This window comes from Poromitra crassiceps, assembly GCF_964638095.1.
Source record: "Poromitra crassiceps genome assembly, chromosome: 3".
Classification (NCBI taxonomy): Eukaryota; Metazoa; Chordata; class Actinopteri; order Beryciformes; family Melamphaidae; genus Poromitra; species Poromitra crassiceps.
This window is the reverse complement of record NC_139625.1, coordinates 54,519,126-54,651,434: the sequence shown is the minus strand read 5'-3', so window position 1 is coordinate 54,651,434 and position 132,309 is coordinate 54,519,126. Positions and strand designations below refer to the sequence as shown.

The 132,309-nt window shown below is 43.5% G+C and overlaps 4 protein-coding genes across 9 annotated transcripts in view; 3 read left to right on the top strand and 1 right to left on the bottom strand.

Annotated features, from left to right (window-relative positions):
• cyp27a2 (cytochrome P450 family 27 subfamily A member 2) overlaps positions 1–4,607 on the top strand; it is a 28,924-nt gene extending 24,317 nt beyond the window's left edge. For both annotated transcript variants that reach the window (XM_083634018.1, XM_083634017.1), the window contains exons 7-9: positions 52–133; positions 1,132–1,362; positions 1,927–4,607. In XM_083634018.1, the coding sequence (XP_083490144.1) occupies positions 52–133; positions 1,132–1,362; positions 1,927–2,043 (430 nt within the window). In that variant the 3' untranslated portion in view covers positions 2,044–4,607. The remainder of the gene's footprint in view (positions 1–51; positions 134–1,131; positions 1,363–1,926) is intronic.
• A 6,816-nt stretch (positions 4,608–11,423) lies between these two features.
• Positions 11,424–95,287, top strand: tmem198ab (transmembrane protein 198ab). Its single transcript, XM_083633690.1, has 6 exons — positions 11,424–11,554; positions 81,407–81,673; positions 82,839–83,233; positions 84,257–84,443; positions 85,800–85,990; positions 92,395–95,287. The coding sequence occupies exons 2-6, from the start codon at positions 81,508–81,510 to the stop codon at positions 92,545–92,547; spliced, it is 1,092 nt and encodes a 363-aa protein (XP_083489816.1). The 5' UTR covers positions 11,424–11,554; positions 81,407–81,507; the 3' UTR covers positions 92,548–95,287.
• Positions 95,288–96,404: 1,117 nt separating this feature from the next.
• Positions 96,405–112,149, bottom strand: desmb (desmin b; the record flags this gene model as incomplete). Its single annotated transcript, XM_083632395.1, has 11 exons — positions 96,405–96,446; positions 99,380–99,468; positions 100,093–100,136; positions 102,840–103,060; positions 103,447–103,572; positions 104,285–104,446; positions 105,829–105,924; positions 106,158–106,218; positions 109,933–110,135; positions 110,836–111,073; positions 112,007–112,149. 11 exons carry the CDS (start codon positions 112,147–112,149, stop codon positions 96,405–96,407), a joined length of 1,425 nt encoding a protein of 474 aa, XP_083488521.1.
• Positions 112,150–121,738: 9,589 nt separating this feature from the next.
• Positions 121,739–132,309, top strand: part of dnpep (aspartyl aminopeptidase) — a 31,859-nt gene continuing 21,288 nt past the window's right edge. The window contains exons 1-4 of one of the 5 annotated variants that reach the window (XM_083634019.1): positions 121,739–121,814; positions 124,313–124,403; positions 128,779–128,867; positions 129,619–129,732. In XM_083634019.1, coding sequence (XP_083490145.1) covers positions 121,752–121,814; positions 124,313–124,403; positions 128,779–128,867; positions 129,619–129,732 — 357 coding nt within the window. In that variant the 5' untranslated portion in view covers positions 121,739–121,751. Of the gene's footprint in view, positions 121,819–122,980; positions 123,027–123,918; positions 123,984–124,097; positions 124,119–124,312; positions 124,404–128,778; positions 128,868–129,618; positions 129,733–132,309 lie in introns of those variants that run through there. The other 4 variants (XM_083634020.1, XM_083634022.1, XM_083634021.1 and 1 more) reach the window with 4 other exon arrangements.

Genomic DNA, 132,309 nt, shown 5'->3' with positions numbered 1-132,309 from the left:
CTGTAAAATGTTTTACTCTGATTTGGGCCTGACTGTCTTCTATTCTGCCAGCTTGTATCCTGTGGTTCCTGGAAACGGCCGCTTCACTATAGAAAAGGAAGTGGTTGTGGACAACTACTGGTTTCCAAAGAGAGTACGTATTACCAAAACACAGGATCTGACACAGGTTCCTCTGAGTCACACACATTCAAAGTAGGAAATCATAAGAAAATGGACCCCTCAGGGCCCTAGTGCGACCATTTAGTCACATTTTGCAACCATTTTTGGAGACAGCTGAGGTTTTACTTTATTTTTTTTTTACTTTACATCAGGCTATTCCAGCCTGTTGAAGACCCTGTGTGGTTGAAACGCGTGTAGCGTTTTTGTTTGCCCGTGTACCCTTATGAAGATATATTCTGTTTGTAACACTGCTGTGGACACGAATATACTACTTCGGGATTAAATACTATTTTTGTAAAACTTCAAGGAGCTCCCTTCTTATTTTTGAGGTTTTACTTTAGAAATTAACCAACAAGGTGTTACTTTGTGCTGCGGTGGCAGAATGATGAGGAGAAAGTCCATGTCAGGCATGCAACTGATGTGTGACACTAAAAGTCAAACAAAGAGTGAAAATAGAAACCTAAAGCAATACTAGTTATGTACATGGGATGACAACCAATCAATTATCAATAAGTCATTATTACCATAGTTGCTGATGTGACTTACATGCTCTCCGTCCGCTAAACCTCACACACTTACAGAATATTCAGATTTTCAATATATATAATATATTATATTATACTTTTTATATTTTGTCATTTCATTTACGTATGTACATTGCTTTATGTCAGATGGATTGACCATAATACAATCTCTTATTTTAAGGTAATAACATAAACAAATCATAAGCTTCAAATGTAAATCAAACATGAATTACTAAATTGAGAGATGGAAAAACAGAACAAAAAAATCACTCTACTCTTAGTTGTATTTGCTTTCTTGCATGATTGTCATTGTGTTTTGTGATTGATTGTTGATCAGTTACACTTTGAGAGCTTGTCATGACTTGACTCTATTTCTTGTATTTTTTCTTCTTCCACTCTTTCTTCCCTATTTTCTCTCTCTCCCATTCTGTCTCTGTCTCTCTCCCAGACTCAGTTCCATCTTTGTCACTATTCCGCCTGTCATGATGAGGCAGAGTTTGCGGATGCGGAGCTCTTCATCCCAGAGCGTTGGCTCCGTGCTGGAGCACCCGGCAGCGGTGGGGCGGAGGCCGGCGGGTACCAGCACCACCCCTACAGCTTCATACCCTTCGGCGTCGGGGTACGAGGCTGCGTGGGCAAGAGGGTGGCAGAGATGGAGATGTACTTCGCACTGACAAGGGTAAGTGAGAGAGAGAGCGTATGAGAGAGAGAGACACTCAATAACATTACAGAAAATGTATTCTGATATTTGGTGGCAGGTGCATACCATGCATGGTAAAGTGAATGTGAAAGTCTCCCAGCTGTAAGGAAACAGAGTGTGAATTGAAACCGAATGACAGGAGACAGAACTGAATTCCATGAAATTCCACTTCTAAGAGAGTTTGTCTCGACTCTAAACATTATAAATCAAAACCTTATGAATTAAATAAAATACAACACAAATCAACACATTCAATCATAATGTACGGATTACCATAGTCAGCCATCAGTAAATAGATATCTATGTCTGGTGCACTACTCTTGAAAAGTGGTTAAGGACCGTCCCCTAAGACCAAAACAAAATATGTAACAGACATATGAATTGACCAACCACGGATGGCGTGACGGAACTCGTGGGGTGGTACATTACGAATGACGTTCATTGTTCAGTGATTTTAATTAAATCAGTTAAATCAGTATCAGTGTAACCCGCCAGTTGTCGTCTGGCTGGTTAAGTCCTCTCCCTCCCTCCCTCCTCCTGCAGCTGATGCAGCACTACGAGGTCCAGCCTGAAGACGGGGCGCCACTCGTCGAGCCCAAGACCCGAACTCTGCTCATCCCCGCCAAGCCCATCAACCTGCGTTTCCTGCCCAGGCCCTGAGGACGGCGCCCTGAGATGGTGAACACGACATGTTTTGTAGGGATGGACGATATATCAAAACTCAATATATCATGATACAAAAAAGGGACAATACGTATCGTGGGGCAGAAAAAATATTCGCAATATTATCTCCATGTTATTCTGCTGTAGTAATCACAAATGAGACGCTTGACAATCACAGTTTCACAAGCTCTCCATCCATATTATATTATTGTCACTTTGTATCAACATTTTTAAAATGCTTATATTCTGAAGAAGAGCAGTCGCTCGAAAAGTCACGTTTGTGGACGGCTAATAAATAATCAAAAGGGAGCTACAGTGTGCAGACGGTGTTTTCTCCTTTTGTTCCTTGATTGCTGCTGTTTTTGTTGGATGTGCGCGACTACTTCAGTTTGTTATATTCTAGTAAGCCAATGGCATCGCTAGAAAGATCTTCTTTCGTCTCTGAAATAAACAGAATTCAGGGACAACAAAGTTGGACATTGTCACTGAATGTGCATTTATTACATCGTACAGTACATCATTTTTATTATGCGTCCGCCAGCGATAGCCAGGCCGGAGGCGTTATAGATCCGGGTTGTCCGTCCGTCCATACGCCCGTCCGTCCGTACGTCCGTCCGATGTTTGTTAACGCGATATCTGAGGACGCCTTCACGGAATTTAATCAAATTTGCTTCAAACAACGACTTGGACTCAAGCATGAACTGATTAGATTTTGGTGGTCAAAGGTCAAAGGCCAAGGTCACTGTGACCTCTAGAACGCCATTTTCAAGCTTGTTAACGCAATATATCAGGAATGCCTACACGGAATTTCATCAAATTTGCCTCAAACATGAACTTGGCCTCAAGGATGAACTGATTACATTTTGGTGGTCAAAGTTCAAGAGCACTGTGACCTCACGAACGCCATTCCCAAGTTCGTTAACGCGATATCTCAAGAACGGCTTGATGGAATTTCTTCTGATTTGGCTCAAACATCGACTTGCACTCAAGGATGAACTGATTAGACTTTGATGGTTAAAGGTCAAAGTGCAAGGTCACTGTGACCTCACACACCCAATTTCCAAGCTCTGTAACGCAACATCTCAGGAGCGCCTTGACGGAATTTCTTCCAATTTGCCTCAAATGGCGATTTGGACTCAAGAATGAACTAATGGCGGAGGCATAAATCCGCGGTGCGGTCGTTCTAGTTGAATTGTGAATCGTGTATCGAAACGTATTGTGAGATATACATTATCTTCCCATCCCTAATTGGGATGCCGGACTGCGGCATCGCCTCTCCATGGCCTACACGAAATTACCAAAATCTAGTTATACCTTCTTTTTTTACATCAAAAGTAGTGCTTATACAAGTTTTTTTTAACACAGGTAAGCAGCATGGGGTAATGGCCATTGACATATTCACATCGCCTTCCTACATGTTACAGCTGCTCCCCCGCAGTGTGCGTTTCAGTGCATGAACTCGCTGTGGCTGCAGCCTGCAGGCGACCGGACACTAAACCAGTAGATTGAAATGACATTGACTCAAATACATAAACTGTGGCAGCACCACCATATGGTCACGGACAGACAAACAGTTCATCAATATACCGGTAATCAATGTAACGTTATAGAATTTTAAACTAACATTACCCTTTGAAACGCACCTTTCTGAAACACAACAGTAATGTTTAGTCTGTGTGAAAACAGCAACAGTTAAGCCAGACAACGGAAATACAGCGATTTAACAAAATGAAACAGCTGAAACAAACCTTGTATCAAAATACTCATTGTGATGTTAAGATTACATGTAAAGCATGACTCAAAGGGTTAAGGATTTAATTTTGAAAGCCCCTAAAGCGGAAGACCTACTTTTACATTCTGGCTAACTTGACACTGGTTCAGTAAATGCTGGAAAGTCGTCTCATCCGAAAGACACTTTTTTCTTCTTTCTGTTGACATATTCTGTCATTTTGGTTCCATTGGACACAATGTAATGTTAATTTAAAGTAACCATTAAGAGAGTTGGATTTCAGCCTCTGGAAAACACTGACATCATTATCAAGTTGCAAAATATACCATTTTTTGCTGGAGTGCTCTTTATATCGCGTGGCGTGCCACAGCAGATCCGATGAATACCCATCTCATTTGGAGGTCTATCTAATCGACAGTCACTAACGCCTTTGTAACTTTTAGACTTTAGAAAAAGGCGGTAGTTTGTGGACATTACTGTTTTTTGGGGCAATCTAAAAGGGGCTTTAGACACACCTTACAGCAACAGCACCGTGAATTAGCGCCAGTGTTTGCGCCTGTGTCATTACTGACCAAAATAGAGCACTGGTTGACAGTGTCACCATTGTGAGAGTGACTACTCAATGCCAAGAGGTAACCCTGCTTGATTCTGTTTCCTTTTGGGGGGGGGGGTGGATATCTTTCTATTCTGCTTGATTTGATGCAATGCATTTCGCCTATTCTTTTCTATCAATTTTATCTTTGTATCTGTCTTTTACAGTATGTAAAGCACTTTGAGCTGCATGTTGTCTATGAAAGGTGCTGTACAAATAAATGTTATTTTTTAAATGTAATTCTGTGTAGAGTTTACAGTGTTTGCTACAGAGTTTGTTTGTTTGTTTTCACTTGAAATTACAATTTGAAGGCCATTCCAGGTCATTTTTTCCATGCAGGAAGCCAGAATTTCCTACTTTCAACATCACTGGAATGCAGCATTTTCCCTGAAGGCTTTGCAAGATTTTATAGTGTCTGAGCAGTAAGACTGTAAAGAACAAGGGGGCATGGTGGTGCAGTGGTAAGCGCTGTCGCCTCACAGCTAGAAGGTCCTGGGTTCGATTCCCACCTGGGACGCTGTGAGCGCTGAAGGAGTGCATGCCCGTCCGCATGTCCTCGAGTGCATACCGCCCGGGTGCGGTCGTCAAAAGGGCCTTTCTGTGTGGAGTTTGCATGTTCTCCCTGTGCCCCCTGGGGGTTTCCTTCATATAGGAGCCACCAGCTCAGTGGCCTTGTGGTCTGAGTGTCCGCCCTGAGACTGGGAGGTTGTGAGTTCGATCCCCGGCCGAGTCATACCAAAGACTATAAAAATGGGACCCATTTGCCTCCCTGCTTGGCACTCAGCATCAAAGGGTTGGAATTGGGGGGTTAAATCACCATATGATTCTCGAGCGCGGCACTGCTGCTGCTCTCCGCTCCCCCAGGGGATGGGTCAAAGCGGCGCACGCTGCTGCTCACCGCTCCCCCAGGGGATGGGTCAAATGCGGAGAACAAATTTCACACATTGTGTGACATCAGTGGGACTTTCCCTTTTATATAGGAACCCCACACCAAAACATGCAATATCCTGGTCGCTGAAGTGGTGCCTCCTATGGTCGTTAGGGGCACCTGTTCGGAGGGAGGAGAACTCGTTGGAATAGCGTGATCCTCCCACGTGCTATGTCCTACCGGTGAAGCTTCCCCTGTCAGGTAGTCTCTTAGAACAGACGAGTTGGCTTCCGCAATTTTCAAATGCTCTCGCCATACCGTCTGTACGTTAGACCCCCAGAACATGCACAAGGAAGTAGTGAAAAAAACCTTCAGACCGGAAGGAAGTTCGACGGAATCTGACCAATCACGACACGCGTGTCCACGAAAAATATGTTCCCCCCGGAAACTTAAACCGATGCAGGTTGCTAATGCTAGCAGTGCTTTAGAATTACCATGGAAGCTACGCCGACGAAACCGGTGAAAGAAGACCCTGATAGACGTAAACGATGTATCCGCGGCTTGGAGGAACCTCGTGCAAGACGTGCACTTATTCCAGAGTTAAACGAAAGTGATGAGGTAAGTTGCTAACGTTACTGAGCTTATCGTTCGTCTTACTAATCAGCGTTAGCTAACGATAGCTACAGCAGTATACAGCTAGTTAGCTAATGTTAAATTCTGATTGGACGAATGAGCGGAAGTCCCGCCTTTCAACTTCCTCTTCCGTTTGGTGCATGATTCTCCCCCACGAAGTACAGACTGTATATAGATGCATCCGCCGGATGTAGATAAGACAGTCTGTTTTAAGAGACTACCTGTCAGGTGAAAAGAAGCGGCTGGCTAACTGCCCATGTCTCGGAGGAAGCATGGAGCCAGTTTCGGCTCTCCCCAGATCGGCAGAGGGTGGAGCAGCAACCAGGATAAATAAATTAAGAATTAGCACTAATGGGGGATAAAAATAAAGAAAAGAAAAGACTGTAAAGAACAACTTTGCAGTCAATAATAGTCACATGTATCAGGACCAAACAATATTATTAATAATAGTAATTCATCTGTTTCACTTTCGCACATAATGGAGGCTAATCTGCAGACAACCGACTCCTGGCTCCATCTTTTTGATCACAAGTGGTTTTCCTCCAAGTGACTGCATCTACCGATGTTAACTATAAACCCTTCGTACGTTCCTATTGGCAAATACTGTTTTATTTGTTATAGACCAGGTATACCATCACACCACTATGTCCTGTACAGAGCCAGAATACGAGGGATCAGCCGACCAGCATTTTGGTAAACAAACCGCATCACTGGGTGGCAACAGCAATGGAACCCTATGGAGCCAGTGGCGCAAGGCTTGAGTGGCTGACTCTAGCCGGTTAACTCTGTTTACATTTTAAAAACTGTGACAGTTCACACAATTTTAACACGACATGCATTATACATCAAACTCTTGAGCTACTTCTGCTCTCAGTCAATGTCAAAATATAAGCGATGTGATGTATAGTTTTTGAGATATTAACGTTTGTTTGGCACAACTCATACTATTAACTGCCGCAGGGTTCAGCATTTCTAGGTGTCAAGTGACATCACGCTAAATCGTCCTATACCAGATAGGCTATCTGCAGACGGTTTGGGTGTGGTTAGTTGATGCAGGTCATCTAGGAAGATAAAGAGGACCAGCTACAGGCTATCTGAATATGACGTCTGTCTATGTATGTACAATAACTATGTGTGACTTAAATGAAAATGTGTATGAATATATTAACTAGTGATTCAGACGTCATATTCAGATAGCCTGTACTGTACATTTGCAGCTCCCCCGCTTTTCACACTGTACCACTATGTCCTGTACAGAGCCAACACATTTATAGGCTAAGACACACATCAGATTACATTCTGCCTTGATGCACATTTGGAGGCTAATCTGCAGACAACCTATCTGGTATTCTGGCTCTGTACAGGACATAGTGACACAGTGACAGGGCACAGTATTCTGGCTCTGTACAGGACATAGTGACACAGTGACAGGGCACAGTATTCTGGCTCTGTACAGGACATAGTGGTACATTATCAGATGTGTCCGGAATGTAGGTGCAACATTCCTGTCTAATTAGATGGCATACACCACCTGTCGAGGCAAGGGCTTTCCATCCCTTTTTCTCAGACTTGTGTAAGAAAGCAATTTGGTTACAACAAACAAATCAATGTGTTTAGTGGCTTCCGCTCTGTTGCGGTCTACTTGACAGCTCCTACCACACACCGGTTTGTCCCCGCACTCACGCACACACACACACGCACGCACACACACTACTTTCCATGCAGCCAGGTAGAAGGACCTTGGCTCAATCAATCCTGCATTTTATTGGGGTGTTTACTGTAACTATGAACTCAGCTGTAGACTTTGACTTCTGAATGATAAGAAACATTATCATTAGATATACTGTATTTAACCCTTGTACCCTACTGGTCCATCTGATGAATATTTCTTAATTATTTATTACTTATTCGCGTGGCTGCCATTTGGACATTGACATTTTTGGCCTTTGGGGTGTTTTACAAAAGTCATCACTAGAGGGAGACATCCTACCATCCAAAAACCCTGTGGTGAAATTCATCCTCTTAACTTACATTATAACACACTTTATTGGTACTCCCAGCAAATTTTCACAAAAGTAATGGTTTTAATTTTTTTCTGCTCTCATCCTGGACCAAATAACTTGAAATTTGACCTTGAAAAGAGATTTTGGAGTTGGTTGAACATTTGGGGGAGAGACGTGGCCTCAAAGTCCATTGCATAGTTTTCCCATTGGTTTCAATGTTAATTTTGCACAAAAACAACATTTTCTTTTGACTTCCAGCTAATTTTCCAAAAAATAATTATTTCCCTGATGCTACACATCTCACCTCGACTCAAGGGGTCAAAGTTGTAGTTTCTACTGTGTAAATCCATCACATGAGGATTTTCTTTGCAAATGTACAATTCTCAGAAAACTAAAGATGGATCAAAATCAATGTTGCTGCCAATCTTTGACATATCCCAGGCTATGATAATCCCCTCAGGAGAAATCCAGTTTAACTTTATGGGAAGGAAAATAATTCACTTTTTGATGTACTTTTTATTGTAGGCCTACTGTACTTACTGTACAATGGCATTTGAGGCAATTGAGGGGTTAAAATTCTAATAGGTATGAAATGTTGGTATGAGGTATTAGGGATGAAGTTACCAATGAATTATAAACAATAAAAAAATAAAATTAATATTAATTAATTAATTATAAATATAACGGTCCATCAGATGGACTATCACGTCCGTTGTGATTATTCCTTATCAGGGTACAAGGGTTGTGATGGTAGGCTCTGTTAGTGTGCTGTGCGTGTGTGTGTGTGTGTGTGTGTGTGTGTGTGCGTGCGTGTGTGTGCGTGCATGTGTGTGCGAGCGCACGCGCCTGTGTGCATGTGATGTGTGTGCGCGCGCGCGCCTGCACCAGTTCATTTGAAGATGACTGTGTTCATGTTTTATTGAAGTGTAGGCTGTAATGTGAGTCAGACATGCAAGCCTCGCGCCACTTGGTCTCCATAGGGTTTCATTGCCGTTGCCACCCAGTGTGTCCTCTTGGTGTGTAGTGTAGGCCTACTGCCCCCTATAGACCAAATCACCGTGACGTCACCATGTAAACAAATTTACTTCCGGGTACCACTTGGGGAAGGCGGCAGGTTTAAATGTGCGTGTTGTCAAATAAATGCTGTCAAACCCTCTCGCTGTTTTCGGCCGACTACTTTCAATTTAAATGGTTAAACGGTTGGTAAACATGCTTGTCCGACGTATCTAGCCTTTCTTCTGTGTTTGTTTTATGTAGTGTTAGCTAGCTAATAACGTTTGTTTGTCTGTCAAACTCGCTGTTTTTTTGCAGACTCGTTAACGTTACAGACAGAGCTACTGACGCCACATTAATTTAATTTAGCTTCAAGTCTACTCTGGTCTGGTCCAACAGGTAAATTAGCCAGTCTGGTCTCCACTAACGTTAGTGAAAGTGTTGTTATGAATGATATTAAACAACAACACAACACGGACGAACCATTTTTGTCTTTGTCTGTTTTTGTCTTCAACACGTCAGTTTGTGCCGTCCACCGCCATTATAATGTGTGGACCCAGGGGTACCCGGAAGTAAATGTAAACATCCCGCTGATTTGGTCTTAAAAATGTGAAAACATTCCATGATTTGATAAAGATGTTTGCATTGAGCGGACAGTAAATATCTAATGACAAAATGTGGATTGAATAGCCTAATCGTCAGTTTATGATTAAGCAATATAACATGAGAGCCAGTGTGTTGTGAAGAATATATCCCCCTGATCAGCTGTTATCCCACGAGGCCGCAGGCCGAGTGGGATAACTGCTGAGCAGGGGGATATATTCCACAACACACGCAGCTCGAGTGCTATATTGCTTTTATAAAACGGTTTCCAAGTATGATAATATAATAATAATAATAATACTATAAGTCCGACTCCGACTGGCATGTCATTCTGATAGAGTCAGTTGAAACACTACTGTAAGGCGGGACCGCAAGAACATGCGGGTGATTTGATTGGATCGTTCTGGAGACTGAAGTTGACATTGGCCAATCCTGGCGCTTGCTGAGTAGCTGAGAGCTTTCTGAAAACCCCGACAGGCAGCTCCAGCGCAGCATTGCATTCTCAGCGCTTGCTGAGAAGCTGAATGCTTTCTGCAAACCCAGACACCAACTAACGTTACGGGGTTAAATGCGGGGTTAAATGCGGGGTTAACAGCCTTTCTTTTGCAAAGAAGACATTAGCCCGCATCTATTCTTGTACAAAACATCATTTTCTGCGAAGTATTAGTAAAGTTATAAGCGAAGATCGATTCACAAGGATCTGACAGCTGTCTCCGCCATTTTTTTTTCCTACGTTGTCATTTGAGGTAAGCCTTATTATTACTCTCTTAGTAAGAGAGTTGCCATGGCAACCAATAACCCATGGCCATGGGTTATTGAACTCGGTTACTGGAATTATACAATGGCTGTGAACCAATCAGATTGCTTGATTTGAGAGAGCCATTTTATAATTAAGCAATATATGATGACTTATCTATCCTACCATTCCTAGTGCTCCTATGGTTTTTGCTGTGATATGTAGAATCCTTCACCGACCGGTGTCAAACCAGACACAATAATAAAACACTGCTTCCGAACTTTCAAAGTAAAAGCTATTGGCGAAATTACATGCGTTTGGTGCTGCTTACTCTGGTGTATCATGTATACCATGACATTTTGCCATAAAGATTGATGTGTTTCCATTGCTCAAGTTGTACAGTCATAAAACAAACTCTTGACACCGTTTATTTACTTTTATTTTGACGGCAAAGTCCCCCAACTTCCTGTCGTAATACGGCTAACTTGACGCCACTCGTCCAGAGTAGAGCATCAAGGCTTGACATCCCCGTTAAATAGCAGCAGAAAGCAGTAGTTTCACTTCCGGTTTAGTGGTTTTGCATTGAAACTGAAAGCGTGAGAGAGATTTCGGTTTTTACAAAAGGAGCCTGTTTAATGGCCTTCTGAGTGATCATGGGAGCAAGCTTATGTAGTTACGAGTTAGTACAATTCTTCAGCACTACAATATCAAGTGATATGTATTATTATTATTATTATTATGTATTGATAGAGAATAAAATTCTCTTCTCCGCTAAATGTGATAATTATAATTTTTATGATTATTATTGTTATTATTATTATTATTATTATTACAAATTGTAAATAAATTGTGGGATTTGTGTAAATGCAACATTCAATTTGTGTGACATCGCTTCAATTTGTGTATCGAGTATGAATGAAAGCTTTTATTTTGAACATTTCTGACCGTAAAAGTCCCTAATGATTCTGCTGCTAACTTTATGCAGCCAGGCCAGAGCTGAGCTTGCCTTGCGCCAGGCTAGACATGTAGGCAGCAGCAGCACGCCAGCAGCAGCAGCAGCAGCAGCACGTAACCCTCATCCTCAGAGCCTGCTGACAACACATAGCCTACACACACGGTGCTTTATCTGTCAGGCAGGTTGATATTTCCTCCTTCTTTACAGTGTTGTTATTGTTTTATTTGGACGAGCAGTGCGGTCGCACTGTAGACAAACACCGCCCGCCGACAGGGAGTTAACGGGGCAAATGGTGAAGACGCTCGGTGCGCAGCTTCCAACCTGTCGGGGAGGAAGAGGATGATGCGGAGGCGCGTCAACCTGTCGGCGGCGGCACGATGCTGAGCTTTTGCGATGGTGAGTCCGCGTCTCTTTTGTCTCGAGAGCTACACACACATCCCATAATAATAACACAGACACATCTGCTTTCAGAAACCTCTATTGCTATAAATGGAACGAGTGATGGGGATGTGACCGGCCGGTCGTGTTTATTAGCTTATATTTGGCTTGATTGGGGTCATTGTGGGAATGGACGGGGAGGTTGAAGATGTCTGACCGCATCATGGGTCGATCATCCCAACCCAGTCGCCAGAATAAAACGTTGGCAACCAGGGAGAGGCTACTATCTCAACGTAAATTTGAAACAAAATAACGTCGGCATTTTACGTTTCTTTCTAAAATGCGGCATTTTACGTTTCTGCAAACCTATAATCTCAATGTAAATGTAAAAACAAATCTGGCAGTTAATTTGAAAACCTCACTGCGTTTGCATGTACGCTTTACACAAATAAAACAACTTTAACGGCAGTAGCCTAATTTATGTTTATGAAAGTAGGCTAGTCTAATTTAGGCCTAGAACAACTTATAGATGTTTGGGTTATGCTTAAAGGGATACACCACTTTTTTTGAAGTTTAGCTCATTTGCCACATCCCCCCCACATGGCCAAGATACCCCCTGCCTTTACCGGCATTGTCCAAGCAGTATACAGTGAGACAGTCGTGAAGTTAGTAATTATCGCCATAGAATGGAGGCCAATGGTATCGCTGTTAAAAATCCGCTAAAACACACATCTCACGGCGCTGAAATACATGTTGTGCTTCGGGGACTCACCACACAATGAAATATCAATCCAAAATGCACGTAGCGGTGTTTTTGGAAGGAAAATAGACAGCCGGCATGCTCCACATCTACACCACCAGTCCATCCCGGTTCGTTCTCTCCCCTCGGCTGCCCGGCTGTTCGGCTGCCTCAGCCTCTCGTCTTGCCCGCTCTGCTTCTAAAGCCTGTAGTTCTTCCTCAGTATATTCTGGTTCAAATAGATAAGCTTCGGGGTCTTGGTTTGTCCAGTAGTAATCGTCATCATCCTCTCTCACGAAGTCCGCCATGATTAGTAGTTATCGTAGTTGTCCTTTGTTTTGGTTACATTGGTTTCCATGGTGCTTGAGGCGCTGTGTGAGATCAGTGCGCAGGTGCCCGGCGGCCATGTTTGGAAAGTAGTGCCATCTGTCTATTTTCCTTCAAAAACACCGCTATGTGCATTTTGGATTGATATTTCATCGTGAGGTGACTCCCCGAAGCACAACATGTATTTTAGCGCCGTGAGATGTGTGTTTTAGCGGATTTTTAACAGCGATACCATTGGCCTCCATTCTATGGCGATAATTAGCTACTAACTTCACGACTGTATCTCACTGTATACTGCTTGGACAATGCCGGTAAAGGCAGGGAGTATCTTGGCTATGTGGGGGGGATGTGGCAAATGAGCTAAACTTAAAAAAAAGTGGTGTATCCCAAACTTTAGTTGAAATGTAGCCTAGACTTGAACATAGTCTCGCTTGCCAGCCTCCCCTCCCTTCCGTGAGAGGAGTCTGGCTGCATGGAAACAGGCTGCTGGCTAGTACAGCTGCTCTCCCATTCGGATTTCCCCTCCCCGCTTACAAGCTCTGACATTGGCTCCGACCATGCCAATCAGAGTGGCTTCCGCTCCCTCCTCCCTGTGTGTCGTTGTAAATGTCCCCGGCCACCGAAGTGAAAACAACAACGCTAACTAGCTAGCAAGCTAACGGCAGAAACCTACACGCTAGCTCGTCACTACACACTAGTGATCCGCGGGCCGCAGTTATAACCACGCTGACCGCGGATATGCGCAGGGCGGATCATAAAAATTAACATTCTGATTAATAGCGGATGGGTAGGGCTGTGAATCTTCACTGGCCTCACGATTCGATTCGATTACGATTCAGAGGGCTACGATTCGATTCGATTACGATTATCGATGCATCTCACTTTTTTCCGCAATACAGGATTTATTTTTTCTCACTTTCTTTTTTCTCACTGTGGCTACTTTTAAAATAAAAGTGCATTTGGAATTGCATTGTATTATGATCCATAATTAAAACTAGAACGACCGCAACGCGGACTTATGCCTCCGCCATTAGTTAATTCTTGAGTCCAAATCGCCATTTGAGGCAAATTGGAAGAAATTCCGTCAAGGCGCTCCTGTGATGTTGCGTTACAGAGCTTGGAAATTGGGTGTGTGAGAGGTCACAGTGACCTTGACTAGAGATGCTGCGATCGAGATTTTTCAATTCCGATCCGATTTCGATATTTTAGCTCAAAACCGATCCGATTCCGATCAAATTTCGATACCCGATTCGATACCGATTTCGATCCGATACCGATACAGCACATATTTAAGTCTCTCTATGCTGTCTGATAGCTAGCAGGCAACAAACATTTTTAGGGTTAGTATGTGTGTGCTTTGGTAATATAGTATGTAAACGATTTAGTTCATCTAATTCATTTCCATGACTTTTCCATAAGTTCTTAACCTGTATTTTATGCACACCTGGGGTAAAAAAGAAGAAGAAAGAAAGGGCAAATGTTGTGAGCAAAGATGGATGATTTAAAATTCCATAGCTCTGACCTAAGCAAATCTGACAACACTATTGTGATATAATATATTTTTTTTGTAAAGTGTATCACTCAATAGTCAATACAAAAAATAATGGCTTTTATAGAACCGAAAGCCTAGCTGCTTTCTTATTGGCATGACGGCAACATATAAGCGGTCTGAATTTTGCATGGGGCCAGTTCTATAGTGAGGCATGGAAAGCCTCACTATACGCCATCATATCTGTGTCGTTTCACTTTTGACTGAAAAATGATGCCTGTAGTCTAGATTAAAGAAAATACATGTATGTGATGTTGACAATTATGTAGGCTATGTGCGCATTCGTTTTCCTTATAGATCGAGTGCTCCGCAGCTAGCTACGTTAGCTTGCATGTAACGTTAACGTTAGTTGATTTTGGAGACACAAACCCTGGACGTTTCATTTTGAGTAGGCTAATGCATGAGGTTCTCTATGGTTTACGCCAGCTCTGGGAGTATGAAATGCTTTAAATGCGGGGGTTTTGGTCACAACAAGCTTGTGGAGCGCTGCCCTGCAACTAGATAGCCTAACCAGCTAGCTAACGTTAGCCCCGTTAGCCATCATCACAACAGCTAACGTTAACGCCAAAACAAATCCGCTGCCTCATCCCCACGTTTGGTTTAGCGTAACGCCAGCTCAGACTTTCCCCTAATCTCAGAAACCTTGCGGGACATGTATTGCAAATTGCAATAGTGGTTGTTTTGTTATAATTTGAAACTGTCAGACAGCCACACTGGGGACGGCCATGTTTGCCAGTCTATGGTGCGGACGCGTGATTTCGAATCGCACATAGGTTAAGGACGGGTGTGTCTGACGTTTTGGCCCTGGCCATCCTAGGCTCAACGCGGCCTCTGTGTGCTGCTGCTGCTGCTGCTGCTGCTGCTGCATGCTGGATAGAAATCCTGGAGCGGAGTCATGGAATGGAGTGCTTATATCGGAGCCTTGGATCGGTCATTTTCGCTGGAATCCGATCCGATCCGATCCATGTTTTTTGGCTGATATCGCGCCGATATCCGATCACATGATCGGATCGCAGCATCTCTAACCTTGACCTTTGACCACCAAAATGTAATCAGTTCATCCTTGAGTCGAAGTCGATGTTTGAGACAAGTTAGATTAAATTGCGTCAAGGCATTCCTGAGATATCGCGTTAACAAGCTTGAAAATGGTGTTTGAGAGCTCACCTTGACCTTTGACCTTTGACCACCAAACTCTAATCAGATCATCCTTGAGTGTAAGGCGATGTTTGAGGCAAATTTGATGAAATTCCGTCAAGGCATTCGTGAGATATGGCGTTAACAAGCAGGAAAATGGCGTTTGAGAGGTCACAGTGACCTTGACCTTTGACCACCAAAATGTAATCAGTTTATCCTTGAGTCCAAGTCAATGTTTGAGACAAGTTTGATTAAATTCCGTAAAGGCATTCCTGAGATATGGCGTTAACAAGCTTGAAAATGGCGTTTGAGAGGTCACAGTGACCTTGACCTTTGACCTTTGACCACCAAAATCGAATCAGATCATCCTTGAGTCTAAGTCGATGTTTGAGGCAAATTTGATGAAATTCCGTCCAGGCGTTCCTCAGATATCGCGTTAACAAGCTGGAAAATGGCGTTTGAGAGGTCACAGTGACCTTGACCTTTGACCTTTGACCACCAAAATGTAATCAGTTCATCCTTGAGTCCAAGTCAATGTTTGAGACAAGTTAGATTAAATTCCGTAAAGGCATTCCTGAGATATGGCGTTAACAAGCTTGAAAATGGCGTTTGAGAGGTCACAGTGACCTTGACCTTTGACCACCAAAATCTGATCAGATCATCCTTGAGTCTAAGTCGATGTTTGAGGCAAATTAGATGAAATTCCGTCCAGGCGTTCCTCAGATATCGCGTTAACAAGCTGGAAAATGTCGTTTGAGAGGTCATAGTGACCTTGACCTTTGACCTTTGACCACCAAAATGTAATCAGTTCATTCTTGAGTCCAAGTCAATGTTTGAGACAAGTTTGATTAAATTCCGTAAAGGCATTCCTGAGATATCGCGTTAACAAGCTTGAAAATGGCGTTTGAGAGGTCACAGTGACCTTGACCTTTGACCTTTGACCACCAAAATCTAATCAGATCATCCTTGAGTGTAAGTCGATGTTTGAGGCAAATTTGATGGAATTCCGTCCAGGCGTTCCTCAGATATCGCGTTAACAAACATCGTACGGACGGACGGACGGACGGACGGCCGTACGTACGTACGGACGGACAACCCGGATCCATAATGCCTTCGGCCTGGCTATCGCCGGCGGAGGCATAATAAACAACTGCATGTACTTCCATTATATTTTATTTGATTATAATTTCTTTTTTATTTTTATTTTTTTATAATCGATTTCTGACATTTGTGAATCAATGCAGAATCGCGATGCATCTTATAATCAATTATTTTTGACACCCCTAGTTGCGGGTGGGTGAAATGATGTATCATTAATGAGGCAAATTTATATTAATTACGTTCTCTAGTCTATGAACGTATTTTAAGCTTCATTTTTGCCATGCGCTACGTTGAAGGGATATGCCTCCTCTCTTGCTCCATATATGGTCACCAGATGATGTCACCAGAACCTCACAGGAGTCTCCACTAAATACGCGTTGGAAAGAGAAGATGCGTTCGTATTTTCCTATCCACCTTATTTTTGGCGGCCATTTTTGCCTGATCTGCTGATGGGTGCTTCTTCCGGTATGATCCTCCCAGCCTTGTTGCTGACAGCTTGACACCCGTCTGGGCGAACGGAGCAAATCACTAATCAGGTCCAGCTTGGCAAAAATCTTGTCGATAAATATCCCTTTAAGAGCGCAGTGCATTCATGGGTAATCGCCTGCTGTGGCCAATATTAACCATTTCGAGTAACACTGTTTCCATACGGATCACCGGCGTTAGTTTGTTGTTTATAACGTGGCTATATTCATAACGTTTTCTATCTCGGATACGTTATTTCGAATCGCACATAGGTTACGCCAAACCCCACATACGTTACGCCTCGAATCCCACATAAGTTACGCTAAAACGCACATACTTTACGCCTCGAATCGCACATAGGTTACGCTAAAACCACCACCGCAAAGCGTGTGGGTTTCAGGACGAAACAGACTCGAGCCACTAACGTCATCTTAAGAGCACAATATTCCTGGAATGCAAGTTTAACTAAACAGTTACATGTCCTCTGCATTCTACATAAAATTAAGATATTACGGGTTGTTTTATTTTGTATGTTACATACTTATTGACCAGGTTATGTTCAATTCAGCCAGGGTACAAGAGACTGAGTGTAGGCAACCATCTTTTCAAATCAAGTAGAATACATTAGGAAATGGCAAGCTGCAGCAATAGTCACATTAAACCGGACCTTGTACGCACAATTATTTTTTACAGTAGGGCATTCAAAAATAAGGTGGATAGAGAGCCAAACTGAAACGTAATTTCCTGCTTTCTCCCTGTACCAGCGCTGCGAAAAATATGAATGGCGGTGGACGGAGAATAAGGTTACTTTTTTGATCCCGTTTGAATTGTGCCATGGGGTGGCAACGCTAATTTTGTCAATTTAAAACGTAACTTTGCATGTCAAGAAAGTCACAGTTTGTCGTCAAACTGAAACGTAGGGGTTAGTTTCGTATAAAAACTACATAGCTTGTGGAAGCTCGTGTCATGTCGCTGGTCTTCAGCTTTGCCGGTAGAGAAAGTGACGTCACTTAGGCGACAGTGTATGTAGTCTTTCTGATTTATAACTTCTAGTGCAACAGTTTGGCGACAAACTGCGACTTTCTTGACATGCAAAGTTACGTTTTAAATTGACAAAATTGGCGTTGGCACCCCGTGGCACAATTCAAACTGGATCAAAAAAGTAACCTTATTCTCCGTCCACCGCCATTCATATTTTTCGTAGCGCTGGTACAGGGAGAAAGCAGGAAGTGATGTTTCACTTTGGCTCTCAATACGATGAGGCAATCCAGTAAACTAAACTTAAAGCTATAGCGTTTGTTAGTCTAGTAAGCTACATGAGGGCAAGTGCTGACGGGACATAATACAGCATGGAAGTTTGGAGTTTGGAGTCCTGGACTGCAGTGATCGCACCGACGGCAGCAGAAACCGTATGTACGTCTCCCCAATGCGCTCTTTTTTATAGTGTTGTGAAATGTCGGGTGCACGGCGGGCACGGATCTATATATAGTAGGAAATAATTTGCGCGGATTTATGGCGGGCGGATGGTTCATGCATACACGCGGATTAGGGTGGCATAAAAGCTCATCAAAGTTTTGATGAAAATTTTGATTGTTGGAAACTATTTTCCAAGGGCACTGCCGCTAAGCGCTGCCCAAGACGAGTGTGAATGGTTAAACCAAACAGAGCATTTTTTCTGCAATTCCAAAATGCAGATCAGCGCTGCCAGACTCCTCTCCCGGAAGGGAGGGGAGGCTGGCAAGCGAGACTAACTTGAACATGTTGGGATCAAACACTATTCCTAGTCCCTGCAATGTTTCTCTACCTCAACCAAGGAGTCATTGGGCCGAAAAAGGTTGAAGACCGCTGCGATATGCAATGTATTTTTGGTTCAGAAACCTTTATATTCTATGTATCCGTTGATTGCAGAAACAATGCCAACGTTTTATTCTAGCGACCGGGCTGATCATCCTGGTCAGATTCTCTCACCTCCTGTTACAGCAGCAGTGGATGCATGAGAGGATGAAGATGTTGTGTTCAGTGATGCTTACACTCCCGTTATGTCCAGATAGAGGTTCCCAAAGTGGGTCTGAGGTCTCACAGGGGTCCCCGAAGGGGTCAGCAGTAAAATGAGGATGGGTTTAATATCATTATAGTCTAATCCACTGGAGATTATCCCATTTAGAGAATGTCCAAGAGTGATTATTCATATCATAGGTGTCTGTTCTGACCACTGTGATCTCCTCATTAGCGCTGAAATTATGTCGATTAATCAATTAATTAATTAATCAATGCTCCAGAGATACTTTGCCAGTTAATAAACAAACAAGACGGTGGTATTAGAACTAGGGGTGCAGCAAGCGGGAACTGTAGAACAGCGAAACGCAGAACAACATTGACTTTTAGTATTGTACTATTTTAGTTTTCTGTCCTTATTTGTTTTGTGTTTTTGCTTTTTGTTTTTGTCTTTATTTTGTTCTGTTTTATATGGTTCGTTTTTAACGTTTTGGTACTGTTTTAATTTTTCTCTTGAACTTTTGTTTTAATAGTAAAGGCCTAACCAGGGACAGGTGTTGCAAATTAGCCTTGGCTAAAAACCGGTATGCATGACATCTGTTTTGTAGGTCATATGAAATAATGTTCAATGCATTTGTCCCTGTTCAATAAACAAATAAAATAAAAGTTAGCCGATGACAGAAGATTGAGCGATTACAATTTTGACAATCCATTCTTTTAGTCATTTATCAAGTAAAAATACAAAGTGTGCAATGTGAAGAATCACTTTATGTTCTCGTTCTTGTGATGGACATTTGTCATTATTTTCTTTACATTTTATAGGCTAATCCGTGGGTCTGGGGACCACCAGGGGTCATTGAGGGGGGTGCGGTGCTGGGGGTGATCATACCAGTAAAAATAGTCTCAGATTTGTGTTTGAGAGAAAATATCACCAAATGTGGGTCCGTGTTTGAGGATCACTGGATTGATCGATCGATATAATGAAAATAAGCATTAGATATTAACAACAACACACTAATAAGAGAAGGTCTGAGGACCTGATGAGTTTCTGTTTGTGTCTTTGTGGCATGAAAACATAACCAGCATAACCCGTTCAGTCTAGACCAGTGTCTTGTCTAGTCTGAAGTGAACATGTAGAGGACAGTAATTAATCTCCCCATCTCTGTCTCAATCGTAACAATCAGCATATAAAAGCAACAATCCTTTACTTTAACGCATTTCTGGGTCCATTTGGTTGTTTGTTGTATTTTTTTGTGGATAATTGTCCAATCATAGACGAGGTGACGTCACACATTCAGTATATTTCCAGTGCAGCTGCAATGGAGTTTGATATGAGAAAATGTTTTAGGATGTAAAACATCTTTGGTAAATGTCAGGTTTTGGTGTCAGTCCCTCAGAATCACATGCGCTTTGTACCGCTAAATGACCGGAACGTGGTGTAATGCCTGCATGTGGGAAAGTCGTTGTGCCGGTATAAGCGCGACCCCGTCGTGGCGGACATTTCACCAGTTTCGAGCCAGTCAGAAGAGCGGTATGCTCTTAAGGGTACACAAGTGGGAAACGGGTCCAGTCATTTTCCGCGACACTGGTCCTTCTCTCATGGGCGAGGTGTAGCCTACACAGTTGCTTAATGTTCCAGCGGGCATAATCTAATCATTCGCGCACATTAAAACAAACTGGCGAAATGTGTGGGCGTGCTGATTTCCGAAGGCGAAGGCAAGCCCGGACACATCAAACGAAGCCAGTCTGCTTCAACGCGACGCAGGTGAACGGATAAACATCGAACCAGCAACTATTTCTCTCAGACATGGATCCCAACTTCTTCAAAGTGCATCATCTAATCATTCGCGCACATCAAAGCAAACTACTTCCACATTTCGCTTCGTGCATTTGCTTTCTCTACATACATACAAGCGTTGGGCAGCTCAAGCCTCTGCCATTCTCGCTGTGTCTGTCCTGTGTGTGTGGCTGCTGCCAAGTGCGGAGGACTGAGTGAAGGACTGGCCTCTCTCGAGCAGGGAGGGGGGAAATCGGCTGTGTTTATTACGCTGGCGGCTTGACGCTGCTCTTAAGTCAAACGAGTGTGATTTATTGTGTGACAAGCGAACTTATTTCGAGTTTTGCCGACCCCCCAAATAAGCTCCCCCCTCCCCCCGCCCCCCAACATACAGGCAATTTCGCTGCTAGATTCCCATATGCGAGCGTGAAGGTGTGAAGGGAAATTCAGGGAAATGTCCGATATTGACTTACAGGTAATTTTCCGGTACGCATGTGGGAAAACGGCTAAAGAGTGAGGGCTTCTTTCTAGAGCCGCCATTTTGCACAGAGAGACGTTCAACCATCATACAGGGAGAAGTCCATCTACAGCAGCAGGAGAGACAGGGCTTAACATTTGGCACGGGATTGCGGCTATCGCGCATATTTTTGTCAATTCCTGCTAGGAATGCCACGGCGTTGACATTTTCCCACCGGGTAATAAACACGTGTCAGCACCGGTGTTACCGGTTACACCGTGTAAAAAAAACAAAAAACAGACTCCAGAGCTGCTCAGCAGTCCTCACGGTCCAGAGTTTTAATTTAACTGCTCTCAGTCACACCCGTCAAGATAGTCACCAATGCAAGCGGATGTCAGGTTAACCACAGAGAATGGTTTGGAGCAGTTACGTTTGTCGGTCTATAAATTAGGCTACTTTGCACACAGTCCTTTCTACCCCATGTTTCTCCCCCACTCCCCAGTCAGTCAGCCCCTCCCATCCCTGCTGCTGCGCGCTGTTGTGAGCGCTGTCTGTCAGCCTCACATAACGTTAAACACTGGGGACAGATCTCTTCCTGGAGAAAAGAAACTAACGTCATTAGCCACAAATCTGGTGATTTCTTCTGGCCATGGGATTAACGTGACCAGCAAGCAGCAGTAAGCCAGGCAATGACGATAGCTGAGTAGCATGTGCTTTTATCACAGCTAAGTCATCAATGCTAATTATTACCATCAATGTTAGCGGAGGTTTAGCTAACATATTAGCATCAATCCTAGCGGAGATTTTTCTCTGTTAAAACCACATTTCCAGAAATGGCAGTTGCAAGAGAATACACACAGGCTTAGATAAGGGTCTTACCTACATGTCTATGAGGGGGGATTGTGTTCACAACATGTACAACTAACGTTACTTGCTGGTAGGGCATTCACGACTAGTGAATTTTACTAGTCGACTAGTCGTCCCTAAAGGTAGTCGACTAGTCGACTAACCGTTTTTTTTTTTTTTTTTAATCTTTAAGAAAGAACATGAGGTATTTACACGACATACAATACATGGACTATCATATCCCATATCCCCCACAAAGAACATCAAAACACAACAAAACAAAACAAGAAAACTGCATAAGATACACAATAATCCAAGAACAAACAAGACTATTGGACAAACAACCAAACAAAAACAATGCATTCAGCTCCTATCCTGATAAGCCTAATGACACTGGGGTAAAAAGTTCTTAAAGTCAAACTCTGTATGTGGTTGCCATATTTTGGGGATGTCTAAGAATCTGCCTTTGCTCTTGTAGTAAATGTTATCCAACGTATGGTAGCTTGAGAGTTCATTCCACCAGTGAACTACAGCTGGGGGATTGGATGGTTTCCAATTTAAAGCTATGCATTTCCTAGCTGCCAACAGGGCAAGATCTATGTATTTACTTTGAATGCATTGTTTTTGTTTGGTTGTTTGTCCAATAGTCTTGTTTGTTCTTGGATTATTGTGTAACTTATGCAGTTTTCTTGTTTTGTTTTGTTGTGTTTTGATGTTCTTTGTGGGGGATATGGGATATGATAGTCCATGTATGTTCTTTCTTAAAGATAAAAAAAAAAAAAAATTTTTTTTTTTTTTTTTTTTTTGCTAAAACGACTAGTCGACTACTAAGCACAGTGTCGACTAGTGGTTTTACTAGTCGACTAGTCGACTAGTCTGTGAATGCCCTACTTGCTGGTATGTCTAACCAGAGAGATACGAGGAACAGTACAGCCACACTCAGACAGCCAGGATAGGAGGGAGCGCTTGTAATATACACCAGCGCAGCTGAGCGCATGCTGAAACTGTCACTAGCGGGTGGAGTTGAAGGTGTTACCGGTGGGCATGTTATGTAATCGGTGTAAGGCTACCCACCGTGTAACACCGGTAACACCTAATATCGCGGCAAGCCTAATTCCTGCATATTTGAGGCGCACATGCGCTGTGTGCAGTCATCAGTACAGCGCATGTGCCTCATGGGCATGGCAAATGAGGAAGTAACTTCAGTTACTCTTGGTTAGTTTGGTTAATCTTTGTTAGTTCTGGGTGTGTGGATTTACTTAAAAAATGACCGTTTCCAGTAACTTTGGATTATTATTTTATCGCGTAGTGAGTACAACACGAGTCACAACATGTGTGTGTTTCTGGCACTGTTGGAATGTGTATTTTGGGCGACTGAACGGGAGTAGGCAGCACTACCATTGTAGCGCTAAGCTAAGTAGCAGCCAGGGCTGTACTGCTCTTTGTAGGGCACGCACAGTGACGCTCCACATTCTCCATTTACTGTCAGCAATATGGCAAATAGGCGAATCCCCCAAAATGTTGGTGTATCCCTTTAAATATAACTGTCCCCAATGTAAAATTCAAATAGACAGCCCCAGGTTTAGTTCCCAGTAACATGACAGACATGGGGTACGGTGGCGCAGTCGGTAGCGCTGTCGTCTCACAGCTAGAAGGTCCTGAGTTCGATTCTCGCCTGGGACGCTGTGGGTGCTGGAGTTGTGACCCCCCCATATCTTCAGTGCCTACTGCCCAGGTGGGCTATCTCGTCGAAAGGGCCTTTCTGTGTGGAGTTTGCATGTTCTCCCCGTACCCCCCAGGGGGTTCCTCCGTACATAACCCTGCACTAAAAACATGCAGAAGATTGTCATCCGACCAGTAACGACAACATCTGAAGTTGGTCCCCGGGCGCTGGAAAGAAAAAGCGACCACTGCTCCTGGCCTGCCCCCTGGAGGAAAGGACAAGCCTGGATGGGTCAAATGCAGAGGACATATTTCACCGGCAACCGTCAGCATGAGTGTGTGTTGTGGCCGCATGCATGTGTTGTAGTGTTCGTGTGACAATAAAGACGGGCTTCCGTCTGAAATCGTCCCCAATGCAAAATTCAAATAGACAGCCCCAGGTTTAGTTCCCAGTAACATGACAGTAAGAAAGACAGATGGAGTGAGCAAAGATGGATTATTTAATATTCCATAGCTCTGACCTAACCAAATCTAACTGATATCACTATTGTGAACACAAAACAAAAAACACTTCTGATATAAAGTGTATCACTCATACAAAAAATAAAGGCTTTGATAGAACCGGAAGCCTATGGCTGCTTGGTCTGCAGATAAAACACAATGACAAAAGCCACCAGTAATTTAGACTCAGGTGTGCATAAACTACAGGTCAATAACTTAATTTTTTTAAATACAAAAATGTGAAAATATTATCGATTATCGGACAAGAGAAACAGATATTTATCGGTTATCCTATCATCTGGGGAAATAAATCCCCCCCAAAGTCTATAAATCCCCCTATCTGAAAACATAAGGAAGGAATTCCCCCCAGTTTGCATAATTAATTTTAGGCTCTGAGAGAGAGCCCAAAATGCAATTTGACAGAGAGAGAGACAGGTTGAGTGTTTTGAGGATAGTTAAGGATCACACGACTCACTTTTGATGTACCCACAGCTGAATGCAACAAGTTCAGGCCTGTTTTCTGGGGTGATGGAAAGGCATTCTGGGAAATGTAGGCAATCACCAACTGCAGATGAGGCAGGTTGAGGGAAAGTGGGTTCACCAAGAAAATAAATTAAAACAGTGTAGGGCTGGGCAATAATCAATATTATCGATATGGTGACATGATGAGACTAGATATCTTCTTAGGCTGGCTTTACACCATGAAACTTCAGGTTGCAAATTGCATGAAACATAATTTTCATGGAACTCAACATTTTCACAAAGCAATTCAAAAATTCTCTCTTTTCTCTCCATTTTACCTCCCCCTAACCTTACTTCTTCATCTCCCTTATATGCTGCCCACGGACTTGTTTTTTTTCCACAAACTGTCAACTGTTTGAAACAATCTTTTTCATTATCTCTGCTTTCCACTATGTATGTTACATGATCTATGCTTGTTTTTATGTGGAGAAAGGCGTCTGCCAAATGAAATAAAGTAAAGTAAAGTCAAGTAAAATAATCAAGTCTCATGCAACACGGTAGTTTGTTTTACAAAAACAGCTAGCTAGATTGGTAATGCTTTATATTATATATATTATTTATATTATATTTTATATATTGTTTTTCCTTTTCTCTCTCTCGCTAGAGTAGATTACTGTATCAAGTGGAGAGTGTCATTCATTCATTGTTGCATCTTTGTATCTTTTTATCTTCAAATATTTTGTGAAAGCACCAATAGTCACCCCTACAATATTTTTGCAATATCGATATTGAGTGCTTGTGACACCGTACATGTGGCTTTGACTTAGTTAGAACTGAACATTTAGCCCACTTTGTAGAAAAATACCAAGATAGATATTGTGTATCGCCATTCAGCCTAAAAATACCGACTCGAGATATGATTTTTTTGCCCATATCGCCCAGGCCTAACTGGGAAGATTTCTCCTTTAAATGTCAACAGAAGCTAGAAGTTGCAGCTTGATAAAACATGTCTGTCGCTTGCTTTGTGTATCTGCTTAGTAGGTCAACAGAGACGAGACAGCATCTCTGTGCTCGCTGACAGCAGCCCGCCGCATTCATCGTCCACTATCAACCCCCTCACACACACACGCACGCACACAAACACACCTACACACACACACATGCACACACACACACACAGGCACACGCACGCACGCGCGCGCACACACACACACACACAGACACACGCATGCACACACACACGCACACACACATGCTATCTGTCCGAGTCTCATGTGAAAAGGCAGAATTTTCCGCCTGTTGTAGCGTTCATATCAACTGATAAGCACAGAGACATTATGCAGGTCTGGAAAATCTGCAAGTGTAGAACAGCAATTGTATTATTCCCATGCGGCCAGATTCACAAAACACTCTTAGGACAAAATATATATAAGTGTATAAGTTAAGAATAGTTGTTGTTATTCATCAAAATAGTTAAAGCAGGACTAATCCCCAAAACACTTTTTTTCCCTCCAGATTTTAACCAATATGGCTTTTGGTGTGGTATGTGAAGGATTCTGGTCAAAATCTCCACATTTGAGACCAATCTGTTACAATTGTACAAAGTGTATCATTTTCAGGCAGCAAAGTGCCCTCTATGGGTTCAAACCTGCTTTTTTTTGCCCTCCAAAATGCCAAAATGTGGTTGTCTGTTATGTCACGGCCAAGTCCCCCTTTAAGTATTTTCTTCATTTTCTCAATTCTCTCGATTTTTATTTTGCTTCCCAAGGGGAAAAAAACCTACAAAAGTCAAGTCAAATTTTATTTATACAGCACAACTGATACCAGGACAGTTCACAGTTGTTTTATAGACAAGAAATAGAGATTAAATAGCAAGAAAATAAGAGCATGTAAATACACAAATATAAATGACATACATATACACAAATTACACATGTACACAAATACATGCAAACATAAGCATACTACACATACACACATACAGTATGTGCATGCCTGCATAGACACAAATACACAATATACACACACGTCACACACACATACATACATACACACACACACACACACACACAAACAAATAAATTAGATTTCTGATAGCAAAATTCTCAAATTTGTTCTTTCTACCTTTTTCATTCCTTTATGATAACCTGATCTTATAATTGTTGCAGTGAAAAGGTAAGCCTCTAAACTAATTCGCTTAAATGCCATGCCATTAAGTAAATACTAATATTTCAAATAGTTTTACTTACTGTATCTTACATTTTAAGCTAGATATTTTATTGTTAAACTATAAGCTTAGATTGTCCGACTTTTTTGTGTGCCTGTCTCATGAAAAGAAGCATAAACCATAAATCTAGTCACTCAGTGTTGCAGCTTGGGAGGAAAATCCCTCTTTTTTGCTTGTTTACATTACCATCACTAAAAACCATCTATGGTTTTGACAGAATTGTGTTGCTAGGGAACAGTTTTAAACTATTTCCTGTCAGCTTAGCTATTGTATTGGTAAACACTGCAACAGGAGTAAGAGATGAGACAAAACTTTAAACAAAAATAAAATATTGGTGAACTTCCTAATATCTTCTCGCTTAACAAAAAATCTATAGTTTTGTGAATCCAGCCTCAGGTTCTGAACTTCTGGGGACCTCACAGAGCAGAGGTTTGGAAAAATACTAAATACACATATGGTCATTCATGCATGTAGAGATACTGGGCCCTATTCTCCCACAGGCCTTCGGCGCTAAAACGGGCCTTAACCGCAAAAAAACGTGCCTTGCGCCTGTTTTGGGACGATATCAATATGGCTTTACGCTGCCAAATGCGCTTTAGGCCGAATGGGCGTGGCACAGTCCCAGAATGGGCCAAAGTGGGCGTGTCGGCCTTAAATCTCGGCGTACTGATATCTTCGCACCTGGCGTAAATTTAGCGCTTTGCGCCTTTGAAAACCAGGCCTATTCAGTGCGCCAGTGCTCTTCTGCCTCTCCCCTGTCACCCTTCTCTGTCTCTCTCTGAAACCAGGCCTATTCAGTGCGCCAGTGCTCTTCTGCCTCTTCTCTGTCACCCTTCTCTCTCTCTCTCTGACTCCCTCGCTTAGACAGGCACAACACACTTCCCATATAGGAAAAATAAGTTGTAAGTTGTCTGGCCTGTCCCAGCATGCATTGTGCTTCTCCATTTCGCTACTAAATAGCAACCAAATGAGGCGAAATAGATATAAAAGGTCGATCTAAATTAATGTGTAATGGTAACACAACCTGCAATTGTACACATTTCAATATTGGACCAAATGAAACATCGAAATGAATACACCACCCTATGTGAAACATATATGTCCTCCTGGGCCTATATATATCTCTTGTCGATTTAACGTGATTTAGATAAGTGACAGCGGAACACGCTGCAGAACGCTTTCTACTGTCATGTGCTATACTGTGATGTCCGCTCCAATAACTTGGCCCTACTTCACATTTAGTTTTACAATAAAAACACATTTATGCAATGACTTTACATAATGTAGGGTATATTTATGTGCATCATTCTACCTGCAGCAGGGGAGAGAAAACGATATCGTTCTGGACAAACTTTCACCAATATAAAATTAATCTCATCATATAGGGATAGGCTATATTTTTCTAGCTGATGCCTTTAGAACATTCTTTTCACTTTGATCTTGCTATAGTGTAGCTTATTTACATGCTTGCACTATTTAAACTGCAGTTAGATTGGTTTGAGAAGCATAAGGCCATCATGCCAGCCTCCTGTGACCAACACCAGTTCGCCTACAGGGAGAACCGATCGACTGACGACGCCATAGCCATCGTTCTTCACACCGCCCTAGAACATCTGGACCACAAGAACTCTTACGTAAGACTGCTTTTCATCGACTACAGCTCGGCTTTCAATACAATCCGGCCCAGCAAGCTCATCTCCATACTCCAGGCCCTGGGGCTCAGCACCTCGCTCTGCAACTGGGTTGTGGACTTCTTATCCAACCGCTCACAGTATGTCAAACTCGGCAAGCACTCATCTTCCATTCTGTTTCTAAACACCGGCGCTCCCCAGGGCTGCGTGCTCAGCCCCTTCTACAACGCATACACACACAACTGCTCCCCCTTCCACCCTTCCAATCTCATCATCAAATTCGCCGACGACACTACAGTGCTGGGCCTCATTTCTAACAACGACGAGTCTGCCTACAGAAATGAGGTTCAGAGGCTGGAGGAATGGTGCCGCGGCCTCAACCTGGAGCTCAACACCAAAAAGACCAAGGAAGTGATTATAGACTTTCGCAAGTCAAGCCACCACAACCACTCCCCCCTGTTCATCAACGGGGAGGCAGTGGAGATCGTCACGTCTTTTAAATTCCTTGGTCTGACCATCACAAAGGAGCTGTCTTGGAGCGCCAACACAACCGCCATGATTGGCAAAGCACAGCAACGCCTCTTCTACTTAAGGAAACTTAAGCGTGAAAACCTCCCACAGAGGCTCCTAGTGAACTTCTATCGATGTGCCGTCGAGAGCGTGCTGACATACTGTCTGTCAGTGTGGTTCTCCAGCTGCACCAAAGCAGACCAGCACGCTCTGCAGCGTGTCATCAAAACGGCGGGCAAAATCATTGGGACCTCGCTCCCGGACATCCACTCCCTCTACTCCTCCCGCTGCCTGCGCCGTGCCCACAGCATCATCAAAGACTCATCTCACCCGGCTCATCATCTGTTCGTCCTCCTGCCCTCAGGTAGGAGATACAGATCCATCCGCTCTAAAACTTCCAGGATGCTTAACAGCTTTTTCCCACAAGCTGTCAGCCTGCTAAACACTACCCCTCGAAACACAACACAGCCCCCCCCCCCCCCCCCCCCCCCCCCCCCCCCGAACAATGAACTCTGACCAACTCTGACTGTTTCACACTCATTGCTCACGAACTCTGTACAACATTCTGGACTCACCGTTTACATGCACTTCTGAACAGTCACTAACTCTGATGCCTTTATAGAATAATGTATTTATTTATTGTATGTATTTATTATTTGGGCCGATGCACTTTACCTGGTGTTGCACTGTACGTCTCAGGGAGATGCTTGTCTATATCTCGTTGTTGGAGCAATTTAACAATGACAATAAATATACTTGAACTTGAACTTGAACTTGATAATAATATGGAATAATAGCCTATAATGGAGACAGACAGACTGGATGAAGGGGGGGGGGGGGGGGGGGCAGAGCGCTTGGCTTTCGTCAGGTTTTGCGGGACCACTGGAATTGGAGCTAAAAAGGCAAGCGTGCGATTCGTTTATTGCACTTATCCAATGAGCATGACGGTGCATAATTTTACGCTTAAAAGGCGTGGTTGTAATGCTTTAGGCTGCGTTTAGCGCCAGCACGACGATATCAAGTGCGCTGGTCCACGCCCACTGATTTGCGCTGCGCCAGGCGCTCGGCCTAGAAACAACGCCGATGCAACGATAGGGGCCACTGTCTGCTATTTCACAAAAGGTGATCTTTTGGAATCTTTAGCTGTCAAGTGACACAAACTTTCAGGTTTGGTCGATCTAATATTGACCAAAACACACAGAACCAATCAACCAGTTTAGGATAAAGTGAAAGAGCCTGTGTGGAGAAAGGTACTGTGTGTTAATGAGAGTGTGCTCAGTTGTCTATTGATCCCTCTGGTAGCAGTGCAGTAACCGGACACTGGTCTAACCTGTAAATCCATCCACTCAATCTGTCTCTCTCCTGTCCGTCAACCTGAAAAACACACTGCTAAAATGACTGGAAGGTTGTCGGTTTGAATCCTAAAACGGCTGGAAGGTTGTCGGTTTGAAACCTAAAATGACTGGAAGGTTGTCGGTTTGAATCCTAAAGCAAGTTGAACCTTGAGTATGTGCAATAAGCCCGGGCAGGAGGTACAGGGTCTCTCTGTGTATTAAGCACAATCGTTACAAGCATTAATTTGTCCCTTTTTCAGTGAACTTATTAATGGGCTCCCCCTGGAGGACAGAGATAACTTCACATGCTCTAACAATCGCCTGCTTGCTTAAATGTCAAGTCAAGTCAAGTCAAGTCAAGTCAAATTTATTTATATAGCACATTTACACAACCAAAGTTGACCAAAGTGCTGAACAGGCAAATATCAAATACACAGACAGCTGATACAGTAGAAAATAAAAGAAGAAAACACATAGCAATATACGTAATAGGCACAATCTTAACCCGAATTGAAGGCTAATTTAAATAGATGGGTCTTAAGCAATGACTTAAAAATTCCAAGGCTTTGCGCAGTCCTTATATGGATGGGTAGGCTGTTCCACAATTTGGGGGCAGCTACCGCAAAGGCTCGGTCGCCTCTGTTTTTTAGTCTAGATCTCGGGACATCCAAGAGCACCTGGTTAGATGACCTCAGAGCTCTAGTTGGAGTGTGATGGTGTAGGAGTTCTGTAATATAGGAAGGTGCCAGGCCATTTAAGGCCTTGTAAACAATCAACAAAGTCTTAAAATCAATCCTGAAGCGGACAGGAAGCCAATGGAGGGAGGCTAACAACGGAGTCACATGATCCCGCTTCCTTTTTCCAGTTAGTAGCCGAGCGGCAGCATTTTGCACTAACTGCAAACGACGCAGGGATGATTGATCTAGGCCCGCATACAGAGAATTACAGTAATCCAGCCTAGACGTAATAAAAGCATGGATAATTCGTTCAAAATTTTGGGGGGAGAGATAGGCTTTTACCTTCGCCAAAAGTCTTAGCTGGAAGAAACTGCTTTTAACTACCGAGCTAATTTGCTTGTCAAATTTAAAAGAGCTGTCAAAGAGGACACCAAGATTTTTGACATAGGGCCGATTTTTGGACGCTAGAGGGCCGAGGGTGCTGACACAGCCATCCACAAGGTCAGGTGGCCCAAACATAAGAATCTCAGTCTTATTTTCATTGAGATTAAGGAAATTCAGCTCCATCCATGATTTAACATCATTGAGACAGTTCAGCAGAGGCTGCATGGAGTCTTTTGACTGTGGCTTTAATGACATATAAATTTGAATATCGTCGGCAAAACAATGAAAGGGAATATTGTGTTTGTCAAAAATAGAGCCCAGGGACAGCATATATAATAAAAATAGGACTGGGCCCAAGATGGAGCCTTGAGGGACCCCACACGTAAGTGGGGCCGCAGACGAGGAGTGTTCTCCTAGATGGACCGAGAAGCTCCTGTCTGTCAAATATGACTGGAGCCATTTAAGGGCCGTGCCTCTGATGCCCACACACTGTTCAAGGCGAGATAAAAGGATCCTGTGATCAACAGTGTCGAAAGCTGCGGTCAAATCTAAAAGCACAAGAACAGCAGAGTTTCCGGCATCAACAGTTAGAAGAAGGTCATTTAAAACTCTTAAAAGGGCTGTTTCAGTGCTATGGCGTGCTTTAAAACCAGACTGAAATTTTTCATAGATGCCATGATTATCTAAAAATGATTGCAATTGAATAAAAACTACTTTCTCCAAGACTTTTGATAAAAAAGGCAACTTGGAGATTGGCCTGAAATTGTTGAGGACAGAGGGGTCAAGATTTTTCTTTTTGATCAGGGGTTGCACTACGGCATGTTTAAAGACAGCCGGAACACACCCGGAACTGAGTGAAGAATTCACCAGAGCGAGAATGCTCGGCCCAATAGTGCAAAAAACGTCTTTGAGGAGGCGAGGGGGAACGCTGTCTAGGGGGGAGCCCGTGGGTCGTAGACAGCGAACCACCTCTGACAATGAGGAGAGAGAGATGGGCTCGAACTGGTCAAGGACAGCTGTGCATGTAGGAGGAACAGAGGGGTCTAGGGTAACGGAGGTGGGTGAGGATCTGAGAACGGAGATTTTTTCTGTGAAGAACTTCAAGAAGTTTTCACAGATTGTGGGTGATGACACAATGTGAGCTGTGTCACATGGGTTTATAAGAGTGTTTAGTGTACTGAATAGAACCTGAGGCCTGTGATTATTTTCTGATACAAGGTTGGCTATGAACTCAGTTTTAGCAGTTTTAACTGCTCTGTGGAAGTTTTTTAAACTGTCCCGCAGAATTTCTAGGGAAATTTGGAGCCTATCCTTTTTCCATTTCCTCTCAGCTTGTCTGCAAGCGCGTCGGGCAGCGCGGGTAGTTTCATTTAACCATAGCTCTGAAAGTGCTTTAGTGCGTTTGATTTTAAATGGGGCAACAGAGTCTAAGATCTCAGTGCAAGTGGTGTCGAGGAGGGTGATAAGTGCCTCAGCACTGATGTCATAAGTGCTGTTCAACATGTAAATCGTCGATTCTTTGAAGAGAGTGGAAAAAAGTGATGGAGTTAGGGGGTTAATTGTACGCAGGCAGCGTGTGGGAGCACTAGAGGGAGCCATGGAGCAAGGGACTGTGGCAGTAAAAACAACAGGTAGATGGTCAGAGATACATGTGTCACATATTTCATTTACAACCACACATAAACCGTAAGACAGCACAAGGTCTAGAGTGTGTCCCTTTTCATGAGTTGGGCCGCTCACAGACTGAGTGAGATTCAGGGAGTTTATGAGATTTAAAAAGTCTTTGACCATGGGTCTGGTTTCACAGCAAATGTGTACATTAAAATCCCTGACAATTAAAAAGTTGTCATAATTTAACATAATCCCCGCCAGGAAATCTGCAAAGTCCTGAATAAAGTCCTTGTTAATCCTTGGTGGACGATATACCACTGCACACAGCACGGGAGAAGAAAGTTTTAACTGAAAGAGTTGCAGCTCAAAGCTGGAATAGGTGTCAGAGGGTATCTGCTGACAGTGGAACGTGGATTTAAAAATGGTCGCTAACCCTCCACCCTTGCCGGTGGTCCGAGGGGAATTGAGAAAAGAGCAGTCAGGAGGAAGAAGTTCAGAAAAAGGTGTAAGATCACCAGGTTGAAGCCAGGTTTCTGACACGAACATAAAATCCAACTCCCGAGAGGTGAAAAAGTCATTTAGCACAAAAGTCTTGTTTGTTAGTGACCTAGCATTTATCAGGGCCATTGAGAGATTTAGCTCTGCTACACTGGCCGTTGATGCGGCACGTCTGAGCGGGCGAAGGTTGGTGTGATCGGCGCCACATCTGCGGGCTTGTGATTGCCAGGGAGGTGGAATAGGGGTTCTGGGAGTGATCTGAACTGGGATATGGTGTAATGTAGCTACAGATTGCAGGGAGGAATGGACTGGTGGATGCGATACCAGGGGTGGGTGATAGGGGGAGCTAGTGCAGGAGATGGCCATCGCACTGACCAAAGATGTGGCAGATGAGGAAGAGTGCTGGAAGTGGTCAGTAGACAGTCATGCGCTTGGGATGGACAAAACCGCATGCTGGATATTGCATAGCAGCATTTGGCTACCAGACTTGTTAGGGTGAATCCCATCTCTATTAAACAGAGAGGCGCGGTCCCAGAATAAGTTAAAATTATCAATAAAATACAAGCTGTGGGAACTGCACACTGATTTAAGCCAGGTGTGCAAATGGAGGATGCGGCTAAAACGTTCCGACCCTCGGCCGAAACAGGGAATGGGGCCACTGATAAAAATGGTCTTTCCGCTGCTCTTTAAAACGTTAAAAAGGAGATTAAAATTATTTTCGGTGCTCACAGACTCACGCCGGGATGCGTCATTTGACCCTACATGGACGATTATTCGTGTTATGGAAGATGGAAGAGAGGGTAAAAGGACAAGGAGTTTGTCTACAATAACGGGGACTGTGGCACCAGGGAAGCAGTGTGTGATTGCGTTAAAAAAGCGGATTCCCCTCACTATCGAGTCGCCAATGATTAACGTGGTGGGAGGGAAAAGAGGACATGGAGGGGAGTCGGCAGTCTGGACAGTAACGTAATTTGGTGACGAGGAGATGGTGGCTGGCTTGGGATCGGTTTTCTGGTGCTGGGGAGGACCCCCAGTCCGACTGATGACAGCTGACATCAGCATTTTGTGGCGGGCGGAGGAGGACGATGACGCCCGTCGCCTTTGCCCCTTTGTCAAGTCTAACAATTGCTTGTTTGCTTGCATGTAAAGTGAGATGCACTAGTATCATTTGTAACCTATTGCACTGTAATCTATTGTATTTTGCACAGCGTTATTGTATTGTGATGTGTATGGTCTGAGAAGTGTGCCTGTAAGGTTAGTTAGTGTGAATGACTCTGTGACTACTTTCGTTTTGTCTTATTTAGTTGTTTTGCTCTATCTTGGGCTAGTGTTTGCATGCGTCACCATTTAATGTGTCCTTAATGTATTGTCTGTGTGTGACGCAGCTTTTTCCCTCCAACCCAAGACAAATTTCCCTCATGGAAGACAAATAAAGTAACCTTGGTCTTGACCTTGAAGTGGGAAAATCTGAGCAGGGAAAGTAAGCAAGACCTGCCAAAACATGGACTGGTCACACACTTATAGCCTCGACGATGGGGGAAAACTATAGGCCTACGGGGGGAAACTATACTTTAGTATATAAAAAGCCAAAGTTTCAATGGGCTCGTCTCATTGAAATATGCAAATATGATTGAGGATAGCTTGGTGTAGGGATGCCGGTGGCGACTCATTTTCCTGAAATTTAAACTGAAATTTTAATGGCGACTAGTCTATAAGTAAGAAGACACTCAGAAAACAGCCAAAACTGAGTGCAATTTAATCTATAAGGTTGTATTTAAGAGCCATTTGAAATCGTTAATTACGTCATAATCGTCAATATTCACAACATATTGTGCTGTTTATGAACATTGCACATCAGAAAACATCAACTCACCCCTGCGTGGTGTATTCAGGCTAAATATGGTCCATTTAACTTTCAGAAGCCTTTGCGTTCAACAAAGTTGAGTGGAAGCATCTTGTGCAGTCATTCATTGCCATATGAGCGTTATGTGGCTAACGTGTTAGCAATGCCATAGCGTCCACATGTCCTTGCGTTCACATGCCTGTGCTGAATGTCGGTCGAGTGGTTAACGTTATATGCCAGTTTTATCTACAACCATATTTTAATTTACTGGATCAAAATACTGCAAAACGCTGGTTTTATGAGAAGCCATCTCCCTTCCGCTCCTTTCCACTATGTTACATCCCAATGCTCCACTCCCACTAACACATGTCTGGTTTGTTTACATCCGGGCATGAGGATGGGGGCTACAGTAGTGGCTGGTAAAGATGCAACAGCTCCCGCCCGCATTGTTTATTATTATGATCATTTAATTTTGGGAGTGGGCGTTTAAATGTTTAACCGACTAGTTGTCGGCATCCCTAGTTTGGTGTTACCTTTTGTGTTTTGGAGTAGGGACTAGGACTAAAGACATACAGTTGACTGTGTCACAGTAACTCAGAGTGTTTTGGAGTAGAGACTAGAGTGTTTTGGAGTAGAGACTAGGACTAAAGACAGACAGTTGACTGTCACAGTAACTCAGAGTGTTTTGGAGTAGAGACTAGAGTGTTTTGGAGTAGAGACTAGGACTAAAGACAGACAGTTGACTGTGTCACAGTAACTCAGAGTATTTTGGAGTAGAAACTAGGGCTGAAGACAGACAGCTTACTGTGTCACAGTAACTGGGTTTCCATCCAAAGGTATCGCAACTTTTAATCGAATTTTCAGAAAGTCGGCAAAAGAAAAGGCGATATTATGCACACCCACTACCGTTATGCGTAATATCAGAAATGGTGAGGAGGAAGCTTGGTGACGGAGAGTGCACTGCTGTTTGCCTCTAACGTTACACGTGCGTGCTGTTGTCTCGCTATGAAAAACATCACATATTAATTTAACGGTTCTTGATTATACAGAGGTACGTAAAATGTATTACCAGACACCACTCTTCAATTCGGCATATATATAATCCACAGAGAGGTTTACTGTAAGTGAATAAAATGTCAATTCTGGATGTGAATCGCCTATTATCACGCTGTCTTCCTCCATTAAAATGGGATCTTTTTCAATGGAGTTTGGTTACAGATTATTTTTATCGATACACCCTACTTTTCCGAAACAACAAATCCACCTTTATCACTGAGATGTATTTACTGAGAACGTTACTGAGTAGATCTGCTGCCACACCACAACAAGCTGCATCAGCTAGCTCCATCCAGGTTGTTATGTTTATGATGATGGCACCATGGTTGCTAGGAAAGAGGTAATGATGTTATGGCAAGGCCTCTATTCATTATCTATGGCGCATATGAAGACATCACAGTCTTAATCCTTTTGTTGCCTCGGGAGAGAGCTGTTTGTTTATGTCCACAAACATCGATTTGACTGTAGGGATATGAACTCACAGACCTGACTCTGGTAGCCGGGCATTTCTTGGCGATCGGCCCGCTTTCCGATAGGTGGTTATGAGCCTGAGGATGAGGAAGCTTCATTATTTATGGCGGCTGAAGCAATTAAGCTGGAAATAATAGTGTTGATGGGAGTGCGTGATATCGCAGCTCCTCTCGTTAGAAACACTCCTCTGAGCTGCATCGATCCTCCTGCTGGGCCAACACATGGGCTGCATTGTTACTGGAGCTGGCATGTAAGGGCACGTGGAGATCATGGCTTATTAAAGCACGTGCATATCTGTGTGTGGATACTGTGTCTGTGTGAGTGTGTACTGTAGACCATTGGTTCTCAAATGGGGGTCCGTGGCACTGTGCCAGGGGGTCCGCGAAAAGCTTTCAGGAAAATAAAAATAAAAACTTTTGTTTTTTGCAAAAGCTTCATAGTTCAATGAAAATATTTTATGCTTTAAATCTAAAATGGTTGGTATGGTATGGTATGGTATGGTATGGTATGGTGTTTATTCTTAATCCCCGAGGGGAAAATGGTTTGCCACCAGAGCAAGTACAGATACACAAACAGGAAACAGTAACATACAGCACAATATGAGTTACATAACACAGTAGAAAGAGAGCCTCACAATGCAGAGCTAGCAGTGTTTCTAAAGAATTTTACAGCAGCAGGAACAAAGGACCTTCTCAATTGCTCAGTAGAGCACCGAGGCATCAAAAGCCGATCACTAAACGAGCTTTGCAGAGCATCAAATACATTATACAAAGGATGGCCTTCAAAAGAAAGAATAGAGTTCAGTTTCATCCTTTTTCTCTAAGGAATCAGGGGGAAGGCCAATCACTAGGCTCTTTCATACACAGATCGCGCAAAAGTTGCCGTTTAGGAGTCCCGTAAAGCCAGCCACCTCGCCACAGAAATTGCTTTCACACGAGCCAAGCAGCACGGCCACATTACCGTGCTGCTCTGTACTTTCAGGTGAAATCCCCTGCTCCCGCATTGAAAGGCGAGCGGAGGGATTTCCTGCTCCTCCTAGCCCAAATGAATATTTTCATAGGTTAGTGTAGCCTAGGCTACTGTATGATGAACGAATTAATTCAACAAGACTTCCCTCCTAGTCCGCTGAGCAGGGAGGATTAGTGCACTCGCATACGATACGATACGATACGATACGATACAACTTTATTGTCAGCTTACACTGAATTTTTTTTGCCTCCATGGCATAACCGTTCACAATACAGACAGGACAAAACTAGTTACAGACAAAACATTGCAGCAAAAAGCAACAAACAAAACTCTGAATTATCGATGTTGGTTTAGAAGCAGGACAGACTGATGTACAAAAGAGTTCTTTAGTCTGTTTTTCTTAAATTTAGGGACCCTGAACCGCCTCATGGATGGCAACAGTTGATATTCTCCATTTAAAACATGTAAGGGGTCCGAGGAGATACTATTTGCTAGTCTAAGCATGCTGGGCGGGCAGATCGATATGGTGTCCTACTAAAATTGGAACGATACACGACCGCCCGCATATCAAACAGCTGCAGTCTGCATAACGTTCGTCGGGGGAATAGTATAGGCTATAAATGCACATGACTACTTAACGTTAACTAATGTCAACATCATTTGAGCATAAAGCCTAACCGCACGGAGCATTCCTCCTGGCGTCCCTGCAGTCATGATTGTATAGGCTACTTTTTTTACTTTCACTACTGCACTTTCTTGATCACATGAGGTGATTTCCCCTGTAATTTTTTTATGAATGAGCTGACCATTCGCACCTTTTCCGGCTCGCTGCGACGACCTTTCAAGTGGAGGCGGGTTGCCAGGTAACCCGGCGCTGTTACTACCTCCCGTCGCGGGACAAAAGGCGTAAAACAATTGTCCACCAAAGCGCATTCACGACTTTCACATCGGAGGCGCTAATCCTATTTTCCATGCATTTTTCGGCTTTCAAGGCCGGTGTGAAAGAGCCTACTGTTTCATGGATTACATTCTAATCTAACAAACCTATCAATTTAAAAGTCAAGCAGGTTACCGTGGAAACAATTAAGCTTAGCCCAAAATCACAAATCAGAATGAGGGGGTCCCCGGTATATTTTCTATCTTGTAAGGGGTCCTTGGTTGAAAAACATTTGAGAACCTCTGCTGTAGACAATAGAAGTGTATGTGCAGCAACTGTTAAAATGTTGTCATCCGCGCTCTCTCTCTCTCTCTCTCTCTCTCACACACACACACACACACACACACACGCACACGCACACATGCACACACACACAAGCAGACAGCGGTCAATATTTGCTTTGTTAAAAATAAAATCATCACCCACCATTATTGGCCAGGTATCATAATGATTCTTGTATTTATTGTTTGACACTTTATGTGAACAAAAGACATCATTCATACACATGAACGTGGTAAGTTGGTGGTAAACTGTGATCTTCCTATTGCAGTCACTGTTGTTACAGTGGAAATGCCACTCCTTTCTTAACTTACATCTGCTGTGAGACATTTCATTCATTTCTTTGGTGTTGTAGTCGGTCAGTTCTCCATGTTGTGTGGCTTTGGTTATTGCACTTTTTCCACATTTTTATTCTTTTTGTGAGCGGAATAAGGAATTCATTTAGCTTCCTGTGATGGTGCTGTCCTTTTCAGGCCTGCTGTCACCCTGTACTTCCACTGAGAGGTGAGCTGTGGCCCTAACCAGAGCTTTTGGTTTCATTTGGAGCCTGTCACTTGGTTAATTATTATTATTTATGTGCCAAGAAGAAGAATTGATCAGATGATTTGAGGATTTTAACCTGATGTGTCAGCAGCAGCAAGCCAATAGTCATTAATAATCTGCAATTTGTTTAAAGCTGCACTAGAGAAGATGTTTGTGTTTAATCAGTTTGAATCATGAAGTGAGACTGCAATGCCACGCGTCCCATCTCTACTCATAGACACATTGTAGATTCACCCGTGAGTTTCCCCAAATTAAATTCTAGTGTTGTGTCGGGTATGGAGGACATTTCTCCTCCCACAATCCAAACTTGATCTTCTCCTCTCTCCTCTCTTTGGTTTCTTTGGTAATAAAGCATCACAGACCGGCTGGTTGGTGAACCATGAGCGAGCTGTGAGGTGTTTACTGGCCTCACTGCACAGCATTCTGGGTATTGAAGTTCAGCATTTTTCAAACGGGTACCGGGAGCCGCCAACGCACTAGAGTTGACAGGATTGTTTCCTGGGTAGCGGCGGACTGGGGATGTTCAGTGGAGCAGCGAGGGCTTAAGACGGTGTGAAAAATAGAAGCCTATGTTGTATGGGGGCGGCAGTTACGTAAGAATGACTATAGTCCTCTGAGAGGAGGCAAACAATGGCGTTCACCACTCTGAAGACCTGCGACGTGCCGCTACATGAAGCTAAATACCTGGAATGAAGAGATGGAGGAGAGGGAACGTGTGATGCCCCCGGGGTAGATGAGATGATTGGCAGCGTGGAAGAGGGATTTGTCATGGAGTGTGTGACGTCCATCAATGTTTTCCTCTGTGTTTTGGAAGATGTTGCAACGTGAATGTCAGCTTAACAAAAAATGCATGTACTGTATGGTGTTTGTCGACGACACGGTGGCTCAGTGGTTAGTACTGTTGCCTCACAGCAACAGGGTTCAAACCCCGGTCCGTCCCAGGTCCTTTCTGTGTGGAGTTTGCATGTTCTCCCTGTGTTCATGTGGGTTTTCTCTGGGTGCTCCCGTTTCCTCCCACCATCAAAGACATGTATGTTAGGGTTGATACTCCTGTCAGTGCCCCTGATCAAGGCACTGGCAAAAGAACTGGAGTTGGTCCCCGGGTGCTGCACTGCGGCTGCCCACTGCTCCTAGTTCTAGGAAGGTTCCTAGTAGAGGATGGGTCAAATGCAGAGGATGAATTTCCCGATGGGGATAAATAAAGGATAACTTAACTTAACTTAACTTGTTTTGTAGTACGGCTGCACGATAAATCACATTTTCGTCATCATCGCGATATGAACACATCGCAAAGACTGCCTGAAATGCAATGAATAACACAAATCATTTTATTTACATGTGCCATGCATTCACACTCAGCAGCATGCGTTCATTTTGTCTTCTGTTGTAAATCCAGTGGACACCTTTTCCTTGGGAATATTTTCCACATCCTGAGATTCATTTGTTGACCAAATTGCAGCATTTTAGATGATCTGCATCTTTTAAATCTTACATTTTCCCCTCCTCTTTCTGTCTCAAACACGTTTTCCTCTCAAAGAAATACAAAAACAGACCCTTGGGATTTTGAAATTGCAGCAGTGAGCAAGTTTAATATTTCTGTTCAATTGATTGTGCAGTTTTAGAGGTGATGCAGGAAGTGTGTGTGTGTGTGTGTGTGTGTGTGTGTGTGTGTGTGTGTGTGTGTGTGTGTGTGTGTGTGTGTGTGTGTGTGTGTGTGTGTGTGTGTGTGGATACATGAACGCCTGGATGAATGTGCGTACGTGGTCGCAGCTATTGTGAATTCACCCTTGTTTTTAAACTGGATGCTGCAGTAGTTTGTCCAGAGGTGACCTGCAAGTGTGCGGGGCCGTCCTCTCCACAGTCTGCCTGGGGCAAACAAAGGCCAACTCTGACACAGACAAAGAGCTATCTATCTGGGTTCCCCCCTCTCTCCATCTCACCATGAGGAGATTCTCCACATTCTGGCCAATCAGCAAAAACCACCTCCATTAAGGACAGCAGCCAGTCACACGTGGTTTTATAATCGGAGCGCCATTCACTCGAGGCCCTAGATAACGCTTTGCTCAGTAAGTGTCTGACTCTGAGTTGTGACCACCGGAGCCTCCTGGCACCAGTGGTGGTGCCTAACCTCTCCACATGCTGTGTGTGTTTGTGGGTGAGTGTGGACCAGCAAACCCCACTAATAACATCCAGTGTACAAACATGGAGTCATCGCTCGCAGTCAGTCGGCTCCGCCTCTGTGGGGAGAAAGGTCATTTGGGAAATTATTATTATTTTGAGCGGAGGGCCTAGTGGACTGTAACTAACCCCTTCATAATTATTTAAGAAATATATCACCCACACTTTTCACAAATCCACAAATCTCAACCGCTACATATTGGCCTCATTACTCAGAAACAACTTTACAGTTTTTAGTCATTTAGGGTATCTTGCGGGTGAGCAGGTTCACAAGCAGCAAAGCCAAATGCCTCTAACATAAAGGTCAACATTGACACTAAAAATTAGATTCTTCTTTCACACCTTTTGCTGATGCTCTTATTCAACATGTTCCATGGCTGTTGTGGGGGATTGAACCTGTGAACCTGGTTGTACAACAGTCTCTCTCTGACATTCTCCATTCCCCCTCTATTCTTCCCGGATCCCATTTCCTCCTGTCGGGTCAGTGAGACCAAATCTCGTTAAGTCAGTCCACAGGCCAGCGGCAGGAAAGTCCCGCAAGACTTTCCTGCCGCTGGCCTGTGGACTGACTTGACGAGAGTTGTGTCTCACTGACCCGACAGGCGAAATGGGATGCCTGTAACTACCGCTGAAAAGAGCCCGGGGGAGAATAGCAGTCTGATCGTTCTTTAGGGATCAGTTTATGACGATATGCGTTGAAAACAGGAATAAAACTGTCTATTTACATGGATGAAAAGCACGCTGCCACGTGGCCCCCACGGAGCTCCGTTCTAGGACTGGCTTGCACACTATTGATCTCAAAACAACGCCTAGATGGACAAAAACGCTGCGGAGAACACTGGGTGAGTCGTCAGATAATAATTAATGTGAAGAGAGGGCTCCAGGTTAAAAAAAAACTAAATTCTCCTTTAAATCTACTGTATACACGAATCTGGCGAAGTCCTGGATGTAAACAAGCCACCATTACTGCGGTGGCTCCTGGGGGATTACAATACACGGCGCGCGCGTTTGAATGCAAGCTGTCCTCGAGTGTATATTTTTCCTGATATTTTTCTACGTTTACATTTTTATTCAACGTTACTTTTGACAACGATGTCTAGGTAATCGGGAAGAAGCTGTGCAGTTCTCAGCTGCTCCAACAGTAGTGGCTAACTTCAGCTTTGGAAGAGAATCGAATGTGAAATACACAAGCCTTTACTGAAGAGTGCCCCTGTCTGAAACCATACATAAACATCCAAATATAGATTCCCTGGACGTGCAGAGGACAGAGCTGTTCGCCAGAGGTGGATCAAGAATATTAACAGAAAGGACTTTCTTCCCAATAACAACAGCATGGTAGGTTTTGGTTAACAGTTGTAAATCGCTAATGTTATTTCACCTCATAATGAGTAGCATGCAGCTGCCTAGCCTAAGCTAACACTGATTATGACATGGGTTATTGTCAACATTATGATGGTTGTTGATGGACTGTGAATATCGGACAGGTCCTTTCAGAATGATGTGTTCATCATCTGGTAGAGTGTGCAATATTTGGCCAATCCATCTCAAGCTCAGGTCATTTTGACCCTCTATGAGAGACCTGTAGTTGGCATTCTGTTGCTCATCACAAGTCAGGCGATTAATAAAATACTACTTGAATACCTATAAAAAACACAAATTTGTATTTATTTTTTATTTTTACTAATGTAATTGGTGTGCTATGATTACATGCAATTTGATTGTTTATGCTAGCTAGCTAGTTACAGTAACATTAACATTAACACTATCCCCATCCATAATAAGATAGTACCTTCATCAGTAACTGCGGGCCACTGTCTCATGTCATCAATCCAGCTCATGACGCTGTCATTCATTTGGCATAGTGTTACTGCAGTCTGCAACAGCCAGCAGCACAGTCTACCTGCCACCGCAGTAATGGCGGCGCCACTAGATGGCGGACTACACAAATTGGCCGGCGGATTAGTGTATTCAACAGCTGTCTGCTAAATGCTTCAACATGCATCACTGTTAAAGTTGTGCTTACAGTTGCTAATGCTGTCTGCTAACTATACCAGAACTCTTGTCTGCTGCAGCTGTAGTGTTGTCTCCCACGTCCGCTAGTGATAAGAACAATAAGACTTCCAGTCGGATATTTTCAAAACAAAAGCCATTGAAAAGGTTTTATTTTGGTACTTCCCTGTCTGTCTCGCGTACTCGCCGATCCCGGATCCAGCATTTTAGGCAGTATCGTAGGCATTTCCGATACTGGTATCGGTATCGGAACAACTCTACTGACAACAGCTGTTGCCCCCTGGATGGATATGATCAGCCTCTCAATGGAACATGTGACGCCCATGTGCTGTTGACAGACACGCTAACACACACACATAAACAAACACGCATGCATCATCAGTGTTTCCCATACATAGGGGAATTTATGGCGCGCGGCCACAATGGGATTTTGACCGCCACAACAAGATGTTGACCAAGATGTTTTTTGCACCTGAACGCAACATGCAAGATACCCGCTGAATAAGTGTCCAAATGTTCATGTCATTCTGGGCAATACTACACTTCTGTTATAGCATTTCAATATGGAATATCTTTCAATAATCTATGATTTAGCTGCTAAATTGTCAAATACCGCCATCTGCTCGCTACCCAGGCACTTATGTCGCTGTCGCCTCACAGCTAGAAGGTCCTGAGTTCGATTCTCGCCTGGGACGCTGTGGGCGCTGGAGTTGTGACCCCCCCATATCTTCAGTGCCTACTGCCCAGGTGGGCTATCTCGTCGAAAAGACCTTTCTGTGTAGAGTTTGCATGTTCTCCCCGTACCCCAGGGGGTTCCTCCGTACATAACCCCCCACTAAAAACATGCAGAAGATCGTCAACCGACCAGTGACGACAAAATCTGAAGTTGGTTCCCGGGCGCTGGAAAGAAAAAAGCGACCACTGCTCCTGGCCTGCCCCCTGGAGAAAAGGACAAGCCTGGATGGGTCAAATGCAGAGGACATATTTCACCGGCCACTGTCAGCATGAGTGTGTGTTGTGGCCGCATGCATGTGTTGTAGTGTTCGTGTGACAATAAAGACGGGCTTCCGTCTGAAATCGTGTTTTAATCGTGTTTTTATGTATGTACTTAACTTAACTAACTTAACCTAACTAACTATCCGGTGTGCACAACATTGTCAGCCTAAACTCCGGCTGACACCCCAAAAACCTACAATCTGCTACAGAAAAATGTATATTGTTTGTTTATTAACTGGCCCCTCGCCTTCTATCATTTCACGAAAGTGGCCCCCGGGCAAAGCAAGTTGAGTATCCCTGACCTATAGGGAGAAATTGAGTTTGTCATTGTAAACCCACAGCACAGTAATGATGACATGTTCTTCATAGATCTAGCCTTTTAATTTAGCTCTTAAGTGCTTTCTCAAAGTAGCTCTTAAGTGCTTTCTCAAAGTACACCAAATTCATGCATTTTACTTTAAAATGTAAAAAAAAAAAATCTCGCGAGGGAGCATGCCCCCTGCACCCCCCTAGGGGGTATGTGGTCCCCCACCACAACAACTCAAAATCCTGTGGGAAACACTGATCATGGTCTGCCTGCCAGCGGTTGCAGACCATCACGTTTCCACAGCAACCCCAGCCGATATTGATTGACATGTGCAAAAGGATGGCAGTTGGCATGCAAGGTTATTGGCGGGGCGATCGACAACCACCTCTCTCTCTCGCGGCACATGCCTGTCACTTGTGAACCTATGCTCTGATGTGAGGGGACAGAGGGGACGTGTGATGATGTCTCTCTCTCTGTGTCTGTCTCTCTCTCTCTGTGTCTGTCTCTCTCTCTGTGTCTGTCTCTCTCTCCCTCCCTCTCTCTCTCTGTGTCTGTCTCTCTCTCTCTCCCTCCCTCTCTCTCTCTCTGTGTCTGTCTCTCTCTCCCTCTCTCTCTCTCGCGGCACATGCCTGTCACTGAACCTATGCTGTCTGATGTGAGGGCAGAGAGTGTGATGATGTCCACAGGGCCGTTGAGATGATTTGCAGTGTGGAAGAGGGAATGGTCATGGAGTGTGTGACGTCCATGAATGTGTTTTCCTCTGTATTTTGGAAGATGTTGCAGCATGAATGTCAGGTTAACATCAAATGGATGTACTGTGTTTTTGTTTTAAACTTTTGAAAGCAAATGAATGCTCATTCGTTAGGGAATATTTTCCACGTCCTCTGACGTTTGCCGACAAATGGTGGAATTTTAAGCTCATGGCACACCAATCAAACGTTCTACAACACAGACAAGCACATATGTTTATTTGGTGTGACATGGCTGTCTGTCCTTGTTGGGAATTGTTTGTGTTCCATCCTTGTTTGTCTGTGTTTAGCTCATGGCACACCAATCAAACATTCTCCAACAACTGCCAACATTGTTGTTGGCAGTTGTTGGAGAATGTTTGATTGGTGTGCCATGGGCTTTAGAAGATCTAGTTATCTGCGTTTTTGAAATCTTACCTTCCCCTTACCTTCCTCTTTTGAACTAGCCTGGTAAAAACTAACGTGACCTTGCATTCTGTTTGGTTCTACGTATCAGTCTGGCCTCCAGCTGGCCACATCGATTTCACTGGGCGGGAGTTCTTGCCTTGACAGTTGACAGACAACTCCTTCATCCAATCAGCACCGCCAAATCCACTCAGAAGAACAGTGAACACATCTTTATTTTTCCGCTGACAAACTCTGCTGGTGCATCCTCTTGTTCTTGTTAAATTGTTGTTATTGAGTCTATTTCTGCGATAAGTCGTGACGCTGGCAGATAGACAGGAACTGGCTTTGAAGCTCGTCATACTCTTTTCATATCTCATGAATAGGCCTCGCTTTTGGCGGTTCTCCCGCCAGCCTGTGGTGCCTTGGAAGGATACAGAGAGAGAGAGAGATCGAGCTAACTCTGCGTCACGTACTTGCGCTAGTTTTTTCTCTCATCACGTCTGTTCAGGTGTGGACATTTGGACACAGTGGGCAGAGCGGAGAAGGCGAGAGACTGGGATGAGGAGTAAACATGCCGGGCCTCCTGTGGCGGATTTCTCAGGTCAGTGGAGGACAGAGAGAGCGAGGGAGAGGAAGAGAGAGGGGAAGAGGAGATTTGGCAGAAAAAAGACTGCTTGGACTTCAGCCACTGACAGAGAGATCAGGTTGTTGTCTTTTGTCATTGACTGGTGCGATGAAGATGGGATTTGCGAGACGTGAGGAGGACACGACTTTAGCTTAAGAAATGCATGTGTTAAAAAATATGGGAGAGACAATGAGATGCTAATGCACAAAATGAAGTATTCTCTCCAACATGAAACTTGATTTGTTGATTCTGCATAACTTGTTTAGGAAGCAACCTTTTAAGACCATATTTTTATGGAATTAGTCAATATTTCAATATCTTTTTTCTCTTAAATGTGCCCTCCAGGTTAGAGACGGAACATTTGAATTAAACCGGGGGGCGGGGGGGGTTGTTCGTCGTTGACAAGCCGTGAGAATGCAGATGGCGTTTGGACGGGGACTGAAGTGCAGTGAGTAATGCACTATGGGGCCGTTACATGACACAACATGGTGGCAGCAGTATCATTGTTGTTGTTGTTTTTCTAATTTTCTCTCCTTTCTCCTCTCTCGTTTGACTTCCTGTGGGATGGACGCCCCTACAGTCTATTTCACCCACGTCCCTCAAACGCTGTCACTCAAAGTAGGAAAGGCCTTTAAGATCCTGGTTTCATATTTTGTGACATTTGTTACTGCCACACAGGAGGGTTTAGACTCTAAACCAGGCCACATTGTCAGAAACCTAAGGAGCCGGGGGCCGGACCGTTCCCCGAGCCATTATATGTACACTTGACACAACGCACCACCACATTTTTGCAGCTGCACTGGAACTATTATTAAGTAGGGGGTGCTGTAAGGAATGGAATCTCGACGCTGCCCGCAAGAACATTTTATGTTTTTTGCTTTTATCCATATTTATAAGAATATTTGGTAACGCTTTATATTAAGGTTCTATTAATAAGCGTTAATTAATAGGTAATAAGGCTCTTATAAGGTGCTTATTAACACTATTATTATGTTAATAATACTATATACGTGTTAATAATCGCATTATAAACATATTTATTGGTAGCTTACAAGACATTTATAAGCACTTTATAACCACCTTTACTAGCTGGTTTTGTTACTTCATTAAGCCTAATAAATAGTTTGTTATTACCTTATTAGCAGTTAACTATGCACTTATTAACAGTTAAATATGCTTTTTGCAGGTACCGGATCTAAAGCGAGAACAGTGCCTTATTAAGGTTAATAAATCCTTTGTAGTTAAAAGTGCTTAATTTCTGTGCAACAAAGCCCCAAAAGTAAACACATTTGAAACAAATCTAAGTATTCTATAACACATTGAAATATAATTTGGTCAATTCTGTCATCCAGCGCAAATCTTCCGCCCGGTACTTCCACCTCCGCGCAGTGCAGCTCTGTTGTTGTACCAGAAAGTAAGTAAGAGTTCCGGTTCCGAACGCTAGTGAATATATAAGAATTTTGACATTTAGCATTCAAAATAAAAGCGACGTAATGTATGTTTTTAAAAGGCACCGCTGCGCAGAAGTGGAAGTCACGGGCGGAAGATCCGCGCTGTACAGGAAACCTCAAAAAAAGGTCCGGCTGTCCCAGAGTCTATTTATGTGCTGAAATAGACTGGGTTCGCAGAATGGATGGCAACATGCTGTAGGGCGAGAGAAACCGTCCTGAAGCCAAAATGTTCTTTCTGAGAGCGTCCGCCAATGACCACATGTCCTTGAGCAAGACAACAAACCCTTACCTGCCGTCTCATCTGGATAAATACCTAAAATACCAAAGTTTGTTGATTGAGAAAATGTGGGGTTTATGTGTAATAGTCTTAAAATGTCTCTAAATTCAAAGCTTTAAGATATTGGTCAGTTCTCAGCGGTTTGGTTTTCCATTGACAAATTTAAATATATTTTAATAGGCCTTACACTTTCATTTTCATCTTTATTTCTTTGAAAATTTGGTTTTATTTGTAATTTTAAGAGCCTTAAATGACCTTAGGCCTCTTACACCTCCCCTTACAGGATTTCTGCTTATTGAAGTCCAGATTTTCAAACGTCTCCCTGCCATTTTGGAGGTCCCGACATGCAAAGTTGCCCAGTCATCAATTTTGCACATTGGACTGACGGTCACATGATGGATAACTGGACCGTATTGATTGGACGTCAGTGTGTCCATGCATCTTGTTGAGCTGTCCTTTATCCGAACACTCAACTCCCACTTGCTCTCTCACCGTCAGTTCCGCTGGATAACGGCAACAAACATGGCCGACACACTGTTCCCTCTCGTCATATCTGGGTGAAGTGAAAGAAGAACTCTGCTGTCTCTGGCCACAGACTGCGGCGCGATGGCCCCAGGCAGGAGAGTGAGAGTGGAGGAGTTTGTGTAACTAGATGACAGCTTGTAGTGAAGTGGAGGAGTTTGTGTAACTAGATGACAGCTTGTAGTGACACATCGGGGTTTGAGTTGGAGATGAGTAGCTCACGCCAATGACTCAACTGGATCAGGCAATCTGCACACATCTCATGTCCTTCTATGGATGCAGGCAGCTAAGTCAAATGTTAATGCAAAATCTGAAAATGAAAACGGCCAGTCACCCACGTCGCCTTTAGGTTTCCTCTCAATTTGGGAATGCAAAGGCCGTTTCACATTTCATTTCCACTGGCTCGCCGCGCTTTACGGTTAACAGCGCATGACGCATAATTAACATTGAAGCTGTGAGTTGGCAGATATTTGGATCTGTGTGGCTCTGTGTGTCAGTATTTGAGAAAATCAGGTTTGTAATTGGAGAGAGAGGAAACTAGAGACTATCTTATGATGGGATCACACCAGCCGCGACGCTGCGTCTTAAAACGAATTCTGTGGGACAGGGGCCTAAAGTGGGGGGGGGGGACCAATGTGGGGGGCCAGCCCCTTGCTTCAGTTTGATGTCAAATACACACCTATAAGTTTCATGACTGCATCTCTTGCACAGTTTTGACGTCATTGCGCAAAATCTGTCCACAGACATATTAACACCTTGTAAAGTACTCAAAACAGCTTCTGTGATAGTTCCTGCTACATATAGAGGTGTCTCCAGTAGCAAATTTTGCCATCCATGATGACACACACACACACACACACACACACACACACACACACACACACACACACACAGACTCATAAGGTGAAAACAATGCCAGCCAATGCTGTCCCAGCTAGTAAATAAGGAACCAGGAGAAGCTCGCACACTGATAGAAAAAATGGAATGTCCACTCCAAAGGTTCACGGATGTGAAGATGCCAGACTGAAGATGGCTTTGTAGCCGAAACGTTTCTGTTCAGTTTTCTTTCTTTTGTTTCACATGGTAGCACCTTTGTATTGTTTTGTATATTCATTTATGGACCATTAAACATATGGCATCTTCACATCCGTGAACCTTTGGAGTGGACATTCCATTTTTTCTATCAGTGTGCGAGCTTCTCCTGGTTCCTTCTTGACAATTTTTTGGCCTACGCACCTGATGTGAGTGTTTCTTTGGCAAACACCCTATCTCATTTTTGCCCAGCTAGTAAATATACAGAATTTTCATGCCTCATCTTGTCAAAAAATGTGCCTATCATCAATGTAGACAGCAGCGTTGAGTATCACAATATCACATGATTCCACTGAAAGACAAATTATATTGAAATGAATTGGTTGAAAATGTTTTATGGTTATCTCTGTGGCCCAAAGAATCACATTGCTGAGAACGAACCAAAAATATAGTTATCATTTAGATTTCCGTCAACATTATCGCTGTAGTGGAAACACAGACATCTTTATTTACTTAGCGTGATTTACTTTTTGTTGTTGTTATCTTTATACTGTAGTAATCGTGAGAGGTGAATTGGCTTTGTGTGTTTGTGCGCCCACACGCGCGTGCATGTACAGTATGTGTAGACAGCAGCCAGCTCCTGCTAGGTAGATAGTCAGCAGCACCACCACCTCCAGACGAACAGGCTGCCTGCCCTGTTACATCACCCCCACTCCGCTGTGCCGGGCGGGTGGTGAGAGGGGGCTGGCAGGGGGGGTTACAGGGCGGATGACAGATTGCTGCGGGGATGCGGTCGTCACGGGGACGTCATGGCGGGCGGATGCAGGCTCCTGGTCTGGGTGTCAGCAATCCGGCCCTCGCCCATCACGGTGACCCACCCTCGCACGAGCTGTGGCGTCAGTCACGACACAAACACACACACACACACACAGAGTCATTCGAGGCGTGCTGATTTCATGGTGCTAAAATCTGTTGCGTAACACAACAGTTGAGGTGCTGGTGGTATCTCGCAGATGGCCTCGTGTGAAGTTTTTTGTGCTTTTAACTTTTAATTAAAGATGGCTGCTCTGTTCCCGGAGACACCCTGCTTCACTTTCGCACAGTTCCACACTTTGCTGAAGGAGTTTAGAGCATTACTTTTTCACTTTCTTCCATGCTAGGGCCATATGATTTCCGCAAAGTGGAAAGAAATGGACAGAATCATGGAATTTGGTAATAAAAATTGAATAAACTGTAAAACATGGAATATTGCAGAATTTTACATAATCTGGCTGAAATTGATAAAAGTAGGCCAAATTATTAAATAAGAAGTAGATCTAATTATGGTAGTAACTGAAATTATTTCATAATTGTAAAACACGTGTAGAGAAATTATTCTGTTTTCGATTGGGGTGTTTTGAGAGGGGGTCGGTCTTGCGTGGGGCCCTTACTGCACCTCACAACTTAGTTTTCACCTTGAGAAACATGTTGAAGAGTGTCTGAGAGAGCCAAGTCATCAGAAAAAGAAAAGAATATCGCTCCTAACCCCTAAATTAAAATTAAAATAGAAAAAACGGAATTCAGGAAAAAAATGAAACGGAATTTGGGAAAAAATAAAACGGATTTCATATGGCTCTATTCCATGCCCGCGTTTTCCCAGTCAGGCGAGGAATTTGAACCCACCATGCTTTCCAGTGTGCGCGTATGCAGTACATCAGGCACTATTAGCCTATTTCACTTCGCAGACAAGTCACCCGTTTTGTGTCTAAAAGGCAGGAACTAAAACAGTTGCAAGCAGAACAGGTTTTCCAACTTCCTATCCATTTGGTGATCCAGTGCTGGGGCCCTATATAATCAATGTCTTTGCTTGCACCTGTTTTACTTCCAGCCCTTTAGACACATTGGTTGAATTGGGTGAGAAGTGAAATAAACAAGCATCAACAGGGGGCAGCAGTAGCCCTTTGGTTGGTGGGTTATTCCTGTTGTCTTTTCCTTCCACATCCTTGGTTTTGTTTCTCTGATGGAGGAGGCAAAAAGACCCCCGGTTACATCCTGCAGGATACAGGCACTAAGCAAATCATTATTTGTGTCTTGCACTTTTTGGTTAATTTGTATCTTTCTAGCTGCCATGATGCCTTACGTGAAATATGGCCGATTCTTCCGGTGTATAATCCTCCCAGCCCCCTCCCACCGTTACGTTGCTGACATGGACACAACATAGCCCGTCTGTAAACAATGTTTCAAAGCTGCAGGCGAAGGGAGCCAATCACGTCCAGCTTGGCCAAACATCTCGCCGATAAATATCCGCACTCGTTCAAAGAGCAACAGGTTAGCGGTAGCGGATGTGATAGATAACATAATTGCAGTCCTTCAAATAAGTCGTCAAATGAGTGTTATTTCTTTGTGACAAACAAACTTTTTTCACCATCGGAGTTTGACGAGGGAATGCGCTCACTACCAGCGCCACAGACCCTCTGCCAACAAGTTAACAACCAGCTGCTATATTGTGGAAGGTCAGTCACATTCTAGACCTGACCTTGCACCCACAATCTTTTTACAGCGGGGCATTCAAAAATAAGGTGGATAGTAGCGGTTCAGATATTGTGGCGTGGGGAGTAACATAGTCCTTGCATTTTGTGCAGTTCGTCTCACGGCAAGCCACACCTGCAGCTCATCACCCACTCAACACACTTTGCCACACACAGCGGAGGAAAGACAACATATAGGCTGGCTTTACACGGTGAAACTTTCACGCAACTAGTTGCAGGTTGCAAGTTGCATGCAACCCAATTTCCATGCAACTTCACAGTTACACAAAGCAATTAAAAAATAATCAAGTCTCGTGCAACTTGGCAGTTTCTTCCAGCAAAACTAGCTAGCTAGATTGGTCATTTTTCATCTATTGTATCGTTTTCTTCTTTTTTCAAGTGAGAATTGTCATTCTGCATCTTTGTATCGTATTTGATATCGTTTTCTCGCTGGAAAATATCAATTCGGACTCGGAGGTGTTTTATCGGTTTTTCTTCTGGCACTGGCTGGCTGGTTGGCTAGCTAGCTAGCTACTTTGTTAGATCAAATATGGCTGTCCCGGGCCCCGAGAATAGGAAGAGAGCTATTAGTGCATTAATACTCATGGATATGTTGGAGGGGGAGGAGGAAAAAACACAACATGAAAAAAAAGTTAAATGTATGTGGGTGAAGGACTGGCTACTTAAAAGACATACCAGTGGATCGTTTCACACTCTTTTCAAGGAGCTTGATCCAATGAGCCTCCGGTGAGTGCATTGTTATTATTTTTCTCAAATTTATTGATTGATTCAAGGAAAATAAATAAATAAATAAATAGCTTGTTGTTGCCACCTTGTGACAACAGTATGAAATTGTAGCTTGATATATAGATAACTGATTATCATTAAAACATATATAGCATAGCATTGAACAGTTATGTGATCACTATACTTAACAACATGTTAATATTATTATTTTTAACCCATGTAGATCCTGGCTCCGCATGGATCAGAATACATTCAATGCTCTGGGATGCTCATCAAACATGTGAAGTTCGTTGCGGGTGTGACCATGTACGGTCGAGTTACAAACCGCTTTCTGTGTGCCAGTAGGGGCGCTCTGCCTATCACTCCAAATTGTCATGATGTGTTCAGGCTGGGATGGTCATCAAACATGTGAAGTTTGGTGTGCGTGTGAGCATGTAGGGGCGAGTTACAAACCACTTTCTGTGTTGCCAGTAGGGGGCACTATGACTATAAATGGATATTGACATATAGATGTCTACAGGCATGGACACTTATGCATGACACGTTTGGAGCAGATTGGACAATCTACAATAAAGTTACTCCAACTTCCTGTGTGGCCAGTAGGGGCCGCTCTGCCTATAACTCCAAATGGTCATCTGTCTTCAGGCTGGGATGCTCATCAAACATGTGAAGTTTGGTGCACGTGTGAGCATGTTAGGGCCAAGTTACAAACCACTTTCTGTGTTGCCAGTAGGGGGTGCTATGACTATAAATGGATATTGACATATAGATGGCTTGAGGCATGGACACTTATCATGCATGACAAGTTTGGAGCAGATTGGACAATCTACAATGGAGTTACTCCAACTTCCTGTGTGGCCAGTAGGGGGCGCTCTGCCTATCACTCCAAATGGTCATCTAGATGTCTTCAGGCTGGGATGGTCATCAAACATGTGGATTTTGGTGCGCGTGGGACCATGTCCGGCCGAGTTACAAACCACTTTGTGTTGCCAGTAGGGGGCGCTATGACTATAAATGGATATTGACCAGTGGGAAACAGAATTAGGGAATGTATGAGGCCAGTCGTGAAATTCCATTAATTCGAAAAGTCCGCAGGGGGGCGCACGTCAGGTCCGGAAGTGACGACACGTACATTGGCTCCAATGTAAAAATGAGCCGACTTCTCTCTCGTTCTGTGTCTTAAATAAACATTTTCCGAATGAGCTTGTGGTCTGAATAAACAATTTCAAGTCTTTTTCATGCTCTCCTGGGCTCCGTTTTCTAAATTATGGTCCCATTTCGAGTAAAAGAGCCGATAAAAATTATAACTTTGGGGGCGGGATTTCCTTTGATTGACACCAGCCACAGGAAACCAGATGATCCCAACCAGTTGCCAAGGCAGGCTAGCTAGCTAGCTAGCAACGTAGCCAGAGATTAAAAGTAAAATAACAGAAACAGCGTTACCCTTATGATATTTTAATGATGTTAGTAGACACACGTAACAGTATAGATCCCCGTTATGAGGTATGTTGATCAAAAGAACACCTAAAACGCTATATCGAAATCGGGTTTTAGTGGACGGGCAGCTCTGAAGTTGGGGCTTCAGAGCTGATCTGCGGCTAGCTAGCTAGCAACGTAGCAACAGTATAGAGCCCCCGAGGTCTGTTGATCAAAAGAACACCTAACGCTATATCGTTATGTAATGTGACTTGTGACCAGAGATGGGCAGTATTTGAAATACTTGTATTTGAAATACGTATTTCAACTACTTTTTTGTATTTTGTAATTTGTATTTGGCTGGGCAGAGAAAAATGAGATGTAATTTGTATCAAGATACTTTCAGATCTTGTATTTTGTGTATTTCAAATACATAAAATACATTTTTCTTTTTATTCTCAAATTGACACATGTAAACATTGACACAGTTTTAAACTAAAGATGGAGAAATTAGTTGTACTAAAAACAATTAAGTGAACTAAACTGAAACCTGATATGAATAAACAGAGAAATTACTTGTACTAAAAAACAACTAACTGGACTGAACTGAAACCTGATTTGAATAGGAGAAATTAGTTGTACTAAAAACAACTAAGTGAACTAAACTGAACTGAAACCTGATATGAAAAGATGGAGAAATAAGGTGTATTGAAAAACAACTACAACTGAACTGAAACCTGATGTGAAAAGATGGAGAAATTAGTTGTACTAAAAACAAGTGAACTAAACTGAAACCTGATATGAATAAACAGAGAAATTACTTGTACTAAAAAACAACTAACTGGACTGAACTGAAACCTGATTTGAATAGGAGAAATTAGTTGTACTAAAAACAACTAAGTGAACTAAACTGAACTGAAACCTGATATGAAAAGATGGAGAAATAAGGTGTATTGAAAAACAACTAACTGAACTGAAACCTGATGTGAAAAGATGGAGAAATTAGTTGTACTAAAAACAACTAAGTGAACTAAACTGAAACCTGATATGAATAGATGGAGAAATAAGTTGAAAAAACAACTAACTGAACTAAACTGAAACCTGATATGATTCAGAATAGATAGAGAAATAAGTTGTACTGAAAAACAACTAACTGAACTAAACTGAAAGCTGATATGATTCAAATAGATTGAGAAAGAAGTTGTATTGAAAAACTAACTAACTGAACTAAACTGAAACCTGATGTGAATAGCTGAAGAAATAAGTTGTACTGGAAAAAAAACAACTAACTGAACTATACTAAAACCTGATATGAATAGATTGAGAAATAAGTTGTACTGAAAAAAAACCTAACTGAACTAAACTGAAACCTGATTTGAATAGGAGAAATTAGTTGTACTGAAAAACAACTAACTGTCATAAACCTGATTTGAATAGATGGAGAAATTAGTTATACTGAAAAACTATAACTGAACACCAAAGTACCCTAATGAAAATCAAAAATGTCTTTCTGTTGCTACAAGGATGTCTGAGCTTCACTGTGCATAATGATGGCTGTGCAGATTTTGACACTAGAATGGTGTTACCACTGCTGATAGTGGAAAGTTGTATTCAGTCAGTGATTGTTCTTAAGTAATTATGTTCTAGATAGCCAGGTTGTTTTGGATTTTGTTTATGAAGCAGAAGGAGGGGAAGTCATTTTAAGGATGTAAGGATTTGAACAAGAGTCCAATTTCATGGAAGGCACTTTTTTGTTTGAGATGCAGTTTCTCATCGTTCCTCTCACCGATTCACAATTTCACAACCTTAGACAGGATGTGCATCAGGGCATTCAATTCCTGAAATGTAACCTTTTCTATTTGTATAAATATGTTTGCACGTTAAATAAATACTGTGACGACAAGTTACTGACATGGTGGTGAATGTGAAGTTGTTTAAAGGGGACCTACTATGCCTTTTACCTATTTCAGTTATTTATATATTGTGTTATGATGTCAAATATCTATGGCTAAACATAGTCAAAGTTCCAAAACTTGAGGTTAACATGCAGAAATGCTGCCTTTAAGTCAAAAGCCCTCACAGAAGGTGATTAACAGCTGAGCTGAAGGAGAAATTAGTTCTACTGAAAAACAACTAAAACTAAAATGGAAGAACTGCAGTGTGTTAGGGAGTACACATACTGTGACAGAGGACTAAAGAGAGGATTTACTGTCTAAGGAAACCAGAAAATTTCACTTTTGAATAGCTGAAATCAGAGAATTAGGACATTTTCCTTAAAGAAATGTCTCTAAATGATTAATAGATCATCAAAATAGGCAATTAATTTAATATTTGGCAATTCATCTATGAATTGACTAATCGTTGCAGCTCTTTATAAGTTTTTATAAAATGTATTTTCATGTATTTTCAAAATACAAAATACGTATTTGTATCTCAAATATATTTTCAGACAGGTATTTTGTATTTGTATTGTGATACATTTTTTGAGCAAGTATTTGTAATTTGTATCAAAATACTTTATGATGTATTTTCGCCCATCTCTGCTTGTGACATGATCACCACATTTCAATAAATATAACGTTTTTGCACATTTGAATGCTGCTGGTCGTTTGTTTAACGCTGTATATATTGGACATTTAAAGCTGATACACAATTGTGTTGAGGTAATTCCGCAAAGCTCAGTTAAAAATATAACGTGTAACACTTAAAACAATCAAATGTAAATTTTTCACAGCAATACAGTCCAGCCCATGGTGAGCTAATTGTTTGAATTATATCGAAATATATTTGTATGGTGTAGCAGACATTACAATAATATGACATTATAAAACGGCTCTCTCAAATCAAGCAATCTGATTGGTTCACAGCCATTGTATAATTCCAGTAACTGAGTTCAATAACCCATGGCCATGGGTTATTGGTTGCCATGGCAACTCTCTTACTAAAAGGCAGCTCTGCGCTCGAGCTCCGTGTTGGGCTTTCCAGAAAGCTCTCAACTTCTCAGCAAGCGCCAGGATTGGCCAAAGTCAACTTCAGTCTCCAGAACGATCCAATCAAATCACCCGCACGTCTATCTTCTTGCTAGAGGTCCCGCCTTACAGTAGTGTCAAAACAAAAAGCTACTCGCTTGCAGCCAGACGCATGATGGCGCAACTCTCTTAGGCTTTGGTTGCCTCAAAAACAAAATGGCGGAGACAGCTTTCAGATCCTTGTGAATCGATCTTCGCTTATAACTTTACTAATACTTCGCAGAAAATGATGTTTTGTACAAGAATAGACGCGGGCTAATGTCTTAACCCCTCTCTCGCGCGCCCTCACTCTTAACCCCGCATTTCTAAATAAGACGTAACGTTACTTACGTCGGCATACGGCTCTGGTGTCGAGCTTTGCAAAAAGCTCTCAGCAAGCACCAGGATTGGCCAATGTCGACTTCAGTCTCCAGAACGATCCAATCAAATCACCCGCACGTCTATCTTCTTGCTAGAGGTCCCGCCTTACAGTAGTGTTTCAACTGACTCTTATCAGAATACGATGCCAATCGGACTTATAGTATTATTATTATTATATTATTATACTTGGAAACCGTTTTATAAAAGAAATATAGCACTCGAGCAGCGTGTGTTGTGGAATATATCCCGCTGATAAGCTGTTATCCCACGAGGCCGCAGGCAATATATCACTTGCTCTCGTGATATATTGCTTAAATATAAGCCACTTACCCTAGCTAGAGAGAGTAATTTCAGCCCACCAGATATCACCATATTTCATTTCAATAAATATTAAGCATTCATTGATTGAAGCAGACTGCTGGTTTGGGGGCGCCATCAGCTGATGCAATGTAATGCAGTGTAATGTAATCAGCGTCTTGGTACAAGGCTACTGTAAATGCAGAGGTGGATAAACTATCCAGAGGAGTTGAACCCCCTTGTTCCCCCTCATTGATTGATAGTTATCTAACGTTAGCTAGATATATAACGCTATAGCTGGTAGATCATATGAGTATGCTTTGAATCTGCCTCATCTCAAAGAGGTAACCTAGGTAAACAGAACTGCGTTTGTTTTCTGTCTATGTCCGAATCTGTGCAGCATGCAATACTGTTTAACGTTGTATAACGTTAACTTATGCTACTCTAGTCTAACGTAGCTAGCGTTAATGTCATGCTATGCAATTAGCGTTACGTTAGAAAATAAGATTACCTCGATTTTGTGGAAGATGCAAGCGGCAGGCTGGTGACGCCGCGCGAGGTCTGGAGGAAATAATACTCTGGTTTTTCTTCGGGCTATTGTATTCAATGTGAGAGCAATGGAGCAAGGCTAGCAATAGCAACTAACGTTAGCAACATTTGTTAGCCAAGCTAACGGCTAGCAGGAAAGTAACATGAACAAGATGGATGCCGTGGCGGAGGAAACCCTCCCCCGAGTCCCGTCCACGCGCACGCCCTTTCCTGTTTTCCCGGCTCCAGGTTTGAACAGATTTCCCACAATGCAACAGGAAAATCCATTCATCCAATCAAACGAAATCAAACAATATCGGGAAGTGAGCTTCATTTTGCCGTGTCAAAAACATATAGCTAAGGTGGTCCAGATATTATATACAGTCTATGATATTGACATAGATGTCTTCTGAGACTGCGCACTGATTCAGACAGCCAGAGCCTACGTGATCAGCTGAGTGGTTATCAGCATTTTGATTGGCTGTTGCATGAAACTAGTTCCACAAAGTTGAGAGCTTTGCAACTGTCGCGGCTGAGTTTCACAGAAGTTTCAAGTGAGTTGCAGAAGGATTTATAGCATGCAATTAACTTGGTTTCACCTAAGTTTCATGCAACTAAAGTTGCGTGCAAGTTTCACCGTGTAAAGCCAGCCTAACTGCTCCAGGTGAGCAATTGGCACCTTGCATGGCTGCAGACAACATCGGTGTGTGAGTGTGAATGGGTGAATGTACTGTAGACATTACTGTAAAGCACTTAATTGTAGCTTTTGTCAGACTGGCAAAAAGTGCTAAATAAATCCACTCCATCAACTGACTGGAAGTAGCGTAGTGATCTTCTAACTGTAGTATTGAAGTTAACACATTAATTAAATGCTTAAATTTGAAAAGAAATTTGAAATAGTCTTAGAAAGCTGTTGATGTCACAAAGCTTAAAAAAGCAGGTAATTTATGTCCTCCATTAATAAAATGGTCACACTAGAATCCTCTGTATTTTACACATTGAAAAATGAACTACCGGTAATGATTTTTACCACTAATAGATTATGATATATTGGAATAGAAATATTCATACACACAGACAGGCCTTGGAACATGACTTTTTACAGTGAGGGAGAGCAGACTGGGGCAAAGATACTCCACACACACACACACACACACAGTCAACACACACATGCTCCCAATCCATACCAAACACTCCGCTCAATGCTTAAAGCAGGACTAAATCCCCCAGATTTCTGGCAGAACGGCATGCTGCTTGATTTGAAAAAACCTATGTGAAAAACCAAGAAATAGACGTCTCCTCTTGTCTCACTATACTCTTTGACTGTGGTAGGAAAAGGAAAAAAAAAATCTTAAAACGATGCCATGACAGTTTGCCCACCGCCTATTTTTTTTTTATATGAGAGCTACAAAATCTTTATAAATATCAACAACTAGCCAATGCTGGTGGCCTGTATGGGAACAGCATTGCTCAAAATGGTTGTAAGTTGTAAGGTGGCGCAGTCGGTAGCGCTGTCGCCTCACAGTTAGAAGGTCCTGAGTTCGATTCTCGCCTGGGACACTGTGAGCGCTGTGGTTGTGTTCCCCCCCATATCTTCAGTGCCTACTGCCCAGGTGGGTTATCTCGTCGTAAGGTGTTCTCCCCGTACCCCCCAGGGGGTTCCTCCGTATATAACCCCCCCACTAAAAACATGCAGATCGTCATCGTCATCCGACCAGTGACGACAACATCCGAAGTTGGTCCCCGGGCGCTGTACGAGAAAGCGACCACTGCTCCTGGCCTGCCCCTCGGAGGAAAGGACATGCCTGGATGGGTTAAATGCAGAGGACACTTTTCACCGGCCACCGTCAGCATGAGTGTGTTGTGGCCGCATGCATGTATTGTGGTGTTCGTGTGACAATAAAAGACGGGCTTGTCCGTTACGAGAGAGTTATATCAATTTGGTCATTCAGTGGCGAACTAGAAACTGCCATTGACTCCCATGTAAGTATCGTTAAAAGAGCCTGGTGACGCGAGCCTGGGGCCGCAGCACAGCACAATAGTCAGGACAAACCCCCCGCTCTCAACACGCTCTAATGTAATCACAATGGGAGATGTCTGCACGTTATTAACTTGTCCAACTTATCCTCTAGAACTCTATGCAGTCAGTTTTTAATTTTCGTTTCTCCCTTTTTCGTGATTCTTGTCAAAAGGTGTAGTGCGCCATCACCCACACATCACATCACCCTCTGCTTTTTCCTTGTCTCGAGCGCGAGACCAGAGAAATCTCCCTGCTGTCGCAGGTCCCCACATGCCGCGCCGCCTGGCATGCAAAACTACTCTGTGCTCAGCCCCATAAGAGTAACGTTATACTGTATGTAGATAGGAAGGCACAATGACCGATGAATAAAAACTTGTTACCGTAGTAACTTGTTACCGTAGTTTTGCTCCGCTGTCAGTCTGAAGCTGTAATTAATTGTCCTACCTGTCCGTCATGCAGTGCTAGGGGAAGATGAAATCAATCCATTCCAGTCTGTCCAAACTTAATACCAATCTAATCTCAGTATGATGCAGGGAAATATATAGTAGCCGATGTGTTTAGAACAGCATTGTCACCTTGTCTTATTTTACATGTTTGCTAAACTGCAATGAGATTTGTTTGCGGAGATGACTGCGAGGATGAAAGTCGCTGTGTGGGGGAGGCTCACTTTTAAAAGTCTGTAGGCTATGTGTGTCTGTGCTTTGGTGCGACAATATCACTGCATCTCATGTTCAGTTTAACATTAATAGTAGGCTATCTTAGCTTATCAACGTTACTCCGAGAGTGAAAATAAGAGACGGGCTGAGGGCAAGTGCCGGGCAAACAGGATTGCAATCAGACCTTACTAAGGAGGCTCACCGCAGACACCAGAAACATGTCTAAATATACAGCAGCAGCATCCATTCACTGACAAATAGTCCGAACACACACTCACTGCGGCTTGGGCTGTTTCTCAATAAGGGTTCTTGTGTGTTCTTGCGTTCTTGTGTCCCTGTGAAACGTCATCATTCGCAGCCCAAGTACTGTTCCAATGCAAAGTTCACATTTCGCCAAGAACGCTTAAAATTCCCGGATGTGTTCTCGACATGCCCACTTTACTGAGGATGGTCTGGTTGGTGACTTGTGTCAACTTGACAAGGCACATATCCCAGCATTCATTTTGGCAAATGCCGAGGCAGAACGCAGCAGAGAAGACGCCATAAGCTCCGGGAAGTTTTTTACAATTTAAAGTTTTATTTCATCACTAAATTAATTTCTGATGACTTTTGATGGTGAAAAATGGCAAAAAGCTCCAGAGCACAATTGGCTGCAGCTGAGCTTTTTATTCATGTAGTACTGCAGGCGGCCTCTGCGCTGGTATTGCGCAATACCCTCAAGAACGCATCGTCTCAAACTGCCAACAGCGTCATGTGTGCTTGTGACCTAGCAAGTTCATTCTTCCAAGAACGTTCTCCCCAAGAACACAAGAACAAGAACGCATTCTTGGTATTGAGAAACGGCCTTGGAGTTGTGAGGAGCCGGGAAAGGGTACAGGGGGAGTAGGGGAGTTACTATCTTGAAATCCCATAGTCTTTGGGTACAACGTGACGTCAGGTTGTACCACATTTTGTGCAGTTTTGAGGGCAAAAAAAAGCAGTGTTGAACCCATAGAGGTCACTTATGCAGCTGAAAATGATACAAATGGTACAATGGTAATAGTTTGGTCTCAAATGTGGAAATTTTGGCCAGAATTCTTCACACAAAGTCATATATATTAGTTAAAAGCTGAAAAAAAGTGTTTTGGGGTTTAGTCCTGCTTTGAATGTAGCCATGTAAAACACACAAATGCACACAGTCAATATCCAATCACACACACTCAAACTTTATACCTCCCTCCGCCCAAACGACCCCAAAGTCACTCAAAGTCACTCTACATCTTACTACATATTACAGTATTGTAGTTGTAGGGAAGTTGAAGCAGCAGGAGAGAGCACATAGAGACACTGCATGAAATAGGCCACGCCCATCACAGGGGAAAGCTCTCCGTTCACTTCCACACACCAGCGTCAAATTCCTTGAATTAAACATAGATAAAAGCTGTTGTGTGGTGGGCTGCGCAGACAACCAATAAAATAAATCGCCAGTTAAAGTTTTTTTGTACTCCTGAGGAAAACAAGGAAGCCATTGAGAATTGGCGAGAAGAAAAATATGGATGTTGCTGTCAATGAAGTAAGTTGGAGTGTTCATCTTCCGTATATATGATCTTTGTGTGCAACACCCAACCATGCACGCGACGTAGGAGAACGCCAGGATTGGGGGGGAGTTTGTGTTTTCCCCTGTTTTGGGCGTGGTTTCTGAATGATGACGCGCTTCGCAGTGTCTCTATAGTGTCTCTATAGTATAGAGAGATGTAGACTGAAGCAAGAGAGAGTAAGCATAGAGAGCAGAACATTGCTTATTATACTTGGGATGTATGACATCATCGATGACATCACAGGGGCAAGTCTCACATCACCGATGACCTCACTGGAGGAACTCTGACATCACCACCGATGACATCATCACAACAACTATGATGTCACAGGTGCACTTGCCGCGATGACACGCTGCAGTGACGTCATCATTGGGTCGCTGGCTTGAATCCGGCCCGTGGGTGTTCCCAGGCATGGTCCCATCAATTGGTATGAGAGAGCCTTTTCTACAGTAGTATTGAGAAGGGTTCAAGTTGAAAGTGGACAGAGTTATCCTAACAACAGCATCAATATGTGTGTATAAAGAGATGGGCGGAGCTTGTGTGATGTCACCCATTGGTTTGTGGGCTCTACAGGTAGTCTGGCAATTTAAGCATTTCTGACTGGAAGTGCTGTAACACTTAAAGCAGCTACGAGCAACTTTTTCGATTGTTATTAAACAGTATAAATTTAATATCAATGCATCACATCTTACCTCTAATAGTCGACGAGACCAACGCAGAGTAGTCTCGCTTGAACCCCGAGTGAATCGGCCAGTGTTAGTCTGTCTGTAGCCAGGGCAGATCAGGAAGTGAAATGAAACTGTTTGCAGCAGCCACTTCGGCCATAACCACAAAATAACTTCCAAAAAACCTGTTAGAATATAACGAGAGATGTTCCCGAGAGTATGCGTGGCGTTCACATTGTTTATGTTATGTTGCTAGGCAGCGCAAACGGCGTAGGCAGGCAGCTGCGTTTCACTTCCGGGTTTCACTTCCGCGTTTCACTTCCGGGTTACCCGGTCCGGTCTCTCTAGAGAGCCCCCTGTTGACGCGAGTTTAGACAGACACAGAGTTATTAATCACCTAAGGGAGCAATCTCAGATACACACGGCTTTGGTCTCAGAATCAGAATCAGAATCAGAAAGACTTTAATGATCCCCGGGGGGAAATTGGGACAAGTTACAGTAGCTCGCTCACAGAACACACATAGCATAAAATAAAATAAAATAAAAATAAACCGTAGTCAATGCAATATTAAGCTAGTATTATAGGTAAGATGTGATGCATCAATATTGTAATTATACTGTTTAATAACAATCGAAAAAGTTGCTCGTAGCTGCTTTAAGTAAAGTCATTTGATGAACATTTTTATTTCAGAACTCTGACGCCAACCTGTGATCGCTGATCCAGGACCAGCCTTTATACGTGGGATAAGGATTAATGCATGCAGACAAATACAGATGTCCCTGAGTGCAGTGAACATATGGCTGGACAGATGCTGGCTGATGAGGTCACGGGGGTTCTGGCTTCTTATTGGCTGAACCCCCAGCAGAGACGGGTTCAGTCAGGGAGCGTCGAGCCGTCTGACCCTCCGCGCCTCAGGGGATTAACAGCTGGGGGTCGGTCAGCCACAGACACACACACACACACCTTGGAAAACTACACTGCAAAAATATGCATCGTAAATAAGTAATTTAGTCTTAAAATCTTTTCTTGATATTAGTGTAATGATCTGGCTTATTTTGACTTGTTTCAATATATTATTACTGTATTAGAGAATTCCTGATACTGTACTGCATTGGTTCCCAAACTGTGGTCCGCGGACCACCAATCTGCCAGAGAATTGCATTTTTTTAAATATAGACAGCAGGAGTAGCCGGCTTGGGCCGATTTTTGGAAATATCGTGATATTCGGGAAATATCACAATTTTGAAATGTTACTTTCAGAGGCTGTAGCGGGCTCAGTAGCCAGAGTGAAGTTTCTGGTATCCCATGAAACTATAAGACCTAAGGTATCGATTGGTGCGATATCATGCTAGTTTGTCAGGAAGATTGCTAATTAACACTCCAAAGTTAGGCTAAAGTTTGGTGAGGGGAAAACACATTTTCAAAGGGGTCCTCTTTTTCACAGCCTAATGTTGCCAAGCGTGTGTGAGTGTGTGTGTGCGTGTGCGTGCGTGCGTGCGTGCGTGTGTGTGTGTGTGTGTGTGACGTGTGTGTGTGGTACTGGTAAACCTCATGTTATTTAGCCTTTCTGATGCTATTGCATGGTTAAATCAGCGAATCAGAGTAGAGATTTTGAGAGCCAGGGTCGTAGCGGCAATATACATTGAGAACGACAAATCCCCCCCAATATTTAAGCCTTGATAAAATGTGTCCCCCCCCCCAATAAATTTATGTAAAATAAGAAAACAGAGAATTAGTGCTCAATACAGCTGTTCGTGGCAATACCACAGAGCCAGCGCTCCTAGGCAGGCCCGGACTGGCCATCTGGCAGTTCTGGCAAATGCCAGAAGGGCCGGTGTGCGTATGGGCCGGACTGGGCCGGACTGGACCACAGAAAGAAAAATAAATATATATAGTAATCAATTTCACCAGCCCTGCACTGCACTGGGCCGGCCCATTTTTATAGAGGGGTTCTCTCCCTACTGGCAAGTGATTATAGCATGGTGTGAGAGACGGACCTCCCCTCTGCTCTGCTCAAAGTGGCCTGTTCCATGTCAAACACCGCGGAAGTTCAAACAATGTCCTTGCACGTCAATATCTACAGGTAAAATGGACATAAAACAAAGGTCTTAACGTTAGTTAAGACATTTATAAAGCCTTTATGTTGATGGCACAAAGGAGATACTTTATTTTTCATTGGACTGCATCATTGAGAACAGCGCACTGATGTGACTGTGTGCTTCTGATCTGGTAGGACATGCGATTGATATTTGATATATACATGGCTTTGTTAAGACTGCGTTGCTTAATGTGCTATGTGTTTTGGCTGGGATGCCATGGTCATGTCTGCGTGTGCTGGTGTGAATGTGTTTTGGCTGGGGTGCCATGCTCATGTCTGCGTGTGCTGGTGTGAATGTGTTTTGGCTGGGATGCCATGGTCATGTCTGCGTGTGCTGGTGTGAATGTGTTTTGGCTGGGGTGCCATGCTCATATCTGCGTGTGCTGGTGTGAATGTGTTTTGGCTGGGGTGCCATGCTCATGTCTGCGTGTGCTGGTGTGAATGTGTTTTGGCTGGGGTGCCATGCTCATGTCTGTGTGTGCTGGTGTGAATGTGTTTTGGCTGGGGTGCCATGCTCATGTCTGCGTGTGCTGGTGTGAATGTGTTTTGGCTGGGATGCCATGGTCATGTCTGCGTGTGCTGGTGTGAATGTGTTTTGGCTGGGGTGCCATGCTCATGTCTGCGTGTGCTGGTGTGAATGTGTTTTGGCTGGGATGCCATGGTCATGTCTGCGTGTGCTGGTGTGAATGTGTTTTGGCTGGGGTGCCATGCTCATATCTGCGTGTGCTGGTGTGAATGTGTTTTGGCTGGGGTGCCATGCTCATGTCTGCGTGTGCTGGTGTGAATGTGTTTTGGCTGGGGTGCCATGCTCATGTCTGTGTGTGCTGGTGTGAATGTGTTTTGGCTGGGGTGCCATGCTCATGTCTGTGTGTGCTGGTGTGAATGTGTTTTGGCTGGGGTGCCATGCTCATGTCTGCGTGTGCTGGTGTGAATGTGTTTTGGCTGGGGTGCCATGCTCATGTCTGCGTGTGGGGGTGTGAATGTGTTTTGGCTGGGGTGCCATGCTCATGTCTGCGTGTGCTGGTGTGAATGTGTTTTGGCTGGGGTGCCATGCTCATGTCTGCGTGTGCTGGTGTGAATGTGTTTTGGCTGGGGTGCCATGCTCATGTCTGCGTGTGCTGGTGTGAATGTGTTTTGGCTGGGGTGCCATGCTCATGTCTGCGTGTGCTGGTGTGAATGTGTTTTGGCTGCGGTGCCATGCTCATGTCTGCGTGTGCTGGTGTGAATGTGTTTTGGCTGGGGTGCCATGCTCATGTCTGCGTGTGCTGGTGTGTATGTGTTTTGGCTGGGGTGCCATGCTCATGTCTGCGTGTGCTGGTGTGAATGTGTTTTGGCTGGGGTGCCATGCTCATGTCTGCGTGTGCTGGTGTGAATGTGTTTTGGCTGGGGTGCCATGCTCATGTCTGCGTGTGCTGGTGTGAATGTGTTTTGGCTGGGGTGCCATGCTCATGTCTGCGTGTGCTGGTGTGAATGTGTTTTGGCTGCGGTGCCATGCTCATGTCTGCGTGTGCTGGTGTGAATGTGTTTTGGCTGGGGTGCCATGCTCATGTCTGCGTGTGCTGGTGTGAATGTGTTTTGGCTGGGGTGACATGCTCATGTCTGCGTGTGCTGGTGTGAATGTGTTTTGGCTGCGGTGCCATGCTCATGTCTGCGTGTGCTGGTGTGAATGTGTTTTGGCTGGGGTGCCATGCTCATGTCTGCGTGTGCTGGTGTGAATGTGTTTTGGCTGGGGTGCCATGCTCATGTCTGCGTGTGCTGGTGTGAATGTGTTTTGGCTGGGGTGCCATGCTCATGTCTGTGTGTGCTGGTGTGAATGTGTTTTGGCTGGGGTGCCATGCTCATGTCTGCGTGTGCTGGTGTGAATGTGTTTTGGCTGGGGTGCCATGCTCATGTCTGCGTGTGCTGGTGTGAATGTGTTTTGGCTGGGGTGCCATGCTCATGTCTGCGTGTGCTGGTGTGAATGTGTTTTGGCTGGGGTGCCATGCTCATGTCTGTGTGTGCTGGTGTGAATGTGTTTTGGCTGGGGTGCCATGCTCATGTCTGTGTGTGCTGGTGTGAATGTGTCTGTGACTGCCTTATTTCATAACGATGTGATGATGTGCCTTGTGGCGCTGGGCAGTTAATTGTTTTGCGGCTGGGGATGCTGTGTAGGCTACGCATTGTGTCAAGTGCTGTATCAAACTTGGACTGTTGCTAGTTAGACTTACATCACTGTAAAATGGAGCTAGTGGCTATGACAAAATCTAATCAAATGGGGGTCTGTTGCCCTGATGTGGACTAAATTAGGGGGCTTACTCCTTAATATGAAAAAGCTTGATAATCACTGCCCTAGGGAACCTATCTCTCTCTCCATCCCTGTCTGCCACCATAGATAGCACCAGAGAAAGTGTTTCTGGGCAAGTGGTGCTGCTGTCTAAGTCGCAAATCTCATACAAAGCTGGTTGAAAATAGTCAGTGTTCCTTTAAAGTCCCTGGAAACCAGAAATATTTCTTTATTATTTAGCATTTTGAGTTCATCACATCACAGGATCCTATGTTAATAAGCCACCAGCCGAATTTGAACGATGATGAACGTCGCAAAGTATATAAATTTAGGTTTGACAGCCATGGCAAAACTCATGAGATTTCATTATTTTTTAGAGTGTACTTTCTCCCGCGGACTGTGTGGGCGTGTCCAGTCTACAGCAGGGAAATTTCTGTCTCTCGGAGAGCGCGAGAGAGAGGGGGGGAGGGAAATGGAGAAAGAAAGAAAGAGAGATGAGTGCACACACCGTGTGTGTGTGTGTGTGTGTGTGTGTGTGTGTGTGTGTGTGTGTGTGTGTGTGTGTGTGTTCGCGCGTTGCTCTGCGGCTCCTGAGAGGAAGAGATCTCTGTCCGTTCTTTGCCCCCACAGCGTGTCTGTCTCCCACTCTGTGTGCTCTCTCTCTCTCTCTCGGGACTAGTGAGAGAGAGAGAGAGAGAGAGAGAGAGAGAAGCACATGGCCTGAAACCCGACACCTTGCTAATCTCACAAGCATAGCGCTTGGCAGACGGCACACAGAGTGAGAGGGAGACGGACAGCGAGGGAGCGCTGTCACTGGGGGCAAAGAACGGACTTGCCATAGGTGGGTGCGGATTGCGCGCGTGTACAAAGGTTATATAGAGCTTATGACGTCATAAGCTCCTGCGTTTTAGCACCTCGCGCACTGCTGTCTTCAATGAGGAAGTACTTTGTAGAATCTTGTAGAAAAGTGGCGATTTTAAGGCTTTGGGTTGAAAGTAATGTATAATAATTTCGGAGGCACAAAATTACTAACATAAGACCCTAAATAACATAGTTAGAACGTTTTTGTGGATTTTGGTTTCCAGGGACTTTAAGCAAGCAGCATTCTACCATAAAGTGACATGTATGAAGAATATATAGGGAGACAATTGTTTTTCATCATTGTACAGCCACAGCACATAAGAGGATATTAATGTGGTGGGTGTAGTTTTTCATAGAGCTAGCCTGTTCATTTTGCTCTCAAAGTGTACCAGAATGATGCATTTTACTTTAAAATGTAGACAATTGTTCTCCTGGCGGGGGGGATTCTCTTTGTTATGGAGTTTTGTAGTCATGTTGGAAAATGTGCACGAGTCTGTGTGTCTGATTAGGGGTAGTTCATTCATTCATACTGTGAGCTGCTGTGCTTTTCTTGATGGCTATTGTTCTATCCTTATTGATATGTAAACTGCTACCTTGTGTTGATTTGTTAGTCGCTGACTAGCTATTTCAGATGCGCTCATCATCAGTGCCGGATTAACACAGTGTGATGCCCCAAGGTGACCCAGACTTGAAGTGCCCCCCCCCCCCCCCCCCCCCCCCACACACACACATACAAAGTGAAATTTACTATGCCAATAAATACCACTGATTTACATGACTGTATTGCTAAAGTAGAGCCTCAACACACACACATACCAGACACAAGACACAATGTAGATGATGTGGACTAACATCATCACACATGAATACAATTGGGCTAATTTAATTTACAAGACTCTCAGCTTTCCAGTCACACTCAATTTCTGCAATTCCAATATTGTTTAGGGGTCCTATATGCAGAAATATTCAGAATAGGCAAAAATAACACATTTATAATGCATGCATTTTTTTGGGAAGAATAAAATGGATTAGCATAAAGTGGGCATGTCTGTAAAGGCAGACTGGGGTACCAATAGAAGCCATATCTTGAGGTGACAGGTCAAGGGACCCCTTTGAATATGGCCATGTCCGTTTTTCCCTTTCCAAAATTTTGTCTAAGTTTGGAGCGGTATTTACCCCCCTTGCTGACAAGCTAGCATGTCTTGGTTGGTATGGATTAGGGGTGTCAAAAATAATCGATTATACGATGCATCGCGATGCGGACGTGCACGATTCTGCATCGATTAACAAATATTAAAAATCGATTATTAAAAAAAAAAAAAAAATTTTTTTTTTATAATCAAATAAAATAGAATGTAAGTACATGCAGTTGTTTATTTTAATTATGGATCATAATACAATGCAATTCCAAATGCACTTTTATTTTAAAAGTAGCCACACAGTGAGAAAAAAGAAAGTGAGAAAAAATAAATCATGTATTGCGGAAAAAGTGATGCATCGATTTAAGATGCATCGCGATGCATCGTGATGCATCGTTTAATCGAATCGAATCGAATCGTTGACAGATGAATCGTAATCGAATCGAATCGGGAGGCCAGTGAAGATTCACAGCCCTAGTATGGATGCCTTAGATCTTCTAGTTTCATATCAGTAGCTTCGCTCTAGCTTTAAAAATGAGCCCGCTACAACCCGCTACAATCACAACAGTCTAATCTTAATGTTAATATTCCTCTAATCTGGCGACAAAGTGGCCAAATTTTTCGCCAGCGCACTTCGGGCGCCAGCAGCCGTCCCCCCCAATGTTGGATCGGTGGCTACGGCCTTGTTGAGAGCATTACAAAATCGTGAGTGACCATAAAACATTTCAGTTGGAGCAAAAACAAAAAATAAAGATGGGGGGGAAATCGAAAGTTTTCACCTGACAGCGGGGAGCTTCACTGGTAGGACGTAGCACTTGGGAGGATCACGCTATTCCGACCAGTTCCCTTCCCCCCGAACAGGCACCCCGGCTGACCTGAAGAGGCGCTAGTGCAGCGACCACCCGCAGACACCAGCCAATCATGGCCTGTATGGACGCCCAACCAACCTGCGCCCCTCTCGTTGGTAGGTAGGGTATCCACCGCTACACTACCCGGACACCCTGCATACTTGGATTTATGTGGACTTAAATAAATCATTCAAATGTGTCATCATGGCAAAATGTGGTCCTGTAGACCAGTGGTTCTCAAATGGGGGTCCAGGGACCCCCAGGGGTCCGTCGCACTTTGCCAGGGGGTTTGCGAAAAGTTTTCAGGAAAATAAAAAAAAATATATATCTTTTTGCAAAAGCTTCGTAGTTCAACAAAAATATTTTATGCTTTAAATCTAAAATGGTTCATGGATTACATTCTAATCTAACAAACCTATCAATTAAGTCAAGCACGTTACCGTGGAAACAAACAATTAAGCTTAGCCCAAAATCACAAATCAGAATGAGGGGGTCCCCAGTATATTTTCTGTCTTGTAAGAAGGGGTCCTTGGCTGAAAAACATTTGAGAACCTCTGCTGTTGACACCTATTGTAGCGGGAACTACCACAGAAGCCATTTTGAGTACTTTGCCAGGTGTTGTCTGTCTGTCTGTCTGTCTGTCTGTCTGTCTGTCTGTGGACAGATTTTGCGATAGAGCCAAAACCGTGCAAGATGCAGTCATGAAACTTTACATGTGTATAGTTGACACCAAAATGAAGGCGGAGTTCGAAAATGGGTGTGATCCGAACAAGGGGGACCCCCTGCACATGATATTGATATAGAGAAAAATCCTTATGATTGTGGTGGTATTGATTTAAACCTATCGCCCAGCCCTAATGCCCTGCATGCCAAAATCTCCAATAAACAAGCTGCTTTTGAGTCATATGACTTCCAAGTCCTGGTTCACTTGTTAGGTAGTCTCGCTGGCCAGCCTCCCCTACCTACCGTGAGATGAGTCTGGCGGCGCAGCAGGTCTCCATAGTGTGATTGCGATGGGCGGCGCTTGTGGCAGTTCCCTTGGGAAATAGTTTCCAACAATCCAACTTGCCATTTTCAGCTTGTAGCAATGAGCTAGCATGTAGGTTTCTGCCGTTAGCTTGCCAGCTAGTTAGCGTTGTTGTTTTCACTGAGGCGGCAGGGCACTATTTACAGGGACACACAGGGAGGAGGGAGCGGAAGCCGCTCTGATTGACTGCTATTTGCCTCGGTCTATAGGAGCACTTTAGGAGGATCTGGAGATTTTGGGGGGGAAACATGTCTGGTGAGGTCACATAAACGGCTTGAAAATGGATGCAGACATACAGTACATCAAGATATGAGCAGCTCGGGGTGCCCGGGTAGTGCAAAGGTAGATTCCCTACCTACTTACCAACATGAGGGTCACAGGTTTGAGCCCCCATGTTACATCGTCCATACAGGCACAATTGGCCATGCCTGCAGGTGGGAAGCCGGATTAGGGGTATTGTCCTGGTCACTGCACTAGTGCCTCCTCTGGTCGGAGGGGAGGGGAACTGGTGGGAATAGCGTGATCCTCCGGCCCACGTGCTACGTCCTGCCGGTGAAACTCCTTCGCTGCCAGGGGAAAAGAAGTGGCTCGCGACTGTACATGTATGTGCTAGTACAACTCTCCCCAGGAGGGAGGCAATGAGAACAAATGATAATAAAAGATACAAAAATATATGAGCAGCTCATACAGTATCATGTAGTCTCAAATCACATTAGATTGCATCTCCTACTGTTGTTTGTTTGTGAAGTTGATGATCAAAGAGCTTATTGTGCCAAGTCGTAAGTCGCTCTGCATGCGTAAATGTAATGTAAATGTTATGCATCTGCACACAGAATCTGATTGCTCCTTATGCTGCGAAATGCAAATATGCTTCGACAGCTTGACAACCTTCCTCCGCAGGACATGCAGAGTTGCTCTAACCTCTCTGAGCAGAAAGAGCAGCATAACGTCCTGCCTGAGTCGACGATTTACTTCTTTCAGTCTGTTTGAACAGCGGAGGAGATTCCTCAGCAGACTGAGCGACAGGAGAAACACACAAACCACATCTCAGCACCCAGGGATGAAACCATCCTTCATCAGTAATTATCTGTCCTACAAAGGCAAGAGGCAATACCAGCTCAGTGGGAAGCCTAGAGAAATGGATTTAATGTTTTTTTTCTGCCCAGCTAAATGTCTTATTAGAAGGTATTTGAAAATATGATGTCTTGACCTAGTCAGTTGGTTATTCTGCAGTCGTATTAAAGATGACCTGCTGCTGAGCTAAAATGACACAGTCTCAATTTGAACACACTAAGATCAAAATCAAAGACATTTTCCTATAAATAAATTTCCATTTTGCGTTTCTCTTTTGGTGAACCCACTTTGCCTCAACCTACCTTGTCTACTTCTACTTTAGTGATTTCCTACATTACCTAGAATGCCCCAGAGAACGGGCCTGAACTTGCTGCATTCAGCTGTGGGTTAAACCTGGAGGCTAGAGAGAGATAACAAGAGTGTTTCCAGTTGAGAAAAAGTGAGTCGCCCAACATCTCTGCCGCATTGCATTCTGGTCTCTCTCTTCTGCGATGGATTTCTCTCTGTATGGTTGAACGTCTCGGTGCAAAACGGTGGCTATAGAAAGAAGCGCTTGCTCTGTGATTCTGTTTCAAGGTGGATTTTTCTTTTGAAGTGCAGATTTTCACTCTTCGACAGACTTTTGCGTTGAACCTTTGAAGCCTCAATGTACAGTAAGTATTTTACCGTAATATAACAGCTTCTAAATAATTTTGATGGTACACTGACTTCTAATATGGAGAATGGCGCCTCTATCATTCCCACTCTGAGCCTTGAACACCTGTTTCTGCAGTATGTAAGTTTGATGCTCCTTCATATTAAAAGCTTTCGTCTGACAAATGGGACCTTTTATTGTGAAGGAAGGAAATGAAATGTGTTCGCTCTGAGTGTATGGCTCCGAATTAGCAAGATTGATTAGCGGCGCTATTCTTGAATAAAACAAGTCGACACAACACAATTTTTTGGATATTTGGAGGTATTTTTCTTCCAGTGAATCATTTAGAAACACTGCAGAAAGGTTAGCAAAGTATAAAGTACAAGCAGAAACAGTCAAATAAGGCTGACATCTGAACGTAACAGGAAATTAAGTAGCATAGTAATTACCTGTAATTACCTCTTGTAGCAGCAGAGGTCACTGTTGCTGCTGCTCAGCAGATTTCTACATGTTGGGGCTTTAACATTAGACTGCAGTTCACAAAGGCACAACACATATCTGGGTTTTAATTCTTGGTGCCTCTGATGTTTGAGATTGAAAGGATGACATTCTGTGCAATTTGAATCTGTTTTCACATGCAGAAGAGGAGCAAATCACATTTTCTGCTCTTGTGTAAATGCAGCGACTTACCAAATGACCCAATTACCCAATAATATTTATGAAATGACAGGGTGGAAATGGACACTAGCGATGAGCCGTGTGTGTGGCCTCTGTGGTACCTGTTATGTAGGTCAGAACCTGACAGCACATGTTTTGCTGCAGGCTGTGAGCGTATTTATAGTCGCTCTGCTTTATTTATGAGGAGGCGTCGCTTCTCGTTCACCGCTGCTGCCACCGGGTTCACCATGATGTCAGCATTGGAAACGGCTAGACGTCTGTCGGTGCGTCTGGCGCTCATCCATCTCTCCAACAAACACTTTCAACCCTGACACTGTAGGCCTACTCTTCTTTGGACAACAGAGCTGAGACGGACGACAACAGCATGGAGGAAGTTGTAGTCTTCACCGCTTCAAAATAAATAATAAACAATAGTAAACACTTAATTTCATTAAATCCCCCTTTTTGTCCTGGTCGCTGCACTAGCGCCTCCTCTGGTCGGTCGGGGCGTCTGTTTGGGGTGGAAGGGAACTGGTGGGAATAGCGTGATCCTCCCACGTGCTAGGTCCTGCCGGTGAAGCTCCCTGCTGTCAGGTGAAAAGAAGTGGCTGGCAACTGCACATGTGTCTGAGGAAGCATGGTGCTAGTCTTGGCTCTCCCCAGATCAGCAGAGGGTGGAGCAGTGACCGGGGCAGAAAATATAATCATAAAAAATAAAATAAATTGATGTCTAGGAGGCGAGGATGTCTTTGCACCAAATTCAGATCACATCAGCTGCATTCAGCCGCCTCAGAGACAGACTACATTTGGCACCTAGCGCTGTTTTGATTGATTCACCAGACGCTCCAGAGGGGCAGATCTGATGTATCACTCTCATTGTCTCTTTCTCCGCCTGATTCTCACAGTCTTTCTCGCTCTCTTCTCATCCCCAAGGTGAAGTCTTGTTCGAAAATGCGATATATCATCAAATACAGGAAAGAAGTCAGTCAGTGCCTCCAGTCGCTAAACGTGGGTAACCACGCCTTCTGTTCTTTCAAAAGTACCGTACTTTGTTTTACAGCTGCAATGATTAGTCTTTATAATCGATTCATCGTTTAGACTTTTTGAAGAACGACTAATCGATTAGTCGAGAAAATAATTGACAGATGAATCGATATTGAAAATAAAACTTTGTTTTAATGTTATGCTGTCATTCATTTTGTAAGTGCTGGAGTCACTTGGAAATCTCATTTAGGAATTAAACTCTTCCACTCTTGATGAAATACTTGCAAAAAATAAATAATCTCAACTTAGATGACTCCAGGATACGTGTGCGAGCGCGCACGTGTGTGTGTGTGTGTGTGTGTGTGTGACAAGACACTTATTGTGAGTCTTTGTTTACATGCTGGGTGAGAGGAGAGTTGTTTGGAGCGGAACAGGGTTTTAACACACACAGATACACTTCTTGTTCTTATACACTCACTTACAGAGACACACACACACACAGACGCATATCAACACGCACTCATGCGCGGAGGGAATAGACCCTGATTGGCTGGCACACTGTTGCTATGGGAGTTTGGGCTGCTCTGTGATTGGATGAGGTCTGTCTTGGACCGGGGCCGACCCTCGGCTGTCAGCATCCTGCCGTCGTCATGACAACAGACAGGAAGCGGGGTGGGAGGAGGACATCGTCGTTGTTGTTGATACAGAGAGCAGAAGAAGAAACTAAAGAGCTGACGTTATCTCTCTCATTTCTCTTTCTCTCCTCTTTCTCTGTCTCTATGTCTCTGTTTTTCTCTTTTTCTCTCTCCTCACTCTCTCTCCGGTCAAATTCAAAGAGCTTCATTGGCATGAACAAAACATGGTGTCAAAGCAGTTCACAAAGGATTCACACATTATTACAACACATGTGTCGTGCAGGTTCTAGTCCTCTCTCTTTTCTCTCTGTCTTGTTTCTCATTCTCTCATTTCTCTCTCTCTCAGAATCAGATCAGAACTCTCTGTTTTTTAGAGGATGATCCCTCAGAAAACAGAAAAACTGCACTCCATTGCACAACATTTTGATCTGCGGTACCAAAACAGCTTAATGTATCTCTCCTCCCGACACGCACGCTCGCTCGCTCTCTCTCTCTCTCTCTCTCTCTCTCTCTGTGACCTGACACTGTGACCTACTAATCTTCCAGGAGAAAATTATTATTAATATGGCATTAAAATTGTGTGTGTGTGTGTGTGCCTCTCTCTCTCTCTCTCTCTCTCTCTCTCTCTCTCTCACACACACACACACACACACACACACACTCACACTCACACACAATGCAGTATTCTCTGTGCTGCATCTGCTGTAGTGTAGATCCACAAACAACAAACCCAGAATCGCAGTAGCGTGTCCCTAGAAAGGTCAACTGTGATACTCACTTTTTTCTTTCCCCTTGTTTTAGCTAACAGTCTACACATTTGATACAAGATAGCATACAATCTGATTCTGCTATGGGTCATGATGATACAATAGGAATTAGATTGGTTTCTTCACACGGCATCTGTATTAGCTACATAGCAAAAATGTTGAGGGAATTCATGCAGTTCATACAGAGCATATTTTAGTATTGTGATACACTGTGACTATATGCATTATTGATATTGAACAGGGGAAGATGAGCCAAGAACTGATTTTAACACTTTAATTCCCCTTTATTAGGCAAATTGAACATGAACAATGTAGACATCATGTAAACTGAAAATGCACACATCTTAAAGGTGTCACACACACGCACACACACGCACACACACACACACACACACACCAGTCAACAGGTTCAGTGTGTTGTTTTAACGGCAGACTGTTGGAAAACATCCAGCTACTGTCTATTCTGTCTGTCTGTGGTCTGTCTATTCTGTCTGTCTGTGGTCTGTCTGTCTGTCTGTCTGTGGATGAACTTTGGTGGACAGATACAGACTGTAGCTCCAAGGATCAGTTTTTGATCAGATTTGGATGATGAACCAGATCTGGGATTTCACCCATTAGAAGATTGATTTTCATGTTGATTTTGTTGTTGTTGCAATAACCATCGCATCATGCTGCATTCATGTGCAGGTGGGAAAGTGCGACATTTGGCATTGCATGCACGTGCTACTTTGTCGGAAAATCAAACCAGGATGACAAACGATGAAATGGAGGCTGCAGCTTTGCAAGTTGGAGAATTGTTCGATGTTGATTCTCTACCAAGTGACTTCTAGTTGTTTTTGAGTATGAAACGCACCCAAACATCTGCCTTTAGATTTCCTGCCAATGGCTTAACAGACCTTAATCACAGCGTGGCCATCTTGGGATGACGTCACCCGCTGGTTGGGAACGCAACGAGACTCTCATCCAAACCCCTGTCTGAACATGGGAGCAGTAGACCTAAAGTTTGTGTTCTGTCACACCAATTTCGTTTGATCACATTGATAAATGGGCAGATGAAGGTGTACAGGATTAAAAAAAAAGGGCTACAGCAACTGGATCGAGTTTTATATCCACGATATTCAAGGAAGCACAGCCGATGCTCTAAATTGTAAACTGCTTTACACCCTCCTACCACTGAGCACCGAACCGATACATCTGGTGCTGTGGAGCAGTTGAACCCGAAATGACGCAGCCGAAGAAGGCTGTGTTTGAGCTTAAACTTAGGCACTGGCATGTGAATACATGTGAAACTACGCAATATTTGGGAATACCATGCCATCAAAATAAATCTTGGATAACAATATTGTGTCGGAGGTGACACCTCTGACGACTTTAGTACCACTAACATTGACGCTAGCGTTAGCTAGTGTTTGAGCTCACCACTGTCATGCTAACCTGGCTAGTGAAGGTGCCATCCAGTTCCATTGTATTGGAGAGAAGGCAGAATGCAGAAACTCTGCGGCCGATATCTCCAAAACTCAGGCAACTAACACAAAACGATATAGATGGATAAATAGCACTACAGGTGAGAGAGAATATATGTATTTTGGAGTTTAGGGTGAGCTGTTCCTTTTAGGGATGTCACGATACTAGAATTTCTACTTCGATACCGATACCCAGGAAAATATCGATACTCGATACCATTTTCGATACCATGCGGCGGGATGACAACACATCAAGAGGCATAAAAAATAAACAAAGACAGATGGACGGACAGACGCACGCTTCTCCATAATCTAGGCCTGATAAAACTCACTAAAAACTTTGACCTTACACAGCAGATTACACCTGCTCTAGTCATCAGCCTATCCGGAATACTTTGAATTTGTTGAAGCAAAAGATACCCACCAATGACAGGGTGGGAGAAATCAGTGGTATGTTTGATTTTTCATTAAGAGAAAGCACTGCTGATATTGATACAGTTGCAAATGAGTATTGTATCCGTTTCAAATTTTTACTATTGATACTTATCGATGCTATCGATACTTTTGACAAGCCTAGTTCCTTTAAGGTAGCATTTGCATACTTCCCTAGAGTACTTTATGCCTCCTATCATGTCCTCGCTTATCTGCTACCACACACACACAAACAAACACACACACACACACACACACACACCAAGCACTGCGCCCTGTAGCCTGAAATGTGATGTGCTTGTTCTTTCTTGCTTTCATCTCTAGTTTTCATCTGTACGTCTTTTCCTGCTGTGTAACCTGTTTGTTAAAAGTGCCTCATAAATAGTGTAAACCCCCCATATCATCATTTCTGAGTTAGTTTGGAAACTAAAATAAAATAAACGGGACACTGGATGTTTTTTGTCAGTGTCTGGGCCAGAAATAAAGAGGACAGGACGTGTCTAGATTTATTTAGCTCATGTTTTCCTCTAACAGACAGACAGACAGACAGACAGACAGGTAGACACTACAGACATGCAGGCAGACAGACAGGCAGGCAGACAGACAGACAGACAGACAGGTGGTAGTGAAGTAGGGGATCTTAGATGTGAATAGCTGCAAGAGAAAGAAGAAAGCAACGCCTGGCATCAGTGTCTCTGTCAGGGTGTTTTGCTTTGTGGAGAGGCCCGAAGCAGTTCCCCTTAAATGCTCTCTGTTCCCCTAAATGCTCTCTGTTGCCTTTAAACGATCTCTGTTCCCCTTAAATTCTCTCTGTTCCCCTAAATGCTCTCTGTTCACCTAAATGCTCTCTGTTCACCTTAAACGCTCTCTGTTGCCCTTAAACGCTCTCTGTTCCCCTTAAATTCTCTCTGTTCACCTAAATGCTCTCTGTTCACCTTAAACGCTCTCTGTTGCCCTTAAACGCTCTCTGTTCCCCTTAAAGGAACACTCCGCCCATTTTCAACCAGCTTTGTATCATTAGAACATCAGTAGTATATCAGAAAACTGTAAACGGTTTTGAAGTCTGTCATTTAATTTGACAGTTATTGAGTGTTAAAGTGTGGACCAGTGACATCACTGGTCCACACTAACTCAAATTAATAACTCGTTAACTCAAATCAACTCTCAATGACTGTCAAACTAAATGAATGATGAATAGTTTGACAGTTATTGAGAGTTGATTTGAGTTAATGAGTTATTAATTTGAGTTAGTGTGGACCAGTGATGTCACTGGTCCACATTTTAACACTCAATAACTGTCAAATTAAATGACAGACTTCAAAACCGTTCACAGTTTTCTGATATACTACTGATGTTCTAATGATACAAAGCTGGTTGAAAATGGGCGGAGTGTTCCTTTAAATGCTCTCTGTTGCCCTTAAACGCTCTCTGTTCCCCTTAAATGCTCTCTGTTCGCCTTAAATGCTCTCTGTTGCCTTTAAACGATCTCTGTTCGCCTTAAATGCTCTCTGTTCACCTAAATGCTCTCTGTTCACCTAAATGCTCTATGTTCACCTAAATGCTCTCTGTTGCCCTTAAACGCTCTCTGTTCACCTTAAACACTCTCTGTTCCCCTTAAATGCTCTCTGTTGTTCACCTTAAATGCTCTCTGCCCACCTTAAATGCTCTCTGCTCACCTTAAATGCTCTCTGTTCCCCTTAAACACTCTGTTCCCCTTAAATGCTCTCTGTTGCCCTTAAACGCTATCTGCTCCCCTTAAACACTCTCTGTTCCCCTTAAATGCTCTCTGTTGTTCACCTTAAATGCTCTCTGCTCACCTTAAAAGCTCTCTGTTCCCCTTAAACACTCTGTTCCCCTTAAATGCCTCCGGAGTAGAGGCTTTGATTGGCCTCTTCCACCTCCAAAGCCGAGCCCAAACACCCCGCCGTTATCTGAGCTAATATTATCCCTGTTTCCGCCGTGAGGGGGCGGGAAAGTGTGTGTGTGCGTGCGTGCGTGCGTGCGTGTGTGTGTGTGTGTGTGTGTGTGTGTGGAAGACACAAAAGCAGCAACTCTACAGGTTTGAAAGCCACTTGATTTTCACACAGTCACTCATCTTAATGTAGAGTCACAGGAATATTTGGCAATGTGTTTGGCTCTGTGATGGTTGTTGTTTGCATTGTTGTTTATTTAGCATACAACCTTATGTTTCTGACAGGGCTGGGCCATATGGACCAAAAATCATTTCTCTGTATTCTTAGGCTTCATGGCGATACAGAATACTGTATATCTGGGTATTTTCTATGAAGTGAGCTAAATGTTCAATTGTAAGTCAAAGCCACATGTGAGATGTCACAACAAGCACTTTTATTAAACAAGACTGTGATCAAAATAAAACGACAGAGTGCTTTCACAAAATATTCACACAATAAGTAAATAAATAATCATCAGTGATGTGGATATAATGACTAAGTGCCTAAATGCAAATAATAGAACAGTCTGGTAAGTTCAGAGAACTACCATAACATAAACATAGTTGACTTGGTCATCCTTCTGGTACAGATGTCATACAGACATATTGAACTCTATCATTAGGACATCACAGAAAGCATACACATTTTCCCCCTATATCTGTCTTCCTCCCTCTTCCAATATATCCTCTCTCTCTCTCTCTCCCTCCCCCACAGGTGAAATCATGCGGGTGGGCAGCGCTGCGTAGCCTCCTGTCTCCCTCACCTCCCTGACGCCTCGCCTCCATCTCTCCCTCTCTCCGTCTCCACCTGTCACCATGACGACCACCCTGGAGACGCTGGCCCGTAACCTGGACCCCCCTGAGGCGGAGCTGAGCCCGGCGCGGCTGGACAGCTGCGACGATGCGGGCCGGCGCTACAAGGTGGTCCCCTCCGTCGTCTGCTCCATGTGCTGCCTGTTCGGCATCATCTACTGCTTCTTCGGTGAGTTGGGTGGCCGAGGTGGCCCTACTGTATGTGTGGCTAGCTGACGTGCGTCTACCTTGGCATCAGTTGTCATGACGACCGTGCGCCCCGTGCACTCCACAACCCCTGACATGAAAACTTTCTCTTTGTTCAACTAGAAAACTTTAATACCATGGCCCAAATGCCCAAACCATCATGATGATCAGTCATGTTCAGACCGGCTTTGAAGGGTGTGCGTCGGTGACACTTTACAATAAGGGTACTTTAATTAAGGGATTAACAGTTAACTAATGTGTTTAATCATTTACTAATGGTGTTCAGGTAAACTAAGGTATTGTGGTTGGGTTGAGGAATGAAGTCACTGAGGTTAGAGCAAGCTTACAGTCAAGCCTGTTAATTAAGGCCATTAAGCAGGTTAGTTAATGCTAATTAATGTACCCTTATTGTAAAGGGTTGAGTAATTCCTACCCTGCCTTTTTGACACAAAATGGCCCCCGTGAGAAGGGTCTATTATGGATCATGACGGAAAACATGTTATTTGGGCCCAGGATTCAAAATACAAAACTATCCCTTTAAGGAAGCAAGATGATCTGAAAATGCTGTTTCATTTGTGACTAACTTGTATGATTTGGATATTTAAGGTAGTGGTTCTCAATGTGGGGTCTGGGGACCACCAGGGGGTCCCCAGCAAATTGATGAATTATGAAACTTTTATCATTGTTTAATTTACAAGACGTTAACACATTTAGAAAATGTAGAAGAATGATCATAGGTTTTGATCATAATTTCACTGTTATCATGGGATTCTGTACAAAACTACTCTACTAAGTCTAAAGATATTCACATATTTGAATTCCAGAGAATTCAAGTGGTGGGTCCATGGCTCAAATGTGCAATCAATTATTTGTATTGTTTGTAAACATTGGAGCAAAACAGGCTTGTGTTTTGAGTTATGGTGCAATAATAACAATTAAAAGAGCACATTGTCCATGTAGAAGTCCTACTCTTCAAGAATATGACTTTAAAATGTAACAAGTAAAAAACATTTGTTTAAGTTTGAAGGACCCTAAAAAGAATTGCATAGACTATTATACCTTTAAGGAATTGCTCTCTGTACTTTCCCTATAAATAATCATCCGTCTTGTCCTACGTCTGCCCGTCCGTCTGGTTCGTCTCCCCACAGGGTACCGCTGCTTCAAGGCGGTGATGTTCCTGACGGGGCTGATGTTCGGCTCCGTGGTCATCTTCATGCTCTGCTACAAGGAGCGCGTGTTGGACACCCAGCTGAGCGCGGAGGCATCGGTGGGCATCGGCCTGGGCATCGGCACGCTCTGCGGCCTGGTCACCATGCTGGTCCGCAGCGTGGGCCTCTTCATGGTGGGCTTGCTGCTGGGCTTGCTGGTGGCCGTCGCCGCCCTGGTGGGCATGGAGGAGCTGTCGGACAGCCCCCCGCGCTCCGTCTGGGTGCCCCTGGGCGTGCTGCTTGGCCTGGGCATGCTGTTCGCCGTGCTCACACTGCAGTGGCAGCGGCTGTTCACCACGCTGTCCACGGCGGTGTTCGGCGCGGCAGTCATCACGGTGTGTAACAGTCACAAAGTAAAATGCTTATAAAAAATAGTTTTACTTGGTCAAACCAAGCGATTCAGCTATATTTAGAATCAGGAGAGACGATAGAACATTTCACTCTGACAACAAGACAACAACAAAGTGACAGTGAAATGTTCTGTGTTCTCTCCTGATTCTAAATATAGCTGAATCCCTTGGTTTAAGTTTAAGTCTATTTACTCTATAACTCCATTCACCTTATTCTTTGTCCATATAAGGACGCTTCTGCATGACGTCATTTTGTAATCGTCTTCTTTCCGTTTTAGACACGGAAGTAGATTACGCCTACCGTAGTCATTTTTAGACTTGCCAAAAAGCTGTTTTCAAGCAAAAAAACAAACTGTTTTAAAGTTTTTATATTTTTTTCGGGTGAGAACGTAACATATATGTGACCAGTTTATCAGAAAAACGCCTATTTGGAAATATTTAACAAGCAGCGAGGACTGAGAGCGCTGGCTGTGCTGACCGGTCGGACTAGCTATCTGTCAAACCCTACTGTAGGCTACTGGCAGTGAGAAAACACTGTCGACGTGCTTTTGTAACTAACGTTAAATGCCGACCGGGTACAGCCATCGGCTCCTCGCAGCAGTAACGCTATGAACATGTAACTGAAGTTGGCCGCAGTGTAGCTTCTGAATGTTGCCAAACTTCATTCATAGTGACGTTTTGTTTTGAAATTGGCCGCCAACTAGCGCTGAACCGGAAGAACAAATACAATTGCGTCTAACATGGAAGAGAGAAAAAGTGGGCGTGGTGAATAAGGTCAATAACGACTTGGTATGTGTCAAACTATATCAATCTACATGTACTGTATGTTGAGAGATTATAGTGCCGTAGAGAGCAGGTGTTGTATGGTTGACAAGTATAGGTGAATAAAGTGGAACGTGTGTGTGAAAGCCCAATACTGACGTGGTGTCAGTCTGTCATGCTATGCTGATGCTATCCAGGAGCAACCTAAAGCTAATGTAAGCTAATACACAACCAAACTCGTTACAGGTGGCGCTGGACTATTTTGTAGAGCTCTTTGCCCTGGTGCTGTACATGTATGAGCGGGTGAAGGCGGCGCCCGGGAAGCCCGTGTGCTGGCTGATGTGGGTGGTGCTGGGGGTGTGGCCCGCCCTCACCCTGCTGGGGGTCCTGGTCCAGTGGAAGGTGACCGCCGAGGGATACTCCCATACCAAGGGTGAGGAGAGAGGGAGGGAGGGAAGGAGAGAGGGAGTGAAGTGAAATATATATAATGTATATATATAATGTGTGTGTGTGTGTGTGTATATATATATATATACATATATATACGTGTGTGTGTGTGTGTGTGTGTGTGTGTGTGTGTGTCTGTGTGTGTGTGTGTGTGTGTGCGTGCGTGCGTGCGTGCGTGCGTGCACGTGTGGGTGTGTGTGTGTGTGTGCGTGTGCGTGCGTCCTGTGCTCTCTCTCTCAGTTCAAGTCAGTTCATTCTTTACGCTTTACTATGTGCTGCACCTTGGAGACACTGCATAACGCGTCATCATTCAGAAACCACGCCCAAGACGGGGGAAAACAGAAAGCCCCCCTCCAATCCTGGCGTTCTCCTATGTCACGTGCATGGTTGTGTGTTGCACAAATAGATCGTATACGATTTTTTACATTTGTTGTCTGCGCAGCCCACCACACAACAGCTTTTAGCTATGTTTAATTCAAGGAAAATGACACTGGTGTGTGGAAATGCACGGAGCCTTTCCCCCGTGATGGGCGTGGCCTATTTCATGCAGTGTCTCTATAGCACGGGGTCTGGGTTGCTGTCTAATGATTGGACAGTGATTACCGTATTATATCTACTAGTATGTGATGATGAGCAATCAGTTCTCGCCTCCATTCATTCCATTTGTCTTTGAGAAGCGCTGCACCCACTGTGTTACAATTAAACTCAAACCAGACACACGATGCAATGACAAAAATGGAAAGGTTTAATGAAGTTTAATGTTATCCAAAGTAGCACAGCAGCTGTGGTTCATGTTGGTTGTCCTGGTAGTGTGTAACATTACCTTAAATACTTAGCTGCTAACTTTAGCTGTAAACAAGTAATGTTAGCTAGTCCTTAACTGTCCAGTCATCCATGATAGAAAGAGTACTGACAAATCCTACTCAAGTAAGAGTAGTATTGTTACCTTAGTGAAAATTAACTCAAGTACAAGTACTAGTCCAGGAAATTACTCAAGTAAGAGTAAAAAAAAAGTAGCCTATTTTAAAGTAAAGTACTCAAGTAAAAGTACATTTGCGTTACTTTAAAAATATATGCAGTGGTAAATTAAATTAAATCGTGCTCAAGACTAACGATGCATTAAATTTGGGCAAAATGGAATGAAGGAAATTATATAATATACAAAAAAATCTCCATGAAGAATATAAACAAACTGAGAATTTGCTCATAATTGTCCCCAAAACACAGTGAAACACCCACAAGCCATGGGAAATGGTTATGTTTGGTCTGCATGTACCATTATAGTCTCTCGTTCCTCATCCTCTCTCTCTCCCCCCCACCCGTCTCTCCCTCTCCCTCCCAGTGATCATCAGTCGTCAGCAGAGGAGGATGCAGGTGATGCGTATCCGTCAGAGGGAGGAGCGCGGCCGCGGTAAGAAGAAGAAGAAGCCAGCGCACGGCTCCAGCTCGCAGCACCAGGCCAAGCCGCCCGAGCCCGCCTACCGCCGCAAGCCCAACCCCATCCGCCGCTACGATGGAGACGTCCTGTCACCCGTGAGCACCACCCTTTTCTTTTGTTGTTCACTTTCTGCTGTATTGTTTGCCATCTGTTTTTTGCTGTATGATTTCCACCGTCTGTCTTGCTGTGTTTTTCATCCTCTGTCATTTTGTTCTCTGTCATGTTTTCTATTGTGGTGTTTTTTTTGCCAAGTGTTTTACTGTATGCTTATCAGACTGTATACAAATATGGATGTAGCCACCATGACGTCACCCATTGGTTTGTGGACTCCCATTTGTTTTTTTTTGTTTTTTTGTTTTTTGGAGCCAGATGCAGCTAGCGGGGGGTTTCCCACACAGCGCCGCCTGCTATTGGTCTGACGGTCTGTGATCGGTGAGCTGCGCAATCACTGGACAGGCGACCTGTCAATCACCCCCCAAAAATAGTATTTTTTATCATCTATTTGACTCTAAATGGGACCATAATTGACTAAATGAACATCATGCTGTATTGAAGAAGACTTGAAACCAGTGATTGAGACCCTTAAAGGGCGACTTATCCGCCAGATTTCTGGCAAAACGGCCTGCTGCTTGATTAAAAAAAAGAAAGGCAGCAGATTCCACCCTCGAGTTTGTTCCATGCAGGCGCACTGTTGTGAAAGAAGCAGAAGACGTCTCTTCTTGTCTCAGGATACTCTTTGTCTGCTGTCAGACCAGAAATATTTACTGGAAACAGCGCCATGACACTTTTTGCCCACATCGATAAAAACGTTATACTAGAGCTACAATATCGTTATAAATATCAACAACTAGCCAACGCTGGTGGCCTGTATGGAAACAGCGTGACTCTAAGGTCTCTTTCACATAGATGTATACATGTAAGCTGTTTGGTCCGCTTTAAACGTGCCAGAGTTCGTTTCCTTGGATAGTCCGCTTCGTTTGGGGTGGTGTGAAAGTGCAAACGAACTCTGGGGCGGAACAAACAAGTTCGCTTCCAAGTGAACCCTGGCGCGGTTCGTTTGTTGTGTGAAAGCAAACCGGGCTAAACACAAGAGCAAATAGGAAGCGCCAGTGCATCTCATGCACTCATGCAGTGCATCATGAGTAGAAGTCGGTAGAAGAGAGCAAAACAAACACTGCGGCGCGCACACGTGTACAGTACCTGCGCGCCACGTGACATACGTTGTCATAACAACAACACATCGTTGTCTCTCGCAGGGCTTGCCTTCTCCTTCGGTACGTACTGCCTCGCTCATCCCATCTGCAGAATGCAATGTTCAACAGCTTGCTGCCTCATCTGCTGCTCAGATTGGGAACATTCTTGTCAAAATAATTTAGTTGATAGTAACACCAAAGTAAAACCAGAAATCCCAATATCGCAGGTGGTGTTGCTCCATGGTTTGTGTTTTGCGGATTCCTTGTTTTGTTCAGTCAGTGTTCAGTCAGCCCTCAGCAGTCAAGGCGGCAGAAGAGGAGAGATTTCCCCTCTATATTCTGTCCACAAGACAAGTGACCGTTTCGGCAAATTGCTGTGTGAAAGTGAACCGGACAAAATGAAAAGTGAAACAATGTTGCAACTTCACCCCCCCCAAATCGCACCGAGTCCACCAGCTTATATGTGAAAGCGACCTAAAAGGTTGAAAGTTATATCAATCTGGTCATTCAGTGGCGTTTTACTGCCATGTAATGTAACTAACATTAGCCCACAGCTAACAGCTAGCATTAGCCACAGTACCAGATTACCCACAATGCCTTGTGTTGCCCCAGCACTATCCACCTTATTTTTGTCGGCCATTTTGCCTTACGTTAACTATGGGTTCTATTTCCGGTGTAACCAATTTAGATAACCCCCGAGCCCCCGACAAAAAAAACGTCTATGAGGATTTTACCCTTTTACAGCAGAGCCATTCTGCTCTACAGCCGTGTCGTTCGGGTGCTGGGATAACGTAATGCATTGTGGGTAGTCGGCTACTAACTGTGGCTAATGTTAGCGGCTAGCTAGCTATGTTACATGGCAGTAAAACGCCACCAAATTGATTTAACTTTTAACCATTTCGAGTAACACACATTTCGAGTTTCCATACGGACCTCCAGCGTTGGTTAGTTGTTTATAACGTGACTATATTTATAACTTTTATAACGGACTCCAGCTTCCGGTTTATAATTCGGGTCTGCAGCCAGAGTATAACAAAGGAAATGGCACAATGAGTCACATTAAACCGGACCTTGTACCCACGATTCTTTTTTACAGTGGGGCATTCAAAAATAAGGTGGATAGAGAGGTCCAGTAACGAGTCCGGAAATCATCGATGCTAACAGCCCTGGTTCTTCACAGTTTTCGCCTATGGGAGTTTTGAATGGGTTTTTGGCGCGATGCTTCTAATAATCTCTCTGGGCAACGCTGGCTTAATCAAACGCGAACCAGTGTTTAGTAACATCATCTTCACACATGAAGACCACTTTTATGAGTTTTGAAGCTTTTATGTGCCGTTAAAAGGGTGGCTAGCTAGCAAACGGCTAAATGAGACTACAATGTCGACGCGGATATTATACGTCATCACGAGTGAACGCGGAAATTCTTTCTCTCGCGCCTTCGCGTGGACTCCTATGCGACACTGTGTGTAGTTCTGGATTAGCTTAGCACAAGCTTTTTACTTCTAGGGCTCGCATTTACGCTACAAAACTCATGAAAGTGGTCCTCATGTGTGAAGATTATCCCGCTGAACCTTGGTTCGCGTTTGATTAAACTTGCGTTGCCCACAGACCTTATTTGAAGCATCGCGCCGAAAACCCATTCAAAAATCCCATAGACAGAAACAGTGAAGAACCAGGAAGTTCGGGACTTCCGCATTCAGCCTACAAAAATACGTCATCCCTGGAGCTCTCTATAGACCCCTTATACAGCTGTCAACATTGGAGCTGCGCGCGCATCGTGTAGACAGGACTGCTCTGTGCTCATCTGCGACACACAGTTAGATTTTAGTTTTAAAATGCAGTTCTCGGCTTACTACCACAGCTTATCGCCTAGTGATAAGCAATGTTATGCATCGAAATTAACGTTGGTTAATTGGATATGTCTTACAGACCCATACGCACTGGCGCTGTCAATTGGCCAAGCCTAGTGGCCAGCAATACATATCGTGCATTCCTTTATAACTGGGGATAGCGTAGATAATTATTCTGTAACTTGCAAAGATATATTGTTATGTTGATAATGCACACAACTCAATAATGACATTATGTAACGTTACTTGGTCGTTAACTAACCGAGCGATGTGGCTGAGCAGCCTACAGTTTCAGGCAGCTTACCTGATTATGAAGAGCACTACAAAGTCGGGCATTTTTAATGATGTCCTCGTTCCAATCAGTTCAACTCAATAATGACATTATTTAACGTTACTTGGTTGTTAACTAACCGAGCGATGTGGCTGTTACTAGCAGCCTACTACAGTTTACCTTATATGAAATGAGCGAGCACTGCAAAGTCGGGCATTTTTAACGATTTCCTCTTTCGGCTTGCAACCAAAGACACCTACGGTTAGCATTAAAAGCATTATGAGTTGACGGGATTCGGTAAAACTTTAGTCCTTGCTTTGTTGATAGTGTAACAGACTGTTCAGTGTTGTGTTGTGTTCTATTGTGTGTGTGTGAGGTTGTGTATGTTCCCTCGAGTTGCGTAGAACAGGATATGTGGGGAGAAGCTTGTTATAACGTTACAGCCTGGCTCTATCGTTTATTATTTTATTAACCAAGTGTGAATAGGCGGACCCGAATACTCTGCTACAATAGCTTTCCGATTCTGGCATCGCACTGCACAACACGAAGACATGTCTTGCTCGAATAGTTTTCGGGCCACTGGAAAACTACTTGACAGGGCTGCGCGCAGTCTGTCTTTCTGCCTCCGTCTTGCGCATCTGACGCTGCTTGTTGTCATTGTGACGTAGGCGTATAAGGGGTCTATTAGCCAGGAAGGGGGCTCGCGCTACATTTGAATGCATAAAATAAAGCTGATAATATACAATTTGATTCTTTAAACATCTGACCCTTTCAAAGTACATCACAAACGGACAGCCCTGCTTAATCCTCACACAAAAAAAGGTCCATTGGAGTGAATGGAGATGTTGCAACTTTTCTAGTATATGACTCTGGTGTTGTTAATGCTAATGCTCATCGACTATATATATATATATATATATACATATATATATATATATATATATATATATATATATATATATATATATATATATATATATATATATATATATAAACGATATAAAAAATTTGAAAAGTGATGAAAACATTCACACCGACTTGATTAAAATATATATAATGAAAACATTCTGATGTTCAGTCTGTCTCTCTCTGGGACGCAGCTCCAAACCTCCAGACAGCTGCTTTGATTATCGTTAAAACTCCGACGCTGGGATGCTGGTGACTTGATTGTTGCAGCTTGCGCATTTCTCGTTAATGACGAGGAAATGCCAGCTGCAACACGCCCTGTCACACCTGAAGCACTCTGTTTCTGCGTCCCTCCCTGCCACTGACCCAATCCCTCCAGGAGGCATTGGCTTGTTTGCAGTGTTGCCAGATACTGGTAGGCTATATGGTGAGTTTCAACCCCCATTTGGTGCTCCAAAGGGCCACAAACCTGGCAACCATGCAGTTTGTTTGACACTGCAGTGAGGGAATGGTTTTGACATGATTGTATTATTTCTATCAGCTGCGAGCCGTGAGCCGCCAATGAAAGAGTCTAGAGCCGCGCAAAGAGGATAGGCATTCTTGCTGCCTGAACATGGTATAATATGTAGGTCCCCCTCTAAAACGAGATGATTCATCTCAAGGGGTTTTCCTTCAATAAAGTTCAATTAATAATGTGTGTAGAACAGTTTAGTCTCAAATGTGATTTTGTCCAGAATCCTTCATACAGTACACCACCTCAAAAGCCAAATATAAATATTTTTAAATGTTTTAGGGGTTAGTAATTGGCTTCATTTTCAGCCGCGGAGGTTGCCCCTTATTTGAAGTGAGCCCGGGCTCACTTGCTGATGATGTCACTTGCTGATGATGTCACAAACTGATGTCACAAACTGCTGTCACAACTTCGCATCACTGATGACATCACAACTGCTCTTATGACATCACTGATGATGTCACAATGCCTATGACATCATCAGTGATGTCACAATGCACAATTGCTCAAGTGACATCACTGATAACATTCACTTCCAGGATAAAATTGAAACAGAACATTGCCCACATGCTCCCTTTTATAATAGATTTTCATACAGTTCTTTCAGTTTCTTTTTTATTGTCTTTGGGGGGGTTTTGTCTGTGCATTTGTCAATGTGTTTTCCATCATGTTTGTTACGTCTGCCTACCAAATTGGAAGGAGGTCTGATTGTTTGCAAGGAAATTTGGGGGACAGATCGCTCTCAGCACAAGGATCAGTTCATTTGATTTCGGTGGTGATCCGGATCTGGGATTTCCTCCATAGAGAGCCGCAGGGACTTCCTGGTTCTTCACTGTTTCTGTCTATGGGATTTTTGAATGGGTTTTTGCCGCGATGCTTCTAATAATCTCTCTGGGCAACGCTGGCTTAATCAAACGCGAACCAGAGTTCAGTCGGATAATCTTCACACATGAGGACCACTTTCATGAGTTTTGTAGCGTAAATGCGAGCCCTAGAAGTAAAAAGCTCGAGCTAAGCTAATCCAGAACTACACACTGTCGCATAGGCTTCCACGTCACGTCAGCGCTCAACCTGGACTGTTGTTGGATGTGTGCACTGATTACCCCGGGCTGAACGGGGCTGAACCAGGTGAGGGAAAGAGAATTTCCGTGTTCGTCCTTTGAAGTGGTGACGTTATTGACGTATATATCCCCATCGACTCAACAGTGTAGTCTCATTTAGCCGTTTGCTAGCTAGCCGTCCTTTTAACGGCACGTAAAAGCTTCAACACTCATAAAAGTGGTCCTCGTGTGTGAAGGTGATATTACTAAACACTGGTTCGCGTTTGATTAAGCCAGCATTGCCCAGAGAGATTATTAGAAGCATCGCGCCAAAAACCCATTCAAAACTCCCATAGGCGAAAACAGTGAAGAACCCGGAGTGTTAGCATCGATGATTTCCGGACTCATTCCTGCGGCTCTCTATTAGACTATTTTCTTTAGCCATAACTATTATGCTGCATTCATGTACTGCTGGGGAAGTCCAGGACTTCCAAGTCAGTGTTGCCTTCACATGCTATTTTGTCAGAAAATCAAACCTGGAAGACAAACGGTCATTGTGGATGTTGTGTGATGATGTATTTTCTCATTGGTTTTCAATTGTGTTTCTTGTCATGTTTTCTTTTGTATAATCTGGTATGTTGTCTTTCTCTCATGTGTTTTCTGTCGTCTTTACCCTTAAAATTAAACACAGTCTCCCCCCCCTCTCTCTCTCTCACCCACCTGTCCAGAGCTACATCCAGAGTTTCCGGGAGCGGCAGGTGGAGGCGCGGCCGTACCCGGGCCGGCTGGTGGGCGGGCCCCACGCCATGGTGGATGTGGGCTATGACTGCGGCTCCACAACGCCCCTCACTGGAGCAGCGGGGCCCTCGCTAAGGGTCTGACCCCTCCCTCCCTGCTAGAGGGCGGGGCCCTCCTTAAGGGTCTGACCCCTCCCTCCCTGCTAGAGGCCCCCAAGATGTGCTATCGCTAACCGGGGAGAGACGCACTCATGACTCTTTAACCACTTCCCCAACTGGGCATAAACTCACCACTACCTGGGTGTAGCCACGCCCATGGCCAGGACTAACACTACCAAAACTGGGTTTAACCACACCCCTAACACAATTGATGCAAAAGTACCTATGGCTGGATTTACCAAACCCCAAAATGTGTTTTTGGATTCTGCCCCTCATTACTTCAATCAGTGTGTGGTGGGACAGCAACAGCCCAGACAACTTTTCTTTTCACTGACTAACACACACACACACACACACACAGCTAGAAATCTAAGGATCAAGGTGAAACCGACGCAGCCTGCTTTCCGCAGCCCTCCTTACGTCACCATCTCAAGGCAAACTAGATCAGGGAAAGGAAGTGCAGTGAAACACCGGCTCAGGGTCTCTTAACACCGGCGGCGTCCGAAAAATCACAACAAGAGCTTGTTCAGTTTCTACCGCTGTCGTTGCCTTTTTTTTCAGCTGACAAACGCAACTTTGTCAGTCCTCAGCCTGTAGACTGGAGACCTCTTCAAAGTTCAACGAAGGTCGTCTGTAAAGGGAACTAGCCTAAAGGCCCTCAAAAGCAAACGGAGGTCCTTACTTTGCTTTCTGTGCCATCTGGACTACATTCCTCCTTGGAAAGGACAGGGTTTTGGGGGTGGGCGTCTTTACTGTCAAATCCTTTTTAAAGGGGGAAACATTTGTGACCCCCGGTGCTGGCACGATACACTTCTTCAAAATGTCAATATGCACTCTGAAGGCCGGGGATTCTGTTTTAACAGGTGCCTTGCCCCTCCTTGGACTGTACCACTCAGCAGTAGGAGGGGGGTTACTGGCGGATCTCCACCTTATCGATGGATTGTCGAGGTAAAATATAATCACGTAAGGATTTTCCGGGGTAGCATCAGGGCTACAATAAGCAGGGTAAAATTATGCAGCCGAGTTGGCTTGTCGTCTTCACAAATGCCTGGATAATGTGAGGATGCTTTGCTAGTAGGAGCCAAGAGCGACGAAGCCATATTTACACTGGCACCTCACATGGGATCTTTTTCACTTGTGTAGGTCTGTTGAGTTTGGAAAGTAATGTTGACAATTTCCAAGTCTTTAAAAGTCTTGAAAAACACATAAACTCTGATTCGTTTTTTTTTCTTTTTTTAAGTCTTGGAATTCACCACCACACTGTTAACTGTTCGCCATCCAAGAGAGACTGTTTACTCTAAGTTAGCTAGCAGTCATATTTTTTTATCCCATAGACACAGCCGAAAGATGAATGACTAAATAAATCCAAAATATAAAAAGAGAGGTTTGTAAAAGAATGAAAAGTTCAAATGAAAATGTATATTTAACACCACATACAAATCAGTTTGGACTGTTTTTTTTTCTTTCTAAAAGCATTTTCGTCCTTCCAGCATGTGCCATTGCGAGAAATGTTCAATATTTTTTTTGCTCCATTTGCTCTGGAAGAACAGCGCCCTCTTTCCCTTTTGGTCCGTAAAGCGATCCAGCAGATTTTCCAAAATCTGACACGTGTAAAAAGTGGTGTAGAGCAGTGGTTCTCAAAGTGGGGTCCAGTGACCCCCAGGGGTCCTTGAGACGGTCCCCAGCAAAAACATGACTACGGTAATTTATTTTCACTATAATTCCATCCACAAGGAACACAATGACAGAATGTACCGGTATGTGTATTTTGGTCATGGGTTTCATACACTTTCTGTATAAAACATCTAAAAGCAAAACTCTTTACAGATGGCGGGCTCTGGGACAAAACCTTATCAAATGGGGGTACGTGGTGTAATTTTTGCCAGTTTCGAGGTCCTTGATGTGGAAAAGGTTAGAAAACCACTGGTGCAGAGTGTAACGTTAGCTACTAGAGGCTGAAAAATCTTCTTGACAATGGTCTGGTTTGTTTGCAGTATAATTGTATACCAATGTCTCTAAATTAATGTGGTAATGATTTATTGATGTTAATATGCTACATGCAGCACCTTAAAAAAGGATATATTTGGTGGAGATGTCAGTGTAAATACGGCTCAGGGAGTCAGAACATTTGAATCGACCAAGAGGACTAGTGGCCATACCGACTTGTACTTAGACCAACATCTCTTTCCATCATGTGCATTGATTTTTCTTTTTTAGGGGAAACCAGAGCGTTTTTTGTCAACAGTGTACCGTAAAACGCAAAGCGTGTGCGTGGGAGGAGAGGGGACACGTTTTAATTGTCCGTCTCAAATCGAAATGCATGACTTTTCAGATCGCACCACCCCCACCCACTCGTTTTGGCCTCCCCTCTCATGTGCATTTCTTGTGAACCTTCCATTTGTACATAAAACACAGCACTTATTGACTTTTTTTTTTACCCTGTTATTGCTTTATTTAAACAGTTTTTATTTGTTTTCTTATACATTTTATTAGCAACCTTTATCTAATTTAAGTGAAACGTGTCCTTTTCCAGTGGGATGTATTTATTTGCCGATTCAGTTATTTATTTCTAGAGCCATTCTGTAAAGGAGAGTGCAATCTCATAAATGTAGGCCAGTAACTCCATGCTTTTTTAAATTGAATTATGACTATGATTATGATTATTAAAGCATGTGTTCATATGGGCCTGTATATGATAAATGTGATGCTGCAGAGTGTGTGAGTTGTCTTTTAAAGCATGGACACACAAACACAAACTTAATCAATTCTAACATTAAAACCACTGCATTTAGTTTTATTCGTGAATCATTTTTGAAAGTCACAAGGGATCATCCTTCCTGATATAACTGGTCTCTCTCTTTCTCCCAGTGTTTTTTACCTCGCTCTCGCTGCTCATATCTCTACCTCTATCTCCAGGCGCCTTTTAATCTCCTCTCTCATCATCCTTCTCCTTATCTGTCCTTCTGTGTCCCTCCTCCCTTTGGTTGATAAGCACACACACACCTCACGATCCTCCGCTCATGATTGGGCGGAACGGTGACTCGGGCTGCAAGATTCATATTGGAATTATTATTATTTTGGTCCATATTGCATTTGCGATGTGGATTGTGATCCATGTGGACTTTTTTTCTACATGTTGGGGGGAAAATGGTCCTAAAATGATGGGCTTGGGGAGATTGAGTTAAGTTGGACGAGTGATGTCATCAGAAGACATTGTGATGACATCACTTACACATCACTTACATACACATACTTGACTCAAATCAACTCTCAATAAGTGTAAAACCAAAGGAATGTCTGCAAAACTGTTTACAGTTTTCGGATATGTGTGAGATCATGTGCAAAATAAATCAGCATTGTTTTTCGATGCAGTGTCCCTTTAAGATTTGGATGAAATCTCAGATTTTCTCTGACATTTAACTTTTAGACCATTAAATATATGCAGCACCAGATTGTCTTATTTTCGAGGCTGTCTAAAACACTTTTCCCTTGTAGTTTCACAATTGCATTAGTCAGTGTGGTGATTTCAGTATTTTTGTGCAGCCCTATACTGTAGCTATATGTGTTGTATCTAGCTGAAACATCTATAAACACAGATAAACTCTGGACAGCCCCGCCCACCCGCCTTTCACAAATCAATGTTTTATTTCAGATATTGCTTTAACCTCACTTTCAAAGCAGAACATCCTCACAGCAAGAACAGCACAGGCCATAATGGTGAGTTTGTAAAGTCTGTTTGCTTAGTTTTATTTGTGTATCTTTTTAGTTTTTCGTCATCGTCCTTCTCGGGGAAGGAGGAATGGGTGTTTCTTCTTCTGATTCTTGTCCTCTCCTGAAGCTGGTTACATGATGTCCTGCTGGTGCTGCGTTGATTCGCTGACCACCTGCAGGGCACAAACACAATGGAAGGGTTTTAAAGGAAAAGTTGAATTTAAATGAGAGTTTCAAAGGTGCTGATTGTAGAAAAAATACATTTACTCAGCCAAATTACTAATACTAAACTAATAAAACACCAATCATATCATTTTAAATACTAGGAAGATAATATGGCATACAATTAAAAACATAAGTATTCTGGATTTATTCATTAAAAACACTACAAACCTTTGGCATGAAATTAATCTGGACGTTGAGACCTTTTCTTGTGCTTTGTGTAAATATATAGACTATTGTGTATACATACTATGCCATATTATCTTCCTGGTGTATCCTGCTATTTATATGCCTTATGTTTTATTATATATTGGATTTTGACTTGAATTGTCTACACTTTATATAAGATGCATGAGGCCATACTGATCTAACTGAACCACAATTTGACACATTCACTAATTGATTGGTGGGTCTTGGCTATATAAGGGTCTCATAGATAATTTCCTGCAACCTGACGAAGCCCTTACTGGGCGAAATGCTGTTTGTTTTTTTGCTGGTGGCAAAAAAAAGGACGGGACAGCAATAGACTGTGTGCGGACATTTCCATTCCATTCACATAGGCTATACAACCATAACAAGAAAGATAACTATAAACTATAATGACCACCCAATGCATCACTGCAGTGAGCTAAATACATTTAGGCCACTGTACTGAGGCTGATCCCAATCACCTAATTAGCATATTATATCAGGGTCCATGTTTTACTCTGTTTGCTATGTGCTGTGTATGTGCCATGTGTCATTCTCAGTTGCTGATCATCATCGCTGAAGCAGTTGTTTTCACCCCACCTCCTCCCCTGACCACCACCATTGTCATGACTCCTGAAGAATTCCCTATGGGGGATTTCCTATCCAATTCTTCACTGACGACGCCCTCTCATCTTCTCAGGAGAGCGTCATCATATCATGGAGTCATATGCCAAAATTAATTTGTTGTATCATTAAAGCTTGTTAAACTTATACTAGTCTCTCATTATTGAAAGGCCCATTCACATAAATAGGACAATAACGAGAACTCTAAACTAGAATGAAGAGAGAGAGAGACAGACTGTGGGCCAAAACACATAGGTCATTTGCCTAAATAAATGGCAGTTTTATTTGCAAGTCAAAGAGCCTTCTTTCTCTCAAAACTCATTTCTAACCCCGATAACTAAAAAAAGAGAGCGACTCAGAGAAGAGCTGTGGTGCTACAGTACCGCTGCCAGGAAGTTGGGGGTTCAATTCCCACTGGGGCCACCCAAACCACATCTGCAGGGACTCACGATACTGTGAGGCGCTTTGGATAAAAGTAAGTAATTTATCAGAGTGAAACAAAGTTGTTGTTTTTTTCCTGCAGCTGGGAGTAGGGGGTAATATGAGAGGAAAAACAGATTAGATAAAACAACTGGACTTCTGAAATTAAAATCAGAAATTTGACAAATAACCCCCCCAAAACAAACAAACAAACAAACACACACACAAAGCAGCATGGAATCCTGCAACTGAAATCCTGAAATCAAAACATACACTGAGTAGTGAGGTTTTCTTCCCAGCCCTCTCCACCTGGAGACACAGGAGCTGCAGGCAGTTTTGTTGAAAGAAGAGCAGCTAACACGGCCTGTCAGAACATGCAGAGCATGGCCGACAGCGTTCCTGGGAAGTCACGGGTGTCCCCGGCGTGTTTGCACTGGGGCGGGACAGGATATTTGAATAGGCCTACTAGTCCCTGCATGCGAGTCATGTGTGATGGTGTGTTGATTTGGGTGGATGGATGCCGTTGGGTGCTAAATCTCAGGATACTGTGTGTTTGTGGTTTTAAAAGTCAAACAGAGGTGGGGAATCTAGTCACAATTCTAAATGCGTGTTACTGTACTTTACTTGACTTTGGACTTGACTTGGTGACTTGGGACTTGACTCTGACTTGTACTCTGATGACATGTCTTGACTTGATATCTTTTGGGTTTGTGTAAATTACTTTGATTGAAAGTGATGAGATTTGTTCCAGCAGACAAATTAAATTCTGCTTTCTGATCAGTTGAAACTGATATAGAAATCAAACACATGATACTCTTCCCAAGTTTTTATCCTATTAAAACCAGATTGCATTGAAAAGCTCTAGATATTTAGTTTTCCTTAAAATATTAAATTAATACTGGACTCTTGATTTGTTCTGACTTGACTTGCTGTTCTACATTTAGACTTGAGACTTGTGCTTCAGGACTGACTTGGGACTCGAGCATACTGTAGTTGACCCTGAGGCCAAAGGTCATGAGCGCTACTTTAGTATTCCTATCAATAAAAATTGTACCCACAAATGTCACAAACCGAGCGAGCCATTTCTGTTCTGATAACAGGAATAACACTTTTGTGAGGACAGCAGATAAAGACTAGAATGTAGGGCAGTATTGATGAGTAGCCTACTGAGCGCTGACCCGATCTGATTACTGATCATGTACTGAAGCAAACCCAGCAGTTTGAGGTCTTTGGACAAACATGAGGGAGATATAAGTTTATCTTTTAGAGAAATTAAAACATGTCTGTATTTGAACAAGTGCAAATTCGCAATAGCTGCGACCACATATGTGAATTTCTGAAATGCAGGATGGTAGGGGCAGGGCAGGGCAGCCCACCCTACTCTGCCTCCACCCTGCATTTAAAAATTTGCCCCCCACCCCACTTTTCCTCCCCCCCTTTCCATTTCCATAACAGCTCAAAACAAGGCAATTGGGGGATAGGACATGAAAACAAATGGAAGTGTGTGTGTGTGTGTGTGTGTGTGTGTGTGTGTGTGTGTGTGTGTGTGTGTGTGTGTGTGTGTGTGTGTGTGTGTGTGTGTGTGTCTGTGTGTGTGTGTGTGTGTGTGTGTGTGTCTGTGTGTGTGTGTGTGTGTGTGTGTGTGTTTTACCTCTCCGTCGCGGGTCTCGATGGTCTTGATGAGGACAGTCTTCTTTGAATGCATCTCGGAAGCGCGCTGCTGATGCTCGGGGCTGGTCTCTGTTCAATCACAGAACATCAATATGAGAGACTGTATCACATCCATTATTTACTGTACATTACATGGAGATTCAGAGTCAGTCTTATGAAGTGGGACATGTCAAGGAAATGACAGCAAGAGAAGCAAGGCACATGAGAAATAGAATCAAATACCCTCAAAAAATATGAGTGCACACTGTATTGATATTGATCACAAATATATTCTAGTTATAGATATCAGAATGTAAAAACCTGGTACAACTTTGCTTGACGTGCATTTTTATGCATTACAAGTAGATTATGAAACAATTAGAACCATATAGAAGCTGTTCTTACACTGTAATCATTAAGCAAACATCAGAAGATTACCTTCATAACACATTAATTACATTTTTTGTACAATGTTCTTATTATATCATTCTCTGACAATCTCTAATGCACTCATAATGTGCTTTTAATGAGTTTTAGGAGGGCTTACAATGCCTTATGAGCACCAAATTTTAACATAAAATCTTGGGTAAATAAATCAGGTGCATAAATGTCATCCAAAGGTGAATTAATTTATTGTGTAAAGCTACAGACTTGTTAGTTGAAGAACTTGAACCCTCTAGTGGCGTGTTAAGGTAACAGCGAATGTAGTCTTACCACGGAAACTGATGGTGGAGTAACTCTGAACAGGCAAGGCAATCCTGCAAAGAGAGTGAATCGGTGTTGAATACGTAATAAATATATAGGCTTGATTAATCACTGGACAAGTAATCTGCCTTCTCTCTCTCTCTCTCTCTCTCTCTCTCTCACACACACACTTCTGTCCTCTCCCTATTATGTAAGAAGACCCCTTTTGACACACAAATTGACGTACACTGCAAAAAAAAAAAAGTTTAGTCATTTAATCTTGTATTGAGTCTTAAAAATATTATTTTCTTAAAACAATTGGGGGGACATAGCAGGGTGATTCCACTCATTTCCAGTGCAGTTTAAATTTCACTTTCAGTTCAGGGGCCTTTTTCGAGGAGGGAAAGGAGTTAATTGATAGTATTCTGTTACATCACCACACGGCCATCTTGCTAGGAAAATAACAAGTGATTGTAATCAATTAACATCTGGTGATTACAATCAAATGACACAAACAGCCCAATGAGCTGTGGGTATTGTAACACCATATTGGTAGGAAAATGCTTGTGACATCATGGGAATACTTAGCCTGGTAAACCAGCCGGTCACGTAAACTCGCATTTCATGGAACCGGCTGGTTTACCAGGCTAGGGAATACTATGAATAGGCAAAACTCCACTGGTATCAATATGAAACTACCATTGGATCCATAAATTTAACGCTGTCTTCTTTGAGTTCACTGTGTATAATTCAGTTTTGAGCAGGCCTATATATACTTTACCCTACTAACATTATCTCCATTACTCACTGTAAGCTAACACGGCTTGATAATCAATAATTCATTGAGTGGCTTGAATGTACTCTATTCATAGCATTCCCATGATGATGTCACATCCATTTCCTACCAGTCTGGTGCTTTACCACACACTGCTGTTGCCGCTGTCATTTGATTCATCTGTAATCTTTTTACCGTCACCTGTCACGATGGCCATATGCTGAACAGAATACAAATAGGCCTAATAGCCTACTCTCGGGCAACAAACGCCAGAATAGCTTTTTGATTTCTTGTAGCTACAGTAGACTGCAACTCAAGAGTAGCCTATGGAAGAGACTTGTTGAATGTCTATATATGTATTTTTTAACACGTCAAGTCAAGTCAAGTCAAGTTTATTTGTATAGCACATTTCATACACAGAGGCAATTCAAAGTGCTTCACATAAAATGGTTGACACAAGGAAATAAAAGAATAAGAGGATAAAATATACATTTAAAAGCATCACAACAGAGAAAGAGCATAAAAAGTGCATTAAGCGACAGGCGCAGCAGTTAAAAATGTCCATAACCTTTATAATAGTTGGACTCGAACCTTTATAGGCCACATACATCTCCTAAAAAACAGCTGTCAGCAGTTAAAAGTGACGGTAAACATAAAAGTCTTTAGTCTATTTTTAAAAGTAAGTAAAGTTGGGGCAGATCTGAGGTCTTCAGGCAGTTTGTTCCAGCTAGCAGAAGCATAGTGGGTGAATGCGGCCTTCCCATGATTTGATTTGATCCTAGGGACAGTTAGTAAGCCGGACCCTGCTGACCTGAGAGGTCTAGACGGTTCGTAGCGGTTCGTAGCGTGTCAGCTTGTTAACTAACTAGCCAGGTCAGCCAACCATCACTATCTTGCTACAGTAACTCATCTGATTTGCATGCTACCTAATCATAGATATTATATTACTATAGATGGGTCACCGCAGACTCCACCAATCTATCTATAGGATATATAAATTTGGCAATGTGGACTCTGTTTGTCTGTTTGTTTCAAGAATTTTGTCCGGCCACAGCTATGCCGTTTTACGTGCGATCGGGCTGAAACTTTCAGGGGGTGTAAAGAGTACCCATGGGGTTGACCTGATGTAGACAGATTTTTAATTAGGGCAGATTAATTGCCCTAAGGCTGATTGCCCTAAGGCTGAGGCAATAGTTCAGTGATGGTGTCATCAGTGACAATGATGTCATCAGTGACACACACACACACACACACGGACACACACGGACACACACACACACGAGAGGAGAGGAGGAGAGAGACTGAAGGAGAGAGCGGAGAGGGAGAGAGACTGAGAGAGAGAGAGAGAGAAGGAGACATTGCCCGCGTGCCAATAGGGCAGGCGAGGCCATGCAGCAGCCAATGTACTGTATATGCGGGCTGCAGGGCCGCCTAGGAATCAAGCGTGCTTAGCGTGCGAGATGTCTAGTTCTAACAAATGGTAGCAGCAAGTCTCCTAAATTGTCACTTGACTCAGACCTGCCGATAGTCTCCTAAGTGGCCGTATCCATGGAAAACCATGGACAAACCCATGTGACAAAATGACAGGAAGTGAGTTAAAGTTGGGCCGTCTTGCTTGAAATCCCATCGTCTTTGACCTAATGTCCAGTAGCCTACCTAGCAGCAAGTGGCTATAATGACAATGGCCAGGTATCCCAAAAGCTTCTTAGCACTAAAAAGCTTTTGGGAAACCCAGCCAATAACCTTAGCCACATTGGTAAATTTGGTAAAAGCCTGCTGGTCAGTTAGCTAGCTAAACAGTTTTGTAGGCTACAATTTGTAGGCTAACGCTTTAGCAGAGCGAGAACACAGATTGCTGTCACAGTAACCATGGAAACAAACTAGCTTACGGTATCAGACTATTGAGCTTTACTTAACATTACAACACTCACACTACAACAATGTTTTACACAGCCTGTCAGGAGATTTGCGATGCAGCTACAAATCGGACAGTCTCCCTCACCTGCTCTCCTCCCCCTCCAGCAGCTTCCTGTAGGTGGCGATCTCCACGTCCAGCGCCATCTTGACATTGAGCAGGTCCTGGTACTCGCGGAGGTGCCGCGCCATCTCGTCCTTCATGTTGGCGATCTCCGCCTCCAGCCTGGCGATGGTCTCCTGGAAGCCACCCGCGTCGCGCTCGTGACGGTCCTCCATGTCCCGCATCTGCCTCATCAGAGACTCATTCTGTAGGGAGAGGGAGAGAAAGAGAGAGAGTTGAAAAGGAATAGAATAGAATCAAGTTTGAATTGAACTAGAATAGGATACAGCAGAGCTTGAATAGAGTCGAATAGAAGAGTTTGACAAGACAAGAGAAGAGAACTTGAGTAGAACAGAACAGAACAAAGCTTGAATAGAACAGAACAGAGCCTCAATAGGACAGAATAGAGTAGAATAGAACAGAATAGAGCTTGAATTGAGCAAGAATGGAATAGATGAAAAGAGAGCTTCAATAGAATAGTTTAGATTTAGAACATAGATTAAATTAGCAAAACAGACATTGGATAGAAGGCAGTAGATAGAACACAATAGAGTAGAATCCAATAGAACAGAGTAGAGTCTGTATGACGTACGGTGCCTTTGAGGGAGTCGATCTCGCAGGTGTAGGACTGGATCTGGTGTCTGAACTCCATGGTCTCCTGCCGCGCCTGCTTCAGTGCCTCGTTGTTCTTACTCACCGCCTGGTTCAGGTCAGACACCTGCAGAGCCAAGGGTCAAAGGTCAGGACGGGGCAGAGGTGAGGACAGGGGTAAAGGGCATGTTGGCCCAAGAGCAGCTAGGTGGCAGGATCCATCCATTTTTTAAACGCTACACTTCTAACAGAGCCCTGCAAGACCTGTAACTAGTTACTACTACTACTGATAATAGTTTTCTCCCCTCTTTTTCATCCCCCTTCTCGCCTTCATGACCAGCAGCATAGCTCCTTTATCACATCACTAGCTTGTCTGGGAAGCTAAGCAGGTTTGGCTGTGGTTAGTCCTTGGATCAGAGACCACCTCGTGCTGGAAGTGGTGTTGGAGGACCAGTAGGAGGTGCTCTTCCCTCTGGTCTCATGAATGGTATCCCCATCCCCAATGCCCAGGGCAGAGACAGGGACATTAAACCAAGATCCTGACTCTCTATGGTCATTAAAGATCCCATCGGCACTCTTTGCATGAGTAGAGGTGTAACCCTGGTGCCCGGACTAAATTCCCACACAGGCCTTTCCTTCAATCATGGCCACCTAATCATCCCTTGTTACCTAATTGGCTCTTTCAGTCCTCTACTCTCCACTGTGATAGCGCTCGTCCCATATGTGAATCACTTTGAGTACTTATAAATATGAAATGTATAATATATGTATGTATATAATGTAATCGAGTATGTCTCTCTGTGTCTGTCTCTTCCTCTCTCCGAGCCTCTCCCTCTCACCTTGGACTTGTACCAGTCCTCGGCCTCTGAGATGTTCTTGGCGGCGATGCCCTCGTACTGGGCTCTGATGTCCCGCAGTGCCGCCGTCAGGTCCGGCTTGGACATGTCCATCTGGACCTGGACCTGAGTCTCTTGCATCTGGGCCTGCAGCTCGCGGATCTCCTGCAGGACATTGGTATCATGTTAAGCAACACATCCAGTAGTGGGCAGTTGTAGAGAGTCAAATTAGGCTATCACCCAGCAATGGTCATGCAACCACCTTCTAACACCCTCATAACTACTGCAATTGCCTAGTGGCCACTGGCCACCTATTAACTGCCTAAGAACCTAAGATAATCCCCAAGCAACCATCTAGTAACACCCAAGCAACTATTAGGCATTGCTAAGCGACCACCTCGTTACACTTTAATAAGCACTAGGAATCACCTAGCAGCTAGAGCTGCAACGATTAATTGATTAGTCGATCAACAGGAAATTAATCGCCAACTATTTTTTATAATCGATTAATCAATGAGACTAATTTAAAAATAAAATAAATAAACTAAAATTCTCTTGTTCCCTTAAATGTGGATATTTTCTGCTTTCTTTAGTCTTCTATGACAGTAAACTGATTGTCTTTGAGTTGTGGACTGTTGGTCAGGACAAAAGAAGACATTTGAGGATGTTATCTTCTTGGCCTTTGAGGGAAGCAGGACATTTTTTGCCATTTTGTGATATTTTATAGACCAAAAGACTAATCGATGAGTCAAGAAAATTATCAACAGATTAATTGATAATGAACATAAATCATTATTTGCAGCCCTAGCAACCACTAGGAACCATCTAGCGACCATTTGGTAACATCATAGCAACCGCTAGCAGCAACCTAGTCAAAGAGACCATGTTTTCTTTCCTTTTTTAGGTGAAAATTCATATGTTCTTCACAATATGTAGCAGATCTGTTGGTGTGTGTTGGTAGCATTGTTTACTTTCTGTCAGTCTCCTGGCTGTAAGCAAACACACAACCACTCAACTCACATCTATGCTGACATCATCACGAGCTTCTGGTCAGAGTGGACTCACTGCTGTTACATGGTGTGATTACAGCTGTACATCCGCTGGGGAGATTTCAGCGCTCTGGTAGAACAGGCCTGTTGCCAAGATACGAGCTTGTGTGTGTGTGTGTGTGTGTGTGTGTGTGTGTGTGTGTGTGTGTGTGTGTGTGTGTGTGTGTGTGTGTGTGTGTGTGTGTGTGTGTGTGTGTGTGTGTGTGTGTGTGTGTGTGTGTGTGTGTGTGTGAAACTGTATACTTCCCCAACCCTCCTGTTTGTCATTACACAGAGAGACAGACAGACAGGTCTGTCAAGGACCACTATGTCATCGTTGACATGTTGCATTATCCTTCATCATCTTGAGATGTACCGTATGTTGTTAATGTTTTAAGTTTGTAAACTAAATTAAAGTGAAAGCAGAGGCAGAGCAGAGGGACAGACAGACAGAGACAGGGACAGAAGAGGGCAGAGGAACAGATAGAGACAGGGACAGAAGAGGACAGATGAACAGACCTCTTCGTGGATCTTCTTGAGGAAGGCGATTTCCTCCTGCAGCGTCTCGATGCGTCTCTCCAGGTCCAGACGGGCCAGAGTGGCTGCATCCACATCCTGGAACAGTGTGATACATCAGTGACGTTTTAGAATAGTTTGATCCACCAAACAGTTTGTACATCAATGAATAGATCCATTTCTTTCAGAAGAGAGAATCACCTTGCTTTTTGTTTTGCCTTATTTGACAGCTTCCCCATGTTTCTAAAGAGTACCACTCGTTTCTAATCCCTTTCAAAGCAGGGGTGCTTTTACAGTGTTGAATACTTTGGTTACCCAGGAATCAGACTCACCGCCCTGAAAGCAGCCAGGTTGTTCTCTGCTTCCTCTTTCTGAAGAATCTCCTCTTGTAGCCTGAAGGAGAGACAGTGAGTTAAAGGGTGATATTATGTGGCTACATTTACAGCATGTTTGTTTCATCTGAGCTGAGGTGTGTTTGGTCATGTGTTTTGCACTTAGGCCTGGTAAGAAGCCTTCTACACCTTTTATTGTTGCTAGCAAGCTCTCAAGCAATACAAACTAGGGCGTCCGGCCCGGGTAGTGCAGTGGTAGATTCCCTGGCTATACCAACACGAGGGTCACAGGTTTGAGCCCCCATGTTACCTCTGGCTTGGTCAGGTATCCATACAGGCACAATTGGCTGTGCCTGCGGGTGGGAACTGGGATTAAGGGTATGTGTCCTGATTGCTGCACTAGTGCCTCCTCTGGCCGGTCGGGGCACCTGTTCGGGGAACTGGGGGGAATAGCGTGATCCTCCCACATGCTATGTCCTGCTGGCAACTGCACACGTATCGGAGGAAGCATGAGCTAGTCTACAGCTCTCCGTTAAAAAAAATGTAAAAACTTGATCAAAAACTAAAAATCAATACAAACTGGGTTACAGGGAGTATTTTTAAACCTCGACAACACTCCTATGGCATTGTGAACCAACAGCCAGTATGTCCATTGAGATCAGCGCATCCTGTCAAAGTCAAACTGTTACTGTAATCCACTTTGGCAGTAGTGTGTCCATAAAGCATCTTAGAACTGAAATGCATTGAGCTAGCAGAGACAGAAAGAAAGAAAAAGAGAGAAAATTCAAAGTCTACAACACATAGCCCAGATAAAACAAACATGCTAAAATCCTACAGCGATCAATGGAGATGAAATTGTATTATTTTTATTTTTATTTTATTTGTATTTTCATTTAAAAGGTGAAAGGTGCCTCGATCTTCCTGTTTATTTTAAGCTTTCACTGAAAACCCCATCAAGCCTCTTTCTACTTTGACATTTGATTTCATCCAGTAGGCTAGCTCTCTCTCTCTTTCTTTCTCTCTCTCTCTCTCTCTCTCTCTCTCTCTCTCTCTCTCACACACACACACACACACACACACACACACACACACACACACACACACACACACACACACACACACACACACACACACACACACACACACACACACACCATGTTTACACTCTCCTCTTCTATAAAAGGAGATGAAATAGCTTACGCATATCTGAAGCATATCTGATCTGTGATGATTTGTTCTACTGGAGTTTACTTTTTAGGTGCCAGGCTCATCTGTGTGTGTGTGTGTGTGTGTGTGTGTGTGTGTGTGTGTGTGTGTGTGTGTGTGTGTGTGTGTGTGTGTGTGTGTGTGTGTGTGTGTGTGTGTGTGTGTGTGTGTGTGTGTGTGTGTGTGTGTGTGTGTGTGTGTGTGTGTGTGTGTGTTTGTGTGTGTGTGTGTGTGTGTGTGTGTGAGAGAGAGAGAGAGAGAGAGAGAGAGAGCTAGCCTACTGGATGAAATCAAATGTCAAAGTAGAAAGAGGCTTGATGGGGTTTTCAGTGAAAGCTTAAAATAAACAGGAAGATCGAGGCACCTTTCACCTTTTAAATGAAAATACAAATAAAATAAAAATAAAAATAAAAATAATACAATTTCATCTCCATTGGTCGCTGTAGGATTTTAGCACGTTTGTTTTATCTGGGCTATGTGTTGTAGACTTTGAATTTTCTGTTTCTTTTTCTTTCTTTCTGTCTCTGCTAGCTCAATGCATTTCAGTTCTAAGATGCTTTATGGACACATTTGTCAAAAAACAACTACTGCCAAAGTGGATTACAGTAACAGTTTGACTTTGACAGGATGCCCTGATCTCAATTGGACATACTGGCTGTTGGTTCACAATGCCATAGGAGTGTTGTCGAGGTTTAAAAATACTCCCTGTAACCACAGCAAACAGCAGATAACACTCTCTCCACTGCCTAATGGCTGGTTTAAATCAAGAAACCATGACACCCGTCCCCGTCTGCTCCGGAATGTCACTGCTCTTGCTTATGGTTCACACATCTCCGTAATCCTCCATGAGCTTATTAGCATAGCGTAGCATCGTCGCCTCCTCAGGCATCACATTTAGCGTAATGGAGCAAAAAAAGTGAGAGGGAGGGGGACTGGTGAACCTCGGGTAGTTGCTTAGATATGATTGTTTAAATAGAAACTTTTGTTTTGTTTGACGCAATTGTACTTTTTCATCTCTTGTTTCTCCCGCCAATTTCTTGTACCTCCCCCCCCACCTTCCCTCAAAACATGGACCATGAGGCTATGATAAGGCGACTTCTGTAATGTAGTCAAATCTAACATTTTAAGATGTGGTGGCGCTGATGATAACAATAGCTCAGGGAAATGTCTGGCCCCCGGGCCCTTAGCTTTCTGACAATGTGGCCCCCTGAACAATAGGCTATAGTTGAATAGCCCTGACGTACATGATCTGTGCTTGTTTGTTTTCTCCCCTGTTTAGTTGTCACAATCTCTCTTCTTTCCTTTCTTTCACTCTGTTTTCTTCTGTACCTTTCTCCTACTTTTCCTTGCTGTCAATGATCTTGCACGGGTACGCACGCGCACACACACACAATTCCAAATTCCTTCACAGCTATCTCACACAATAATGTATGCAAAAAACTCCATCTTAAGCATTTGAAACACACACGACACGTGCAATCACACACATTTACTCACTCACACACACACGCACACCCAGGGACGTGCACAGAACATTAGAGGGGCAGGGGCTCAAATTCATAAAAGGGCACTACAGCCGCCGTCCGGAGGGCGGCTGCGGAAATTTGAGGCAATTTGAAGGCCAATTTAGGGCGTATAACTCATTTTAAATATTCCGATTTTAACCAGATTTAGAGGAATATCTCATTTTAGGATGAGACTTGTCACGGAAAAATAACTCCATAACTGAATAATATTAGTATATAAAAGTTGCATGCTGTTGCAATACTGATGTGAAATCATTTAAGCATCAATATGTATTTGCTCCTTTTCTCCCTTTAGGTTGTTGTACTACAACAGATAGCAACACAGGCAGAAACATTGAACGATACTGAGTGAGGCTTGTAATATACCATGCATTTTAACCATAATTCTAAAAAGCAAGACAGAAGATTTAGATAAGGTGTATTAGAATTTTTTTTATTTTTTGCGGATTCAACAACACAACATCCCTTTCCAATAGTGTAAAGTAAAAAATATTTTCAAGAGCAACAATTCTGCATTTGTTCCCTATATTTTGGTTATTTATTTATTGGGTGGTTTATTTATTTATGTATTTATTTATTCATTTTTGGGTTCATTTTTGGGTTGGTGCCTTCAGGGGCAGTTTAGAAAAACACTGCTACATGCAGAGGCCTGTTACAAATGGTGCATTCAAGGCCAAGAGAGCTCGGAAAAGGCATTTCTCTTTGAATGCTGCCTTCAGTGACGGCATGGAAAGGGCAATTTCCATACAAAGCACCATTAGAAATGCATTCATGGTCAGGAAAGGGCACTTTTTATTTTATTTTTTAATGTGTCTGAGCTGTTTGTTTTGTTCATGTGTTGTTGGAATGAAAATGAAAAATGTATTCTAATAAAAAAAAAAAAAGGCACTTTTTACAGACTGAAAAAAAGGCAGGGGCTCAAGCCCCCTTTCATGTCTATGTGTGCACGTGCCTGCGCACACCCACATGTGCACGCACGCGCGCACACACACACACACACACACACACACACACACACACACACACACCTAAGCCCCTCCCACCTGAGTTTGAGCTTGTCCACATCGTCAACCAGGTTGTCACGGTCCACCTCCACGCGGGCCCTCTGATTGGTCAGGATGTCCACCTGGCGCCTCAGCTCGCTCATCTCCTCCTCGTACAGGTCTGCGATGCGCGTGGGCTCACGGCCACGCAGACGCTCGATCTCCACGGCCAGCGTGCTGTTCTGCTGCTCCAGGAAGCGCACCTTGAATCAATGTGTTTATTGTCTGTTAGAAAGTTGTTCTGTACATCAGCATCGGTAGCAAACCACAACAAGACAAAATGAACTCATGGGCCCTTCATATGGGCTCGTGTTTACCATGTTTGTTTACTACATAAAAGTCCATATGAACACCCCCCTCATTTGGTATTCACGACTTGGTAAGTGGAACTTTTTTGAAAGCGTCGAGTTCACGACTTGTGATGTGTCTTGTGACGTATATATATATATACAGTATTCCCAACGGTCTCATCTTTGTCATTTTGCCTTTGCATTTCCTGCATTAACGTAGCCGCTTGCTAGCCAGCATTAGCTGAATTGTTAGCCTCAGTGGCTTCTATTCAACTGCGCATGCTCGAGTCACGATGTGACCATGCCAAGCATGTGTTCACGACTTCCGGTCTCGAAAACACAAGTTCACGACTTCCAAATGAAGGCTGCATTCATCCTATGGATGTGGGGATGAATGTTTTATTTGTTCTTGTTATCCTGTGGAGTGAGGTCCAAAACCTGCATCCTGATGGGAGTAGTTAGTTCATATTTGCTGTTGAGTGGAGTAGTGTCTTCTATGATCTGGTTTACCTTGTGTATTGCACATGATTTGAAGAGTGATGTAATGTCCCGGCATTTGGTTCTGCAGACTTTGCTTGAGATGTTAATGATTTTTGTTATCTTGTGGATGTACCTTCTCGATGTAGCTGGCGAAGCGGTCGTTGAGGTGCTGCAGCTCCACCTTCTCGTTGGTGCGCGTGGTGAGGAACTCCTGGTTGATGGCGTCGGCCAGGCTGAAGTCCAGTGTCTCACCCATGCCGGCGTAGCTGCGGCCCGCGGACACCCGGGAGGTCCCCAGGGGCTTGCCGTATGCCGAAGACGCCCGGTAGGAGTAGGCGGGTGTGGCGCTGGACCGTGTCACCTCATACACCCTGGAGGTGACCAAGGTTTGTTAAACTAACAAAATAACAAAAAATAAGTGTGAACAAATATTTTCATTAACTGAAAAGAAATGAGGCTTTACAAAAATATAACTAGCTCAAACTGTAATGTGTGTTTACAAAATTACCTAAAATAAACTAAAATTATAGAGAAAATCTCTGTAGTTTTCGTCTTTATTTATTTCATACATAAGCCTGGATTCTGGTTCAGTTTAGATAGCCTATGCTATAGTCTCTTATCACAAGCATGTCTCAAAGGATTTTACATACTCATAGCATCATCACAGTCATATAAATACACACACAGAAACATACACACTCCACACTGAAAGGATGGAGTTTCAAACCCACAACCTTCTTGCTGTGTTGCGACAGTGCTAGTAACCACTGAGCCACCACCCTATGACACTAACAGCCTACAGAACACTGACTGACACACATCTTTTAAAGGATTTAAAGCCCCTCTGCTTTGTTGAGTTTTTATTAGGCTACACAATACTTTTCTGACCTTTTTTAATCTCACCCCTGACAAACAGTCCATCTTACAAAAAAGACTAAAACTAACACTGAAACTAATAAAAACTAAATGGTAAATGGACTGCATTTATATAGCGCTTTACAATGTGCCTACATTCACCCATTCACACGCTGAGGGCGGCAGGCTGCCACGCAGGGTGCTGGCACAGCCATCGGGAGCAATTTGGGGTTCGGTGCCTTGCCCAAGGACACTTTGGCATGCGGACTGGAGGAGCCGAACCGGATCGAACCACCAACCTTCTGATTAGTGGAGGAACCGCTCTACCTCCTGAGCCACAGCCGCCCACTAAACTATAGTGAACCCACTTTAAAACTAATTAAAACTAAAATCAAAACAAAAAGTCAACACAAAATAAAAATTAATGAAAAATGCCAAACTATATTAACCTTGAGGTGGCGTGACCGCTGCCGCCTCCGCCGCCGGAGGAGCTGAACATTGAGCGGTTGAGCGAGGGGGAGGCGTAGCCGCCGTGGCCGAAGGTGCGGCGGTAGGAGGAGGCGCTCTGGGCCGAGGAGCTGTAGGAGGCCATGTTGGACAAGTGAGGGATGGAGATAGAGAGAGAGAGAGAGACAGGCTGCAGCAGTGGAGAAGCAGGCTGGAGAGGAGGCAGGAGGACTGAGGGGCAGGACCAACTGCCCCGCGGTATTTGTAGTTACCCCCCCTCCTACTTACCCCCCTCCTCTCCCTGTGTATCTCTATGACTCTCTATCCATCTCTCTCTCTCCTTTCTTCTTTTGTCTCCCTTTCCCACCCGACCTCTCTCTCTTCCTCTCAACCTCTCCTTTAATTTCTCTTCCATTCTACTTTACTTTAGCTTTTTTTGCTCTCCCTCTTTCTCTCTCTCTCTCTCGCTTGCTCTCTCGCTCACTCGCTTTCTCTCTCTCTCTGTGGTCCCTCTCTCCATCTCTCCCTCTCCTTTCATTTGTCTTCCTTTCTCGCCCCACCTCTCTGTTCCTCCCATCCTCCCCTTTAATTTGTCAATCATTCTTCTCTCTCTCTCTAACACACACACACACACACACACACACACACACACACACACACACACTCTCTCTCTCTCTCTCTAACACACTCTCCCTCTCCCTCTTCCCCCCTCCATCTCCCTCTCTCGTCCCCCTGTCCTTTCTCTCTCTCCCCTGCCTCTTCATTCATTTCCCTTTCCTCCCTTTCTCACTTTCTCTCCCTCCCTCTTTCTTGACCTCTCTTCACCTCTCTCTCACTATATTATAGTATTTTCTCACAGCATCTACAGTACACTGTTCTGTATATAGGCCTACATTTCAGTTGCAGTTTGATATAAAGACATTTAAATTCATCAAAATGGACTTTCATAAATATATGGAGCTACAATTCCCCCAAAACCAATCACACGCTAATGCAAGATTGTGAAATGGTTTAATCGTAAAACGTAAAATAAATACATTTGAAAACATAATCAGTTCTGATTAACTATAAACTATAAACATGAGTTAATACTGTTATTACAGTAGATTTGCAGAACTTACTTTGGGTTTCTTATGATTGAGCCATTTCACAATCTTGCTTTTATGTATGCTTTGTTTTGGGGGAAATGTACTTCTTATGATTAAGAATTGAGATTTTAATTCAGATTGACGACCAGAGCAGATGTTGACAGTTGTTAGAGTGACAAGAAGAGCTCACATATGTGAAGAAGACTGGTCATAAACGCGTCACTGCACAAAGATAATATCCTGCATTTGATCACTGTCTGTGTTCGGACAGTAAAGAAATGACAGAATGTGTTTTGAGTACACAGACAGTTTCTTGAGAAAATGTGCCCCGTGTCGATGATCTCACAGCATTACAATGCGAGGATGGAAGGACGGTGGCTTTTAAAAAGCTGCATGATCCTCACATGGTGAGGTGCATGGTGCTGGTTGTTAATGACAGCGTCCAGGGGAACGCTTTGGCTAACCTGCCTTAAAAAGGAAAACTATCCTGTCCTGAGAGAGAGAGAGAGAGAGAGAGAGAGGAGAGAGAGAGAGAGAGGAGAGGGAGAGAGAGTGTGAGAGAGAGCGGTACAGTATGTGCCTGCAGAGCTAGAGAAAGCACACACTCCTAAACAATAGCCATTAATGATGATGTCATTCAGATGTGTCACAGCAAGGGATAAGTGGGCTAAATGAAGTGGGGAGACAATTCCCTTTCCCAGTATACACATACACTACCTACCTACTCACTCGGGCTGTCAAATCCACCTTATAGGGCGCTAAAACAGCTATTGGTGATGTACTTTGCATGTATTTTTTTCTCCTTCCTCTCCTGGCCAAACATGCAATGCGGTGCCATGTTCAGATAACTCCAGCAGCTATGGGAGTTTGATATGAGAACATGTGATGCCATGTTCAGATAACTCCAGCAGCTTTGGGAGTTTACATTACATTATATTACATTACGTCATTTGGCAGACGCTTTTATCCAAAGCGACTTACAATAACACATTTTTGTCAGCAATAGAGCAATCAACTATGGAGCACAGTCTATGACAACTACAAATTCTGAAGGAACAGTGGTACAAGTTTAGTTTAGGTAAGTTTTTTTTTTTTTTTTTTTTTTTTTAGAGAGAGAGAGAGAGAAAGAAGTTACCGTAGATCAAGAAGGGCCCAGATGGAGCCTGAAAAGGTGTGTCTTTAGTCTTTTCCGAAAGATCGGCAGTGATTCAGCTGTCCTGACCGAAGGTGGAAGCTCGTTCCACCATTGAGGTGCCAGGGACGAGAAGAGTCGAGATCGGGATGAGCGACTTTTGAGCCCCCGTAGCGAAGGAGGGGCAAGGCGACCTGCACTGCGCCCTTCTTGATCTAACTTCTTTCTCTCTCTTTCTATTAATTAAAAAAAAAAAAAAAAAAAATCCTAAACTAAACTCGTACCACTGTTCCTTCAGAATTTGTAGTTGTCATAGACTGTGCTCCATAGTTGATTGCTCTATTGCTGACAAAAAGTGTGTTATTGTAAGTCGCTTTGGATAAAAGCGTCTGCCAAATGACGTAATGTAATGTAACTGGTGGAGGAGCGAAGGGAGCGCTGAGAGGTTTGGAACCTGACCATAGATTGCAGGTACAGGGGAGCTGACTGGTGTACTGCCCTGTAGGCCAGTACCAGTGTCTTGAATTTGATGCGAGCCGAGATGGGAAGCCAGTGGAGGTCCTGGAAGAGGGGAGTGACATGAGAGAATTTGGGTTGGTTGAATACCAGGCGGGCTGCAGCGTTCTGAATGAGCTGAAGCGGTCGGATGTCGGTGGCAGGTAGGCCGGCCAGGAGCACGTTGCAGTAGTCCAGGCGAGAGATGATAAGTGACTGGACCAGGAGTTGAGTCGCTTCTCTTGTGAGAAAGGGACGGATTTTGCGGATGTTGTAGAGAGAGAACCTACAGGAGCGTGCTGCCGCAGCTATGTTGGCTGAGCAAGACAGCTGGTTGTCAAGGATCACCCCAAGGTTCTTAGCTGTTTGGGAGGGAATTACAGTGGTGTTGTCAATGGAGATGGAGAGATCTGCGAGAGGGCAGTCTTTCCCTGGGAGGAAGAGTAGCTCTGTCTTACCAAGGTTGAGCTTGAGGTGGTGGGCAGACATCCAGTCGCCAATGTCTTTGAGGCATGCAGAGATGCGAGCCTCGATTTGAGTGTCGGAGGGGGGGAAGGAAAGGAAAAGCTGGGTGTCATCAGCATAGCAGTGATAAGAAAAGCCATGAGAAGAGATCACATAGGCAAGAGATCTGATATAGAGAAGGAAAAGTAAGGGGCCCAGGACTGAGCCCTGGGGGACACCGGTGGTAAGAGGGCAGGATCTGGAGAGGGACCCTCTCCATGAGACCTGGTATGAGCGGTTCGAGAGATAGGAAGCAAACCAGGAGAGTGCAGAACCTGAAATGCCGAGGTCAGACAGAGTGGAAAGAAGGATTTGGTGGTTGACTGTATCGAAGGCAGCAGACAGGTCAAGGAGGACAAGGACAGAGGAGAGGGATGAGGCCTTAGCAGTGTGAAGGGCCTCTGTGACAGCAAGAAAAGCTGTCTCAGTGGCGTGAGAAGCCTTGAAACCGGACTGCAGAGGGTCCAGGAGGTCATTCTGGGAGAGATAGAGAGAAAGTTGTTCGAGGGTTTTGGAAAGGAATGAGAGAAGAGAGACAGGTCTGTAGTTCTGAATAGCAGTAGGGTCAAGGGAGGGTTTCTTAAGCAGAGGCTTGACTCTTGCAGTCTTTAGAGCAGGCGGAACAAGACCAGAGGACAGAGAGGAGTTTATGAAGGTAGTGAGGAAGGGAGATATGTCAGGTGAGATGGTTTGGAGGAGAAAGGAAGGGATAGGATCGAGTGGGCAGTAAGTGGTTCGGTTTGAGCTGATGAGTTTAAGCACTTCATCGGGAGAGAGGGGAGAGAAGGAAGGAAATCCAGGGACAGGGGGCCGAGAAGCAGGATGGGAGTCGGGAGTGTTAGTGAGGGTGCCTGGAGGATGGAAGGAGGAGCTGATGTCATCCACCTTTTTAGTAAAGAAGGTTACAAAATCATCAGCAGAGAGGGAGGGGGAGGGGAGGGAGGGTTGAGGAGCGTGGAGAAGGTGGAGAACAGTTTACTGGGGTTGGATGCAGAGGACTGGATTTCAGAGATGAAGAAGGAGGTAGGTTGATATGAGAACATGTGATGCCATGTTCAGATAACTCCAGCAGCAGCTATGGGAGTTTGATATGAGAACATGTGTCAGGATGTAAAACCCCAGCGGTGAATGTTGAATGTTGACTGTTCATCCGTCCATCTGTCTGTCCATCACACACAATAACTCGGAATGAGGCCATACACTCCTTTTGCCTTATGGGCAGCTATGTTTGTTTACTTGTTACTGATTGGCCCATGTGATTCCTGCATCATTTGTTTGGGATGATGATATATTTGTTCCTGGTTGTTTACAAGCTTTACAAGGAACAGTAGCCTACTAGTTTATGTTTTTCCATTTCATGCCATACCCATGCACACCATCACACCAGGGTGGTGGTCAGTCCGTCCATCTGTCACACACAATATCTCAGACAAAACTGGTTGGATTTTGACAAAACTTTGGGAAATTATTTGTATAATCACTCTGTTCTGGTATTTTCAAACTGATCAGCCTAATGTGTTTGTTTACTTGTCTGCCACTAACAATATCTCAGACACAAATTATTGGAATTTCATAAAACTTTTCTAAATTTCACTGATTGGCACTACATTTGTTTACTTTCTACTGACAACTTGTAATGTACACCTACTTGTTCCATTATGTTGTGTTACACAGTCTATTCAAGAGTTTGGTCCAATATCAGAAGTGTGCTGGACCAGCACTGCTGGTATTTGGTAGTGTCAAAGGATGCTGGTGGCTTATGCTGGTTTCCAGTGCAAGACCAGTACAATGGCACTGATACTGCACTATAACACAGTAAGACCAGTATAGATCTGTACTGGTGCATATGGAAATGCCCACAAGATAGTACCAATATGTCCGACACGACATGCCCCTCCTCTCCTCTCAGCGCCTGTTGCTCTCACATCTATTAATAGAACTGGCTAATGTGTGTGTGCATCTGTGTGTGTTTTGAGCTTTTAGTCTCCCTGGGCTTCCTCAAGAGAGCAGGATACGATGCAAGCTGACAGCTCAAGTAAACACCCCCTCCTCTTCCTCCTCCTCTGTCTATCTCCCGCTCCATCCTCCTCCCTCGGCGTTCAGCGCTATATAAGGCTGGTTCCTGTGGTGAGGTGCATGCTGATAAATGGCTGCATAAAGGGGATAGAAACTAAACCAACATCGATGACAGTGAAAGGGAGAGAGGGAGAGAGAGAGGGACAGAGAAAGAGAGGGAGAGAGAGAAGGAAATAATAATAAATGAGAGACAGAGACTGAGGAAGGGAGAGAGTGAGAGTGTTTTATCTAATTGATTATGAACAACTTAAGCTTAGCAGTTATACTTACATCTTTAATCAATTAGAAACATCTAAACATTGCATTCCATTATATTAAGGCTTCTAGCAGCCACTTTCTGTCCAGAGCCATGTAGCCTGCTGCCTACTAAGAGTAGAATAAGAGTAGAATACATTTATTTTCATGCATCAACATTGCAAACAGCCCAAAATAAGGAGCGAGCACGAAACATTACACTTTAGAGATTTACAGGACTCATGTAGCTGTTGCACAGTAGATAGATTTATATGTCTATACCAGTCTCAAATACACACACACACACACACACACACACACACACACACACACACACACACACACACACACACACACACACACACACACACACACACACACACACACACAGAGGGAGAGAGAGAGAGAGAGAGAGAGAGACCAACATCGACACAACATCATGAATTTAGGCTGTTGTCTCACTAATTATAAAATAAACAGATAATTATTTCCCAGTTTTGAGTTTGATATTTTGACCAGCACATTCACTCTTAAATTTATATTTAACAGAATTTAACAACAAATGATTGCTTAACTTGTAGAGGATATGTTTAGTTATTCCAACACTGTCAGTAGCATAAAACAAGCACAGAGGAGCCTGCAGCCCAGTTGGTAGAGCATCCTAATCTTCCTTTACAGCCTTCACAGGGGTCCAAACGAAACCAGCAACCATCCAATGCCACTGAATTCTGATCTGTATCTGAACCATGCACAATAATGAGATATTATCTCATTATAATGAGATAAGTATCTCATTATAACGAGATAATATCTCATTATAATGAAATAATTATCTCATTATAACGAGATACTGAAGATACTTTATTTTCCCAGTGTGGCAGCTCTACGCTGCCGTAACAAACAAACAGGCTCAGACACTGGAAAAACAACAACGAACAAGCAAACAAAACAAAAACAAAACCCATATCAACATTCAATATTAAGTCATGCTACCAGTCATGTAAGGTGCTTATATGCTTGTAAGAGGTATTGTGTCCGGGATCCCACACAGGGGGTCCATGAGCAACCAGCCTGGTGAATCTGAAATGTCCTGCTTCTGAATAGCTAGGAAATACCTTTTGAATAGAAATGTGGGAGTCTTCCCTAGTTCTAGTCTCCATGCAAATGTAATGCAGCATGCAAAGCTATGGTTGAAACAAATGGGAAAGAACATTATTTTGAACCTTTTCTGTTTAATTTAATAGAAGACCTGATCATAAATCCAACATGTCATGAAATGTAGAATAAAAAAAATCATGGGGATTTTCATTATGGACAACTGATGAGCATAGAGTTTTAATCTTGTTATAGAAAACATCCTGAGTTATTTAGTCATGTGGTGTACAGACAACTAGCTTTATATGAGGGGGTATAGCTCAGTGGTAGAGCATTTGACTGCAGATCAAGAGGTCCCAGGTTCAACTCCCGGTGCCCCCTGGAAAGCACGTGGTCCTCAACACAAGCTTTAATTTGCCATTTCCACCAAACAGCTGTTGAAATGTTCATCCTTACTGCATTGGGCTTTGATTTTTGGAAAGAAAAGTATACAGAGAGGACTGCAACATCCCGATATCCCAGCTCTGGATCCCGATATTTTTGGATTGGTACAAAACCTATGCTAGATTTACATGAAGAACAGGGGGTCTAGCACAGTGGTAGAGCATTTGTCTGCAGATCAAGAGGTCCCAGCTTCATCTCCTGGTGCCCCCCATGAATCACATGGTTGCCATGTCATGCTTCATGTTCCACTAAAGGTGGAAAATCATCTTATCTGTGGTGTTCTTTATTGTGATTTATTTATTTTGATGATAACTGAAATATAGATATAAAAAGGACAGCCATATCTGACACATTGAGAAAGTGCATGTCAGCCATTTTCAGATGGTTTATCTTTAGAGCTCTCTTTCTTCCTCTTTGGTAAGCTACTGAACCATACTGCCATCTGTTGGCACAAAACTTAACCTAGGCCTACTTGTCAAGACCAGTGGGCAAGCCCACCCCCTTTCCCAACAAGATATATACAGAAGTCTTTGTTTAAGCTTTAATTCCTTGAATGGCCACTTGGATCGGGGGCAGTAGGCAGATCTCCCCATGTTAAAATGCCCGACTTTGTAACAGGATTAAACATCTTTCCAGTTAGGGGCAAAACACGGTTTTGATCTATATAGCTAATTTCACCTTTAGGGGGGTACATTTTTATATAACTCGCACGTTTGGAGTAAAATAGATGATAGAAAAGGGGGTGATTGACAGATTGCCTGTCCAGTGATCGGGCAGCTTGCCGATCATGGACCAATAGCAGGTGGACCTGCGGCTCTGGGAAACTCCCATCTCATGGGAGGTGTGGAAAGCCTCAACCCATTCCCTCCCACTCTGCTGACGAAAAATCAAGATGGTGACGGCCAACGCTTGAACTCCGCCAGGGAGAAGAAATGTAATGGGATCGCTACGTCCATATTATTTATGTCTATGGTAAAGACTTTCCAGAAGATTAGATTTGAATCACAAGGAAATTATTTTCATCACGACACATTAAACTTGAGCAATTCTGAATGTGCAGCCACAGAGTGCTTCTGTGATGAACATAAATGGCAGACAGACATTTGGTGATTGCTAGCCTAGGAACCTGTAATGCTATCAATGTGAGCAGACAGTTAATAAATCCCCCCCCTCCCCCTTACTTTTAGTTATAAATTATTGCTTTAACTTTTACTTTGGTGTATGACTCCCCTTTATGTGTTACAACCCGGCCTTGTGGTGAGGGACGCTAGAGCACGCTTTGTCATATTAAATGGGGTCAGTGGGCTAATTTGTGTCAGTTTAGGGGTCCTTCATGTGAAAAAGTTTGACTGGGTTAAGTTGTTCTCTGTAACATTAATGTTAAACTACGCCGTAGCCCTTTAGCCTGGCATTGTTGATCTTGTCTGAAAGCAGACAAGACCAACTTCCTCTCTTGTACACTCAGGTGGGAAGTAAAAAATAAATTCCATTTGGGAAGTTTGCTACTTGTATTGAATGGACCATTACCTCCCACTATCCTGGAGGACCAAGAGAGAAGATAATACTGCATCTTGTTGGCTCACTTTTGGCCGTTTGTTAGTAAAAAAAAGCTTCAAATATCAAAAAGTATCAAAAAGCTTCACACAGAATCTTTGCTAGTTTGAATAATTTGTTTATAGTAATCAGGTCTGCTTACAGTGATCATTTTGGGTCTTCTCATAGATGAGAGCAATGGAAAACAGAGCATAGGCTATTTAAAACTGCAGTAGCCTAATTCTATAGGCTATTGCAGTTTTAAATAGCCTATGCTCTGTTTTCCATTGCTCTCATGTATGAGAAGACCCAAAATGATCACTGTAAGCAGACCTGATTACTATAAACAAATTATTCAAACTAGCAAAGATTCTGTGTGAAGCTTTTTGATCCTTATAAACAGTTGATCACTATTAACCGTGATCACTATAAGAGGATCCCACTGGTTGTTGTTAATAGGCTATTCTCCCATGATACATAGCGGCTGGGCAAAGGCATGACCCGCCCTACTCTGCCTCTGATTGGCTTACTCTGTTTTACCCTAATTTTAACCAATCATCGCTCCTCATTCCTCAACCAATGGCCTAATCCCTAATCCCATCCCAGCCATTCCTTCGCCATCCTAGATTGCGTTGCCATCATGTTGCCATCCTATGACCTATATGCTGATGCTGCTTGCACATTGAAATCATGACGGGCAAAAGAAAGTCATTTTCACTCAATGAAAAACGTAGTATCCTCGAAGCTTATGACACACTGCCAAAGACGAGCCAACGAGATGCAGCAGCCAAACTTGGTGTTCCTCAGGCTACCTTGTGCAGTCTACTCAAACAGAGAGGAACAGTCATGGCTGCTGGAGATGGTGATGGAGACCGAAAGCGACAGCGCACGGGGAAAGCGCCTGTAGTTGAAGCCGCCCTCCTCCAGTGGATAGATCATGCCCATGATGCCCATGCCCCCTTGAGCGGGCCCTTGTTGAGGGAAAAGGCAGAAGAACTGGCTGCGAGCCTGGGAGAGGATAATTTCAAAGCTTCCGTAGGCTGGTTTGATCGATTTAAAAAGAGAGAGAACATTGTGTTTCATAAGAACCTGCGCGGGGAGGCTGCCGGGGCTGTGTCACGCGAAGAATGGCTTGAGTGGGAGCAGATGAGAGAAGAAGAATACACAGAAAAAGACAACATCTGGCATGCCGATGAGAGCGGAATTTACGTATGTATGTACCATAGTCTAGAGCAGTGGTTCTCAACGTGGGGTCCGGGGACCACCAGTGGTCCTTGAGGTGGTTCCAAGGGTGTCCATTATGGACCAAAAACCATATCAAATCATGTTGAATGAGTCCTTGATAGGAATAATGTTTACGCCAGCGTTTAAGAACGTTACAGCGCGATTTATTTGTTTTCTTTAGACATCTTATCAGGGGAGAGCGCGAACGCAGTCCCCCACTACCAGAAATTTTGCAGTAGAGATTCCCACATTTGGGGAATTCTTTCAGGTCAGCACAGCCGGAGTGCAGTGGCCGAGCCTCGCCAAAGGTGAACCACCTACTTGATCGTGGTGTCTCCCCTGCCAGGTAAGTATGAGTTGTACACGTTCGAGATGGTTGGGTCATTCACCGACTGACCGCTTTGACTCACGGTGTCAGCTGAAAATACACACATAATATGTGGCCTATAGCCTACAGTCAATGGTATTTTCTCATACGCACTTTTCTGTTCCGAAACATTTGATGTAAAGGAAATATAAATGTTAATTTAAGATTTGTTTCAGGGTTTATCTTCCCGTCATGCATTGCGAATTAGTTAAGCAGTAAACTGCGCATGCGCCATCTGCTGAATTCTTAATATTATTCTTATCATTCTTATTCTTATTATTATTACAAACGTAATACATTAGCGTTATACTAATGTCAAAATATGGTGATCTGCATGATAAATAAATAAAAACCTGTTGTAATAATCATCTGCTTTTATTTATACGGTCTATGAAATTGAAATTGATGAAGATTCGAGGGGGCTGGAGAATAAACGAAAAAGTTTCTCTAGTATGTCGAGTGACAATAGTCAACAAGTGAAGAAAGTGAAGTCTGGTCCGTTTCTTGTTGGTATGAAAGCAGTAGGCTAACGAAGGATGACGGAATTTTCAGTAATCCACACGACGTAGGAAAGTTCATTAAAAAGAAAGTGGGAATGGTTAAATCTGTCAGGGTAACTAGAAGTGGAATGGTAATGTGTCGAAGGCTCAGGGTTTGAAAGTCATTGATATAAGAAACTATGAATATTGTAGGGTAGAGTGTTTTGCTCTTGGAAGAGCCCATGAAAAAGGGAGTGGTGAGTGGTGTTCCACTTGATGTTGACGTGGACACGTTTGAGGATGTAGAGTAGACGGTGTGTTTGAGGCAAGACGATTGACGGTTTGTAGAAGGTAAGAAGGAGAACAGTCTGTCTGTGTGTTTGACTTTTAAAGCAGGAGTTCCCGAAAGAGTGTTTGTAGATTGTGTGAGCTATAGGTGAGGCCGTTTGAGAGAGCGCCTCTTATGTGCTTTTGTTGTCAATGATATGGTCATGTAGCTGCAGTGTGCAGAAGAGATACAATATGTGGGAGATGTGGGAAAGATGAATGTGAAGTTGAGGGGTGTAAAGGGCAGGTCGGAAAGGCAGAGGAACCCCCAGCATTGTGGGGGGTCGCATCATGCAGGGTCAAAACAGTGTCCAAAAAGGATTAGAGAGGTAAAAGTGAACAAGGTAAGAGAAGAGAAAGGAATAGCCTATCTTATGCTGAGGCAGTTAAGTTAAAAGTGTGGAAAGGAAAACATGAGATAATGGAAGTAGCCTACGAAAGGAACAGGAGAAGAGGGGTGCTGGTGAATCTGGAAACAATTTCTGTGTGGACAAGAAAGCCTTTTTGGCTTTCATGGCAATGCGGTGATCAACTGTGCTCTGGAGATAGAAAGCAAGTCAGAGAGGATCAATTTGGCGGTGAACGGTACCAGGAAATTTTTGGATATTGAGGACATTTCGGGAGATGACTTGACGAAAACGCTGAATGAAGCGTTCGCTTCCGCCTTGACGACTGGTCTGGCCCACAGTATGGATATTGGGATGAATGGGCGCATTTTGGGTGGACATTTTTTATTGATATTGTATTTGCACTATAGTTTTTTAGCAATGTAGGTGCCGGTAAAACTCAACAGAAGAAGAAGATTGCAGTTGCTCCTCCTGGTCGCTAGATGGCGCATCTCGTTCGGAAAACAGTGACAGGCAGCCGCTCTGCTGCTGTCAGCTGATTTGAGTGTCTGTGTGTGTGTTTGTCGGTGTGTCTCGGCTGTTTCAGTCGGTTTCAGTACGCCGGGTCCAGAGTTTGAAAGTCTTATTAATGCAGGTAAGAGCCATAAAAGATGATTATTGAGTGTGCGGTATGTGGAGGTGCTGCTCATTCACTGATAACTGCTTTGACTTTAGCCGACAGAGTAAGAGGGACGAGGAAGAGGCGGCAGGCTTGTCTTGTGCTGTGCAGGTCAGCTAGCAAATATTAGCTACACCGCCCTGCATCCATTATCGGACTTCGTGTAAAGCAACGTAGACAGGGAAGAGTTATGTCGCTCGTGTCCGATTATGGAACTCCAGCCTGATAGCCGTTAGCGCTGCTGTCTCATCCCTTGTGCCTTCCTGGCTGCATCATTTCTCAACTTCGTGTACTCTTTCTTTCAGTCTCTGATCATGAAGAGTTCCAAAGAAGCCGTGCAGTCCGCTGCCAAAGAGTTCCTGCAGTTTGTCAACAGAGGAGTGTCTCCATACCATGGTAAAGAGGGGATCTAGCCTTTAATTCATCTATCTTCAGAGTACACAGACACACAGATTTTGGCACTCAGTATATTTTCTTATTTTGTGATTTATCGATTCTGAAGTACATGTAAAGTATGATATCCACAGGATAAAGACTTTTACAAACATTATTATGTCCTCGACTGTTGTCAGTAGCGGGCTCAATGCAGCTGATGACAATAATATTCAGCAATGAGCTTTGATTTCATGCCAGCAGCAGTGACAGAGGTGTCACATTTTTCAAAAAGGTGGATGTCTTTTGGAATGAAACTCGCTTCACACTGATTTAGTTAACCATGTGTTACTTTCAACAATATGTCGTTCTCTTGGGTTTCTGCTCAAATTGAATATATCATCTTATACAGTATCAGGGCAACAGGAGTATCGATTCGTTCATAGTAAAGAATTCACAATTTGTATAGGACAGACTGTCTTTGTGAATAATAATGATATACTTTATTTTAGCTATTGCATTGCTTTCCTTTTTAGAAAACAAAGATGCTTTGCATATCAGAATCAGAATCACTTTTATTGCCACAGTATGCAAGTTACATACGAGGAATTTGTCTTAGTGTCTGTATGCAGCGTAGCGGTTACATCAATATACAGGGATAAGAAGTAGGAAGATAACTAACAGCAATCGCAAGGTGCAAGTGCAATCAAATCAAATCAAATCGAGTCAATATATACAATATGTACATGAGTGGTGAAGTGTTCTGTGGATGATAAATATGAATTTACGTTGGATTTACATGAGATTTACAGACTGAGTTAAATATACATTAAATAGGCAGTGGATTTACATGAATTTACAGTCATTTAGATGAGAGTTTACATTGAATGTACATGAAATTTACAGGCTAAGTTAAATAGGCTAATGTGCAGGGAATTTACATCAATTTACATCAATTTACCAGTCAGTTACCCCTGTGTGTGTGTGTGTGTGTGTGTGTGTGTGGGGGGGGGGGGGGGGTTTGTTTGTGAGGCCCTTGGCGGAAGTGGTTTTCGGGCCTTGTTGGTGAGGCTGATGGCGGTTGGGAAGAAGCTGGTCTTGTGGCGGGTGGTTCTGGTCTTGGCAGACCTCAGTCTCTTGCCGTGGGGGAGTGTCTTAAAGAGTTTGTGGCCAGGGTGGGAGGGGTCAGCCATGATTTTGCGAGACCGCTTCAGTGTCCTGGCTGCGTGCAGGTCTTGGAGGGATGGCAGGTTGCATCCGATTATCCTTTCAGCGCAGCGGATGATGCGCTGAAGTCTGTTGCTGTCTTTTTGAGTGGCAGCAGCATACCAGACGGTGATGGAGGAGGTGAGGATGGACTCAACGATGGAGGAGTAGAAGTGCACCATCGTGGCCTTTGGCACTTTGAATTTCTTCAGCGGCCGCACAAAGTACATTCTCTGCTGTGCCTTCTTGGTGAGAGCTCTGATGTTCAGCTCCCATTTTAGGTCCTGGCTGATGATGGTCCCCAGGAAGCGGAAGGACTCCACAGTGTTGACTGGGGAGTCACCCAGGGTGATGGGGGAAGGTGGGGCTTTGTGCTTCCTGTAATCCACAATCATCTCCATTGTTTTTTGAGCATTTAACACCAGGTTGTTTTGACTGCACCAAGTCACCAGATGGTCAACTTCCTGTCTGTATTCCGCCTCATCTCCGTCTGTGATGAGCCCTATGAGGGTGGTATCATCTGCAAACTTCAGGAGCTTGACGCACTGGTGACTGGAGGTGCAGCTGTTGGTGTACAGATCGAAGAAGTAGGGAGAGAGGACACCGCCCTGGGCAGTGCCGGTGCTGATGGACCGAAAGTCAGTGATGTGCTTACCCAGCCTCACATGCTGCTTCCTGTCAGTCAGGAAGTCTGTGGTCCATCTGCAGATGGGGTCGGGCACGCCCAGCTGGGAGAGCTTCTCCTGTAGCAGGGCTGGGAGGATCGTGTCAAACGCCGAGCTGAAGTCAACGAATAGGATCCTGGCATAGGTTCCTGCATTGTCCAGGTGTGTGAGGATGTGGTGGAGGGCCATGTTTATTGCATCGTCTACAGACCTGTTGGCTCTGTAGGTGAACTGTAGGGGGTCCAGGAGTGGGTCTGTGATGGATTTGAGGTAGGACAGGACAAGGCGCTCAAAGGTCTATAGTAGGGATGCACCGATTGCGATTTTGTTGGCCGATTTCCGATTTTTGAATAGTCTGACTTGCCGATACCGATTTTTGCCGATTCCGATTTTTTTTCTAAGAACAATAATTGGCGGGTTATTTTTTTACTTTTTTACTTTGCTTTAATAGAAAATTAACATTCATGTCACATTTCTTATCATTTGCATGAGGTAGGAAGATCTCACTCAAAAACATCTCAAAATAAAAGTGTTCCAGGTTACTGGACAGAGCTTTTCTTTTTTGTGTAAATACAATGAATATAAAACAATTAATTCCAGTATATCCCACAGCTATCATGCATTTACTTTTCCAAAAGAAAAAAGGTGCAACAGAACAGGGGCTTCAGATGGAAAGTAGCCTATGGCTAAATCTGTTACAAAGCATATCTTCCCCTATGGGGTTTAATGTTTTTTTGTATATGTCCCTACCAAATAAACTAATAAAATAAAATAAATAAACGTCAAAATGTTATCCATGGACAAGGAGTTTATAGCCTATAGCTCTGGAGCCCAGAGACCTTCGAAGCCATGCCCACTCTACAGTTGTGGATTTGGCTGTTATTGAGTAGCCTAGATGAGGAAATGAGTTTGAGTTGACTCCGTTTGAATATCGTAGTTTACACACAGAGCGCGTTTTTTTTAATCCGCCATTCGAAAAAAAATCATCTCGCACACTGGTCCGATGCGTTTTATTATTATGTTCGTCGTTCTATTCGCAATACGAAACACAAGTCCTCTCCTGGCTGTATCCACGTTACAACGTGAGTCGTGATTGACAGATAGCAGCAGCAGCAGGCAGCGGTGAAGTGGACGCTGGTCGGGGAAGAGCTGGTGAGGTGAAGCGGACTCCAACCTACCCTGCCCCTCCGCGGCTCCACACCGACGAAGACATGCTGTGGCATGTCTGTAGTGGCAGCTTTTGTTTTGGCTGCAACTCATCCGTCTCTGTCTCGCTGCTTTTGGGTGCGCGCACGTCACTTGAAAATCGGCTCACAGAATCGGCATTTTAGAGTGACCGGCGCAGATCACCGATCGAGGCCGATCACGTGAAAATCGGCCATTTCCAGTCACGTGCCGATCGATCGGTGCTTCCCTAGTCTATAGTCTTTGAGTGCAGAGGGCCTTGCCTTTTTAGGGAGAGGGATTATGGCTGAGGTTTTGAAGCATGCTGGTACGTGTCAGGTCTCCAGTGAGGAGTTGAAAATGTCTGTGAGTACTGGAGCCAGCTGGTCAGCACAGTGCTTCAGGGCAGAGGGTGATACGGCGTCAGGACCAGCTGGTTTTCTGGTATTTAACCTTCTGAAGATGCTAATTACCTCAGATTCCTTTATGTGTAGAGGTGGGGGGGAGGGGGCAGCAGGCAGGCTAGGTGCCTATCATGACTTCCACTAGTAAATTCGGCATAATCTGATCTACCAGACAGCAGTTATTTAATCAAATGTCACGTTTTATAACTGGTTTGCCTGTTACTCCTACAGTATTCGTTCACCAAAGCACACCATCGGGTGTTGTGGCTTTATTTTAAAAAAGCTGACATTTTCTTTAAATACGGTGGAGCGCTGTGTTTGAGTCTGGTGTGAAGTTATCTCCCAAAGAGGCAGAAGTGTCAGGGATAAGAACGTCCAAAGTTGAGACATTGTACTGGTTTACAAAGGACCTTGATCGTGAGATAAGATAGAGGAATCTTGCAGACGAAACACATTTCATAACGTCTCCCACCTTTGCACTGTGACCTATGGCATCCCACTTGGTGCAGGCATGCACAAGTGTGAACAAAGTGAAGGAAGATAATGATAAAAAAAAAAAAAACTTCACCTGTGTAGATCTTATGTAAAAGCAGAATTTAAATGTACACACAAATCGAAGGAATAGCAAAATGCAGAAAAAGGTTAAAAAAAACAATAATTAGGGAAACAACAAATGAAAAGTGGCTAAAAATAACAATTAAAAGATTGAAAGTGATTGAATCTCTTCTTCAAGTGCAATTTTATAGACTTGCTTTCATGTCATGTTTCTGATTTTTGCCAGGAAAGTAGAATTAATTTCAATACAGATGAAAAATCACTCTTGACTTTTGCAAAGCATTGTAAAATTAGTGCAGCAGTGAACTGGATTCTAGCAGACAGATGATACAGAAAGCAGAAATGGTTCCGTTCACATAATATATAAGTAGAGACAATATCCTCTTCCTCTCTGATGCCTTCCAGTGGTCGAAGAATGTAAGCATCGTCTGCTGAACGCCGGCTTCATAGAGCTGAAAGAGGCGGAGCAGTGGGACATCAAGCCCTCCAGCAAGGTCTGTATTGAGATCACTGCTCCATGGCCCCCCAGTGATGAGAGTAACAGCTCTATCACTGCTCCATGGCCCCCCAGTGATGAGAGTAACAGCTCTGCTAAACAGACATTCTCAAATGGTATTCCTTAATATTAGTTTTTAGATACCATTTTACTTGTTATCATCAATTCATATAGCAGTTGTTTTTTTCCTTCTTAACATTTTATAACTTTATTCTCGTTATAGCGTTTTTGTTCTTGAAATAGTTAGTTTTTCTTGTAATTTCTTGTAATATGTCAACTTTTTTTCCTCAAAATATTATGAATTTATTCTTGTAATATTATGACCTTATTCTTGTAATATTATGGTCTTATTCTTATAATATTATGACTTTACTCTTATACTATTATGACCTTGTTCTTGTCATATTTAGACGTTTTTCCCTCAAAATCTTTGGCTTGCAAATCTTTGGCCTTGAAAATGTAGGCATACAAGTTTCTTCTTGCCAATGTATGACTTTATTCTTGAAATATTATGATCCCCCCTTAAAATCTGTGAAAATAATTATATTTTTCTTCCAGAGGCCCTAAACATTTGTTGTAATATCCTCACCATATGATTCCACTGAAATATGATAAATCATAATATTGATTTTAAATGTTTGAGGGGTAACTTTGGCCTTGTGGTTTCTGACTTTGACTTCTCTAAATACAGTTTGAGTCAAGCATCCAGATAATTCTGCGTTCCCTCTCGCTCCTGTCTGTCTCTGCAGTACTTTGTGACCAGGAACTACTCCAGCCTCATCGCCTTTGCGGTGGGCGGACTCTACCTCCCAGGGAACGGCTTCTCCATGATCGGAGCTCACACCGACAGCCCATGCCTCAGGGTGAGAACTCACTCACATTGTCTTATATAAATTGTCCTTATAGACCAATCTGCACTGGACATCACGTGTTACGTCACAGCAGTTGCACACGCATTGTGGTGGCAGAAATTCAGAGGAAACAAGTAGGAGTGAAACTGGCGAGATCCCTGGAATAAGGGAAAATAATGTCTTGTGCCGTATAGACGCTGGCTTTTTCACTAGGTACAGTATATGAAGATGCCTGGCCACTGTAACTTTGGCCATTTAGTTGAATCCTAGACCAGGGGTTTTTAAGTCTCAGACAAAGCCCCCCCACCACCACCAAATTCCTGGATGCCTATGTTATCATGATTATGTTGTTTGATCCCAACAATTATTTGATCTCAACAATTGACACAATAGTTTCAAATGATAAAAAGGTGTCTGTCTGAAGGCATTTATTTGTTTCTGACTCTACGAAAGTGAGAAGGAGTCTCCTTAACCAAATCACACACATTTAAGCTATTCTATGTCCTTTTGATTACTGTAAGTAATAACTAATGTAATATTTCTTTTACTTCCATTCACTGAGCCTCCTCTGAAACGGTTTGGAGTCCCCCTGGGGAGGCCTGCCCCCACTTTTAAAACCTCTGTCTTAAGCCATGTCCACACGGAGACGACTTTAGGTGTATCCGCTAAAGTTTTTTGTCATATAGCCGTTTCGTCCAGATGGAACCGCGTTCTGGGACTATACGTTCTGGCCGTATACGCTAATTTTTCAAAACGGGTCCCAGAGTGATTAAATCTGAAGACGCCACCCTTGCATTTCCGTGTTTACAACCCATACGCATCTTTCCTGAAACGATGACGCCATAGCCCCACCTCTCTCCACCAGCAACAATAACAATCATGGCAGTAACGTTCGTGCTACAGCAGTGGGGATCTTGCAGCAAAATATAATGCTCCTCTATTACCACCGTCAGCAACAAGTGGACACGGAGAACAGCGTGTAGCCTACAACATCCTCAGGGCTCCACACAGCTGACTCTTCCCATCCACCCCTCCCCTCCCTTCATCGGATATTTCCCAGAAGGCTTAGCGGCGGCTACATTTTTACAATAACACAAACAAAATCAGGCTTAACGTGTTAGATAGAAATTATATTTATTTTTAATACAACATGCAATTCTGGAATATTTTAATATTGGACAAAATGAAATGAAATGAAATCTAAACCCTGAGTGTAACCAACATACTCTCTTGCCCTATATATAGCCCTCGTAAATACAACGTGAATAGGGAAGTGAGAGGTTTGAGGAACACGCGGTTGCACTGTGATGTCTGTGATATCCGCTCGTGTTCACTCCAACAAGACTTTAGCTTACTTGACGCGACTTTTTCCAATAAAAACACATTTATGCCATGAGTTTATATAATGTATATTTATGTTGCATCATTTAGCCTGTGCTGTGATGTGCAGGAGCGGCCAATACGCTGGGATGTGTTTGCAACATGTCTAAAGATCATGGAAGTGGATGATATCAGGAATGTCACCGATAGTTAACGTTCTATATTGTAGGCTACAGGGAGACCATCAGCCCTGCTGAACAGCTCTGCATTTGCCTGTATACTGTAGGTTTCATCATTTTATTCATCGACATGGCAAACCTCCCCGCAAAGCCAAGGGTTTAAGCTGCTGCTACAGTGAGATACACATTATAGACTGTGCGCCCCTAGAGGTTGTATGCCATTATTGACGAGATTGTCTTTCTCTGTTATTCTACAGCGGTTTCAGTGGTTTCATGTGGATACACACATTTCTTGAAACGTTTCCATGTTTATGGAAAACTTTTCTGAAACGAAAAAAAAAAAGATAGCTTCCGTCTCCGTGTGGACATGGCCTTAGACTCATCCCAGCAGTGAGTACAGGACAGGAAACCTCAGCCCATTGCTAAGATAACCTGCCTTTTGCTGACAAACCATTAAAATACATAGAAAAGGCATGGCAGATCTTCCATATTCCTATGACAACTGAACCGCCAGCTGTCACTTTCTGCAACCAGTTGGGCTCCGCCCATGAAAATACGTAATCGCTGTTTGGCTGACATTATGGATCTGTTGCAGCAGATTATGTGACGTCACACCAAGCTTGCTCAGTCCATTAGCCAAAGGCAAGCTGTGTCACACCAGGCTGGCTCAGTCCATCAGCCAAAGGCAAGCTGTACTGTCTTGGATTTCTCTCTATCGTCATTTGTGTTTAAGATTCAGCAAACATCCTAAAAAATGAAGCTGAGTGAATGTGATTTGTGAGGGTAGGAATGAAGATTGACCTCTGGTCATGAAGGATGGGTCATGACCGAAAGAACAAGATCGTGGATACAAGTGGCCGAAATGGGCTTTCTCATGAGGGTGGCTGGCATCTCCCTTAGGGTCAAGGTGAGAAGCTCAGTTATCTGTGAGGGATTTGTAGTAGAGCCGCTGCTCATTTATACTGCATCTCCACGCTGGCCTGGGAGTGCCTCGGGATCCCCCAGTCAGAGCTGGCTGGTGTGGCCAGGGAAAGGAAAGTTTGGGGTTCCCTGCTGGAACTGAACTGCTACCTCTGAGACCCAATCCCGG

Excerpts from the sequence above, each read along its gene's own strand:
- tmem198ab (XM_083633690.1), top strand. The coding sequence starts at position 81,508 with ATGACGACCACCCTGGAGACGCTGGCCCGTAACCTGGACCCCCCTGAG. Across the intron at positions 84,444-85,799 it reads GGGATACTCCCATACCAAGG|TGATCATCAGTCGTCAGCAG; the intron begins GTGAGGAGAGAG and ends TCTCCCTCCCAG. Across the intron at positions 85,991-92,394 it reads ATGGAGACGTCCTGTCACCC|AGCTACATCCAGAGTTTCCG; the intron begins GTGAGCACCACC and ends CCACCTGTCCAG.